The sequence below is a fragment of the Haliotis cracherodii genome, unplaced genomic scaffold (genome assembly GCF_022045235.1).
Source record: "Haliotis cracherodii isolate W230 unplaced genomic scaffold, xgHalCrac1.p SCAF_15, whole genome shotgun sequence".
NCBI classification, from domain to species: Eukaryota; Metazoa; Mollusca; class Gastropoda; order Lepetellida; family Haliotidae; genus Haliotis; species Haliotis cracherodii.
In genome coordinates this window covers 2,767,804-2,871,031 of record NW_027266270.1, presented here as the reverse complement: position 1 = coordinate 2,871,031, position 103,228 = coordinate 2,767,804, and the positions used below count along the sequence as shown (strand labels likewise).

The following is a 103,228-nucleotide window of genomic DNA, read 5'->3' as shown; positions in this document are numbered from 1 at the left end:
TTGGTTGACAACGTGGCGTCCCGTCCCGACGACATGAATCACAATCTCATTAACATCAGACCTCAAAGATCTCAGGACCTCCCATTAGGGATCACGTCAGAACGACCTTTCATCCGACCAATCAGAGCATCGCTTACCAGATTATGAAAGTGACAGTCGGAATGTGATTTCTAATCATGCAGCCTCGGAAACTTTAACTCCAAACGATAGTTACGGGTTTACCGACTGAATCTATACAATCTAGACCATCTAGTAGCCATTCCAGGATGCTCTTTTGTTCAGGTTTAAAATTTGTAATAGAGAATTTGTCAAAATATGTTTCGAAGCGTAGTCGCCAATTTGAAATTAGTGCGGTAAAGCACGAGAAAGATGCCTTCTGATTGGTCATTCCATTGGTCGGTCAAAGTTCGCGAAAGGTCAGTCTGATGTGACCCGTAATGGGATGTCCTCAGATCATTGTTTAGCGGTAGCAAGAACTAAGATCTGAATTTTAATGAGATTGACATGGATCACTGCTCTTGATACTGATCACTGGATTATCTGGATAGACTCGGTTGTTTTCAGACCACCGTCGTATGGCAGGAGTTTTGCAGAGTGCGGCGTTAATGAACAAACAAACAAACTCACATGTATACTAAACGACAAATGTTCATGTAACATTGAATAAGATTTAATGCAAAGTTATGTTTTTTACCAAATCTGAAACAATTTCGGTTTGCAACAGATAAAAGACTCCTGTAAGTGTTCAAATGGTTTAATTTGCCATACTGACTTCAGAAAATGCGTGATTTCATAAAAAAAAACCATGAACATGCCAAATCAATAGCGTGTGTGTCAACCTCTGGTTGCGATGCAAGCAACACATCTTCGTCTCATGAAATGGACCAGGCGTCGTGGGATATCTGTCCATATCTGCTGGATTTCCCTCTACCACTATCAAACGGATCTTTTGTCGTTGAGTATACTTGTGTGCGCGTGACAGATGCTGCCGGTAGAGGACATGCCTAGCCTTTTCGCGAACACTGTTGTCATCAGTGATCCATTCGTTTCATTTTCACTACTATGTTTTCTTTGACACTCTATGGAATCTGTTTCGGCGCATAATCGAGACTGATTTTTCTCTGGCTTTTGCGTTTTGAATTAACTTGGGAGGAAACTACCACTTTGGATTAAGACACAAGCATGGTGTGGACAGACAGAAGATCAACATCAGGACGAACCAAGGATCAGCCATATCAGAACGAACTAGGGGTACAGCTATATCACGACGATCTAGGGATCAGCTGTCAGGACGAACTGGGGATCAGCCATATAAGGACAAACTGGGGATCAGCCACACCAGGATGATCAAGAGATGAGCCATATCACGACGATCTAGGGATCAGCCATGTCAGGACGCATTAGGGGTCAGCCATATAAGGACATACTGGGGATCAGCACGACCCGGTACAACTGTAAGGGACACAAATCTGTCCGGGGTAGATGTAGCGCCCCAGACCATGGAGTCACGTGTTCCCATCTATGTGCTTAAACGAGTTCCCGTCTTTGTGCTTAAACGAAACCTAGCGAACTATATTCCCAAGATGTATTGTTTATGCTGTGATTCCAGTAGTTCCTACACCGACACCGCTATGTGCGAGGTCACCAGGTCATGTACTCTGAAGTTCCAGAACAACGGTCAGGCTGAGAGACAGAGCTTTGGAGAAGCAAGCAAGTGCTTCGTGAATCACGTTCAGTATATACATTACGAACACCGCGTTCTGCAGCTGCCAAGGGTATTACGACGATAAGATGAATCAAACATAGCACAATATAAGACACATGTGTGCACGTTATAATCATATTCTCAGCCATTTATAGTTTTCTGTAAGAGCAGTAAAATGATCGTCACGATATATTACATATCTATGTGCATGCTCTGCAAAAGTAAGGTTCTATACAAGCTTAAGAATGTAACCAACATAAGTTTAGAACACATCTCGTCATCAATGTTGCCGTCAACTATGGATCATAACACGTGTTCACAATAACGGGGGGCGGATGGGTAGCCTAGTGGTGAAGGCGTTCGCTCGTCACGTCGAAGACCCGGTTTCGATTCCCGACATTGGTACGATGTGTGAAGCCCATTTCTGGTGTCCCAGGCCCTGATATTGCTGGAATATTGCTAAAAGCGGCGTTAAACCATACTCACTCACTCACAAAGATGGACACTCCATTCCACCTCATTCACGACAGATGAAGATGGTAAACCCAATTGGGTATCCAATTTAAGGTGTATGGTGTTTAGGATTTTTCTGTGTATGGTTAATACTACGGCTTGGATTACTTGTTTTGTTTGTTTGGTGTTAAACGCCGCACTCAGAAATATGTCAGCCATATGACGGAGGTCTGTAAATAATCGAGTATGGACCAGACAATCCAGTGATTGTCATAATGAGCATCGGTCCACGCAATTGGGATCGATGACATGCATCAACCAAGTCAACGAGCCTGACCACCCGATCCCGTTAGTCGCCTCTTAAAATGATATGCCGAAACAGATTCCATAGAGCGTCAAAGAAAACATAGAAAATAATACGAATGGATCACTGATGACAACAGGTGTTCGCGAAAAGGCTAGGCATGTCCTCTTCCGGCAGCATCTGTAATGCTCACACAAGTATACTCAACAACAAAAGGTCTTTTTGATAGTGGTAGATGGTAATCTCAATGGACAGCGCTACCGCGACGAGATCAATGGCCCTGTTGTTCTACCGTTTTTGCGTCGTCGTCGTTACCTCTCAACATGACAACGCCCGGCCTCATATTGCTCGACTTGTTCAGGATTATCTTCAACAAAACAACGTGAATGTCATCCCCTGGCCGGCTCGCTCCCCTGATCTCTCACCAATCGAGCACATCTCGGATGAGATGGTTCGGCGCCTTTGTCGTCAATCACGTGTTCCACAGACACTCCAGGAACTTCGAAACATGCTCCAGCAGTCAATCAGTCTCAATTATGTGCTGAAACAGATTCCATCGAGCGTAAAAGAAAACATAGTGGTGAAAATAATAAGAATGGATCACTGATGACAACATGTGTTCGCGAAAAGGCTCGGCGTGTCCTCTACCGGCAGCATCTGTCTCTCGCACACAAGTATAAATGAGTTTGTTCCTTAACGCCGCACCCAGCAATACCCCTGCCACACGACTGTGGTCTGAAAACAACCGAGTCTCTCCAGATAATCCAGTGTTCAGTATCAAGAGCAGTGATCCGTGTCGTCGGGACGGGACGCCACGTTGTCAACCAAGTACCAAGTTTGATCAATTAAAGTAACACTTTTAGTTTTTAATATATGTGTGTTTGTTTGTTTGTTTAACGTCGCAGTCGACAACATTCCAGCTATATGACATCTGTAAATAATCGAGTCTGTGTGATATCATGAGCATCGATCCACGCAACTGGGATCGATGACATGCATCAACCAAGTCAGCCTCTTACGACAAGCATGGTCGCCTTTTGCAGCATACATGGGTTGCTGAGAACCTATTCCGGATCTTCTTTGCGCCAACGGCTTGGTGATTACACGTGTTTGTATATCAAGTAAAACAACGTTTGAAGGACATTTCTGTTCACTATGAATGGCACGAATCTATTTCTATCTATTGGTAACCCAACGCATGACTGTGGAATTAAATCTCCACTTCAGTCAGAATGTTATACAACAAACAACTTTAATAAAACATTAATAATATGTTATTAAAAATATAGGGTGTCACTTCATGATTTCAAGGTTATCTTGTGACGAAAACATGTTAGCAATTGTGCACAAGAATAGACTGTATGCAGGTTACTTTTGTGATCTGATGAATATTATGTATTCCCTTTTTGCTAAATTAAGACAGACTTATCTCCATTGGTTATCAAATTGTATTGCATTAAATATACTTTAGTAAGCCTGTTAAATTCTACAAATGTCAGTGTTTCAAAGAAAGGAGCAAATTATCTGAAACATTAATTTTTATTGCGGCATTTAAAATCACGTGCCAAATGCATTCAGGCCAGCAATGGAACTCGTTTCAGATTAAGATTGTCTATTTCAATCTCAATCTGAAACGAGTTCCGATAAATGTATCTCTCTGATAGTTATAAATCAAATGAGTCGCATTACATTACAATATTAATAGACCGCCTCCGTGGTGTAGTGGATAGAGCGTCTGCCCGGAGGCCGCCTCCGTGGTGTAGTGGATAGAGCGTCTGCACGGAGACCGCCTCCGTGGTGTAGTGGATAGAGCGTCTGCACGGAGACCGTCTCGTTCCTGTCCATGTGCCTACTTCACATTGTCTCTTTACTGTCCGCGTACTCACTTCACATTGTCTCTTTCCTGTCCACGTGCCTAGTTCACATTGTATATTTCCTGTCCACGTGCCTACTCCACTATTCTCTTCTTCCTGTCCACGTGCCTACTTCAAATTGTCTCTTTCCTGTCCACGTGCCTACTTCATATTGTCTCCTTCCTGTCTACGTGCCCACACCACTATTCTCTCCTTCCTGTCCACGTGCCTACTTCATATTGTCTCCTTCCTGTCCACGTGCCTACTTCACATTGTCTCTTTCCTGTCCACGTGCCTACACCTCTTTTCTCTCCATGATGTCGTGGATAGTGCGTCTGCCCTGGCTACGTGTTCAATGTTTAGAATTTGACTTTCAGCTCGCCATGTGTCACATCCATGGAAGTTAACTCATGCTCACGTGCCTTCTCCACTATTCTCTCCTTCCTGCCCGTGCCCACTCAACTATTCTCTCCTTCCCGTCCAGGTGCCTACTCCCTACTCTCTCCTTCCTGTCCACGTGCCTACTTCACAATGTCTCTTGCCTGTCCATGTGCCTACTTCACATTGTCTCTTTCCTGTCCACGTGCCTACTTCACATTGCCTCTTTCCTGTCTACGTGCCTACTTCACATTGTCTCTCTCCTGTCCATGTGCCTACTTCACATTGTCTCGTTCCTGTCCATGTGCCTACTTCACATTGTCTCTTTACTGTCCGCATACTCTCTTCACATTGTCTCTTTCCTGTCTACGTGCCTACTTCACATTGTATATTTCCTGTCCACGTGCCTACTCCACTATTCTCTTCTTCCTGTCCACGTGCCTACTTCACATTGTCTCTTTCCTGTCCACGTGCCTACTCCACTATTCTCTTCTTCCTGCCCACGTGCCTACTTCACATTGTCTCTCTCCTGTCCACGTGCCTACTTCACATTGTCTCGTTCCTGTCCACGTGCCTACTTCACATTGTCTCTTTACTGTCCGCGTACTCTCTTCACATTGTCTCTTTCCTGTCCACGTGCCTAGTTCACATTGTCTCTTTCCTGTCCATGTGCCTACTCCACTATTCTCTCCTTTCTGTCCACGTGCCTACTTCACAATATCTCCTTCCTGTCCACGTGCCTACTTCACATTATCTCCTTCCTGTCCACGTGGCTACACCACTATTCTCTCCTTTCTGTCCACGTGCCTACTTCACATTATCTCTTTCCTGTCCACGTGCCTACTTCACATTGTCTCTTTCCTGTCCACGTGCCTACTTCACATTATTTCTTTCCTGTCCACGTGCCTACTTCACATTGTCTCGTTCCTGTCCATGTGCCTACTTCACATTGTCTCTTTACTGTCCGCGTACTCACTTCACATTGTCTCCTTCCTGTCCACGTGCCTAGTTCACATTGTATATTTCCTGCCCACGTGCCTACTCCACTATTCTCTTCTTCCTGTCCACGTGCCTACTTCACATTATCTCTTTCCTGTCTACGTGCCTACACCACTATTCTCTCCTTCCTGTCCACGTGCCTACTTCAAATTGTCTCTTTCCTGTCCACGTGTCTACTTCATATTGTCTCTTTCCTGTCTACGTGCCTACACCACTATTCTCTCCTTCCTGTCCACGTGCCTACTTCATATTGTCTCCTTCCTGTCCACCTGCCTACTTCACATTGTCTCTTTACTGTCCACGTGCCTACACCTCTATTCTCTCCTTCCTGTCCACGTGCCTACTTCACATTGTCTCCTTCCTGTCCACGTGCCTACTCCACATTGTCTCCTTCCTGTCCACGTGCCTACTTCACATTGTCTCCTTCCTGTCCACGTGCCTATACCACCATTCTCTCCTTCCTGTCCATGTGCCTACTTCACATTGTCTCTTTCCTGTCCACGTGCCTACACGACTATTCTCTCCTTCCTGTCCACGTGCATACAACACAATGTCTCTTTCCTGTCCACGTGCATACAACACAATGTCTCTTTCCTGTCCACGTTCCTACTCCACATTGTGTCCTCCCTGTCCACGTGCCTACTCCACATTGTCTCCTTCCTGTCCACGTGCCTACACCACTATTCTCTCCTTCCTGTCCACGTGCCTACACCACTATTCTCTCCTTCCTGTCCACGTGCCTACACCACTATTCTCTCCTTCCTGTCCATCTGGCTGTTATATATATACAGTAGGTGGCACTGTGATATTGATACACTAGGTGAGGCTGACAAACTGAAAATCAGGAACTTAGACATCTTTGCATCTTTGAAAAATAGGAGGTATTCGTTGAACAATTTCAGCAACAGACACGAGTCAGTCCTTTTAGAGGCGCTTCAAATAATTTGATGAATTTTCTCTCAAATGACTCGACGTTCTGCATCTTCAAATATTGACTTCAAAAGTGCAGAGATAAACTCGACGGCTTGGAAACTCAACATCCTGGAGCTATAAAGAAGCTCGACGTCCTACTGTGACAGAGATAAACTCTACTTACTGGAGCTATAGAGAAACTCGACTTACTGGAGCCATATAGAGATACTCCCATTCCTGGACCTGAAGAAAATACAGATGCCCTGAACTTTTTGAGAAAGTCAACGACCTGGTGCTTTAGAGAAATACTCAACGACCTGGTCCTATAAAGAGATACTCAACGACCTGGTACTAAAGAGAGATACTCAACGCCTTGGTATTATAGTGAGATACTCAACGACCTGGTACTATAGAGAGATACTCAACGATATGGTACTATAGAGAGATACTCAACGACCTGGCACTATAGAGAGATACTCAACGATCTGGTACTATAGAAATATACCAAACGACCGGGTACTATAGAGAGATACTCAACGACCGGGTACTATAGAGAGATACTCAACGACCTGGTACTATAGAGAGATACTCAACGCCTTGGTATTATAATGAGATACTCAACGACCTGGTACTTTAGAGAGATACCAAACGACCGGGTACTATAGAGAGATACTCAACGACCTGGTACTTTAGAGAGATACTCAACGGTCTGGCACTATAGAGATATATTCAACGACCTGGTGCTTAAGAGAGATACCCAACGATCTGGCACTATAGAGAGATACTAAACGATATGGTACTATAGAGAGATACTCAACGACCGGGTACTATAGAGAGATACTCAACGACCTGGTACTATAGAGAGATACTCAACGCCTTGGTATTATAATGAGATACTCAACGACCTGGTACTTTAGAGAGATACTCAACGATCTGGCACTATGGAGAGATACTCAACGACCTGGCACTATAGAGAGATACTCAACGATCTGGTACTATAGAGAGATACTCAACGACCAAGTACTATAGAGAGATACTCAACGACCAGGTACTATAGAGAGATACTCAACGACCTGGTACTATAGAGAGATACTCAACGACCTGGTGCTATAGAGATATACTTAAAGCCCTGGTATTATACAGAGAAACTCGACGTCCTGGACCTATAGAAAAAACATCGTCCTGAAGCTCCAGAGAGAAACACTATGTACTGCTAGCTAGCAAGTCAGATGTTCGGAGGGACGGAATAGCAACAGATGGGATATATACAGGTGAAGAATAGCAAAAGATTGGATATACACAGGTGAAGAATAGTAACAGATGGGACAAATACAGGTGAAGAATAGCAACAGATGGGACAAATACAGGTTAAGAATAGCAACAGATGGGATATATAAAGGTGTAGAATAGCAACAGATGGGATAAATACAGGTTAAGAATAGCAAAAGATTGGATATATACAGGTGAAATATAGCAACAGATGGGATATGTACAGGTGAAGAATAGCAACAGATGGGATATATACAGGTGAAGAATAGCAACAGATGGGATAGATACAGGTTTAGAATAGCAAAAGATGGGATATATACAGGTGAAGAATAGCAACAGATGGGATATGTACAGGACTAGAATAGCAACAGATGGGATAAATACAGGTGAAGAATAGCAACAGATGGGATATATACAGGTGAAATATAGCAACAGATGGGATAAATACAGGTTAAGAATAGCAACATATGGGATAAATACAGGTTAAGAATAGCAACATATGGGATATATACAAGTGAAGAATAGCAACAGATGGGATATATACAGGTGAAGAATAGCAACAGATGGAATATATACAGGTGAAGAATGGAAACAGATGGAATAAATACAGGTGACGAAAAGCAACAGATGGGATATATACAGGTGAGGAAGAGCAACAGATTGGATATATACAGGTGAAGAATAGCATCAGATAGATATGGCTGCAAATATTAAATTTTGAAAATAAATTCTTGGCCAATTCAGAATAATGAAAAGTATGTTTCTTATTTGACTTTAATTGTTGATAAATATATTGGTTTGTGTTGATGTAATGACCAAGCTTTGATACACAACACCCCAGACGCAGTCAAGAACATTTAATCCAAATCAAATCACATCACGCTGTTGATGTATATGATTGATCGTACTCATTAGGAATATTATAATAATAAGTTCTCTTAAATAAGAACAAAACATCTGTTTTTCGCAAAGCAAATTAATATTGAATATCTCCGTGAAGATAATGCCACGCTTTAATCGGTCAAAGCCGACTCACAACTAATTACAAACAGATAAATTCACATCGGCGGCTTCTATGTCGTTTTCTTTGATCTAAAAGCAGTGCAAATTAATGATATTAATAGGCCACTTGATTCCGGTCTAGATTGTGCGGCGCAATAATAAGAGGATAGAAGGAGAGATTAGGCTCATCCCTGGTCATTGGTAGGCCGACTGGACCACGTGACACAGCACGTGACACAGCACTGTTCAGGCCTGTCCATATAAGGATAGTTTGGTTCCCGATAGAATGACGCTAATTCTCCGAAAAGCCATGACATTATAACGTCATATGTTATGAAGTATCAAGTGTCTAAGCGATATCGATTTTCAAATATCATTTAATCATTTTAGAAACCATTACGAGGTACCTTTTATAATTTGAAACCGCGTCACTGACATCAATCATATATATCGTAGGAAAGGAAAGTGAAATGGCTGCTTTTGGCTTGGTATTAGTGTGTGGTTTTACGCCGCTTTTAGCAATATTCCAACAATATCACGGCGGGGGACACCAGAAATGGGCTTCTCATACATTGTATCCATGTCGGGAATCGAACCCGGGTCTTCGGCGTGACGAACGAACGCTTTAACCACTAGGCTACCCGACCGCCCCGGCTTAGTATTACAGTGGATAAGATCTTAGGGAGCATTTAACTTGCTGTTACCCCAACAATGATCAATCCCGGGGTTTCCTAAAATATTAGTAGATAGGATGTTCTATATTTGAAATGATATGCTTAGGGAAGGAAACAAACCTTGGGAAAAAAGAGTATGTTTGATGGTAGCTAAAAAGAAACAAATTAAAATAGTTCATCGATTTGCAGTGTTTCGGCGCTTGTTTCAGCCTAGTGACGTTTGTAATTTTTCGTGTAAGCTTTCTTTTGCCCGGCACTTTAGGAAAGGTTATAACAGAAAGCATTTGTGTTTCACGAAATACCGTAGTTAACCATGCAAATCAACAGGCAGTCCACTTGGTGCCTGACAAGGCATATTTTTTTAACAAAGTGACAGACACTATTTTCAATATTTCTATGTTCCCTTAATTTCTATCGTTAGTATACGTCATCTGTTCTGTCTTTCTGACACTCTCTTCATACGAAGGTGTCGTATGTTGAACAAGTTCCATCACACCGTGGCCTCTATTGCCTACGTAGCCAACAGTTTATTTCGAGAGCAAGTGGCAATGTGGATTTGGTGTTGTCAGTCATTCGATTGTATTGAAAAATAACGTCACTTTTAGATATGACCAGTTGATGTTACTAAATATCGTTAATACCACGAATCTGTTTCGATGCAATAATGCTAATAATGCTAATGAAAATGCTAATAATGCTAATGATGATGATGATGATAATAATAATAATAATAATAATAATAATAATAATAATTAAAAAAAAAATAGTAATAAAAATAAATATATAATTATTATTATTACCTCTGACCTCTGCAGACCAACAAACTTGATCTTGTGCTTTTTGATAAATCCAACGAAATCCTTTACATCATTGAGTTTTCTGTCCCTTTTGATTCTAATGTGATGGACATATGCGGACCACGCTTTCGAAATGTCACACTTGCATCCCGATAGGGCTGGGACGAGTCCAAATTTACTACCCCCTGTTACCCAAACCTTACCAGATACCCACTGCTGGTCTCAAGAGTTGGGAACAAAATGTCTGATTGGGAAATGTTTTACCGCAGCCCTGGCCAAAACTATAAAGTTGTCCGACTCCCCATTGTTCTCGGCGCCTTAGGTTTGGTACCTCCGAATCTGTTGACTGAGATTGGAAGAGTACCCGGGTTTGCTGCCAGGAGTACAGCCCTTCTGACAATCTGGGTAATGCAGAAGGCTGCAGTATTGGGGAGTCTTCACACTCTCCCAAAAGTCCTAAACAGCCTTTTGTTGTACTTTTTTCGCAGATGCAATATTGCCATTGTTTTCTTAAACGCGAGATCAATGATGGAGTTTCTCTCTGAACACGAGAAGACATGTTTCCGCGGAGGTGTGAGCAGCGACTGCAACCACGCTTGTACAGTTCCGGGGAAGGGAAATAGAGGTGAAATACAGCTCCTGACTTCACAAGGCGTCTCCCGGACTTCACAGAAATTCAACCATTACGCAAGTACGCCTTTTCCTAATCGGAGAAATTAATATCTTAAGACATATGATCTACTCTGTTTGGCAGATCTACAATGAAGTGAATTTGGCAGGCAGTACGTCATTGCCGCTGTTACATTCTACGCTTACTTTGATCATGAGCAGTCATTATCAAAACCAAACTTTACATCATCGGATGAGTGGGGAGAGGGGGGAGGTTGGTGTTTGTGGTTGTGGTAGGAGACAGAGGGTGGGACAGAGGGTGGGGAAATGGATGGATGGGTGGAAGAGTGGGTGAGTGGGTGGGAGAGAGGGTGGGGAAATGGATGGATGGGTGGAAGAGTGGGTGAGTGGGTGGGAGAGAGGGTGGGGAAATGGATGAATGGGTGGAAGAGTAGGTGAGAGGGTGGGAGAGAGGGTGGGGAAATGGATGGATGGTTGGAAGAGTGGGTGAGTGGGTGGGAGAGAGGGTGGGGAAATGGATGGATGGTTGGAAGAGTGGGTGAGTGGGTGGGAGAGAGGGTGGGGAAATGGATGGATGGTTGGAAGAGTGGGTGAGTGGGTGGGAGGGAGGGTGGGGATATGGATGGATGGGTGGAAGAGTGGGTGAGTGGGTGGGAGGGAGGGTGGGGATATGGATGGATGGGTGGAAGAGTGGGTGAGAGGGTGGAAGGGTTGGTGAGCGCATTGCAGCGTGGGTGGGCGAGAGAGAGGGAATGAATGAGTGTGTGAGTACGTGAGAGAGTGAATGAGTGGATATGAGGCTGGGTAAGCGCGAGAGTGGATTAATAGGTAGGAGAGTGAGTGGGAATGTGAATATCACATTGAATACGATCACATTGTACAAAATACCAATATAGAGCGGTAAATAAGATACCGCACTAAATAGGATACCAATGTACCGCAGTAAATGAAACTCCACTGCTCTGTATTTACAAAAATGTCAAGAGTAGAAACAACATGCCACAACACAGTAAAAAAGAAATCGCAGTAAATCAGACACCAATGTACGGCAGTACATGGAACACCACTGAACGGCAGTAAATCAGACACCACTGTACGGCAGTAAATCAGACACCACTGTACGGCAGTTAATCAGACACCACTGTACGACAGTAAATCAGACACCACTGTACGGCAGTAAATCAGACACCACTGTACGGCATTTAATCAGACACCACTGTACGGCAGTAAATCAGCCACCAATGTACGGCAGTACATGGAACACCACTGTACGGCAGTACATGGAACACCACTGTACAGCAGTAAATCAGACACCACTGTACGGCAGTAAATCAGATACCGCTGTGCGGCAGTTAATCAGATACCACTGTACGACAGTAAATCAGACACCACTGTGCGGCAGTTAATCAGATACCACTGTACGACAGTAAATCAGACACCACTGTGCGGCAGTTAATCATACACCAATGTGCGGCAGTTAATCATACACCACTGTACGGCAGTAAATCAGACACCGCTGTACGGCAGTAAATCAGATACCGCTGTGCGGCAGTTAATCAGATACCACTGTACGACAGTAAATCAGACACCACTGTGCGGCAGTTAATCATACACCAATGTGCGGCAGTTAATCAGACACCACTGTGCGGCAGTTAATCAGACACCACTGTACGGCAGTAAATCAGACACCGCTGTACGGCAGTAAATCAGACACCAATGTATGGCAGTAAATCAAACACCACTGTACGGCAGTAAATCAGACACCAATGTACAGCAGTAAATCAGACACCAATTTACGTCAGCAAATCAGACACCAATGTACGGCAGTCCGCTTGTCACGCCGAACTGGGTTCGATTCCCCACATTGTTACATGGCAGTGTGATTTATTGTAGGACAAAGTTGCAGCTGTGCTGCATTGTCACTGTTGAGATTCGGTGGAGATTCCTGGAATTGTGTTTTGTTTGTTTGTTTGTTGTTTTTACACCGCACTCATCAATATCACAGCCATATGACGGCGGTCTGTAAATAATCGAGTTTGGAACAGACAATCCAGTGATTGACATCATGAGCATCTATCTACGAAATTGTGATACGATGACATGCATCAACCAAGTCAGCGAGCTTGACCACCCGATCCCGCATGTTGTGATTACCATCTGTATCTTTGATGTACCGACTATAGATACAATAGACTATATCAATACAAATTCTTTTTATTTATGTGGATTCATTAAGATCAGTTCCCAGTTAGACGTGAGATGACATCGAGGTACTCTATAGGACATTTCTTCCCAGAAAGAAGTCTTTTGTAACGCTCAAAACATTTTCAAGTTGTTGGCATTTTGTTTTCTTCACACCGCCTGCTTTGAGCTGAAGAACGGCCACTTCAACGAAAGACTGTCCTGTCTTTATAAAGTAGAGAATCTTGAAGAGGTTAGGTTTGGAACCGTGGATTTGGAGGATTGTGTGAGTTGTTGTAGGTGGTCACAAGGTTGTTCAGGGTGATTGTGGAATGGCCTGATCTCAGAGGCACTTATGCGTTAGACATATTACCATGCTGTGCAATGGTCCATGACTATCTTGTACTTATACTCAAATTGAATAAATTCGCTTACTAAAAATAAATTAATCTATAATCAGTATAAAATGTGTTCGCTCCCCTTATCAGTGACAGTAATTGGTAACCGACTGACATGCGTTCACAAGAAACCCTTTCACCAGAATAGTCTGTAGTCGTCAAACTACGCGTGCACTACCGTTATTCCAGATTACTTCGGATTACCCGACAGACTACGCGTAAAATCCAGCTCACTCAGAGATAGCTTTCTACAAACTGTCTGTTGCATAATAGGTATGGCGACATCAGTTGGGCAGTTATAGATCATTCTTTCCCCTCGTTAAGGGAAGGTTTTTAAAATATAACTTTCAATATTGTGTTCTTGTTTGCTTGAGCATCGGCAAGCGTACAACAGTTTGCGTACTGACCGCGCTCTCGACACAGCAGTGAGCGAGAGTAAGATAACAGTGTTTGGCGGCGATTCACAGACACGTGTTTGCTAAAGTAAATGTTTTGCTAACGCCATGGTCACAATCAAGCGCAATTAAAGTGCTGGTAGTGTAGGAAACATAGGACTGTATAAGCACTTTTAAGCCTGAAAAGGGTTTTTCTTAATTTCACCCGGTTTCATCCCTAACTCATTATAAACATACCATGGGCTTCGGACACTGCAAAATACTATATAACGTTGGAGAGATATACACAGACTCTTCAAGTAGACAGTTTAATCAACATAACATCGAAGGCAGGTATGTGTTCTATTTGACTGGACACAATTGTACCGATTGAATAGTAAGCATCTTGTTTTTTCCTGACGGAGAAAGCAGACGAAACATGATTGAAAATTATGTAAATAAACTGAAAGTGGCAGTTTCTCTTCTGAAAATACCTGGTTATCAATATCTAGTAAGTTTTATCAAATCCTTTCAAAACTTTAGACAGTAGTGTATGACAGACTTGTAAACCAATAAGTGCAAAGATAAATATCTAGGCAACTGACTGACTCACTTGCCTGTACTTAGGGCTATGGACACTACATTTTGCAAAGTGTCTAATTAGTTAACAGTCACACTGTAATAAGTTAAAAACTAATGTTAATGTCAAATCGACAACTTTTGTCTTTGGAAACTACTCAATAAAAAAGAAAATCGAGACATCTAATAATCTGGGGCTACGGACTCTACATGTTGTAAAATGTCCCAAATATTCAAAACGAATTGAATAGAGTAGAGCAAATAGGTCAGATTGAAGGTTTACATTTTACCAGAAGTATCTCCTGTGGTTAAGTTACTAACTGAACTGTTCAGTCAAAATACCAGGTATTGAAATAGGGGCTACGGACATTTATTTTCTTATGCCACAGTTGTCTATACAAGGTAACAACTCCGCCAGAGATTATTAGCCTGGGACAACCTGTAAAATATACAGAGAATCTGACCCGAGTGTCTTTTGATATCAAATATATCAACACGAGTTGATAAGAGTGGAAACATTCCAAGGCTTGTCGGGGACTTTTGCCACTTTTATCGAGTGTTGATATATTTGATATCAAAAGACACGAGGGTGAGATTTTATTTATCATCCAACACCATTCTTCCAACTTTTTCAATTTGTAGACAGTAATTAACAGTTTCTTCGGTGTAAAAAGTACTGCTAACATCTTCAGTAGCAGAGCCATTAGTGATGTCATTTGATTATGATCATGATAACCATGTGCCTTTAATTTCATTGCAGCCCTATCTACAGTGTAGATATCGCTTGATCTCATCCAAGCGATTATTCCCGTGGGAGCCAGTTTTAGATGATAAATTAAAATACACACAGTCAGCTTTTGTTACGTACTGCAATAGCCCTGGGGCTACGGGCACTACAACACATATACAGAACATAGCAATGTTTGACCCTCACCTGCTTACATAACCCAGATCATACATGATAATCATGCCATTTTATACAAAGTTGGTATTCCGAATGTTGGCAAAAAACAACAAAACAGGAATACTTTAGCACATTTTGTTGACACATGAGTAGTACAAAATTGTATGTAGAATTCAAGAAAATATAACAATCATACCATTGTGTGGAAGTGTCAATTTTCAATATTCAGATGCAACATTGTGATATACCTTCAATTGAAGAGAGATGGATGCTATTTTATGCTAATGTGGAAACATAACGTGCATTTTTAAATCCTAGCAATCTAGCTTCATCATAGAGAGTGAAAATTTAGGCTGCCAAAAATAACGAGGAAAATCCATATGTTTTGGGGGCATTGCCATGGCTAAATTCTAATGCCAAAGGGAAAGTTTTTGTCACGTCACGTCAATACAGTACAACTGCAAAATGAAAAAGTACATATGACCTTTCTTTTCATCCTGAAAGTAACCATATAGGTCCTTGTAACAAGCCTGTCTAGAAAAAAATGATCGTTATAATTTATATATGTTACAGCACATTGTTGAAGACCATGTGCTCAATAAATGTAACAACAATGTGTAGACTTGCAAATATTTCGATAGAATAAATTAAATAATACTGTAATTACATATGTTTTGCTTTTATGAAATTCTGTGATACTTTTTTATGAATATATTTGTTTATGGAACAGGATGGAAGAAGATAAGAATACTGAAACGTTTCTCATCTGAAAACAGAACACCTCCCTCCATTAGAGTTTTTGCAGAATCCAGTAAGAGGACAGGCGATATTGGAGGTTTAGAGAAGTGGACCAAAGGGCCAATCAGAAGACAGGTTGCAGCTGACAGGTAATAAAGGAAGTCAAGATGCAACACAGTAATAAGAGGAAGTATCTAAAAATAGATATGGGGAAGTCCAGGTGAAGCTGGTGAAAACACAGAGGCTGCAAAAGGGTGGTCGGGTAGCCCAGTGGTTAAAGCGTTCGCACGTCAGGCCGAAGACCCATGTTCGATTCCCGACATGGGTACAATGTCTGAAGCCCATTTCTGGTGTCCCCGGCCGTGATATTGCTGGAATATTGCAAAAAGCGGCGTGAAACGTCACTCACTCACTCATATTCAAGAGATATTTCATTGGTTCAATTCGATGTGTGAACCGACCTCATAGATACCTACCTACCTACCTACCTACCTGCCTGCCTGCCTGCCTGCCTGCCTACCTGCCTACCTACCTACCTACCTACCTACCTACCTGCCTGCCTGCCTGCCTGCCTGCCTGCCTGCCTGCCTACCTACCTACCTACCTACCTAGATTCATACATATATAGTTATATACCCAATGAACAGTCTGTGAATTTTTTTATCTTGTTTTGATGGGCAAAAAGAATGTTTCTAGCATTTCTGACAGTACTTTAAGAATATTGCTACAGTAAACTAAATACTGTGGAAGAGGATGAAAACATACCGTCTTGGCGAACGATAATTCTTTGCCCTCATTAAGGTAAGTATTTTATTACATAACTTTCAATATTGTGTTATTGGTTGCTTAAACATCCCCAAGGTGCAACGGTTAGCCTATTGACCGCGCTCTCTACATCAGTGAGCGAGAGCTCGGCTTCTGACGTCCAAGATCACGGGAGGCCGACACATTCCTATTCAGGCCGTCCAACACGATAATGAGCCCAAATTCAGAGTGATAAATGTTAGCATAGCAGCTTTACGATGTATAATTTGTTTAATTTCACTCGAACGCCACGGATGAAAATCGAATTCTCATCATACATGCCCAGGTCGCCAACACCAAAACTAATGTCTCGATTGGTTGAACTCGACGTCCGGTTTTTCCGACATGGACTACAACCGAAACCGGTTTATTATCAATACCTAAACCAGAAACAGATCCGCCGTGAATGCGAGGGACCAATTAGGTGTATTTCTCCCCTCGGTTGTCATGGAGTATTCTAATCAGTGTCTCCGTGATGCCCATGTGACAATCCTTCCCTCAACGTGACGATAGTCCCATTGGTTAAAAAAACCTGGCTATAATTAATGCCACCTCATCGACACGTGATTATTTTGTACTCCCTTGGCGACTTGAATGAAACGCTAACGCTTGATGTTTTAAAAGAAGCGAAGCTTGCAACGAGACAACTGCTATTTAACAAAAGGGGCGCTTAAACCGTCAAATGTTCAGAAAACATTGACATGTATATATTTTCAAATCCTGTCATATAATTATAATCCGCTGTGTTACGCTGAATGGTTAGTGTGTAGAATTCACACATATTATGGATTCGGTCGTATAAATTAAAGGTTCGACATGCTGAGTTATTTACAGTTCATAATAAGTAAGTGAGTGAGTTAGTTTTATCTCGACCTTGAAACAGTATTTCAGTATATCACGGCGTGTCAGCTTGATGAGTTTGGATAGTCCGACGTGATGCAGGTCTCAGACGCATACCACTTTGGTGAAATCCACAAACATTGGTATGGTACTGACTAACCTGGACACATGATCACAGCGAATATGGGATTCGACCCTTCGATCATAGGTTCCTGGCGGGCCTAAGGCACGTAACTCTGCACAGCGAATTGTTGCGTCTTAAACGACTCTGCACCACGTGGCACACGATTCAATCGACTAAATATAAAATGCTAACGCGAAAAAATATGGGCGTTAAAGACAAAATAGCAGAGAATAGACCACTAATGATCAGTGATGGCACCAGGTGTTTGCGAAAAGGGTGAGTATGTCTTGCGCCACCAGTAACACCCGACAATTTAACACAATTTGCATAAAAAGTGTTTGCTGCCTGACACCACTGAAAAGTACTCCTGCCATACAACGCCGACCAGCAAACAAACCAGACAATCAAGTGATTGATGGCCAAGAAAATCTAGTGACACGAAGGTGCATTTACTGATTTTGTTAATGCCAAAAACGATATGTTAATTTTGAAATACGCCTGCCGTGGACAAGTTCGGATATTCTGTTGCTTATAAGTAAAGAAAAGTGTTTGAGAGATATAAACTAGTGTCCAAAAGAAACGATACCAACTTATTTTCAATTTTTTTTTTACTAAGTGAATTGTCTAGTATGAAAACATGCCAATTCGTATTGCACATCCCAAACACAGCATAGTCGATAAAAAATACCGGGAACACGTGATCACTTCCGGGGAAAAACGTAAATTTCGTGAAAGTGACATTTCCCTCTCTATCATGTTCTGCACGTGCATAAAAACTGTATAAAACGGCTGATCAGTGAGTGAGTTTGGTTTTACGCCGCTTTTAGCAATATTCCAGCAATATCACGGCGGGGGACACCAGAAATGGGCTTCACACATTGTACCAATGTCGGGAATCGGACCCGGATCTTCGGCGTGACGACCGCTCCGGCTGATCAGACACGTTGATATGACAGCAACAAAAAGAACACAAGATATGCCACGTTTGACAGCCATCGAGAGAGAGAGAGCCGTTGGAATGGTCCAACAAGGAGCGTCACACGTCGACGTCGCCAGAAGGTTGGGCTGCGCACGCATCACTATCACCAGGTTGATGCAGCGGTTACGTCAGACAGGCCCAGGAGTGGAAGACCACGAGTAACCACGCCCCGTGAAGATCGTTACATCCTGGTATTGCACCTGAGGAACCGCACCGTAACAGCGACGTCCACGGCGGCTACAGCACTGGGACACAGGATCAGTCGACAGACCGTCTACAGGAGACTACGGCAGTATGGTATCCGGCCACGTCATCCCTACCGCGGACCGCTCCTGACGCCTCGACACCGGAACAACAGACTGATCTGGGCCAGGCGAGTTCGACGTTGGCAACGGCGGGACTGGGCACGTGTTATGTTCTCTGATGAGAGCAGATTCCTCATCTTCAGAAACGATGGACGGCAGCTTGTATACCGACGATTTGGTGAACGTTTGGCGCCTAACTGTATTCAACAGGTCCGGCCGTTTGGAGGTGGAGGGTTAATGGTTTGGGGTGGCATATGTGGTGACGTCAAAACGATGCTTGTCGTAATTTGTGGAAACCTGAATGCACAGCGTTATCTTGATGACATCCTACGGCCTGTTGTGGTGCCCTTTATTCAGCAACAGCCTCGTGGACTCCTTTTCCAACATGACAATACAAGGCCACACACAGCAAGATTGACACAGAACTTCCTTGCCAACGCCAACGTACAGGTTTTGCCATGGCCCGCATGTTCACCGGACATGAATCCCATCGAGCACTTATGGGACCACCTCGATCGGCAAATCCGACGTCGCCGTGTGCCTCCAGTCAACGTCCAGGGCATGTATTGATGCTCACGGTGGACATACCCGCTACTGACTTGACTTTGAGACGTGTGGTGTGACATTTCCCGTTGTTTCTGTGATCAGTGCTCTAACGAAATGTTCATTTTTCGACCCCACCCATCTTTAAAGGCTTGTCATATTGGTTGTACAGATTTTATTGAAATGAAATTTTTGTACAGATGTTGTGAAAGGATTTCTCAAAAGCTTAACACCAATCCTAAACTTCTGCATTGTTTAGTTTTTCTTTTATGTCGTTGCAAACAGATGGTATCGTTTCTTTTGGACACTAGTTTATAAAAGTAAAGGTTTGACATACGGTGATATTTCAGTTCAGATCGAAGATCTCATAGCCAGAGGGGTCACGGGTGGCCCAGTCGTCTAAGGCGCCGCGATTCGCTGTGCAGAGTTGCGTCCCGTGGACACGCCAGAAACCTATGATTGTGGGTTCGAATCCCGGTTCGCCCCGATTATGTTTCTAGGTTTGTCAGCACCATACCCGGGCTCGTGTGTTTCACCGAAGTGATAAACGTCTGAGACCTGCATCACTTCGGGCTTTCCTCCCACATAGAGTTGACACGCCACGATATAACTGGAATACTGTTAAAAGCGGCGTTAAACACAACTCACTCACTCACTCACTCACAGCCAGAGAAATTCAAACACATAGGACACCGAGCCAGGAATGCAGGGCGACTATCAGTCAGATATTTGATTCCCCCTCAACTCTTCATCGTATGCGGGTGAAATACTACCACAAGTTCAAAATTTAATCTGAAACAAAGGAATTTGAAACCTGTTTTCCGACCTGATCAATTCTGGTATTGGCAGCGGTAATTGTACATAGCTGCCCGCTCGTGCCTTGACATCAGCAGACTGGGAGCATCGAGAGTAGTTAAATCCCCTGTCCGCCATAACGGGGTGTCACAATAACATGCTCGGTAATCGTCTCATTGTACCCTAGTTCTACCCGACGTCTCATTGTACCCTAGTTCTACCCGACATCTCATTGTACCCTAGTTCTACCCGACATCTCATTGTACCCTAGTCCTACCTGCCGTCTCATTGTACCCTAGTTCTACCCGACGTCTCATTGTACCCTAGTTCTACCCGACGTCTCATTGCACCCTAGTTGTACCCGACGTCTCATTGTACCCTACCCGACGTCCCTTTGTGAAGTAGTTCTACCCGACGTCTCATTGTACCCTACTTCTACCCGACGTCTCATTATGCTCTTGGTCTACCTGACGTCTCATTGTACCCTACCCGACGTCCCTTTGTGAAGTAGTTCTACCCGACGTCTCATTATGCTCTAGTTCTACCCAACGTCCGATTGTGCCCTAGTTCTACCCGACGTCACGCTGTTCTGATGTGTGATATAACTATATATACCTAAGTTATATTATGAGTGGGATACAGTCTTAGATGTGTAATATAAGCAATTATACCTCAGTTATGTCATAAAGGCGATAGAGTCATAGATGTGTGATATAATCAAGTATGCCTAATTATGTCAGATTCTTACACCGTTACTAAGCTGGAGTGAAGGAATAACTGCAGCTTGCTAACGGTGAAAGAATATGCATTGAAACGCAATAAACCAGAGGTTCTTATTCAGAAAGTTGTATGTTTTCTTTTGGTCGAGACACAGTTGTTGTGATCTCATCATAAGAATAATTGAATAGTATCTTTTCAGTTGTCGCCTACGCGATGCGGGTTATTTCAACATTGCCAATATATACTTTGACAAAGTGAAATACAAGTCTCCTTACTCCTACGTACGGATATTGTAAAGTCTCGAGAAAGTTTAGCACGATTCAGTGACCACAAATGTATGTGAAGCATGGACACTCCATACGAGTATTGTTTTACGCCGCGATATCACGGAGGGCAAATTGTACCCACATATTGTACCCACACATTGTACCAAAACATTGCACCCACATATTGTGCCCGCACATTGTGCCCGCATATTGTACCCGCACATTGCACCCGCTTATTGTACCCACACATTATAGCTACACATTGTACCCACACATTTCACCCACACATTGTACCCACACATTGTATCCACACATTGTACCCGCATATTGTACCCAAACATAGTACCGTCAGAGTGTACCCACACATTGTACCCGCACATTGTACCCACACATTGTACCGTCACATTGTACTGTCACATTGTACCCGTACATTGTACCCACACAGTGTACCGTCACATTGTACCCACACATTGTACCAACACATTGTACCCACACATTGTACCCACATATTGTACCCACCAATTTTATCCACACATTGTACCCACACATTGTACCCATACATTGTACCCACACATTGTACCCGCGCATTTCACCCGCACATTGTACCCACACATTGCACCCATATATTGTATCCACACATTGTACCCACACATTGTACCCACACATTGTACCCACACATTGTACCCATACATTGTACCCACACATTGTACCCGCGCATTGCACCCGCACATTGTACCCGCACATTGTACCCACACATTGCACCCATATATTGTACCCACACATTTAACCCATACATTGTACCCACACATTGTATCAACACATTGTACCAACACATTGTACCCACACATTGTACCCACACATTGTATCCACGTATTGTACCCACACATTGTACCAACACATTGTACCCACACATTGCACCCATATATTGTACCCACACATTGTACCCATACATTGTACCCACACATTGTACCCGCGCATTGCACCCGCACATTGTACCCAAACATTGCACCCATATATTGTACCCACACATTGTACCCACACATTGTACCCATACATTGTACCCGCATATTGTACCTAGATTGTACCCACACATTGTACCCACACATTGTATCCACACATTGTACCCGCACATTGTACCCACACATTGTACCCACACATTGTACCCACACATTGTACCCACACATTGTACCCGTGCATTGCACCCGCATATTGTACCCACACATTGCACCCATATATTGTACCCACATATTGTACCCACATATTTTACCCATACATTGTACCCGCGCATTGCACCCGCATATTGTACCCACACATTGTACCCACATATTTTACCCATACATTGTACCCACACATTGCACCCACACAATGCACCAGCACATTGTACCCGCATATTGTACCCACACATTGTATCCACACATTGTACCCACACATTGTACCCACACATTGTACCCATATATTGTACCCACACATTGTACCCACACATTGTATCTACACATTGTACCCACACATTGCACCCACACATTGTACCCACACATTGTACCCACACATTGCACCCACACATTGTACCCATACATTGTACCCATACATTGTACCCACACATTGCACCCACACATTGTACCCATATATTGTACCCACACATTGTACCCACACATTGTACCCACACATTGTACCCACACATTGTACCCATATATTGTACCCACACATTGTACCCACACATTGCACCCACACGTTTTACCCATACATTGCACCCACACATTGTACCCATACATTGTACCCACACATTGTACCCACACATGGTACCCATATATTGTACCCACACATTGTACCCACACATTGTATCCACACATTGTACCCACACATTGCACCCACACATTGTACCCATACATTGTACCCATACATTGTACCCACACATTGTACCCACACATGGTACCCATATATTGTACCCATACATTGCACCCATACATTGTACCCGCACGTTGTACCCACACAATGTACCCGCATATTGTACCCGCACATTGTACCGGCACATTGTACCCCCACATTGAACTGCACACTGTACCCGCACATTGTACCCACACATTGAACCCACACAATGTACCCGCACATTGAACCCACACATTGCACCCACACATTGTACCTACACATTGTACCGTCACATTGTACCCACACATTGTGCCCACACATCGTACTCCTGTGGGGATCCGAATTGGAGCACAAGGCCACCTCGCTAACCCTGGGTATGTGTGTAACTATGTGAGCGTTTTGCGATCATCGTCAATACTTGACGGGCATGTCTCCACCACGCCCCTCCATTCCCTGATGCGGTGTCATGGTGACATGCGTCTATATAGTTTTGTCAGTGAATGAAATGAGGCCGTAGGCACCTGACAGAAGTCGAAACCTACTCCGACCATCAACTTATTTTGTTTGCCTAACATTGCAGCTTTGTCTGGAGCAGATACCACAATGCTTTGTTCAGAGTTACACACGATATCAAGCGAGGAACACGTAAGCTGACCGCTCATTGGTCTGAGTGCTTCCTGCCTTGCACTGGGGGCAGGCCGCATCATGAATAAATGTTTGTTTGCTTGTTTATTGTTTAACGCCCCACTCAGCAATATTCCAGCTGTATGACGGCGGTCTGTAAATAATCGATTCTGAACAAGACAATCCGGTGATTGACATCATGAGCATAAATCTGCGCAGTTGGAATACGATGACATGCATCAACCCAGTCTGACCTTCCGATCTCGTTAGATGCCTCTTGCGACAAGCATAGTTGCCTTTTATTTATAAATGTATTTTCATTGAACTTTATATGCAACACAGTTACATTTTTTCCGTTAATACATTAAGTGCAAGATAAGGACTTATTTGTCTATATAGCACACTATGCCCACACATACTATACAGCATTGTGGCCTTTTCAGAGTTGGGTCTAAAACGGTTCACCTCAATACAGCCACATAGTCTGAGAGGAAGCGCAGTTAACCTTTCTTGAGTAATCACAATCCTTCTAAGTTTGTTTTGCTGATGAATTAACGAGCTCTCGTCCTAGTTTCCGAGGGAAGTTCTACATCTTCTATTACATCTGTTGCTCTGCCATGTAAAGATGTATTTAATTCCTTCTACGTGTTCTGTTACACCTGTTGTGCTACGACGCAAAGAAACTAAAAACTGTATTTCATTCCTTCTACGTGTTCCGTTACACCTGTTGTGCTACGACGCAAAAAAACTAAAAACTGTATTTCATTCCTTCTACCTGTTCTGTTACCTCTGATGTTCTACGACGCAAAGAAACAAAATAATGCATTTCATTCCTTCTACCTGTTCTGTTACACCTGTTGTGCTGCGACGCACCCACCCCCCAGACCCCCCCTCAAAAAAAAAGAAAAAAGAAAAAAAAAAGAAAAAAAAAGAAGAAGACAAAATAAAACAAACAAACAAACAAACAAAACAAAACAAAAAAAACCAACTGTATTTCATTTCTTCTACGTCTTCTGTAGCATCTGTTGATAACCACGCCGTCGTTAGCGCCGCAATTCTCTGTGCGGAGTTGCACCCCTTAGATGTGCCAGAATCCTTTGATCATGGGTTTGAATCCCAGATTCGCCCTGAATCGCCCTGAATTTATTTGGTTACCAGTGCTCGTGGCTTATACGTCGACCTTCCCTTTAACCACACCCCCTACCCCCACCCCCGACACACACAGTGCCACCCCAGTGATATAAGTGAAATAACTCCCAAAGCGGCGTTAACCCCAAATCATTAACTCAGTCTGATCTCATGGACTTCAGCTCGTATGCACCTCGAGGTGATGGTTTTCAGAGTGAGTGAGTGAGTGAGTGAGAATATTGAGTGCGGGGTTAAAAACAAACAAATAAACAAAACAAATAGTGCAGCTTGGTGCCAGGAATACATGCAAGTCGTCTGTCACGCTCACTGGAAGTAGTACGTCAAGCCGACCATGGGACCCCGCGAGCTAATGCTTAAGTTGGTTGTCAGGAAACGCGCCTAGTTCCCACACAGTTACACCATCATTTATAACGGGACTTTCATTCAGGGGAACTATATCAGGGCAACTTCGAAATGTTTCGCTCATTTTCAGATCAAACCATGGCTGTATTGATCACAGGCGTAACAGAGGAGAGATTCCAGGTAGCAGCGTTGTTTAACTGGCAGTGTGGGATTGGAGCAGGCTTGCTGATAGACGGTCGTTACCCGCTGTGCGTACGTCCCAACACGAAATCCTCGACTGGTGGTAGAGCTTTTTTAATGCCTCTGTGTACACTTTTTTTTAGGTGTGTCGGCTTCTTTTAGGAGAAAAAAAACAAACAATTGTAGGTCTCAGTTGTTTAACATTTCGTGAATCCCTTTTTTATCGAAAAAAATATAGATGTCCCTGAAATGTCTTGAATGACATAATTATGCTTATTACTTTGGACTTAGGAAAAAGAAGAAAATGCCTGCCACAAAAATAGATTGTTGTGAGGTGTTTTTTCTTCAAAAGATAATTCAAGCTCATAGTTTTAAATAAAATGTATTTGGTTTTGCAGCAGTAGCTGAATAAAATATCTGATCTCGATACAAAATCCGACGTGCAGAGGGATCGCTTGGAATGCTATTTCGACTTAAATAATGTTACTACTCCGGTGTCGGTATTTAGGTAACGGAATATGCCGATAACACCCGAATGCTGCAGAGTGGACAGATTTAGCTGGGATCTATATATAGCCGCCTTTTCATGCAGCCTTTTACTCCCACTGTCACCAGGCCTTGTCACTAAACATTGTGGACCTCGGCCAGCCACTCTCAACAAACAGTCGCCCTGTCCAAATAATATACAGGTTACGATTAGTTGCGCAAATGAAAAAAGGGCCATTCCAAATGTCATGGGGAAAATATGGACTTGATATAACTGTCATGTTAATGGGCAACACTGTTTAAACCTCCAAGTGGTAGCCTACGTGAACACCTCAGCTTTACGCTGTCGAGTAGAGTCAATATTTGTGCAGCGGGAGACTTCTTAGTTTGCGCACAGACCCTGTGATCCGGCGTCTCTTAACATCAATCAGGCTTACTAGAGTCTACTCCATCGAATCCTGAAGGCACGAAGGGGAAAATAGTACTAATCTGCAGTTTACAGCTTCACGACCCAGCCTGCGAATGCTGAAAGGGTTATAAGTGTATCCATTACTTGATGACGTTGTTCAGAAGTGCTTCGCGAATGGCACATGTTTCGAGAGATGGCCAACACGCCCGAAGGGTTCTTCAGAGGAAGCTTGAAGGTGCATCATGGGATAGACTTGGTCGGTTTTTATCTGTCTCCTCTCCTGCTGTTAAAATGGTTTTTGAAGAGGACTTCTTTGTTGTGATATGTGAAGAGAACCGATGTTTTTGCCTATCGATTCGGTCCCCCGAGACCCGTGCAGGTTCATCAGAGCACATTACTGTCTCAGAGAAGCTAGGTAACATCTTCCACACATTTTTATTTCTCTGTGGTTTTATGCCCTATTTCTCTAAGAAACAACCTGGATTTTTCACTGAATGACAGCCAGAAAATCATTATTTTAATTTGTGGCAATGAAATTTCAACGAACTTTTTTCCATGAATTATTTTTTGAAAATCTAAAACCGATCTGACCTGTTCTTCACACAAGGGAGAAAATAGTTCGTACATGGGATTTGATTTGTGATTTTAAGGCACAATAAGAACAATTTAAAGATAAGACTATCAGACATACACTCACATTAAGGCGGATTAGAGGCGGCTTAGGGAAAAAGACGACTTGTTAGAGTATGTCTGGTTTGTCCACTAGATAACATGTAACATTTAGCCTCCTCAGGGCCCCGTTCCACGAAACAATTGTAGCACTTAGACTTCGAGGATAAGTTGTAACCCGTAGAGCTAACTCGACTTGTCCTCGACTTATGCGATGCCAGCTACAATGTGACACGGGGCGGTCGGGTAGCCTAGTGGTTAAAGCGTTCGCTCGTCACGCCGAAGACCCGGGTTCGATTCCCGACATGGGTACAATGTGTGAAGTCCATTTCTGGTGTCCTCCGCCGTGATATTGCTGAAATATTGCTAAAAGCGACGTAAAACCATACTCACTCACTCACTACAGTGTGACACGCCCACCGACCGACGGGCATATTTCTGTTCTTCACCTTAATGATACGTGTATCCTCGACTAAATAACACATGTGTATTCACTGTCAATATATATGTATTCACAGACAAAATGAAACATGTGTACTCTGTCAATATGACACGTGTGCATTCTCCATTTATTGAAACGTGTATTCACCGACTGAATGACACCTATTTATTCACAGGCAGAGAGCCATGTGCATATACGTCGACTAAATTACACCTGTGTATTCACCGAAAATTTGACTCGCGTGTACAATCCAATTTATTGATACGTGCGTATCCCTTGACTAAAATACACGTATTTCTCGACTACCTGACAAATATACTCCGACTGAACACATCTGCAATCCCATATAAAACTATATATATTCACTGACTGAGAGACAGGCTTCCACACGCCAACAGAGAGTCACGTGTGTATTCGGCGACATGCTAGTATTCGTGCACACACCTACTAAATGACCACAAGCGCGGCAGTGTGTCTTTCACAACTTCTGTGTCCGCTGACCGACAGATCCGTTTAACGGTAGTTCGTTTCACAGCAAAGGGACAGGACAAAAAACCAGTTTGTTATATCCGTCAGTTCGTTATAAGCGTGTTAGTAATAAACGTGGTTTAGTGTATGTGCATCGACTGAAAGTTCACAGCTGGATCGTGGTCCCCGAAATGAAGTCCATTTAAACCATATTCTTAAAAAAGGTTGCGGATCATGAAAAAAGTGTTAATATCAATTATTAGTACAAAGATCAGCGTTGGCGACAAACATACAAGAACGTTTATGTCTGTAAAACAACACCAAAACACATCCTATTGTTTGCACGTGTCTCATGCAGTTGCGCCACACAATAGCATTCCTCATTCTGACGTCTTACAGGAAGGTCGATTAATATCTGTGGGCCACTATTTCTGTCAATCACATTGCTTCCGATTATCATACATGTGTGAACTACTTGATATTCATTGTTGTGTAAGAACGAGCGATGCGGCGTCTGTAACGAGCGGAGCGTCTATGGGCAACTGGCATGCTGGAAACTGGCATATGTCAGCGTGCTGTGGAAGTTCAATGTTTCACTGTCTGTGATAAGCTGACGTGATAGGCGTGATCATGTATGGCGACGTCGAAATGAACGTCAAGCCAATGTCAACCTGAGATCTCATGACAGTTTTGACGGTGGATCGGTTATGGTGTGGGGTGGCATCACTACGATTGAACGAACCCCACTCCATATTGTTGAAGGAAGGGTCACTGGATAGTACTATCGGGACTACACATTTCGTCTTTCAGGACGTCAACGCCCCTGCTCATCGTGTACGAATCGTCAGCGCTCACATCCTGCAGCACAACGTCCAGGGGCGGTCGGGTAGCCTAGTGGTTAGAGCGTTCGATCGTCACGCCGAAGACCCGGGTTCGATTCCCGACGTGGGTACAATGTGTGAAGCCCATTTCTGGTGTCCCCCGCCGTGATATTGCTGGAATATTGCTAAAAGCGACGTAAAACCATACTCACTCACTCACTCCATAACCATTAATGAGCCCAAACCTTCCCCTACTGAACACGTCAGCGACATGATAGGAAGTACTGGGCCGCCAACCATGCTGGTTGACCTTGACCTGGCGCAGCAAGAGGAGTAGGACGGACTTATATCACTATTGAGAGCCTCATATGCAGTATGCCTCGTCGAGTGAATGAATGAATGAATGAATGAATGAATGAATGTTTGAAACATCGTGGCGGTATTACGCACTCCTAACCCAAAAGCGTCAACTTTTGAATTTTCCCATCTTACCCCTATCGTCCTTCAAATCGTTGGAGGTCATAACGTCTACTGTCATACTCCAACTGCCTACGGTAATGTGTTCCTAATTCGTTCATTATTATTTCACAACGATAAGTAGAAGGTAATATCTCTTACAAGTTTGAAAAAGTTATTTCCGATTATCATAAGAATGTATCTGGATCGATATCAAGACATACGTAGGATGCTCCTGCTATGCCACCAGTGTCACTTTCCTAGCGTATTTTGTGTCACTGTTTCCGAATGTGTTTGCTAATAAATGAATGAGGTGAGGTAAGGTCGCGTCCAAGAGTATTGCACTTATATAGCGACGTTCATGCACATGTGTGTGTGTGTGGCTGCTTGTACTAGGGCGGACTTAAGGCGATTTATAGTGCTAGCTCACTGAGATACCATGCCGCAGTTTAACATGAATACACCATTCAGACACAGTATACTGACTCCGAGCCGACAAGTCCTGGTTTAGCCCCTTAAATGCCGAGCGCCAGACAGGGCAATAACAAGTACCATCTTTTAACGTCTTTTTGTATGACGCGGTTTGGGACCGAACCCCGGACCTTCCGCTCTCCGGGCGGAGGCTCTACCACTAGAGCATGGAAGCGCTAAATGAATGAATCAATGAGATAGAAACAGTCCCGATAAAAACCGAAGTGTGCCTGACCACAATGTGAGTGAGTGAGTGTGGGTTAACGCCGCTTTTAGAAATGTTCCAGCAATATCACGGGGGACACCAGAAATGGGCTTCACACAGTGTGCCCATGTCGGGAATCGAACTCGGGTCTTCGGCGTGACGAGCGAACGCTTTAACCACTAGGCTACCCGACCGCCCCTGACCACAATGTGAACAGCAGCACGCCGTGTGTAGATCACGGTTGTCTTTTCTTTTTCTGATGGCGACCTTGCCCTTCGTTGACCTTGCCACTGTCATTACGCAAGCAGACTAGAGTTAGTTCATTCTTACTTCGTTAGTCTAGGGTCGTACAGTTGACATGAACGTCTGATTTCCTTCCCTCGTCCAAAATGGTATCGACAGGATATAATCTCAGCTGATAGATCAAGGAAATCAAACAATGTTGATTGCACAGCCAGGATTTACAGAGATGCGTTGTTTAACTTTAAGTTTCCTTACAGTTGTTCTGCGTACTTCTGCTGTCACGTGTGCATACACAAGACCAGGAACATGTTGTTGATGTGTGTGCATGTACATGTTATGTCAGCACTATTCATGCTGATACAGATTCGCAGCCGGTTTCCATGTGGTATAACTTGTTCTTTAAACAAGAGAGTAAGCTTACTTAATGTTACAGAGCTATGGAATGAATGTTTAAGGTATAAAATACTAAGTTATAAAACATAACTAATATTATAACTAATAAAATATTAAATATATTCTTATAATGTAAATATCGTCATAAACTAATAAGTTAAAATGGTAACAAGGCCATTAAACACGCTGCGCGTTCGGTTCCAAATTTAATGTAACGCGGTTAAATCTACAGGTAACAGAGCTCTACATTGAAAACACAGTAAGTTTATCTCGTAATTTAACGTTGGTAAAATACCACACTCAATCTCGAAAGATAAATAAATGTTTTTAACCAGTGGATTTGCTATTCTGACCGCTTGGTCAGTTGACATGGAAAATTGGTTGATGATGCATGTCATCGTATCCCAATTGCATGGGTCGATGCTCATGGCATCAGTAACTGGATTTTCTAGATCAGACTCGATTATTTACAAACCGCCGCCATAAAGCCGTAATATTGCTGAGTGTGGCGTTAAACAACAAACACACAATCCAAAACACATCTTGCTTAACATAAGAAAAAATGCTGACTTGCAGAAACCACCGATAACAGTGAGTGGGTGGGGTTTAACGCCGCTTTTTAAAGTATTCCAGTTATATCACGACGTGTCAGCTTAATGTGAGAGGAAAACCCGAAGTGATGCAGGTCTTAGACATTAACCACATTCGGTGAACCCACGAGCACGGGTATAGAGCCGACAAACCTAGAAACATAATCAGGGCGAACTGGAATTCGTACCCACAATCATAGGTTTCTGGCGTGCCTAAGGGACGCAACTCTCACAGCAAGTTGCGGCGCCTTAGAAGACTGGGCCACCCGTATCCCCCACCGATAACAGTGTGTTATGATATCTAAACAAGATCCATACAGCTAGACACCGATAACTACATCTTGTGCTTACGAGTGTGTGGATGATGTACGGATCACGGCAGGGATGAGGAACAAGCACCTACTGGAGACCTGGTATTCTCTCTCTGGTGACATCACCTACCCGCTGACAAAGTCCGTCTTGCCAGCAATCATGTACAATCACATTCATATCATGGAAATTGAAATGAACACCACTGCCTTTATTGGTGCCGAGCAGCTCCTCTGCTTTAAGTGTGTAGAATGTGAGATCTGACAACAATTGGAAATTAGGATCCAATCAAACTCAACAATTGGATTTCCCGCTAGGTGTGTGTCCCGCGCGTCCCCATATTGGCTGTAATGAAATCTGGCTGTAGCGACGCAGCTCCAGGCAAATACAATAACATACAGCAACCCCCCTCCCCCCACCAACCAGAGACGCCCGTCCATCAGCCTTGAGACAGGATTGGGACACAGCTTGTACTGTTGGGACAATTCGAGAAGCGATATGTATAGTAATGTTAGGGCTGGGTTAAGTAACACTAATAAAGGCTTGTATTGCCAACATTTCACGATACGTCGCTGATCACAAAGAGCAATGTCTTCATCTGACTTAACCTGTAGAAATACTTAATGACGTTCATTCAGTTATCAATGATATATAATTACATGTCCAGGGGCTATCTATCTGTCTGTCTGTCTATCTGTCTGTCTGTCTGTCTGTCTGTCTGTCTGTCTGTCAATCTATCTAACTATCTATCTATCTATCTATCTATATACACACACACATATATATATATATATATATATATACAAAAATGAGGTACAATATGTGAAGCCCATTCATGTAGTACCTGTTCTAAACATTGCTTTTACGCTGCTGTAAGTAACGTTAAACCCAACTCACTCACACACCGCCATAGTGTTTAAATATTCTGTGCTGCGTATAAAAATCACTGAAGAGCTGTCATGAGACAGCGAAAGTACTATGTATATGAAACTGATATAAAGAAGATGATGGACTAACGTGGACTTTATTATTTTATTATATATATATATATATATATATATATATATATATATATATATATATATATATATATATATATATATATATATATATATATATATATATATACCTATATATACCTATATATGTGTGTTTGTGTGTATATAGATAGATAGATAGATTGACAGACAGACAGACATATAGACAGACAGACAGATAGACAGACAGATAGATAGATAGCCCCTGGCCATGTAATTATATATCATTGGGTGTGTGTGCTGTCTGTTATTGTATTTGCCTGGAGCTGCCTCGCTACAGCCAGATTTCATTACAGCCAATATATATATTACGTATATATATATATATATACAGAGAGAGCGAGAGAGAGAGAGAGAGAGAGAGAGAGAGAGAGACACACACAGGGGTACACACACACACACGCACGCACGCACGCACGCACGCACGCACACACACACACACACACACACCTCCCGAAACAGATGACAGCGCATGGTAAATACATGATAAGCAGTTTTACACACAGCAGGTCAGTGTGTCAATTCAATTCAATTCTTTATTGTATGAAAGACGACAGGCCCATATACAAAGTCAAGGTCACAATTCACTTCGTAACAAAAAAGCATTAGGTATGTACAAAGCCAGTTGATGTTGTGTTAGAAGATCCTTGCAGGACAGTAATGAAGACAATGTTTATAGCATTAACATAAGATAAAGACCACTGCGGTAAGTACTTGTTTCTTAGATTTTCGTATGTAGTACAAATAAACATAAAATGGTATTCACCTTCGACAACAATGTCACAGAATGGGTATAGCCTTAGAGATTTCTCAAAAGAAGAAAATCTCCCTGTGTTAATTTTTAGATCATTCAGGCCAAGTCTAAAACGAATACTGATGTTACGAAAATTCCTGTACCGTAAGTTTGATATATAAGATAAGTCCGTATGTCACTCGCCGAGAAACACGTCATCCACAATGAATGACCTCACCATGACATCTAGAATGCGTGTGAGTTCAGTGATTTGTGTGTACACACACGTCCAGTAGTGGATCTGGGGACTCCATGGCAACAACACCAGCACCAAATCGAGGTGGTCCTCTGCTCCAACCATTTGTAAACATATTCCACAGCACCTCAGTCAAACGACCAATTTCTTTTGCCAAACATGCATATAACTAAATGTCAGGTAATATTAGCAAGACTAACATCTATCACAAAGTGTATAGTCTTTAAATATTACAGATTATAATGTTGTACAGAAATACCAATGAGAGTGACATCAAACGAGAGGCTGAAGGGTCTGTCGTAACGCTTCGGTAATGTTCTCGTAGTTTGTGGAGGACATACATTAAGAGAAAGATAACGTTTCCTTCTATAAGAAATAGCGAACATTTGGCTGCAGATCTTTGTCATAAAGCCCACGGGGAAATCTTATGTGACGCTATTTGTGTGATATTGTTGAAAATAGTACAAATGCGATGAAGGTCTGGTTATAAAAAAGAGTAGAGTCTAGAACGTGTTTATGATGCAAACCTTCACAACGTGGGCATTCCATCCTTGGGCAGAAGAAGATTACCTGACCGACTAAATGATTGATAAGTGATCGATCATGGTCAAATGATTGATTAAATAATAGATAAAACGGACATATTAACGGTTTGAATAAAGGAATGGTTAAAGGATTGATTAAATTATTGATAAAAAGAAAAATTAAATATTCCATTAAATGATTGATTGACGGATTGATTAAAGGATTGATTAAACCAGTGGTAGACGAACTGACAACAGAATTGCTTAAATTATTGATTTTTATACCCAGCACAGAATATTTCAACAACATGGCGGTGTGTGAGTGAGTTGGGTTTAACGTTATTTACAGCAGCGTAAAAGCAATGTTTAGAACAGGTACTACATGAATGGGCTTCACATATTGTACCATTTGAACTCGAACCCGTTTTTTGAGCTTGTACCACGGAGCTACTGCATGACGAAACCAGTGGGATAAGGAGTGAACCCTAGAACGAGGAGTCCTAATTTCAGCATGCTGACAACCTGTCCTCGCCACTTGCTATGGCAGAACAAAGTCATCAGCACCAAGGCTTCAGGTGAGGTGAGGTGAAATCGGGTTTGACGTCGCGTCCAAGATTATTGCACTTATATAGCGATGTGCATGCACGTATGTGTGTGTGGCTGCTTGTACTAGTCCGGACTGATGCCGATTTATAGTGCTAGTTCACTGAGATACCATGCCGCAGTTTAACATGAATACCCCATTCAGTCACAGTATCCTGACTCCGAGCCGACCAGTCCTTGTTTTCGTCCCATAATGCCGGGCGCCATATAGGGTAACAACAAGTACCATCTTTTAACGTCTTTTGGTATGACGCGACCGGGGATCGTACCCCGGACCTTCCTCTCTCCGGGCGGACGCTTTACCACTAGACCACGGAGGCGGCCCCAATGCTTTTAGAAAGAAACCCGATGAACACGAAGATGGAGTGGTCAATGTGATATGAGACCCGAACGGAGGATCCATAATTCAATATCTACATGACTCCTTTTTGGACAAAGTCGACATATTGGACATGACGGACATACTTTTGTTTGTTTGTTTTGTTTGTTTGTTTGTTGTTTAACGCCGCACTCAGCAATATTCCAGGCATAAGACGGCGGTCTGTAAATAATCGATTCTGGACCAGACAATCCAGTGATTGACATCGTGAGCATCGATCTACGCAATTGGGATGCGATGACATGCATCAACCAAGTCAGCGAGCCTGACCCCCCGATCCCGTTAGTCGCCTCTTACGACAAGCATAGTCGCCTTTTACCGCAAGCATGGGTTGCTGAAGACCTATTCTATCCCGGATCTTCGCGGATCGATGGACACGCTTGACGAGCTGTACCATTCACATAATATTGTTTGATTCCTCCTTTCCTTGTATATTTTCATCATGATGCGGAAATCGAGAAAAATGTTTTGCACAAAAATCCCCACCACCCCTACGCCTACCCGTACAAACAAATTATGAATGCAACGGTCATCCCACAGACGAGGTATTTACCACCAAAGAGTTAAACGCCTAAGACCTGCTTCATTAACTCAGATACTTCAATTTAAAAGGGCTTTAAACCAATTCACGCATTTTCACATGAAACAATTCGACAAATGCTGTTACGTCGAAGACTGCCGCCATTGATTGTATAAGAATCTGAATACATTGATTAAAGCTGATGACGGGGCTGAAGGATTGCCCCTTGACGCTGAGGCACGTGGGAGTATGTCTTTCTCGTCACTCTGGGGTTGAGTCATGTAGAAACTTGTGCTATATTCAGTGATTAATCCAAAATAAGATTACTTTTCACACTGTGGGTGTTTCGCAGCGATAAGTGTTCGTTGAACCATCAGAATCCTGTGGGCACACCGGTCCGGACACAATCGACACTCAAACAACTGACACAAACTAGTCGAACCCTCCATATTTCATTCGCCAATGAAACATTTTTAATTGTTTGTAATTGCAATTGAAAATATTGACCGCCTGACGTTCAGGTTAACAAACGACGTGCATATGTTTTTGATTGAGTGAGTTGGGTTTAACGTCGCTTTTGACAGCAGTCCAGTTATATCGCGGCGTGTCAGCTTAATGTGGGAAGAAAGCCCGAAGTGATGCAGGTCGCAGACGTTTACCACTCCTTATAACCCATGAGCACGAGTATGGTGCTGACAAACCGAGAAACATAATCAGGGCGAACTGGGATTCGAAACACAATCATAGGTTTCTGGCGTGCCCAAGGGGCGCAACTCTGCACAGCGAATCCCTAAGACGACTGTGCCACCTGGCCCCCTGCATGTGTTTGTGATGGATGTCAATGATTGGACAGTATACGCACACCTTTTCGCGAACACCTTGTCATCACTAGTCGAAATGATAAACTGATAAACTCGGAATTATACAACTGACTGCTTTGAGCAGAGGTTCCGTCTGAATATGGATCGGTTGTTTTCGCTTTTACTTATATAAGCTAATTTAAAAAAATTAAAATCATATTCTGTTAAGAAACAGAAATATGCGCTTCTTTACATCTTTAAAAATACGAAACATGTGTTCATCGTGAAGGTAATTAATGGTTTGGCTGAGACACTTTTGGATCAGAGAATTCGGGACAATTAACCCCGTTGCCATTATTATGTCCATCACTGTCCCTCCCACCCCTTCTGTCCCCCGTCTCGTGTGTTTCCCCCGTCTTTTGGCAGACCAAGGTGCCCGTCTCTCCGATCATCACATTAACACTTCTCTGTCCTCAACCTCCCCATCCCTATAGTCCCGTAACAGTCACATCCAGCAATCGATACTGACCAACCCCTCCACAGAGCGTCACGATAATGGCGTATCATATTTCAATAATTTCTGTATGGGGATCAATTAGGAAACAGAGGGCATTCTGGGTACACCATCTATACATAATGGCGGCTCTAACTGTTCCACGCAGAGTAGGGAGGGGTAATTAGCGACCCAGAGGCCTTCATGATGCTGTGAGGTGGACTATAGTCTAACTTCCGCTATAATCAGCTTTCCTGCGACAATCACGAGATTGTTTAGCCCTGTATAAGATGAATGATGTTACATATTGTGAGTTGCAAAGACGTCTTCCGATTTACCATTGAAACTGGTAAGATTGATTCTACTGCACTGCCTGCTGAGGTCGTCTTTTGTCGCCACGGTGAAGACAACCGTCACTTAATCCCGTACATCAGTCAGTGGGGGATTAATTATGTAAGCTTTGAACGATTAAATGTGCAAGGCAAATATACATGTAAGGAATGAAAATCTAAACAACGATTCAGATATATTTGTAACTTGCAATACAAAAAAGATGAAAGACGTAATTGAAGTAAAAAGGTTTAAATAAAAAGCGAGAACGATCCTTTCCGTAATAATAATAATAATAATAATAATAATAATAATTTTGCAACAAAATGTTAATATGAAATGTAGATTATGCAATGAATTTAATGAGACTGTCCAACACATTGTCAGTGGATGCCCCGCGCTAGCAAAAACACAGTATGTTAAGCGAAAGGTGGCGTAGCTCGATCCTTTCATTACCGTCTTCGCAGTGCTTGTGGTTTTGGCACAGGCCCATTCATGGTACGACCCGGAATATTAAGAGGGCGTCATGGAAAATGATAAATTCAAACTTATTTGGAATAGGCCCGTTTACAGCCTCAGACGTATCCAGGCCAACAAACCTTATCTTGTCCTTTTTGATAAATCCAATGAAATCGTTCATATATAGTATTGAATTTTCTGTCCCTTTTGACACTAATGTGATTGACAAGATTCAGGAAAAACATGGCAAATATGCGAATCTCGCTTTCGAAATGTCACACTTGCATCCCAAGAACCAAGTTGTCCAACTCCCAATCGTTCTCGGTGCCTTAGGTTTGGTACCTCCCAATCTGTTGACTGACATTGGGAGAGTACCCGGGTTTGCTACCAGGAATACAGCCCATCTGACAATCTTGGTAATGCAGAAGGCTGCAGTGTCGGGGAATCTTCACATTCTCCGAAAAGCTCTCGGTGATTTTGACTAGGCAGCGCTTCCTGGGAGAAGTCCCATTCACTGTCGGAGCTGCGTGTAGAAGGGGCAAGGACTCTGAGCTGATGATGAGCCTAACCAGCCTGACTGTGCTAGGATCACCCAAACCCTCTTTGATGCATTTTTCTATCGTAATCTGTACATAATATTAATTAAAATAATAATGATGATAATCCGTCCAAAACAAATGTAAAGGTAAGTCAATTGTTTACCCGAACAAACATAATGGAACATAAGGAATTGCATCGGACATGATGGTTGTCATTGATGCTTCTGATCCTTCACGTGTCTACCATAAAATCTTTTGAAAGCTTTACTGAGATCTTGAATATACTAGTAGTTACCTTGATCATACAACATCCACGTAACAGTCAGTCGTATGACGCGCTTTAAAATCGTGGTAGAAAGAGCAAGCTCGATTGTATCTCGACATTTGTGAAATGTTGGTACCGAAGGCTGGAGCTGCAGTACTGTTGCTCGACATGAAGGAAAGTTTACTATTGGAAAGTTGAAGTCATCCCTTTTGTCCTACAGTCTTGTGGAGAGTGTTTCGACTCTTTGCACCTTCATGCATATGTCTGTAAATAATGCAGCTGAGGCGACTTTACTTGTCCCCTTTATGTCTAGTTCAGGTGGGTAAATCATTGGATTTGGTTGTTTCCTTGGTAGTCGGCAATATTCCATCACCACCACCACCACCACCATCATCATCATCAGGTACAATCTCACCTTTCGGGTTATGGCATCCTTTAAGGCGCCGCGATTCGCTGGGCAGAGTTTCGTCCCTTGGGCACGCCACACAATCCAGTGATAGCATGAACATCGATCCACGCAACTGGGATACGATGTCAGGCATCAACCAGGTCAGCTGGCCTGACCACCTGATCCCGTTAGTCGCCTCTGAAGACAACTTTGGGTTGCTGAGACCTATTCTAACCCGGATCTTCACGGGTGTAAATCAAAGGAGGTGAATTGGCTATTTAACCGTTATTGAACGATAGCAGATCATCGATGTGCCTAATTTTCTAGGCCAAATTCTATTCTCTTGATTTTGCCAATCTGAGCAGAAATTCCGATTCATATCCATGAAGAAGAACGGGAGTACAATTGGTGCCCATGGGGATGTGTTCCTCCTGCCTAGATGTCATATCCCCAAATTTTACAAAGATGTTATTAATGCTTGACTTTCGCATTTCCGATATTGTTTTCGCAGTAGACTTCAGATGACTTGCTTTCATTTTTGACAAGTTGTCCTGAACCTCTGAAGATAGATATCTGTGTTTACCACGTTTTGTGATAAAAGCTCCATGGATCAATGAGTGAAGTTTTTCATTAAATCTGCTGCGTGGGAAAGTGGTGTGCAAAGTGAAAATATAAACTATTTTGACAGGATTGAACTTGGTTCTCTTCTGAAATTCACGTTTTGTAATAAAAGCACCATGGATCAATTCTTAGATTTAAAAATTTAAGCTTTTCCTTTGAGGTTTTGAGAATGCACACAGTATCAATTCCTCTTGTCTGGAATCATATACAAAAGAGTAAGGGCTAATGTTTTCAGATTTTAGAATCAAGCCAAAGTTTCTGCGTTAAGGCTGGCATTATTTGATGTATCACTTACACCATATCTTTGATCAAACAATTAAAGTGGTGATGCTTGTGTGGTCTGTTTGCAGGAGTACAGCTGTGCGGCGTCAGGCAATATACACTTACTTTTTGTCTGCACATTGTATGAAAGGCGGATGCTGTCGATGGGGCAGGGCATTTTACCTTTTCGCGAACACCTGGTCATCACTGATTTTCAGTGGTCATTCATATAATTTTCACATCTCATTGATTTTTACGCCAAATTTTAATCTTTTGCCGCGGATAATCAAGACTGGTTATTCTCCTGCATTACCAATTTATATTGACATATAATGGTTATGTTATTTGCAACTACAATCTTTTCATATAGGGCCGCCAAACTCTGGATGACAGAATGAGTTTATTCCAATTCTGTTTCCTCTTTTTCTGGTGTGTATTCTAGCATATGTTTCGACAGTATAATCATTGGCCACAAGTAGTGGAATTTACATCATGAGCTGCAAAATCCACGTTCTCAAACACGTTCCAAAATTGATCAACATGGATAAAATGTTGCTCGTATAGGAAAATAAAAGTGTTGGTCCTTCCTGAAACTTGAAATATTGTGGAACATTTTGGGAAAGAGATTTTTGTCTGAGAATGTTATTTAATTGTAAGGCATCAATTCCCAAGTTTGCAAATGTCAAATTCAAGAACACGGGGTCTTTTTCTGATATAGTGGATTGATTTCTTTTAACCACGCAGAGTTTTGTCTTCTTCACACTTTGTCCAGTCCCTATGGCTCACGAGGAGAGGCAACAAATCTTAAAATGAATGGTAACATTTTGCCTTTTTCCTTTCTAGTACCGATGGCAGCGTCGACGTCGTTGACCTTGACCGTAAGAAACCTGCGTTATATGTTTTCATTACATCCATCTAACATTGCTGTATATGTCCGTCAATTCCAATGATTTGCTCGGTGCAGCCTACAAGGTCGAATGCTTTAAAGCTATTAAACGCATGCTACATTTTCTGCATTTCAACTTTTGTGCAAAGAGTGGCGTGATTTTCAGAATTGAAATGTTGGTGTATGCCATTGGAAACATTTCTGTAAATGCCCGATCTACGCTGGCTGACTGATGTCGATAATTAATAATGTGTCACTCCAGCAGAAATCAAGTCACCAAGGATACGTTCGATGCCATCAATGCAGTATGTTTCAGCTGTAAAGTTAGATTTAAAATATGAATCAGTTATCAAAATAGGACAATTTTAGATTTGTTTGTGCCACATGAGGAAATGCTGTAAGAAAGAAATGATGTTGGTAAATGGATCTTGGTTTTTGAAATCGTAGTGCAGTGGTAGTTACCCTATGTCTGTTGTTAGGGAAACGGAAGATCCCCAGTGTCTTATGTTAGGGTAACGGATGTTTCCCTGTGGCTGTTGGTTGGGTAGCAAATGTTCCCCTGTGTCTATCGTTAGGGTAATGGATGTTCCCCTGTGTCTGTTGATTGGGTAGCAGATGTTCCCATGTGTCTATTGTTTGGGTAGCGGATGTTCCCCTGTGTCTGTTGTTAGGGTAGCGGAATTTCTTTTGTGTATGTTGTTAGGATAGCTGAAGTTCCCCTGTATGATGTTAGAGTAGAGGAAGTTCCCTTGTGCCTGACGTTAGGGCAGCGGAAGTTCCTCTGTCTGATGCTAGAGTAAGTCGGTTTGTTTTAGCCGAGACGATCGACTAGTCGAGTCCCTTCATGTTAACTATGTGATTTCACACGTGTCAAAATATAGTATTTCTGTTATAGAATTGGTTCCAACTACCGTTAAGCTATACCATTTGGTCAATGTCAGATTCACGACAGATTCACGGTGGCATCGGTTGATATGAGGACAACACGAGGTCAAGGGGCGCTACTCTCATTCACTCGAAGTTCAAGGCTAAGGCGAAGAATGTTGGTATGATCTTTGATACTGAGATGATATATTGTATTTATTAGTGGTGCCTTGAACCTTATAATCCCACGATACTCCCACGTGTAATCTCTGTAGTTTAAACGTATTTGTTAGCAAGTTCTGCGATAGGCAAATGCAAAAAAACTTGTGTCGAGTTTTCAAGTTAAAGATGTCAATGCTACAGTTTTGAGATGCACGAATAGTGTGTCCATGCATCTCTGGTGTTTTTGGGAAAAACAGTTGTGTCTGTCGCGAGTAGATTATCCGTCTAGGAGTAGAGTAGACGTCGCAGAGTACAGTTGCACAATGCTAGCTACGAGCCTGTACGAATGACCACCTGTTATAAAAATAATACCGCCCGCACGTGATGTTATTAAACACAGTTTGATAAGGGTGCATTGTTATAAACGCGTGATCTCTTCACGGGTGAGTACAATGTGTAGTTAATAAATATGATACTACACCTTTTGGAATACACACAGTATATAACGGTATTTGTGAGTGCTCTATCAAGACATACAGGAGGTCAGACGGAAGACCTTGCGAAATGTCAAATGAAGAGACATTTAGACATGATTTCAAGAACAGAAAATATAATAGCAAAAATATCCAGAGGGACAATGGATGACAAATATGTATTCAGTCGAGAAAAGAAGACTGAATGTATAGGAATATAGTTGAGAATAGGGGACAGTATGTATACCGTTGGGAATAGAGGAAAATACATACACAGTCGAGAAAAGAGGAATATATCTATATAGTTGAGAACAGTGGAGAAAATGTATATGTATATAGTTGTGAACAGAGGAGAAAATGTATATGTATATAGTTGAGAACAGAGGAGAAAATGTATATGTATATAGTTGAGAACAGAGGAGAAAAGTATATATATATATATAGTTGAGAACAGAGGAGAAAATGTATATGTATATAGTTGAGAACAGTGGAGAAAATGTATATGTATATAGTTGAGAACAGAGGAGAAAATGTATATGTATATAGTTGAGAACAGTGGAGAAAATGTATATGTATATAGTTGTGAACAGAGGAGAAAATGTATATGTATATAGTTGAGAACAGAGGAGAAAATGTATATATATATAGTTGAGAACAGAGGAGAAAATGTATATGTATATAGTTGAGAACAGAGGAGAAAATGTATATGTATACAGTTGAGAACAGAGGAGAAAATGTATATGTATAAAGTTGAGAACAGTGGAGAAAATGTATATGTATATAGTTGAGAACAGAGGAGAAAAAGGATATATATATAGTTGAGAACAGAGGAAAAAATGTATATATATATATAGTTGAGAACAGAGGAGAAAATGTATATGTATATAGTTGAGAACAGAGGTGAAAATGTATATGTATATAGTTGTGAACAGAGGAGAAAATGTATATGTATATAGTTGAGAACAGAGGAGAAAATGTATATGTATATAGTTGAGAACAGAGGAGAAAATGTATATGTATATACTTGAGAACAGAGGAGAAAATGTATATAAATTTAGTTGAGAACAGAGGAGAAAATGTATATAGTTGAGAACAGAGGAGAAAATGTATATAGTTGAGAACAGAGGAGAAAATGTATATGTATATAGTTGAGAACAGAGGAGAAAATGTATATGTATACAGTTGAGAACAGAGGAGAAAATATATATGTATATAGTTGAGGGCAGTATGACTACAGTATAGCGTGGAGGACAAATATGTACTCACTCGTGAATACAGGACAAATATGTATACACTCGTAAATAGAGGACAAATAAGTATACACTCGTAAATAGAGGACAACTATGTATACAGTCGAGACCAGAGGACACATATGTATACAGTCCAGACGAGAGGACAAATATGTATACACTCGTAAATAGAGGACGAATATGTATACAGTCGAGGCCAGAGGACACATATGTATACAGTTGAAAACAGAGGACACATATGTATACAGTTGAAAACAGAGAACACTTATGTATACAGTCGAGAAGAGAGGACACATATGTATACAGTCGAGAACAGAGGACAAATATGTATACAGTCCAGACCAGAGGACACATATGTATACAGTCGAAGACAGAGGACACATATGTATACAGTCGAGAACAGAGGACCCATATGTATACAGTCGAGAACAGAGGACCCATATGTATACAGTCGAGAACAGAGGACACATATGTATACAGTCGAGAACAGAGGACACATATGTATACAGTCGAGAACAGAGGACACATATGTATACAGTCGAGAACAGAGGACACATATGTATACAGTCGAGAACAGAGGACACATATGTATACAGTCGAGAACAGAGGACACATATGTATACAGTCGAGAAGAGAGGACATATATGTATACAGTCGAAGACAGAGGACACATATGTATACAGTCGAGAAGAGAGGACACATATGTATACAGTCGAGAACAGAGGACATATATGTATACAGTCGAAGACAGAGGACACATATGTATACAGTCGAGAACAGAGGACACATATGTATACAGTCGAAGACAGAGGACACATATGTATACAGTCGAGAACAGAGGACATATATGTGTACAGTCGAGAACAGAGGACACATATGTATACACTCGAGAACAGAGGACACATATGTATACAGTCGAGAACAGAGGACACATAGGAGAAAGGTAGTTCAGCGTACAATAGATATGTAGATAAAACATAAGGGTGACTACGGTCAGACTTCAGGACAGACATTAAACACTGATGACCACGTTCTCTATAAGTCAGATAAGCCCAGGGCAAACTAATATCAATCCTCAGAGGTAAAATGTTACCTGTCGTAAAGCAGCAATGGTACATTCAGAACATTGCTTCAAAAAATGAAATACGACGCATCATGCTGGACATTTCTGGATTTAATGTGTCCTTGGGAAATACGGAGCACGGAGGCAGGAATCCACTTGAACCTGCTCGGACTCCAGACACCCAATGTTAACTTTGTATTACCTTCACTTGTGTGTCTTGTTTCACAACTAACTTACTGAAATTGCGTTCTTATCAATCTAAATAAATATTAAGCTCTTTGGATTACTGGAACCAAACTGGAGTGTTAAATGTGAAAATACCTTCACTCTCGTTAGCTAACTGGTGGTGTGACGCCGACATCTGCCTGCTCTTGTTATCTGCTAAATGACTTACCAGAAGCTAATACTCTTTCGTTCAGGGCATAAAACGTCATTCAAATGGCAAAATGTCCTAACAAAGAAAATTAGTTCCATGATTGTGTAGAGGTGTGCCTCCAGGGGACAGTGTATCGAGGGGGGCAGGGGCGTGACAAGGGTTAACGCTGACACACCGAGTAATCTGATTACATTATTATCATATGGCTGGAACATAGCTTAGATATTAGATATAGCCCGAAAAGGCAGGCCTCAATCATATGATACGCCAATTAAATAGCAATTTAATAATTTTATATTCTACACGTGAATTAGTGCAACAGAAATAAGTTTACATTTTAAGCTGCTTGAATAATATATTTAACCAGAATTTGCTTCAAACATTTGGTAAATCGAACCCGTATATTCGACGTAAAGAGCCAACCCTTCACCCTCTGGGCTACAGGTTTATTACGGTATTCATGGAAAATGGTATTACCTTACTTTAATCAATATGTAAAGGTAATATATTTGAAATCTATTAAAGAATTAACTTACATTTCAGACTTTGGCAAATAAGTATGTTCTCCCGCCATATTGTTTACTAATAGGTATTTTATATGGGTTTGTAACGTGTATTGTTATACAGTAAGCACGTCTGTGGTTATATTGCATTTCTAGTGTATATTTGTTACCCGTGTAATGGCCTTCCGGAGGGAAAGGAGATTACATATTTTAAGACTTAATCTACCTTAAAAAGGTCAGACTGACCCATTACTCAATGATATATGAATCACCAATACAATATTAGCAATAATGCTTGCATGTAATTTGATGTGTAAAAGGTGTTTTGTTAGAATTGTTTACAAATCTTTAATCTTTGATCAGCAATGCACCACCATACCTCTGTCTCAAAGATATACTTAATACAATAAGAAAAGATTTCTTGTAATCTCAGAAAGATTCAATTCTGTCAAAATATTAATTTTTCTTTGTACACCACTATGCCAGACAGCAAACTTTAGCAAACAATTCATTCCTTGATCCATGGGGCGTTTGTAACAGAAGGTGGTGACCATAGATACAGTTACACTTCTGTCTTCAGAGGTTCTTAAAGGCTTCATGTTGATTATCCATAGGGCAATTATCGCTTAAAAAGGTTTATGGTGGACATGTGGAGGACATATCCAAATTTGAGGCATCAGTGACCTATTTCTATTTGAACAATATGTTCCCGTATGGGTTCAGGGACTTGCCGTTGCATGTGTTTGTGATGGGTGCCACTGGTGGGGGATGATCACTAGTTGATATGATATAGCCTCTGCAATTTGCAGAGATTTGTCGTGATAAGTGAAACATCAATGATGTGAACTGCATCTATCTATCTGTGTTTCTGCCTGTCCCTCTGTCCACCCATATATGTATCAATATAAGTAAGTTTTGCTTCCTTAATCGATCGACTCGTGTTGATATAATTGACATCAAATAACACTCTGTTGAGACTCTATATATATATATCCATATATCTATCTCTCCCCTCTTTTGCTCTCTCTTGAAGCGCGGAGCAAATAGCATGCCTCTCAGTGAGACCACTTAAGCAATAGTCAATAATTGATAACTTTCAATAACAATATAGACTTCCCTTGCAAATACACCTCTTGGCTGTAATGATATATAGTATGAAGCGCTGAGTCAACAAAACGGGTGTAATTCATCACCATTGGATTCTACGCCATAAGATGATAGTACAACAAAATTAAACCCGCCTTATTATGGTGTAAATAGTATTCAGTTGAAAAACGCATCTGGCTGACTGAGAGCATAAAGCAAGACTTGCACAGCCTGTAGTCAATTTTCAGAGCCAGGTCTTATGCGCAATGAAAGGTCATTATGCTAGTTTATTTTTATACCTTAATTTATATTTTTCATTTTTACGAAAGTGCTTTTGAGTTCAGAAATATATTTGAATAGAAGCACGTACAATGTATACAGTCGTTCGTTCACCTGAACTCAGTGACGCCTTGTAACGTCACTGTAGGATTAGATGATTGGGTGAGTATATGCTTGTAGTTCATAAACAAATTTTGTTAAGTTACCCTTGAAGTTTATGACGTAAATGAGGCCGTTGTCGTTGCGGTAGATGTGGGGGACGGTGCTGCCAAATGTGTCACCTCACTCCCCCGTCGACCGCCATTCAGAATATACTTATCACATGACTTCGAAAAATTTCGATTCTAACATTTAGATGAGTGTTTAAACATGCATGATGTGTTCTTCAGTTTCAAAGTCCAATATATATGATAATTGAAGCTAGCACCTCTAAAACACTGTCCTAATCTCTTACAGGAATCTGACGGAAAGTGTAATTTGAAAACACGTTTAATAACGAAAGGAATGTTCTTTGTATTCAAACTTTGTCTGTTATGATGAAATAATAGCAAAAAGGATGGATTGATTTTTTCAAGCCTGTAATCTAATTGCTGTATCAAAGCAAACATACGGTTCTGAGAATTCATGGCAGCAGTTAGTTTTGTTGCCTCGACAGATTATTGAATGAACATACATCAACGAACAATCGGCACGTCCCCCTTCCCCTTTCCTTGTCTCGGTTTGTTTTACTCCTGACTGACGAAAGACTCTTGTAAATACACTGTCGGCAGTTGCGGAGAATAGAGACCCATCAAATTTAAACCTTATTTGGCTATTCGTCTCAACACGTCCAGTAGGGAGACAAAGTCCCGCCCAATCAATGAGCTATAGGATGTCCCTTCCACCGCATTGGTTCCCGTCGACTTACAGCGACTTCAGCAGAGAAAGCAACGAGTGGCTATTTGAACAAGCTAACTTGGGGACTGGGCACCTGATTATTTGATGACGGGGTTGAAACAGGAAGGCTATTGTGTATCGTTGAGATCTGATCAATTTTCCTATTCTAAGTAGTCTGTGAGTTTGTGTGTGTGCGGGTGTAGCAGTCTTGTGGGCGGAGAGCTACATAAAGTCCGGGCAACATCGGTATCGGTCCTTACAAGCCAAGCAGGGGAGAGATAACACGCCTACAGCAAGCAGAACATCACAAACTCCCCTCTGTATCTCTGCCGCTGTAGATTATCGCTAACATATCAACCCATTTCTGTGGAACTAAGAAGCCATCAGGTAAGTCACGTTCCTAACTTTTGGGGGGGATGCTAGAAATGTGACTTTGTATGTTGCTATAAAATAACCGTTCATGCATTTATCTTGAAAGATTTGTTGGATAGTCTATTGCATAAATATTTCTGGCATGTCTATTTATTTGAGAATATATATCCGGACTTCGCATTTAGAATAATCAATAAGGTAAGTGTTAAGCGTTGAAGATGTTTTAATGTAAAAAATTATCCTTTTGTTTTCATCCGGAAATTATAACCAGCTTGTTTTTCCAAAATATGATTCATAACAGACGTGGTTTACAGTTAAATTTTACTGATATAAATTACCTATATCTATCAGGATCGCTAATGGTACCACTTATCTTAAAAGGTCTCAAATGAAAGATAAAAAATATAATAAGATATTTTCAAAGATCTATGGTCTCTAATGGCAGTCGAAATAAGTGTCACATATTGAGGGTAAATTGAAACAAGCAAAATCTATATTGCCTCGTGGTGATAAACTTTAGATAACAGTTGGAGAAAGATCGCAATATCAATGTAGTTGGGACTGGTCATGGGTCACGACTATATGTAGAGAGGGGGGCAGACAAACTTGAACCTTGTTACACTGTACATCCTCCTATCCAGACTTCGCATTTAGAATAAAATATTGTTTCATAGACATTTCTGGAAGGTTGACGGATCACAAAGTAGACAAAAAGTATACGGAAAACAACTTCTGTTTTATGCAGTATAATAAAAATGTTGTTAACATAAACATTTTGTGTCTACATAAGCAAAATAATTATTGTAAATCTCGCGGCATTGATTCCGTCGGTGCTGAAGGAGACGAACCAGTATAACTGGATTGCCGTCTTCAGTTAGTACACTAACGTCTTCTTCAATAAATCTAACGTCTGATAACACACACTAGATGAACGCCTGTTATTTCCTTAAAGTTGCTTTGTAGACTTCAACGGCGTCATATGGTTAGCGCTAATGCTGTGTAGTATTTGAATACTGAGAAATGGTGTTTGTGTAGCGACTTAACCCGTGCAAGGTAGTTGTGACATATTTGTGATATTGATTTCCGACTGATGAGGCTAGACTGTGCAGTCGCATCACCTCCGTCTTACCGGCAACCTCTGTACCTGGTCGTATGTCGAGGAGGGGTGGGGGTTGGGGGTGGTGGGTGGGGGATGGGGGTAGAGACACGGTGCACCAGTCGCGCCTGGTTAACATTGCACCAACTCGTGAAGATCCGAGGTAGAATAAGTCTTCAGCAACCCATGCTTGCCGTAACAGGCGACTATGCTTGTGGTAAGATTCGACAAACGGGATCGGGTGGTACGGAAAGCTGACTTGGTTGATGCATATCATCGTATGCTAGTTGCGCAGATGGGTGCTCATGATGTCAATCACTGGATTGTCTGGACTCGATTATTTACAGTCCGCCGTCATATAGCTGGAATATTGCTGAGTGCGGCGTAAAACAACAAACAAACAAACAAACAAACAAACAAACAAACAAACAAACACATTGCACCTATCTACGGACAACAGAGACCTTCTAACCATGCCAGTTAACAGGCTTGTGTCAGTTCCCGGCGGGCGTCTTCCCCCGACTTATTTAAGACTTGGGTGATCTTGAACACTTTTATCACATTCATATAACAGCTCTGTTCAATCTCATTGTAAACGGCAAAAGAGAGTAAATATCCATGTTTGATGGTGGCCCAATATGAAGTAAACAAGAATGGTTATTCGACGGGGATGTATTTGATATAAGTATCATAGTTGTGTTGTGGATCTTCAGTTTGCAGTGTGTTCCGGCGACTGTTTACAGTCTAGTTACGTTTTGATATCGTTTGAAATTATTTGATCAAATCCCATTTTAAACTGTGTATTTTCTTTTGCCAGGCAGTTTAACACCTCTGTTCAATCTCATTGTATAACATATCATATACAAGACATATCACCCACCACGACCACGACCACGACCACGACTACTACCACACAACCCTCCACGTTGGTTCACTCACTTACTACTGATATCAAGCAATACGCATAGTTTAGCTTAAACATCCTATCCTGTCGGTATCCAGGCTCTTCGACTTGGATCCCCCTCCCCTGAGTCTTGTGATTGTCTACCACTAACCCTGAATCGATTCTAACAGCTTTAATTATGTCACCATTCAAAACAATTACCTTATCGTGATAAACAGTAAGTGAATTTTTGCAATCACCCTATCTGATGTCCATGCATCGTATATCTCCATAAGTTTTGTCGTGATCGGGAGAGGATGTGATAGAGGATGTGATAGAGGATGAGATAGAGGATGTGATAGAGGATGTGATAGAAAGGGGGCACATAGGGACATCAAGGTCCCTTAAACCTAAACGACGTGAAACTCACTCGATACGCTTTCCGTAATTGCTTTTTTATTTGATATATGATTAATGAAGGACAATATGCACATGGGACTATCCATCACAAACACCATATCTCTCCCTGGTCAACAGGAGCATACATGCCGATAGCATTGATCAGATCTGGGACAGATGGAAAACTATTATTACTGTTCAGGATTGTGTATCAAAAGAACTAACGTGATTGGTATAGAAGAGGGGTGGCCCTTGTTCCTCAGAGTGGTCTTTGTGTTTCAACTGTCATTACTTCAATACGTCAACACGGACTTAGACACCCCTGAAGATCCGGGGTAGAATAGGTCTTCAGCAACCCATGCTTGCCGTAACAGGCGACTATGCTTGTCGTAAGAGGCGACTAACGGGATTGGGTGGTGCATGTCATCGATCCCAGTTGCGTGGATCGATGCTCAAGCTGCCAATCACTGGATTGTCTGGTCCACAATAAGGTTATACAATAGCCATGTTTGATATACCTGATAACAAGGTTATACAATAGACATGTTTGATATACCTCATAACAAGGTCATACAATAGACATGTTTTATATACCTCATAACAAGGTTATATACAATAGACATGTTTGATATACCTCATAACAAGGTTATACAATAGACATGTTTGATATACCTCATAACAAGGTTATACAATACACATGTTTGATATACCTCATAACAAGGTTATACAATAGACAAATGGGATTTACCTCCTAAAGTCCACCTATATACCCACCACGGTCTCTCGGCAGTATCATGGGACATGCTTCCACGGGTCACGTACTGCACGTCTGGGTACTTAAAGTTTATCATCGACTCCAAGTAATGGATTGGACACTAAAAGTAACCAGTGGCCTGAATACGTCGCAACGGAATTCCCTTTATGCAACGTCAGCACAACATTAAACGTATCTGGTAAAACAGACAATGTATTTATGTAACCATTGTACCTGTGTTTATGTTACTCGAGTCTTCACCGAGGCCGATTATGAAACGGTTCACCTCCACTTTCCCAAAATTTGTTAAAACATGTTCAGCCAGGCATAGAACAATAGAGGGATCATCTAGGGTATTCCGGCGTTAGGGGTGTGGCTGACAGTGAGATCACATGTGATCTGTATGTTGTGGAGAGCGGAAGGTCCGGGGTTCGATCCCCGGTTGCGTCATACCAAAAGACGTTTAAAGATGGCACTTGTTGTTACCCTGTCTGGCGCTCGGCATTAAGGGGCTAAATCAACGACTGGTCGGCTCGGAATCAGTATACTGTGTCTGAGTGGGGTATTCATGCGGCATAATATTTCATTTAGCTAGCACTTTAAAAATCGGCATCAGTCCGGACAAGTACAAGCAGCCACACACACACACGAGCACACACGTCGCTATATAAGTGCAATAATCTTGGACACGACGTTAAACCCCATTTCACCTCACCTCTGCTTGTTGTAAAACATAAACTAAAACTAAATATATGTGATAATTATGTTGATCTATCAAATATGTGATCTGTAGACAATAGTAATACCATAAGCTATTGGTAATTAAATGTTATGTATTATATATGTTGATCTATATGTTCTGAAACAATGGTTGTAGCTTTGATGTATTAAACATGTTTCACTTCTCCAACAATCTGACCCAAGCCCACTATCATGACTCCTAGTGAAACAGTGGGTAACACCCGCCACTTCATCTTCATCTTCATCTTGATGTTACTACACCCCTACCAATGTTGGAAAAGTGGGTAACACCACTGAACCGCCGCGCGAGGGCTAGGCTTCCTTCTCATATTAAATATATCGATACTACGCAACCAGTACCCCGATCTTAAGATCGCTAATGTTCTGAACTGAAAGGTATATTTCAGGAATCACTTTAAACCCAACAGAATGTAGTTCTGTAGGTAAACCTTTTAGTTACGTCCCCATCTCCGTGGGCTTTGGGAATTGATGTCTTGTTCTTGCAAACGGATCTAAGATTGAAACGTACACTGACGAGAAAATTGACATAATGGCTAATCTACGTCGATAATAACAAGGTGCGAGTGACTCGAGTGATTCTGTCCTTGCATATTTCATGTCGTTTGTGTCGGTGTTTGATGTCGTCGATGTCGGTGTTTGATGTCGTCGGTGTCGGTGCCTGTGACACTTGCCGTGTGCCCGCTCGCATTCCCACGGGCACCAGAACGAGGCGCTACGCATCTCGAACCTCTTCTGATGTTTGCCACGTGTGACGAGAGAAGGCTACATCATGATTTATATCGCTCTAACTGAATATATAACTGCATCAACTCGGAAACTAAGACAAAAGAGACGAGTTGGAATCAATTACAGGCAAGCTGAATTCTCTTGACTCAATTTCCTGTAATCTCAGAGATCAGCAGCGGTTAAATGACAACACGCATAAAAGTAGATAATGCAATAAGGCTGTTGAAAATACTTTGAAATCTGGACTTTGTAGACATTTAAAATGATGGTAGATTCGATTCTGTAGGATTACATTATAGGAACATGGTTTTAAAGGAAGGCTAGCGAGGTGATGTATGATAATTGGCGATACGGGAACAGCCCCTGCCTGTTATGTGACACTTTCTTGCTATATGTTAACAACCTCTGCCTGTTTTATGACAGTCTCTGGCTAGATGTATACAACCTCTACTTGCTCGACGCCAGTCTCTTGCTATATGTATACAACCTCTACTTGCTCGACGCCAGTCTCTGGCTAGATGTATGCAACTCCTACTTGCTCGACGCAAGTCTCTGGCTAGATGTATACAACCTCTACTTGCTCGACGCCAGTCTCTGGCTAGATGTATACAACCTCTACTTGCTCGACGCCAGTCTCTGGCTAGATGTATACAACCTCTACTTGCTCGACGCAAGTCTCTGGCTAGATGTATACAACCTCTACTTGCTCGACGCCAGTCTCTGGCTAGATGTATACAACCTCTGCTTGCTCGACGCAAGTCTCTGGCTAGATGTATACAACCTCTACTTGCCCGACGCCACTTTTATTAAATAGGTACCTTATATTCTGCTTACAGAAATGATACTGCTATAATTAGTAGCGCAATTTGGAACAGGCAGAAGTACCTCGTGCAAATAAATACCATATTGATAAGTCGCTCGTTTGTCGAGGTTTGGTTTCGGTGGATTCAGATTTCACTTGGCAAACCAGCTTACTCAAAGTTTAATTGTCTACTAAATGAAAATGTCACTGATTCATTAGTTGTGAAATTAGTTTGTATGTAGGCAGTGACAAGATGTTTTTAAATATGAAGTGTGTTGGTATTGAAATGTTGGACATGTATATTTCATCATCTAACTCTATGTTATTTAACTTATTCAGTGTTTTGTTCTTTTTAACAAAGCATTTCGCGGATGAATTGATAATAATGTCGAGTCCTTTTCTAATGATATCGGCGTGTCCTTTGGACAAATGCAACATTCTTCATTTGAAACGTGGCGAGGTAGAAGAGGAAGGATCAGTCAGTTTACTTGGAGGAAGGGTCATTGACCACCTTGTGGAAGGTCAGGCCTATACGTACTTAGGGATGCAGATTAGGGACAAACTCCAGAATGCCCATATCAAGGGCAAACTCCGGGCAGAGTGCAAATGTAGACTAAAGAAAATCTGGAGTTCAGAGTTGAACGCTCGCAATAAAGTCAAAGCCACAAATACTTACGCTGTGCCCGTCCTTTCGTATTATTTTGGTGTAAATTCAGAGTATTGACACCCTCACACGAAGAATCATGTCAGACAATAGATCCCACCACCCTCGATCTTCCCTCAATCGCTTATATATTTACCAATTAGGATGGGAGGGCGTGGTTTAATTAATTTGGAGGCTCTTCAAGACAGAATTGTTTTGTGCACTTTTGTACACATTTATTTGTCTGATGATCCTCTTGTGAAGCATGTCAAGACTCATGATGAAAACAAGGCATTCTACAGTTTTCTAAAACGAGCCAAGGATGTGGGACATAATCGCAATGTCGGTGTTGATTTTGCTGATGGTTCTGTACTGCTGGACGGTACAGAAATGAGTGTCAACCAAGCGAAGTGCCATATCAAATTGGCCAAGATTAAGTTTTTAAAGGAGAGGCTATCTGAACGACCACTGCATCGAGTGTATGTGCAGTGTGTTGAGAGGATCAGCAGTCCTGCAGAGTCCTTTGTTTGGATGAAGTTGTCTGAACTGAATAGTGAAAAAGAAGGCTTTCTGTTTGCTGCTCAGGACCAGTCACTTCCCACTCAAAACGGTCAATGTGTGATTTTGCAACAAAATGTAATTATGAAATGTAGATTATGTAATGAATTTAATGAGACTTGCTAACACATTGTCAATGGATGTCCAGCTTTGGCACAGACACAGTATCTTAAGCGACATGATGGGGTGGCTCGATCATTTTATTACCGTCTTCGCCATGCTTGTGGTTTTGACACAGAGGTCCATCCATGGAACGACCCGGAATATGTAGAGGGCGTCATGGAAAATGATCAATTCAAAATCCTTTGGAATAGGCCCGTACACAGCCTCAGACATATCCAGGACAACAAACCTGATTTTGTCCTTTTGTTAAAACACATCTGTGACCTCATTCTATTGTTTGAACGGTCCATTATTTTTCAGGAATAGAGAGTTGCTTGTCAACTGTACATTATCTTGAAGCAGCATTTGAATTTTTCAAATATTTTCAACTACAGAATATTTTGTCAAAGTGTAAAAGTAGGGATGAGTTTTATGTAGGGGAATATCCCCGTAACTCTCCATTCCTTAAAAATAATGGGCCTCGGCCCCTGCGGGGCCTCTGCTCCATTATTTTTAAGGAATGGGGACATTCCCCTCTACATAAATCCAATGAAATGATTTATATCATTGAATTTACTGTCCCTTTTGGCACTAATGTGATTGACAAGATTGAGGAAAAATATGGCAAATATGCAGAAGTCGCTTTCACGCATCCCAAGTACCAAGTTGTCCGACTCCCCATTGTTCTCAGTGCCTTAGGTTTGGTACCTCCCAATCTGTTGACTGACATTGGGAGAGTACACGGGTTTGCTACCAGGAATACAGCCCTTCTGATAATCTGGGTAATGCAGAAGGTTGCAGTGTTGGGGAGTCTTCACATTCTCCGAAAAGCTCTGGGTGGGTTTGACTAGGCAGCGCTTCCTGGGAGAAGTCCCATTCACTGTCTGATCTGCGTGTAGAGGGAGCAAGGGCCCTGAGCTGATGATGAGCCTAACCAGCCTTAGACTGTACCAGGATCACCCAAACCCTCTTTGCTGTATTTTTTAAATTTCAGTCTAATAATAATAATAATAATAATAATAATAATAATAATAATAATAAAAAGAAAAAAAAGAAAAGAAGAGAAAACAAACTTTCCATATTCATAAGAAATCTGTAGTAGGGTAATTCTTGAAGCCGTTGAGGCTCAATGACTAGTCATTTCTGACTAGAGAAATACCTCAGTACTAAAGTCTCCATCTTCCAAGCTTGCCTGCTATGTAGTTCCTGTTCACCATAGACAGCTACAAAGAAAAAAACAAAAGCATGTGACTCTCCGTCTCAATTTATTATCATAAAATAAGACGAACATGAAAGAAACGAAGGAAACAGTCTTACACAGATTCTCTATCAACGGGCAATCATTGTCGACGGGCAAGCGGGAGCTTAATACCTGTGAGAGTCTTTGAGAGTAATATGAGAGTTAGCCCCTAACAGCGGGAGGCGATCAAGTGGCCCACACAAGTCAAGGAGAAAATTCAACAGATATTAGCGCTGGCGAAGGCTATTAATATAACCTGATTGAATATACGGAAAGCCATCATGCTTCACGTTGAACATGACGCTGAGGCCAGGGGCTAGCGGGGAGATTCCTATATCCTACACACTGAGTCGGAAGTAATGCATTTGTAGTGAAACACTTACAGATTGAACATAATTAGGATAGATGGATCCTTTGAAGATTAGAGGGAAGCGTGTTACTGTATTAGGCGTATTTAAGCGTAGGACCTCGGGGTTGTTAGATCAGGGTTTAAGCACGGATCACTGTAAAGGATGCCGTTGGTGATGATTATGACGACTGTGTAACCACTGTAGTTGATCGAGTAATTTAGATATGATTTAATCAATCCTACATAAATGTATGTAGCTGTCAATCACCGCTCCCAATCTTTACCATGGCTTTCTCGTTATCTCTGTAGTGGGGTTTGAAGTGAGACAATACAACACCGGGCTAAGTGAAGGGGTTTGAAGTAAGACAACACAACACTGGGATAAGTGAAGGGGTTTGAAGTGAGCCAATACAACATTGGACCAGGTGAAGGGGTTTGAAGTAAGACAATACAATACTGGGCTAAGTGAAGGGGTTTGAAGTAAGACAACACAACACTGGGATAAGTGAAGGGGTTTGAAGTGAGCCAATACAACATTGGACCAGGTGAAGGGGTTTGAAGTAAGACAATACAACACTGGGCTGAGTGAAGGGGTTTTAAGTGAGACAACACAACATGGGCTAAGTGAAGGGGTTTTAAGTGAGACAATACAACACTGGGCTAAGTGAAGGGGTTTGAAGTAAGACAATACAACACTGGGCTATGTGAAGGGGGTTGAAGTGAGACAATACAACACTGGGCTAAGTGAAGGGGTTTGAAGTGAGACAATACAACACTGGGGTAACTGGAGTTTGAAGTGAGACAATACAACACTTGACAAATTGAAGGGGTTTGGAGTGATGTCTGGATATTTCGTAATATAATATATAATATAAAAGTATATTCAGAAATAATATTGTTTTCTTGGTTTTTTAGTTTGTTTAACGCTGCACACAGCTAACTAACGGGGTCAGGTTGTCAGGCTCGCTGTCCTGGTTGATGTATGTCATCGTATCCCAATTGCGTAGATCGATGATCATGATATCAATCACTGGATTGTCTGGTCAAGACTCCGTTATTCACAAACCGCCGTTTGGCTTGAATATTGCGGAGTGCGTTAAACAACAAAGAAACAAAACGATGCTATCAGCTTCCTGCCCACGCCGTGTCTGTCGTTACAAGGTAGAAACTTGTTCATTCCCTTTCTTAAAACAACTAATGTCCATTCTTCATTGATCCTGTAGTTGAATCTAAAGATAACATTATGTCTAGACTTCCCTTTTAAAGGTTTGAAAGAAAACCAGAAAGGTAAAATAGTTATCCATCCTTTAAACAAGATATTGTTATGTATATACGTCCAGGAACCTTGTGTTATAAATAGGTCTCTATATTTCTTGCCTTCAAGAAACGTGAACATCTCAAGTAACAAATCTTTGTGCATATGGTTCTTGATGCCCTATCCGTTAGGGGCGGTAGGGCAGCCTAGAGGTTAAAGCTTTCGCTTGTTACGTCGCAGACCTGGGTTCGATTTCCCCACATGGGTATAATGTGTGAACCCCATTTCTGGTTGCCCTTTTGGAATATTGCTAAAAAAAGGCATAAAACCAAACTCACTCACTCACTCACTCCACAACTTGTCATGAACTATCAAAGTAACGTGAAAGGTTTAATGAGTCGCTGTCCCTTTTCTTGAAATATACTGATTAATTAAATCATCCAGCAAGGGTATGAGAACTCGGAGGTTTAAGATGCACTAAATAGTCCTGTAGGTCGATAGTATCTGCTGGACGTGGGTTCGAATCCCACATTCATATTGATGTTTATCCTTGGTATTTTACGGCAGTTCTTAGTTCTTCCTAAAATAACTGTGTGACTTGGTTGAATGTGTGTCACGGTATTCCTACAAACAAAAAAAACAAACAAACAAACAAACAAACGCCATCTGTCCCATATTCAGGTGGGCGGGGAACATGGACGGCCTACCTCTTACCTTCTCCCCAACATAACGTCACAATATTATAACATCGGAAAAAACAGATAAAACGCGACGCGTATTCTGCAGAATAAAAAACTACCGCAACTCTGTCACACCAATAACAGTGATCGGGATTGACATGACCGAGAAGTACAGTGCACGTCAATCATCCAAGGCGCTTTTCATGCATCAGATGTGATTGAGGGACAATGCCACTGTAACGCCTATGTTCAGTGTCACCGTCATTTACCAATGTTACAGCAAATCCTGGTGTATTCTTCAGCTTTTAAATCATATATATATACATATATACTGTCAAGAAGTGACTGATTTATAGCTTCGTTTCTTGATACAAGTCAATTGATTTTATTTAAGACCGGGATATAACGACTTGCCCAGATGTATAAAACCGACATCAATGTCGATTCCAAATCAAGACCCTACTGACAGGATGGCTTGTACTCTTGTTTTTCGCCGATATTCTGTTGGCTGATTAAACACCAATGTGTAAATGTGGCCGGAACAGGAGACACCAATCAGCTGATTGGGTTCACGCAGGAAACATTTTATGAACTAATTACCCATTCCGCTCATCGGGAAACCGCTGTGACGGTGGAGGGGACGTATCAATGCCACCAGGCCGGCATAAAATAACTGTGTCAGTATGATTGATCAAATTTAGGTGTTATTGAAACAAAGTTTAATTCTCCAAACGTGCGACATAAAAAATGTTTTCCCTGCCTCAAGATCATTTTCAGTCAGTTCTCCAAATCTGTCACACATGGGAACTGTGTTTAACAGGGTTGTGTGGTTGGATTGAAAATTTGCAAACTATATTCATGGAAACGAATAATAATCATTAAATCATCGCAATGTGATAAGATAGGGGCTGAAAAACGAAATCTAAAATTATGGAAGAATATTAAAACATCATTATTTTTGAGAAAAACCGCAGATTTCTTTTGTGGGAGTGAGTGAGTGAAGATAGAACCATCTGGATGCATGAGGTTTAAGCTTGTATATTAAATGTAATACTACTTTGTGTCATGCGCCCACACCAAAAAAGATAAAAACCTGGTGTATGTTTTGTCTTGTATTGAGTGATGTATTACGTAATGTCTCATGGTTCTATGTCAATGGTCTGTCACAGGGCTGGCATCGAGCATGTCCTGTTTCAAGCATACAGCATGCGCCATGAATCAGAGTCGCATTAAGTACTCAGCGTGACCCTAACCCTAACCCCTGAGACAGTGGTTACTGGGGCCAGTGAAGACATGTGGCGTATTATTGTTGTCAATGTCATCATGCGTCTTAAACCTGGCGTTGGCGTTGAACAATATCTCCGCATTGTCAACATGTGGAATCATAACCTATGGCCAATATAACTACTACTACGACTACGACTACGACGACGACGACTACTACTACTACTACTACTACTACTACTACTGCTACTACTACTACTACTACTACTACTGCTGCTGCTGAAGTAGTAGTACTCTTAACGCTCCCCGGTTCAATGTGTGAAGCCCCTTTCTGGTGTCCCCCGCCGTAATATTGGTGGAAGATTGTTAAAAGCGGCGTAAAATTATACTCACTCACTTATGCTTCCACTGAACTCCCTGCACAGCCTGTATAAATCCCATTGTTAACTGCTCATGTAGCTGGGCGAGGGGCTTAGACACACAAATACCATTGGAGCATTGACACTACAAAGTGCATTTAACCTGACACCGTCTGTATGGACATTAGTAGACGCAGGAACAGCTCTCTATATACACAATAATATCGGCAGTAAAGCTGTGAGGTGAGCTGTGGGGTTTAACGTCGCGTCCAAGATTATCGGACTTATAGAGCGACGTGCATACATGTGTGTGTGTGTGTGTGTGTGTGTGTGTGTGTGTGTGTGTGTGTATGTGTATGTATGTGGCTTCTTGTATTAGTCCAGACTAATGCCGATTAAATAGTCCTAGCCCACTGAGATACCATGCCGCAGTTTAACATGAGTACCCCACTCAGACACAGTATACTGACTCCGAGCGGACCAGTCCTTGTTTTAGCCCCATACACCGAGCACCAGGCAGGGGAACAACAAATACTGTCTTTTAACGTCACTGTTGACACAAGCACTGACTGAATGTCAAGACTGGAGCGTTCCCTGCAGGATTGGCAAGAGCCCTGGTACAAGCACAATCATAAATGTATGTGTCACCGCGTCCCACCTTTTCAAGACCACCTGGCATCATGGCTGTTGATAGTGTTTTATTAACACAGATGAGGTGAGGTGAGGTGAGGTGAGGTGAGGTGAGGTGAGGTGAGGTGAGGTGAGGTGAGGTGAGGTGAAATTGGGTTTAACATGCATGCACGTGTGTGTGTGTGTGTTAGTATTTTAGTGTGTTAGTGTTAGTGTGTGTGTGTGTGTGAACATTTCTTATGGCTGTGGAAAGGTGTTGTCGCTTTTATTTACAACTAGTGACCACTCTGACGTACGAGTACATTCACTAACGCTGGCATTAGCACAGACGCCACCCTGACCCGTATCTCTGACACCAGTGACACGTGTTTGGGGTCAAGTCTTGAACATGGGGGACACTGGCTGGCTGCTCGTGTCACATGTCAGTTCAGTGAGTGAGAATGTTTTTACTCCGCTTTTAGCAATATTCCAGCATTATCACGACGGGGAAAACCAGAAATGGGCTTCACACATTATACCCATTCGAACCCGGGACTGATGGGCGAAAGCTTTGACCACTAAGCTACCCCACCTCCCTTTATTGATATCAAATCATTGTGACATTCAGAAATGTTCGGCCGATTGTAGACGGGATTTCGATGTTGGCTCGAGACAATCAGGCCTGGGCATCCTGAGCATCTAACCAGGATACGTCAGTGTCATCTGAAGTTTGCATTTATGTATGACAACCGTCTAGTCAGTTGCGTCCCATCTGATTCATAATGTAGATTACCTGCATTCAGTCTCAATGAATATGTCAGACACAGGAGGCGGTGTGTTGCGCCCGGTAAAACCTTGAGTTTAGGATATAGAACAGTTGTACAAACTGGCCTCACTGTAAGCCATCCCAGATTCAGCACCAATGGACAGGCCAGGAACTTGCTTCACTGTAAAGCCAAGTCAAATTAAGCACTGATAGATGCGACAGGAAATAGCCTCACTGTAAAGCCATGTCAAATTAAGCACCGATAGATACGACAGGAAAGAGCCTCACTGTAAAGCCAAGTCAAATTAAGCACCGATAGAAACGACAGGAAATAGCCTCACTGTAAAGCCATGTCAAATTAAGTACCGATAGATACGACAGGAAATAGCCTCACTGTAAAGCCATGTCAAATTAAGCACCGATAGATACGACAGGAAATAGCTTCACTGTAAAGCCATGTCAAATTAAGCACCGATAAGCGCAACAGGAAATAGCCTAACTGTTTTGAAATCCAGATTTAGCACCAATGGACAGGCCGGGAAATGACTTCCCTGTAAAGCCAAGTCAAATTAAGCACCGATGGACACGCCAGGAACAGACCGCACTGTAAAAAGGCGGCCCAGATAGTCGCAAAATTGCAACGTAATAAATCACGCGGCAGCCTTACTCTTCCTTTGATGATGATGTGACCAAACATTGGCTTGAGGATGCTCCAATTAAACCCGAGAGACCCGTGGTGGTGTTGATGTACAGTCGGTAGGACGCTCAATGTCACTAATCAATGTTTGCAGGTGCTCGCACACCCCTAGTAAATCCGTCACCACCAGGTGGCGTGGCCTCTCCTCGCACGTGACTGTGGAGCTCTTGTAAGTCCTTGGTCTGAATCGATCACTCACTCACTCACTCACTCACTGAATCATTTAGGACCATCATGACCACGGCATTTCCACAAGGTTGTTAATCACTCAGCACAACGACAACAGAGACACAACAACACAACATCTAGGTACACAGAGACAACAACACGCTATCTAGCAACACAGTAGCACAACAACGCGACATCTAGCCACACAGAGACACAACAAAACGCCATCTAGCAACACAGTAGCACAACAACACGCCATCTAGCAACACAGAAACACAACAAAACGCCATCTAGCAACACAGAGACACAACAAAACGCCATCTAGCAACACAGTAGCACAACAACACGCCATCTAGCCACACAGAGACACAGCAACACAACATCTTGAAACACAGTAGCACAACAACACGCCATCTAGCAACACAGTAGCACAACAACACGCCATCTAGCCACACAGAGACACAGCAACACAACATCTAGCAACACAGAGACACAGCAACATGTCGTCTAGCCACACAGTAGCACAACAACACGTCGTCTAGCAACACAGTAGCACAACAACAGGTCGTCTAGCAACACAGAGACACAGCAACACAACATCTAGCAACACAGAGACACAGCAACACGTCATCTAGTAACACAGAGACACAGCAACACGTCATCTAGCAACACAGTAGCACAACAACAGGACATCTAGCAACACAGAGACACAACAAAACGCCATTTAGCAACACAGTAGCACAGCAACACGTCATCTAGCCACACAGTAGCACAACAACACGTCGTCTAGCAACACAGTAGCACAACAACACGCCATCTAGCAACACAGTAGCACAACAACAGGACATCTAGCAACACAGAGACACAACAAAACGCCATTTAGCAACACAGTAGCACAGCAACACGTCATCTAGCCACACAGTAGCACAACAACACGTCATCTAGCAACACAGTAGCACAACAACAGGACATCTAGCAACACAGAGACACAACAAAACGCCATTTAGCAACACAGTAGCACAGCAACACGTCATCTAGCCACACACTAGCACAACAACACGTCGTCTAGCAACACAGAGACACAGCAACACAACATCTAGCAACACAGAGACACAACAACACGTCATCTAGCAACACAGAGACACAGCAACACGTCATCTAGCAACACAGAGACACGGCAACACAACATCTAGAAACACAGAGACACAGCAACACGAAATCTAGCAACACAGTAGCACAGCAACCAAATTAGCAACACAAAAGTATAACATATGCTATATATATTGTTAAAATTTTAGCAGTGTGTCCCCTCTCCGTAAACATCTCCATTCTGTGTCTGATACACAGTTTCCCCCTCTCTTTTTCACACATATGCAATCTATTTTTCTCACACACACTACGTTTCTGGCTCTTTGTGGTACCATTGGGGTAGCCTGACGGTTAAAGCTTTCGCTCGTCACGCCGAAGACCCGGGTTCGATTCCCAACATGGGAACAATGTGTCAAGTCCATTTCTGTGTCCCTCACCATGATGGCATATTGCTAAAAGAGGCGTAAAACAATACTCACTCAATCAGTTACTCAGTTTCTTTGATACAGTGTCTCTCTGTGTCTCACATTCCCTCTGTATCACACACAGCCGTAATTATACACTGACAAACACATTACTTGATAATCACTTGGAATATAATCAATGTCTTCCAAAGATGGCTTCATGTCATTTTTTTTTATGAAACAGTAGCGGGCGTAAGACTCCGTAACAGTCGCTGCAACCGAACAGTTCATCTGTCATCCTGCCCTCGTGGCTCCCAACAGCTCCTACAAGCTCCAGGCTCCAGTGATACGGGGCACAGCTGCCTCTGAAAACACACCGTTTGGGTCGGACTCGCGTAATAAGACTCACCTGGCACACATCCTCGATTATCTAGGGTATTATATTTCAATGCTATTTTATCATGACAAATCACAGTTTGGTCTCGGAAGTGACGTCATCACTTTCATCGCCCTTATCCCCTGGACATATGTGACTGGACGGCTGTTTTTGTGGCGTCTTGCCATCGGGTTCCAAACGAAGCTGTCGTGGCGATGAGTTTGTTTGTTGTTTAACGAAGCACTCAGCAATAGTGACGGCGGTCTGTAAATAATCGAGTCTAGACCAGACAATTCATTGATTGAGCATGAGCATCCATCCATGCTATTGGTAGACGATGACATGCATCAACCAAGTCAGCGAGCCTGACCACCCGATCCCGTTAGTCGCCTCTTACGACAAGCATAGTCGCGTTTTACAAGCAAGGGTTGCTGAAGACCTATTCTACCCCGGATCTGCACGGGTTGAGACTATGGTGTGAGACTGTACTACAGTAAACTATTGTTATAACGAACTCAAAAGTATCACTAATTTTAGTTCGTTATATAATTTCCTCACTGTAATCGTCGCAATTGAAGAAACATAAACACACTGGACTACAAAGTGAGTTCGTTATATCCCACCCTGATTATAGTGTCGCCTCTCTTGGTACCAGTAGACACAGGTAGAAAGTAGTCCCACCCTGATTAAAGCGTCGCCTCTCTTGGTACCAGTAGACACAGGTAGAAAGTAGTCCCACCCTGATTAAAGCGTCGCCTCTCTTGGTACCAGTAGACACAGGTAGAAAGTAGTCCCACCCTGATTAAAGCGTCGCCTCTATTGGTACCAGTAGACACGGGTAGAAAGTAGTCCCACCCTGATTAAAGCGTCGCCTCTATTGGTACCAGTAGACACGTGTAGAAAATAGTCCCACCCTGATTAAAGCGTCGCCTCTATTGGTACCAGTAGACACGTGTAGAAAGTGGTCCCTACCTGACTAAAGTGTCGCCTCTCTTGGTCCAACTAGACATGTATAGAAAGTAGTCCCTACCTGACTAAGTACCACGTCTCTTGGTTCCTTAGTACCAGTAGACACACGTCTAGACACTAGACACAAGACACGTGAGGGCGTCCGATCAGGCATCAGTGAGGGTAATTACATGGTATTTGATACAACGCTGACATTTACACTGATGCTATATGTATATCATCATTATAACACTCGTCTGGAGATTAATAAGTCAGTATTTTATAGTTTGATATATATAGGGTGTGCTAATTGCACGTAGGTTTGCCTTGGGCACAGTGCTCTGTCACGTGCTGCAACAATCGCATAGGGTAGGTATTAAATAGAAGGACAGAGACGCACAAAAACGTAACTACCAATATGAATATTATCATAAGCCTTGCTAAGCATATGACACAGAATTTGCCAAGGAGATAACACGCTTGGACACTGCAACTATCGTGGTACTACGTGAGCAGCGATCCAGGTCCAGAAGATTGTCAGATGAATGGACGATGTGAGGCTAATGGATGACTGCAGGGTCGCCGGTCAAGTGGTCAGTTGGGGGAGGTGGATTGAGGGAGAGTAAAGCTGGACAGGAATCAGATTAACAAGCGTTTGATGTTCGATCCATGTTGCACAACATGAGCTCCGTGAAGGGCCTGATCATCCCCTGATTAACGGTGAGAGGGCGAGTGGAGGCTTACTCCTCCTTGAAGTACTGCATTCAGTCCAATCGAGTTATAACGTAAGTTGAGCTGGAAGTTAAGTACGTCACAGTGGATATGCCGTAGTGGGGATTCAGCGGCTCCGGCGATCCACGCACCCTTGTTCCAGCGTCTATGGGGATTCATGCATGTCCTGTTACAGCGTCTATGGAAATTCATGCATCCCCTGTTTCAGCGTCTATGGCGATTCACGCACCCCTGTTTCAGCGTCTATGGAGATTCATGCATCCCCTCTTTCAGTGTCTATGGAGATTCATGCATCCCTTCTTTAAGTGTCTATGGAGATTCATGCATCCCCTGATTCAGCGTCTATGGAGATTCATGCATCCCCTCTTTCAGCGTCTATGGAGATTCATGCATCCCCTCTTTCAGTGTCTATGGAGATTCATGCATCCCCTGTTTCAGCGTATATGGCGATTCATGCATCCCCTCTTTCAGCGTCTATGGAGATTCATGTATCCCCTGTTTCAGTGTCTATGGAGATTCATGCATCCCCTGTTTCAGTGTCTATGGAGATTCATGCATCCCCTCTTTCAGCGTCTATGGGGATACATGCATCCCATGGTTAAGCGCATCCCCTGATTAAATGTGTGTGGGATTGTAGGCGTCCTTTTCGTTACTGTCGTCAATCCCCGGCTCTGAGAGCCACACAGTAATGCTGTATGGGAATGTATAAACATGGTTGACAGGACACATGTTAGATGCATTTCCTTCTTCGCATGTAGCCCTCTCCTCGAGAACAACCTCACCTTTTGTAATCTCTTGAGAATGTCTTAATTCAACAAAATACTCTGCAAATAGCTAGCCCGAGCTTTCTGAACACTCATTTATAAAGCCCAGCGTCCCTGTTGAAATCCCATTTCTAGGAAGCATCACATCTGATACCTCTGTCATCTCGGGCCTCGCTACCATCTTCCTCATATAACCCTCCTAGCTCTCATGGCAAGTTTTAGAATCAATGATTTTAATCTTTTACTTCCTAAAGAATCAATTGTGGATTGTGGACAATGTTTATTCCCGCTACTTGCGAGGGAGTAGTTGGTTTTGGGAGTAGAACGATCATAGATGAAATGATGCTGTCCTCCTTTGAGTTTACGGAGGAGGCAACAGAAGCTCTGAAGGATCCTGTGAGGGGGAAGGACAAAAGGGGAGTTGTAAGACTTCTTCAGACAATAGTATAACTATGTACTACTATAACATGATGGACGGTGATCATTATAGATTATCCTTTAATAGAAGCTGGCATTCAAAACAACTGCCATCTCATAACGATTATGGTGCTTCGGCTTTTTAGAAATGAATGCCATTTAAAATAATGTCGATATGAAATGTGTTGATATTTATCTTAGTAGATACTCGAAATGAAAAGAATCATTTAACCTTTGTTTTCTGATATGGATTAAGAAAGATGATATGATGTCGACATCAGAGTCTATATAGGGAATCCAAGTCTAGAAGTATGGACCTTATTGTCATTTGGACAGAGTAAAACGATATCAATAGTATGTTGAATATTTTTTGTCATCCACCTCTGTGATTCTCAAACGGGTACAGTGGCCATGTGATTTTTAATCTTTGTCTGACTGTAATCATTGTGTGGGAACCATTGTCTGTTTGTAATATGGTAATCAATGACTGATAGATTAATATATACTCACCGCCAAAAGATATGCGAACCATAGAAATATATGGAGAAGTGTGTACGTTAAGAAGAGATGTTTCCAATGTGCACCACTAAATGATAAAACTAACAATCAGTCAAGTGTTAGAACAGTGTCTTTGTTCTTATCACGATATGCTGCACGTGATTTTCAAACTTTACAAACTAATCCTGCACGAGACAGATGGTGCATCTGGAGTTATGGATCGATAACGTCACATGTCATGCTTTTATGAGCGTCGGTTCACACAACATACTACATGTAGTATGTTCGCTTGTGGGTCGAACCAAACTTATATCTCTTGAATATGAGTAATTCTTCATATATTAACCAACATGTATGGTATTCGCGTTTCTTTGAGTATAGATGCAGTTGGATTTGGATGACTTGAGTTAGTGAGTGGGTGGTTGGGTGGGTGAGCCGGGCTTAAAGTGGATTTGAACAGAATTTCCCTTTTTTGACTTGTACCACGCGTTCCCGTGTTTTTTCTCAGGTGAAAATGTGACTTGCCTTTGCGTGTGTTTGTGACGGGTGCCATCTGTTATCATCACTATTTGACAGTCATTTATGAACACATGCTCATGATACAGTCAGAAACGTACAATCAACTGTACCTTTAACAGAGATATGTGATGGCTCTCGAAAGGGTTTTGTCGCTTTTGTATTCAGGACTTTCATCATGACCAGCGATAAATTTATTTTTCAAACCCTGTCAAATTATGTCAAATAACAGCTCCCTTTGGACACATCATGTCATTTGACCGCTCCCGTGGGACAAATTACGTCAACTGAATTGACAAAGTAACATGCAAATAATTTAAACGTGTATTACAAAAGCAGCAAACAATGTTCACTGAGCGTGGTCAAAAAACTTTACCGTGATGCCCAACAATGCGGTCATTTTAGCCAACAAACTTTACCGTGATGGCCAACAATGCGGTCATTTTAGCCAGCAAACTTTACCGTGATGGCCAACAATACGGTTATTTTAGCCAGCAAACTTTTACCGTGATGACCAACAATACGGTCATTTTAGCCAACAAACTTTACCGTGATGACCAACAATACGGTCATTTTAGCCAACGAACTTTACCGTGATGACCAACAATACGGTCATTTTTGCCAACAAACTTTACCGTGATGGCCAACAATACTGTCATTTTAGCTAACAAACTTTACCGTGATGGCCAACAATACGGTCATTTTAGCCAACATAGTTAATTTTACCGTGATGGCCAACTAAACGGTCATTTTAGCCAACAAACTTTACCGTGATGGCCAACAATACGGTCATTTTAGCCAACAAAGTTAACTTTACCGTGATGGCCAAACAATACGGTCATTTTAGCCAACAAAGTTAATTTTACCGTGATGACCAACAATACGGTCATTTTAGCCAACAAACTTTACCGTGATGGCCAACAATACGGTCATTTTAGCCAACAAAGTTAATTTTACCGTGATGACCAACAATACGGTCATTTTAGCCAACAAACTTTACCGTGATGGCCAACAATAAGGTCATTTTAGCCAACAAACTTTACCGTGATGGCCAACAATAAGGTCATTTTAGCCAACAAACTTTACCGTGATGACCAACAATAAGGTCATTTTAGCCAACAAACTTTACCGTGATGGCCAACAATAAGGTCATTTTAGCCTACGAACTTTACCGTGATGACCAACAATACGGTCATTTTAGCCAACAAACTTTACCGTGATGGCCAACAATACGGTCATTTTAGCCAACAAACTTTACCGTGATGGCCTACAATACGGTCATTTAGCCACATGGTAATACCGGGTACCCAGCAACCTGTTGGGTACCCGTATGGGCGTGGATCGTTGCCCATAACGATAGTTTACTGGATGGCTTTGATCATACTGGTCTATTGCTTAGTGAGGAGTTATACACCACTCACACAATCATCAGTTGAGGTTTTGTTCGTATTTTCTTCAACTCATCTCAAGTTTGATCCTATCTGCAAGGAAAACATTAGGTTAATTGCCATCATCAAACAGGGTTTTGTTGTTTGTGGTCGTGGATTGTAAAATCGATGCTATTCTGTAAGGGTTGTGATTCCGCCAGAAGCATTATCGCTTTCGGGCGACGTATATCGCCTGCAGAGAGGAAGCGGTCATTGAAGAGCCTAATCCTACTAGATTAATCCAACCCATATTTATCTCTTCTCCTTATTGAATGAAGTTCAAACTGTTGAATGAAGAACTCGTTTGGGAGATCAATTCAATTTAGTAATCGGCTGACGGCGAGCTCCGAGGTCTGGAGAACTGGTCAGTGTCCATGACATTGAGGTTATCGGAGTGGTCAGCGAGGACAGTTGATAGTATATCTTAGTTACATTAACGAGAAAAGTAGTTACTGTCAATGAAGACCAGGTGACCAAACAGTTTTGAAGAAACTTGAGGACAGACTAGAGAATGGAATTGAAAAACAGGATCAATATAGCAGGAAAAATAATGTCTGTCTGAGAATGTGAATGAAAGTATTGCAGAATGTAGCCGAATTGTTTGTGATATTTGGAACAGAAATGCTAAAGCAGACGAGTTCCCTTTAACCATGGACTCGTTAGCCACAGCACACAGAGCAGGTAATAAGGAAAACCGATGACCTCGACCTATGAGCGTCAGATCTGTTTATGGTGAGGACAAAGTTTGGGCTTTGGGCCTGAGAGACCAACTAAGAAAGAACTCACTTGGAATCTCTAATGACCTCACAATCGAACAGCGCTGTACTATGAGACAGCTTAAAGATGACAACAAAAATGGCTACTTCAAGAACGAGAAACTCATAATCAAAGACAACCAGTACCAACCTGATACTAAGAGACTGACCGTGGCAATCCTGGACAAGCAACGAACAGAACCAATGATGAAGTCAACAACCAAAGAATCCTACGACCCCGAGCAAGCCAGGCCCCAAGCACACTTATAGCCCAAAGGATCAACAACCTTGGTGTGATAAAGAATGTTCACTTTATAGGATGGAAAGAGTCAGTTTGTTTAAATGTTTGAGACGCTGCAAGGATAATGCCTAATAACAACTGTACATGAAATATCGGAATATATATACTAGTATTTTACGTGATAAGAAACGTCTACATTCTGACAAAATGAAAGATAAATTATTATCCAGCATGCATGAAGTCAAAAGACTTCGGAGGACTCTATAACAACTCAAGGTTACAGATTTACATAAGGCGCCAGCAACGACTGAAAAGTGATTTGAACATTTAAAAAAGTTATTAGACACTCCTGAACATGACTTGAAGGAGAATGATGCCAAAGGTGCCTTCGCCAGCGGAACTGATGCAAACAGTCATATTGCTGACATAACTAAGATATATTAGACTTTCCTCTCATGAAGAAATAAATATTTAAAGCAATTAGGGACATGAAATGTAATAAATCCTCGGGCATTGATTATGTAATCCAAGATTTTTTTAAAGCTGCACAAGACATTATTGTACCATGGAACTTGTATTTGATATATTGCTTAGTACAGGCTACTTTCCAGTTTCATTGCGTACTGGCATAAGTATTCCACTGCATGAAAGGTGATACTCACTACCCGAACAATTACAAATGAATTAGAGAGACATATACGACAGTGCTAAACAGCAGGTTAACCTATTGGTCCAACGCTTCTGTTAATAGTGTAGAATCACAAGCAGGTTTTCGCAAAGGCTATAGCACTATTGACAGTATTTTTATTTTACAAGCTGTCATCCAACGTTACCTGTCTAGAAAAAGCAGAAAATATATAACTTTTTATTCATTTTAAGAAGGCATTTCACCTAGTACAAGAGCTAAATTTTGGAATGTGTTACAAAATTATGGACTATCTTTAAACTTTCTTCAAGTTTTACAAATGTGTTAAAGCCTGTGTCAGGGCTAATAATAATGCTTCCCATGCATTCCCGTGCCCTTTGGGGCTAAGACAATGCTGTATTTTAAGTCCGCTATTGTTCACTCTTTTTGTAAATGAATTAGCAGTTAACTAGGGAGAGGCCTCCTGCGGACCAGGAATCCAGCTCCATCCTTAACCTGAACAGTTGTTAATTTGGATAAGACCGAGGCCATTGCTTTTAAGAATGGAGGAATTGTATCTGAGCATGAGAAATGGAAGTATGATGGACAAAAGCTGCCTCTTTGCAAGCTGAGAAGATGCTATATGGTGTTTGTAAATGCTTGTCAGAACTTGAACCATTTCATTTATTTTTCCAAATATTTGACGCAAAGTCCAATTTTACTTTATGTGGCGGAAATATTGGGTGTATTTCGTGAATTATGTGACGAAATTTAAACTGTATATATGTGAGCCTGTAAGCGCTTCATGGGTGTAAAATCTACAACTGCAAATCATGTTGTTAGAGTTGACTGTGGAAGATACCCACTACATATTTAAGCCTGTAAACGCGTCATAAAATATTGGTGTAAAATTGGATAGAACATCCTACATTGTGTTACTTAATACTGCGTACAGTGGTGAAACAAACTGGGCCTCTAAAGTTAGACAGTTATCATTATGTTCAGGTTATGGATATATGCGGGAACAACTGTCAGTTCCAAAGTATCAATTTCTTTGTCAGAATTCTTTCAAAGATTGAAAGTTTCATACAATCAGGATTGGCATGTGGCGATAACTGACAGCACAAAATAAACGGTTTAGATGCAGTTCCAATCGACTAAGAATTGAATCAGGAAGACATGCTAAAGAACAGAGAGAAGATAGACTAGGTGTTATTTGTAAAGAGAACTATATAGAAGACGAATATCATTATATTTTGATGTGTACAACATATGATGATCTTAGCGCCCAATTGATAGCACCAACATATTGTACCTATACCCCTAGACACAGGTTTAATGTATCAATGTCGTCCACAAACGAATACACAATCAAAATCGGCCGATGTACATATATAAGGCAATGTGTATAAGAAACAAACTGGCACCCCGGGTCTCCGACTACCTGTATTACCATTGTATCATGGGCCTATGGCCTACAGTACTGAATGAATAAAGTTGATTGAAGAGAAACAGAAAATCAGACAAACGTTCAAAAGACACTCAGAACCTGTTTCTTCAAGCATATGGCAAGGTACAATATCGTGGTGAATGACAGCGTCACCCTCTTCATCCTTCGTACCCTGGGATGGGGGTTAGCCTAGCGGGTAAAGCGTCAGCTTATCACGATGAAAACCAGGGGTCGATTTCCGACATGGTTAAAACGTGTGAAACGTGTGTCCGGCAATGACGATAAAATGTATTAGGGCATAAACTGCCTCAATTTCTCTCGTGCAATTACACGTTCAGTAAAAGTCCTGGACATTACCGACGGTGACATTGCAGGGAGCTTACCTTCTGTACTTCCACAGAGAATATTTAAGTTATATATGTGGAAAATAGAAAGGAAAGCTCCAGAGCAGCTTTCAGTCAGTACGTATAACGTTCCTCCTACATGGGTAGGGACTAGTGGCGCCGATAGTATCTCCAATGTGTCGTTACTGGGTCTCAACTACCTTCACTGCACGCATAGATTAGGCTTAGGATGGGTGATGCCAGGTCAAATGAACCCTTATCACCATGTTTCGCGACTGAATAGTATTTTTGTGGAACGTTTTTAGCAATTGTTGTACTATCGGGTGTGAGGGGAGAGACGGGTGGAAGGGCGAGGGGTGAGTCGGGAGGGGCGTGGGAAGAGGGAGAGAGGGCAGAGGAGGGGTGGAGAGAGGGGATGTTGGGTAAAGGGAGGGGACAAGTAGGGTGAGGGTAAGGGAGTGAGGAGAGAGTGATGATTCGCGAGGGGTGTGGGGTGAGGGGTGTGGGGCGAGGGGTGAGGGTGAGGGGGGCGAGGGGTGAGGGTGAGGGGTGATGAGAGAGTGATGATTCGCGAGGGGTGTGGGGTGAGGGGTGTGGGGCGAGGGGTGAGGGTGAGGGGGGCGAGGGGTGAGGGTGAGGGGTGATGAGAGAGTGATGATTCGCGAGGGGTGTGGGGTGAGGGGTGTGGGGCGAGGGGTGAGGGTGAGGGGGTGGGGAGAGAGGGATGATTCGCAAGGGGTGTGGGTTGACGGGCGAGGGGTGAGGGGTGAGGGTGAGAAAACAGAGAAGAGAGAAGAGGAACTAGGGATGAGGGAGAGGGGTGATTAAGGGATTAAGGGAAGAGTGAGTGTGAGTATTGTCTTACGCCGCTTTTAGCAATATTCCAGCAATATCACGGCGGGGGACACCAGAAATGGGCTTCACACATTGTACCCATGTCGGGAAGCGAACCCGGGTCTTCAGCGTGACGAGCGAACGCTTTAACCACTAGGCTACCCGACCGCCCCGATTAAGGGTAGAAGGGAAGCAAGAGCAAGAAACGAGTGTGAGGGAGTGAGGGAGTGAGGGAGGGGGAGTTGAGACGTCACTGCAGTGTGAGCTGTCGCCATGACACTGTCCTAGATTAAGACCAGCAGTCGACATCCAGGGCTACAGATCCGTCCTGACAAGGAGAAGACATACGTATAGTACGACCTGACTAATGGTTAATAGTCCAATTTGTCAGCAAGCCCGATCCCAACACAAACATAACCTGACAAGCCCGGGATGCGTAATACAACGGATAACTTGAACACAGGGGAAACCAGGGTAATTAGACCAACTGGCACTGGCATCACGAAGCCAATTGAATCCCAGAATATCCAAATCCAGAATACAGTGAGTGTTTGGTATTGACTGGATTACCAACGGGCCTTATTAATTACCCTGTGAGTTGAAATGCCGAGTTGTGTCCCTTAACCGTGCAAGGATCTGCTGTTGTGGTTCACAGCATCATTGCCATGCTCGTGGGTATCACCATATTTGTTAGCCTCCATCACCCATGAGACTACCCCGTAGCCGTGATGAAGCTGAAGCAGGGTTTAAAGTGGTTTAAACTCATTTTCTCATTACAAGTCAAACCACGGATACATGGGTGTATGCTTTCGTGATCTGGAATGGTAAATAGTTTGTCCGTACGTTGTCAGATAATAATAATATCCAAATGAAATGATATTGATCATTTGGTTGAGTTACTTATTCATACATTGTTTTCTGGAAGAACTTATTTCTTTGTATATTTCTTTGTTTCTATACCTGGATCATGTGACGGTGGATCATTTTGATATTTCAAATATGAATGTTAGTAGTTATTCTTTAGCTGGGAATTGACGTTTAAACATTATTAAGAAATTCAGCTTTAGACATAAGCACCGCATTGTCTACAAAGCTATATTTAGGTCTTCGAGTAACACGATTTGGCAATAATTCAACAAAATGTATTTCATTAATTCCGGATAGACATAACCCAATAATATTTTCAATAAACCCATTGTTGGTATCATATTGATATGTCTGGAATATTGCTGAAAGCGGCGTTCGGCCCAACTCGTCCAACCGTGGTTTTAGGCATCACGGGGGAACGCGTTCGTTACACCGAAAAGATGGCACCCCCACCCCCGCACCTCCTCAAGTACGAGTCGCAGAACGACCCACATGCATATTTCTCAGTCTTTCATTCAGACATGTTAGTCCCCAAGCATCGAGGTCGGGCGGCAAGGTGATTGGTTAAGTGTCTCCGGAAGCTTTTCACTCACACCTACAAATACACCACAGCGTGTTTCATGCGATTGACAAATTGGCGAGCCTTCTGGGACAAAGTTTATGTGATCTATGCAAATCTATGTCGAGGTCGGTGCTATTGAATGGCAGTAAAGGGCCCATTCACCCACCACATCGACTGTACAGCCCGTCACCATTGATCCGCCGACTATACGGTCTGTTCTTTATTTTACAGCCATGATGTGTCACGGTGCGTCCTATGAGCGAGTGATGGTGGTCCTCGGCTTGGTCCTCGTTGCCGTGTCCTGTGTCGCACAGTCTAGGAAAATAGACTGCACGTGAGTAGACTCATCAATCTCCATCTTGTTTAATAAAGTGCAAGTCATAGCTCACATCACATCAAACAGATCCACGGGAACAAACATAACTTGAAACAATTTATTTTGAAATAGTCTTTTTTTTCCGAATATGTTGTGCATTAGGAACATAAAAAATATAGTTTAAAATATGTTTAAAATTGATATTGGAAGCAGGGACTCTTTTCCAGTCTCGCAACTAAAGTGAGTGAGGGTGTCAAAGGTGAACGACGGTGGGGAGGGTGTGTGTGTTGGGCGGGTGTTTGGGTGTGTCGGTGGGTGGTTACTTGGGTGGGGGCTAAAACTGACCTTCGTTTTCAGGCAATAATTTGTCTGTTTGATAGACACTGCGGCCCTTGACGCTACCCTATCTCCGGGTTTATCTTACGGACCAACGTAACGCCGCATTGACCGGGATGTGAGCTATAACGCGACACGTTAGCTCCACGTGGGACTAAATTGCACATGTCGACTAACAGGATCGTAGGTCAGGCTCAGTCACTTGGTTGATGCGTGTCATCGTATTCAAATTGCGTGGATCGATGCTCATGATGTCAATCACTGGAATGTTTGGTTCAGACTCGATTATTTACAAATTTACTTGATTTATTTATAGCTGGAATATTGCTAAGTGTGGCGTTAAACAACAAACAAACAAGCAGTACAATATGGTCTTATAGATATGTGTTGTGAAAATAGCGGTACATCAGCTTATTGATACAAACGACCGACTGAAAGCCTGATTAGATACCCGTTTCCACCTACACATCCATTCTGAAGCCAATTCCTGATGGCTCCGCAGCGATATTGCTGAAATGTTGCTAGAAGCGGCGTAAAACCATACTCACTCACTCACTCGCTCACACACTCACTCACTCACTCACTCATTCAACACTCACTCACTCACTCCATTCGCCTTTCCTCTTACTACTTACATTAGTAAAGTATGTCGCGTGTCCTCTTACTACTTACATTAGTAAAGTATGTCGCAGGTGAAGTACAAGCAACCTTTCCAGGAATACAGTCACACACATGATCCCTCATCACTGAAGCAACTCCGGCTGTATTCACCGCTCCACAATGCCCACACTCGATTGCTGTTGAAATGTCAGATGGGCAGCATGGCTACACCGCCAGACCGCTCCATCAATCTAATAACTGAATATATCTCAATTAGTTTCATTCTCGTCATTAATATGTCGAATGTGCCAATGTCTTCTGTGATGTTTGTTGTGTTGGTCACAGACCCTCGTAAAATAACAGTTTGGACGTTTAATATTATGACATGTACGTGCCGACTTCCTTTATTGTATTTATGCTTATTTGGTTTAGTGTACTGTTTGCCTTTGAATGTAACAATAATCAAATAGTAAAGATAGTCATCGAGCCATTACAAATGACAAAAGACTTCAAACAACACGTGACCTGACACGTCACAAGGGAATTCCCATTTTGTCAGTACTACAAATTGATTGAAGCTATAAAAACGACAATGTATTTAACTGCTGTTTTTCTGACGTTTTATCTTTGAGAGGAGTTAGTCGTATGTCTCCCTCCCACGAGATTGATCACTTGTATCGATTCGATCTACGGATAACTCGACATAAGTATATATTTGTTTATGTCGAGTTATATGTAGTTTGAGCCAAACATCGAAATTAGAGGCTGTGGGTGAAAAATATTCCTTGTGTTTATGAAGATAGTGAAGAAATAAAGTTGACAATATGTCATTGTCAATCTCTCGAAATCACAACGTCCTGCAACCTCCTGGTAGTGAGTGAGTGAGTGAGTGAGTGAGTGAGTGGGGTTTTACGCGGCTTTTAGCAATATTTCAGCAATATCACGGCGGGGGACATCAGTAATGGGCTTCACACATTGTACCCATGTCGGGAATCGAACCCGGGTCTTCGGCGAGACGAGCGAACACTTTAATTATAACCACTAGGCTACCCGACCGCCGCACCTCCTGGTAAGCACATAAATATGAACGAGAACTCTTCAGCTATAATTGACTGCGTTGAGCACATGAACAAATTCAATAAAATTGTTACATTTTCGGTACAGATATTATGCCATTATCTGATATTACATCCTCATACGACTCGCCAGTGAGGGAAATAACGACTGTGACTTTATATCACGCTCTCAGCTCGGATATCAGAGGCCGGATTAAGTGCATTCACAGTTAGCCCTGGCGGTGCTCTCGTTCTCATATTAATCATATGAGATGAACATTTGAGATGCAGTTGTCAACGAGCCTTGACACTAGTCACGTGGACTCGCACCATCATCAACACTGCTGACTATCCCTGACATCTTCACTATATATTGCCGGGATGTGGCGGAGTAAGGGTGTAGCATCACAAAGACGTCGACACTGTTAACACACAGAGGATGGCTTGTCTCTCAGAGAAAGTCGTCTTTTTTTATAAGTGAATGAGATGTTTTACAGTTGTTCGTGTGATTAGAGAGAAAACTAAGCTTGTGTCTCTGGCGTCCGAAAACCCACAACACGGGGATACGTACATCAAGTGTCAGGGGACCAACCTTGAGAAATGTCTTGCAAGCAATTAAATGGACAGTTTCAATCTTTTCAAATATGTTTATGTCCCACCTCTCAGAGTCATATAATAAAGTGGGCTGTATTTGGGTGTCGAATATCTTAAAAAGCAAACCATGTTAATAGACTGATGGATCACTCACATTAACGCACGTCTACCTCTTGATGAAGTAAAATCTAAAATACATTTATTCATGTTTTACCTGTAGATGAAAAGAATATTCCTAAATATCTGTATGAGTCAACCTTTGAAAGATTTTCATCTATATGTAACCATTTTACATTTCTCGATAGACGTTCACCTCTTCTCAATACCACAATATTTGTCCTGTCTAGATTTACTTTTTAACCCCATACATCTGCATATGAATCTGAGACTGTAACCCCCATACCACATCAGATGCAAGTATAACATCATCACATCTGCATACGAATCTGAGACTGTAACCCCCATCCACATCAGATACAAGTATACCATCATCACATCTGTATAAGAATCTGAAACTGTCACCCCCATACCACATCAGATACAAGTATAACATCATCACATCTGCATACGAATCTGAAACTGTCACCCCATACCACATCAGATATAAGTATAACATCATCACATCTGCATACGAATCTGAGACTGTAACCCCATACCACATCAGATACAAGTATAACGTCATCACATCTGCATACGAATCTGAGACTGTAACCCCATACCACATCAGATACAAGTATAACGTCATCACATCTGCATACGAATCTGAAACTGTCACCCCATACCACATCAGATACAAGTATAACATCATCACATCTGCATACGAATCTGAGACTGTAACCCCCATACCACATCAGATACAAGTATAACATCATCACATCTGCATACGAATCTGAGACTGTAACCCCATACCACATCAGATACAAGTATAACATCATCACATCTGCATACGAATCTGAAACTGTCACCCCATACCACATCAGATACAAGTATAACATCATCACATCTGCATACGAATCTGAGACTGTAACTCCCATACCACATCAGATACAAGTATAACGTCATCACATCTGCATACGAATCTGAGACTGTAACCCCATACCACATCAGATACAAGTATAACATCATCACATCTGCATACGAATCTGAAACTGTCACCCCATACCACATCAGATACAAGTATAACATCATCACATCTGCATACGAATCTGAGACATTAACCCCATACCACATCAGATACAAGTATAACATCATCACATCTGCATACGAATCTGAGACTGTAACCCCCATACCACATCAGATGCAAGTATAACATCATCACATCTGCATACGAATCTGAAACTGTCACCCCCATACAACATCAGATACAAGTAAAACATCATCACATTTGCATACGAATCTGAAACTGTCACCCCCATACAACATCAGATACAAGTAAAACATCATCACATTTGCATACGAATCTGAAACTGTCACCCCCATACCACATCAGATGCAAGTATAACATCACCACATCTGCAAACATCATCAACAAGATTTCAAGTACATCAGGGAAAATTGTACATCATATTTGATGTTGTCTTAAATTTCCAAAGATAATTGATTGAAGAAGGAGAATGAAGGCGGGCTTAAGATACAGCCTTGTTATAAACCAGTAGGACAGTCAACATAGCCAGCACTGCATCTGGCACATGCTTACTCCCATGAACAGATGGCTTTAAGGGCTTTTAACATTCTCCCGTTTAAACCAGATGCGTACAAACAATTCCAAAGCTGAAATACGATCAGTAGGATCGAATGCTCAACAAAGACAACGTGGAGTTTCTTTTTCTTCTTTGATAAACATTTAATACCATCGCTTTAGCGTGAAAACATGATACAATGCAGAATATGCCCATCGAAAACCAGCTTGAGTTTATGTTACTGTATCTCTATCAGTCACAAAGTCTTCTATTAAATATTGAGGAATACTTTTCACAAACTTCACACAAAGGAGATATAGAGGATATTTCATGTGTCGAGTGAAATATCATGTTTCCCTCATCGAGTGACGTGAAATATCAAGAGTTATGTTCACTGCACGGAAATATATAGGAATTGTTATGTTCACTGAAATGAAAATAGCGCTTTCCTCCAATTCGGAAAACTGTCTTTCACAATTATGTTTATAATAAATATTCCTCTGTAATTATTTGGATTGTGTTTGTTGCCTTATGAAATGGAATAATGGTTGTCTTCGTCCAGGACTCAGGAAATACAACAGAATCAAATATCTTGTAAGATACATTTCTTAAGAATGGAAATATAGCAAGTTATGAAAACATTAGCATTTCAATGATAACATCATGTGGAGATTGCTGCCTGATTCTCTTGTTTTATAATGGGCGACTCCAGAATACCTTTATCAACACAAGGCATCTACATGGTCGGTGGTATCGCTGTTTTCACTAATTCCATGAAGAGTCTTTAATACATTCGTTAAATGCTCAAACAGTTTTATCAATCCATTTACTCCGGTCACACGGGCTCGATAAACTTCTTAATTCTTTCCCTCAACATAGAGGAGTCCTTACTTGATTGTATTTTTATATGCTGATAGTGAGATTGTGATATGTATACATGTGTGACAATATAGTGGCGATATAGTGGCGATGGGGTAGTCTAGTGGCTAAAGCGTTTGCTCGTGGCACCGAAGACCCGGGTTCGATTCCCCTCATGGGGACAATGTGTGAAACCCATTTCTGTTGACCCCTGCAGTGATATTGCTGGGGTATGCTAAATGCGGCATAAAATCATATTCACTCACTCACTTATGTGACATTAAATATCTTTACTTTCATTTGTTTTGTTGGAGTCTTCTCAGATGTCGTCTAGCCTCAGGTTAGCCTGTACAGAGATCAAATTATAAAACCCTTTTATATGTGGATTGTTTATATTTGTAACAGGTTTTTCATACATTCGGCTGCATTGAAAATAATGTTTACAAACATTTCTAACCAACAGTGATATTAGTTTCCAATATACTTGTGATTTCATTAACTGAAGGGTGCGAACTATTAAGAATATCTAAAAGTAATGTAGCCTAGTACACATCACATCTGTATTTATACGATGTTTCTAGATTCTCGGCATTAAAACTAGAACGTGCGAACATGAACACACAATGCCATTTAGAAAGAGGTCAAATGTAACAAATGTTATGTTTTGGGATAACACTTTCTTTGTAGACCCGTGAAGATTCCAGGGTAGAATAGGTCTTCAGCAACCCATACTTGCCGTAAAAGGCGACTATGTTTGTCGTAAAAGGCGACTAACGGGATCGGGTGGTCAGGCTCGCTGACTTGGTTGATACATGTCATCGATCCCAATTGCGTGGATCGATGCTCATGATGTCAATCCATGGATTGTCTGGTCCAGACTCGATTATTTACAGACCGCCGTCATATAGCTGGAATATTGTTGAGTGCGGTGTTAAACAACAAACCTACCAACCAACCAACTTTCTTTGTAAAGTACAGATTAATGGAGTCTTTTTGGTTGAGCCCCTTCCGGGATTCGAACCCATACTGTCAGAGTGAGGCACCTAATCGCCAGCACACAAAGTCAGCGATCAGTCCGGATGGGACTCAACCCAAAATAGCTTTGAGTAAAAATAGCCTTGCTGTTACACAATGCTTTGTCCAACTTTAAACATACACCGGTATCTGTATTAGTTCTTATTTGTTGGCGGGGGCACGGGTGGCCCAGTCGTCTAAGGCGCCGCGATTCGCTGTGCAGAGTTGCGTCCCTTGGGCACGCCAGAAACCTATGATTGTGGGTTCGAATCCCGGTTCGCCCCGATTATGTTTCTAGGTTTGTCAGCACCATACCCGTGCTCGTGGGTTTCAACGAAGTGGTAAACGTCTAAGACCTGCATCACTTCGGGCTTTCCTCCCACATTAAGCTGACACGCCGCGATATAACTGGAATACTGTTAAAAGCGGCGTTAAACCCAACTCACTCACTCACTCTTATTTGTTGGCAGTATGTGGTTATTGTGTTTTTGACCGTCACGATTACACCGCCGCAGAGTCTACCAGAATTTGCTTGTCTGTAACCTTTAGCGATACACAAATCATACGGTAGGACTTCTTACGTTTTTATAAATTCCATAAAGTCAGTATCAATGTTTTTTTTGTCTCAAAACCTTCAATATGCCACGTTAAAAGTCCGAAATGAGAAAAGAAATTGGAGTGTTTTGCACCTGCTTTATATTCAGATCAAGTCTAGTGTCCAGACCGTCTCATTAAGCACGATTAAAGTACATCGTTGTGTGACGCCACTCATTGTATAGACAATCAGTGTTGACGACAACAATAACGCTTCCAAGAGTCTCAAAAAAGATCATGCGTGTTTGCTACCAGAACTGACGGCGTTAACCTGTGTAGTGGACGTGAACAACTTGTTGATTAATTACTTCAATGTTTCTCTCAGCTCAGGCGAGGTAATACAAATTTTCACACAAATATCTTTTTGTATGGAGGCTGTCATTTGTAGGAACCATGCCACACACTGACTCTGCAGACACATAGACATACAGACAAAGTGTCCGTCATTTGCAGGAAGCGTGTGATTAGTGACCATAAGTTGGGTTTAACGCCTCTTTTAACAGTATTCCAGTTATATCACGGCGTGCCAGCTTAATGTGGTGACAAACCTAGAAACATAATCAGGGCGAACCGGGATACGAACCTACAATCATAGGTTTCCGGCGTGCCTAAGGAACGCAACTCTGCACAGCGAATTGCGGCGCCTTAGACGACTGGGCTACCCGTGTCCCCGTCAATGAAAGTGGCAGAATTGAATTATTTGATAAGTATCATCTTGTTCTTCTTTTAGTGGAGAATGTATTCCCCATGCTCACACTATCGTCCAATAGTCGGTGTTCACACTATCGTTCTTTACTCGGTGTTCACAAAATCGTCCACTAGTCGGTGCTCACAAAATCGTCCACTAGTCGGTGCTCACACTATCGTCCACTAGTCAGTGATCACAATATCATCCACTAGTCGCTGCTCACATTTTCGACCACTAGTCGGTGCTCACACAATCGTCCACTAGTCGGTGCTCACACGACCGTCTACTAGTCAATGCTCACACTATCGTCTACTAGTCGGTGCTCACACTATTGTCCTCTAGTCAGTGCTCACACTATCGTCCACTAGTCGGTAATTCTGTTGTGATTCGGGTCGTGATGCTCGAGAGTGTTCCAGTTTCATTCACTAACACAGATATTGGGGGCGTCGCATGTCTGGGGAAATATTTCTGAACCACTAACTGTCAGACAATAATTTTAATTTCCCTTCGTGAATATATGCATGTATCGTTCAAGACCAGAATCTAAATGGTATTTAGATATACACGTTTAATTGGGCAAAGCCAAATTGGTTAGTTTGGGTTCATATACACTTAGCAAGATGATCATGCCGAGTGAAATCAATAGCTGCAATACATTGAATCTACATAACACAATAAGTAGAGCACACACGACCAACCCAAACACAATATAGTATGCGTCAGTTCTCCAAACCACTGTTACTTGTAATGCTGTTGCAGTGCAGTAAAAAGCAGTTTTCATGAATTTAATTTTCAGCTCTTCGCTACAAATACCTTCAGAAAATAACTTTGAATTAGAAGGTTAAACCAGGTTTCATTTCTTCCACGTTATCCGTGAATATGTCTCGGAGTCACACCATGTCAGTCTCCATCTTACACAGGGTTCGTATCGATCTGACTCCAACAGTATTGTGAACACTTACTCAGCACCACAATCGTAATTTTACAGTTATTTTTACAGTTAAGACGAGGGAGGTCAAAGAAGACGGACCCGTGAAAATCCGGGGTAGAATAGGTCTTCAGCAACCCATGCTTGCCGTAAAAGGCGACTATGCTTGTCTTAAGAGGCGAGGGATCGGGTGGTCACACTCGCTGACTTGGTTGAAGCATGTCATCGTATCACAATTGCGTGGGTCGATGCTCATGATGTCAATCACTGGATTGTCTGGTCAAGATTCGAATATTTACAGACCGCCGTCATTTAGCTGGAATATGCGCCGTTAAACAACAAACAAACAAACAAACAGACAAAGAAGACACGTGAATTGGCTGTACAGAGTTCCGTCCCTTAGCCATGTCAGGATCAGCTAATGGAGGGTTCAAATCCCAGATTCAGACGTTGTATCCGTGGTTTGACAGCACCATGTCCGTGTTCCCGGATAATCGTATCTCGTCTTCGTCACTTGCGGCTTTCCTCCAACGTTAAACTTACATGTCGTGATGTGACTGAGATATTGTTCCAAGCGGCGTTAAGGAATTCGCCAATGGGGAGTAAGTAGGGGACTCGCTGATCACACTGGCAATCAAGAGGAGACATGACTGCGTACAGTGTTATAACATTGTATGTGCCCTATGGCCCACCGCCAGCAGCTGTGCTGACCGTATCTCTGTGCTACTCCCTATATACTATATTGACATTTCCCTGTCGCTATACGGACCTACGTGATGTCCGTGTTTTTCTAATAGATTCCCGATTCGGAACATGCCGCACTAACAACCCTGGCATAAGGTGAGGTGAAATGGGGTTTAACGTTGCGTCCGAGAATATTGCACTTATATAGCAACGTTTAACATGAACACCCCACTCAGACACAGTATACTGACTCCGAGCGGACCAGTCTTTGTTTAAGTCCCCGAATGCCGAGCGCCAGACAGGGCAACAACAAGTACAATCTTTTAACGTCTTTTGGCAAGACGCAGCTGGGGATCGAACCCCGAACCTTCCGCTAGCTCTCCAGGTGGACGCTCTACCACTGGGCCATGGATGCAGTCCCACGACGCATGTGCTGTATGACAGTTACAGCTGTGTGTTACAGGGCAATGCCAAAATGTACTGGGGAGAAGGACAGAAATACGGTTACACCGTGTTACAGCTACTCTGTGTCACAGCTACACCGTGTTACAGCTACTCTGTGTCACAGCTACACCGTGTTACAGCTACTCTGTGTCACAGCTACACCGTGTTACAGATACTCTGTGTCACAGCTACGCCGTGTTACAGCTACTCTGTGTCACAGCTACACCGTGTTACAGCTACTCTGTGTCACAGCTACACCGTGTTACAGCTACTCTGTGTCACAGCTACACCGTGTTACAGATACTCTGTGTCACAGCTACGCCGTGTTACAGCTACTCTGTGTCACAGCTACACCATATTACAGCTACACCGCGAGTACTTCAAGAATCATGCCACGGGCCCTCGAGTGACACAGGTGGTTCTGGTATGAGATGTATTGTATCACTACATCAGTACAAGCATCAGTAACAAGCAACATGTAAACATGGTTTACTTTTTCAAACACCATGTCCATGACGCAAGTAATACTCAATACAAGCCAACTGGTCGACTGAAGATCCAACTACAATTTGCCATAATGTGTCATCCGTCTGTTGTCTGTCCGTTAAATTTAGCCGAAGACACAAATCAAGTAATTGAAATAAAAACAGGACGGGGGCATCAATGAATAGGCATTGCTAGCTGTTCCCACACCGAGAAACCATGTGAACCCTTCGGAAATAAAAAAATCCCCAGAGATCGCCTTGTCCTTAGCTGGAGTAAGATTTGTTCATAACATTCGTAATTTCCATTTCGTCTTTTAAAAGAAAAAATGATTCGAAATGATTAAGCCACAGAAAGAAGACTATAATTCGGTTGTGTTAATTGATTTTCGCATGGCCTTAAAATGAAAACAAAATCATTTAAAAAAATTGAAAGCAATTCAAAATGTAAATGTTTCAGAATCTTCTCGGAATCTAAAATGCTCGGAAAGTTTTTCATGTTATAATAGTTAAAAATTTAGTCCTTGTTCCACAAAAAAACAAACAAACTTAAAATTGAAATATAAGTTACAAAATCTACTTCAGAAGATACAGAGGACCGATATTCTGAGGTTATTCTAACGTTATACTCTGTGAGAAGATAGCGTTGTCATTGTCATACGTGTTGAATATACCATTGAATGATGACAGACATATGCTTACTTTAATAGAGATGTGTGAACTAGACATTAATATTCTGTCCATTTGTCTGAAATTGAAGTTCATATTGTCCTCGTTTGTCCAGTCTATACTAAAACACGTTAAACCCAGGTGAGGATGACCTTCTGATGCCAGCTGCTAAATAGCCGTGCACATGTTATCAAAGACACTGCCAGATCGCCATGCATGGAACTAAACTGCAAGACAAGATAATATTATCATACCTCCATGTCGTGAATGATGAGGTCTGATTGGTCCATATGATCTTGATCAACTACTCCATGACCCGCCTTTGAGGGTGATAAATTTCTCATCGGGGGAATAAATCTCTTATACCCCGCCACGAGTACTCCAGGCTGCACGTTCATTTCTGAGAGACAGAATAAATCCTTTATACCCCTCTTCAAAGAAAAAAGCCACACGCTTTTTCCGAGCCAATGGATGTCAAGTGACATAGCGCAAGCTAACCTCAGCTCAATGGAACAGCTGTTTTCTATCAATTTGAAATTTATTTAAAATATTTTACAGTGTCATATTAAAACATGTCGTTTTATAGCATTCGCCGAGGCAAGTTGTGTAAAACCGAATGAGGGACGCATAAAACCCCATGTACCCCGAGTGATCCTGCTACAACTTATAGTATACACTCTTGCTTGATGGTGGCAAGAAATGAAACCATCAAGAAATGGCTATTCCGTGGTGATGTTTGTTGTTTGTTTTATTTATGTTTGTTGTTTATCACAACACTCAGCAATAGTCCAGCCATATGACGGCGGTCTGTAAATAATCAAGTCTGGTCCTGACAATCCAGTGATTGACGTCATGAGCATCGAACCACGCAACTGGGATACGATGACATGCACCAACCAAGTGAGCGAGCCTGACCACCGATCCCGTTAGTCACCTCTAATGACAAGCATAGTCGCCTTTTACAGCAAGCATGGGTTGCTGAAGACCTATTCCAACCCGGACGTTCACGGGTGTATTTGATACGGATATAATACATGTTATTATGTTTTTGGAACTTAAGTTTGCAGTATTTCGGACCTTTTTTCATTCTAGATACGTTTTGATAACTTGAAAACGTGTACTTGCTATAGTTAAGGCTGATAGGTATTGTCCTCGCTGATCAGTAATACTTGTCATCACGTTCATGCCCGAGTAACCAGCATCAAGGGGCCTTATTACAAACATATACTGATGACGTGTGACTCACGGAGTAGGTTGAACTGTACAGACGAGGATGTGATAAAAAGGTTCGTGTTTCATGGTCAGGCGAAATAATGTCCTTGCATCCAGCACACTCCTGTCTAAACATATGTGTTACCATAATACTGACCTGTAAAGTTCTCCTAGATATAACAATGAGACCCGCGAAGAGCCGGGATAGAATAGGTCTTCAGCAACCCATGCTTGCCTTAACAGGCGACTATGCTTGTCGTAAGAGGCGACTAACAGGATCGGGTGTCAGGCTCGCTGACTTGGCTGATGCATGTAATCGTATCCCCAGAATATCAAGAATAGGCTTTGCAAGCTGTTCCCACACCGAGAAACCTCGTAGTCAGATTTGTTCATAGCGTTCATAATTTCCATTTCGTCTTTTGAAAGAAAAAATGATTCGAAATGATTAAGCCACAGAAAGAAGACTAAAATTCAGTTGTGATGTTAAGTGATTTTTGCATGGCTTTAAAATGAAATCCAGATCATTTTAAAAAACTGAAAGCAATTCAAAATGTAAATGTTTCAGAATCTTCTTCCTTAGGAATCTAAAATGCTCGGAAAGTTTTTCATGTTATAATAGTTAAAAATTTAGTCCTTGTTCCAAAACAAAATACAACAAACTTAAAATTGAAATAAAAGTTACAAAATCAACTTCAGAAGATACATATCACCGATATTCTGAGGTTATTCAAACGTTATACTCTGTGATGAGATAGCATTGTCATTGTCATACGTGTTGAATATACCATTGAATGATGACAGACACATGCTTACTTTAATAGAGATGTGTGAACTAGACAGCATAAAAAAGGGAAAAACGGGCATCGATAAACCCTTCGATTCTGTCCATTTGTCTGAAATTGAAAATGAAGTTCATATTGTCCTCGTTTGTCCAGTCTATACTAATACACGTTAAACCCATGTCCTCTATGTCGATGCCAGTGCTACAATCACAGGTGAGGATGACCTTCTGATGCCAGCTGCTTAATAGCTGTGCACATGTTATCAAAGACACTGCCAGATCACCATGCATGGAACTAAACTGCAAGACAAGATAACTGCGTGACCCGTCTTTGATGAATTTCTCATCGGGGGAATAAATCTCTTATACCCCGCCACGAGAACGACAGGCTGCACGTTCATTTCTGAGAGACAGAATAAAACCCTCTTCAAAGTAAAAAGCCACACGCTTTTTCCGAGCCAATGGATGTCAGCGAGCCTGACCACCTGATCCCGCTCGTCGCCTCTTACGACAAGCATAATCGCCTGTTACGTCAAGCATGGGTTGCTGAAGACCTATTCAACCCCGGATCTTCACGAGTCGCTTATTGCTGTGACAGTGTATGTGTTGTGTATATGCACGTGTTGCATATGTAAAAGAGTATTCAGAGATGTACTTGTATCATATGGCTGTTCTATCCTCCACCCTACAGGCGGTTCGTATTTGCCCCCCGGTGCCGCGGTGTTGCGGCCAAGCGAGCCCAGGCAGCTATCATGGACGCCGCCGACAGTGACGACTTGTCAACGTTAAACAAAGAGTAAGTCGACAACGTACCATGAGCTCTGTTTTCAGGAGCATACTATGTGATATTTCTTTAATGTTTTCTGCAAGAAAATACTTAATCCACAGACATAAACGACAGTAGTCGCGCAGCCAAATGTCAACTATTTCTTGCTTGTCTGTATTTTTCAGCAGGACAAATATTGATTGTGTCTACCTGACATTATACCTTGAAAATGTTTATAAATAGCAGAATCCAATCTCCCAAACAGGTGTTGTCATTCTGATATTCGTACTTTCCACGGCCGTTGTGTTTTAGTTAGTGTAAGGTAGGTAGGTAGGTAAGGGTTTAAAGTTAACGAAAGCTAAAAGTCGTAAACACATCGACGAACAGAGGATACTGGCTGCTACTAAGGGGCGCAACTCTGTCAAACGAACTGCGGAACCTTAAAACACAGGCAGCCTTCACAAAACTATGACATTAAAAATTGTATCTAGACCAACTTCAAAACAGTTCGATTTAAGTTAGATAAATGTTTATTTTATCCTGTAAGGAACTGCAGTGCAACACGTGGTGTCCGTCGAAGCAGTTGCCTCACAGTTTGCCGCCATATTGACCATAGGTGTTGTGATGAGACTATACAGTCAATGACCATTTCCCATGTACAATGCGTGCCATTATATGAACTGACCAATGGTCATCTTGCTGCAGGCCGTCACTAGTGGACAACGACTGGAATACCGACGACACCGACTCCTACCAGAGACTGAGGTTCCTGGCTGCGAAGCTGGGTCTCCGCCCCGTCAACGTTGACAACACGGTACGTCGGTGCCTTTCTCAAGTCAATGTCTTTGTCTCAAGTCAATGTTACACTCTGTCCATCACGTAACCCCTCTTGGCAATAGCTCACACTGCTCTATTCAAATTCAACTAATCCTGCATATGTTTGCGTTTTTAATCCTCTTTATGAGGACATGTATCATAAAACGTCTCCCATTATTCCGCCACTTGGAGTGAGAATCGAACCTGCCATTTCTGCTGCTGCCCCAATCGTCAAAATATAGCTGCAACTCAGCTTTTGTCGTCTCCCCCCGTGTCAGTTGGTACAGCTTCAACTTCAACTAAACTTAAGAAATCTGAAACAAATCAACTCATTTATCAACAAGATTAAAATCAATTAAAACACACTTATGATACTTACAAATCTATATTAACATATGGATCCAAGGATGGTTTCCAGCGCCGCCGTCATTGGATCCAGGACTATATCATCACGATTACCAGATAACGTTTACATTTTTACGACTGAGTCAAAGGTTATCTTTACAGCACTAGAATATATAAATAAACAATCAAAATATAAACCGTTCATTATATTTTCAGACTCTCTATCCTGTCTTCAGGCAATTAAATATCAGTCTTGCAAACATCTGCTTTTAATAAAACTTAATGAATTATATAATGATCTTGCTCCTGGCCAATACGACTTTTGTTGGTTACCCAGTCATATAGGAATCATTGGTAACACAATGGCTGATGCTGCTGCAAAAGCAGCACTCAACAAATCTTTGACACCACTCCTGATTCCACACACTGATTATAAACCCGTGATTGGATCATATATTCGAGATCTGGTGCAAAAGAAGTGGGACACAAAAGTAGGTATCAATAAATAACATGAAATTAAACCACGTATCGGTTACACCTACTTGGGTTGTCAGTCCAGATTTGAAGAGGGCGTTATGCTGCGGTGTCGTATTAGCGATAGCAGGTATACAAATGTATATATACTACTCAAAAGAAGTTAAGGATCAGCAGATTCTTTCAAATTACTAATGTTCATCTGTTATGGCATGAGAGATCAACTATAGTAATAGAAACGAATTGGGTGATCCTTAACTTCCTTTGAGTCGTATATATTGAAAGGTGATTATCCTCCATTGTGTATCCCTTGTGATGAAAGAATCACGTCCAAGCATGTTCTGCTTGACTGTTTTGATTTTTCCATCACAAGGGATAAATAATTCAAATTGTCATCAATTATGGTTCTTTTTAATACCATCAATTGTCATTTAATTATAGGTTTTTATGGAAAATTGAATTTATCGATAAATTTTAAATTGTGCAGATAGGTATACTTTATATTGGTAATGTATAATTTGTGACTAAGACGGTTAGTGGTTGTATCCTGAAAGATGGTTGAAGTAGCGTAAACTTATTGTCCCCTGAGAGGCTATGTAAGGCCACATCATTCAAGGTACATTTATTCATACCACAGTTTTAAACGTAGTATATTTCTATATTTTAACTAATGGCTTCAGTACAGAAACCTTTGAGATTTCAAGATGCTATAGTGAAATTTCAAGATACATCAGTTGACATCTTAAGATAATTAGTTGACATCTTAAGATAATAAGTTGACATTTCAAGATAATAAGTTGACATTTCAAGGTATTAACTTAACATTTCCAGATACTAATTGCTCATTATCTTGAAATTTCAAGAAACAAATTAAAAAGCAAATGGCCCTAAAAGGCTTCCGTTGGAATATATCTTGGTATCAAATGATTGGTCCCGAAGTAATTATGTCTGTGTTATCTCTGTTAGAGTGATAATTGCAATTGTACGTTGTCTCAGCCATTGGTTCCACGCTAAAACTCGCCATCCACTAAAAGTCGACTGATACACGGAGGGACAAAGCTACGTTAATGATACAAAGGATGAAGCTGGTGACTTAACTTCCGAAACGAATGGTAGGGAACGGTTCCAGGGTATTTGTCGTCATAGAAACGAGATATAACACATTAGATGATCACGGATGGGATACTCGATTCCAAGGTAATACAATGTCTAGATTTTACAAGAAAAGTATGGTGTCAATAACGAAACACATTCGACGGCATCTCAGACAGACCACGGTTTTATCATCAGACGAATCTTCTCTGAGAAGAATGAATACAAGCTTGTTGTAGTGTTCATGTTAAATATACATTTAGAGCAATAATCAAATTGTAGTTCATCAGCCACTGGCGCGTTATGATGAATTACTACTGATATGAGGCGCTGAACCCAACAAAACGAAATTCATCTTCAAACCAACTTTGGTTACAGACCCTTTCTATAAATGAATTGGAGGTGAGCAGTGTCTGTCCGTTCTCCGGGCTAATGTGATAAGAATTCCTTGTCGGACGCCGTGACTCAGATTTGTGGTAACGAAGCAGTAGATCACACAGCTCAACAACGCCGACTCAATTAGTATTGACTGGCCTGTAGTGAACGTGAAGTGACAAGTTTTGCTCTCTTGTTCGTAAAATAAAAAAACTCCACGCGGTGACTACTCAAAACATTCTCGGTCTGGTGAAAATATAAAAAGGGAAAAAGGGTTTGTTTTTTAGGACACAAACCAAAAGGTTACCTAGATTCCCATATAGACCTAGGAGCCGTTGTACAAAGCGATCTTAGCGCTAAGGTGATCACAATTCCCGTACCTTAACACAGCACTAAGGTTGTTTTGTACAACGGCACCAGGTAATAATTTACTTTTTTTAAGCTCAAACGTAGATAACTGTCATGTCAGGGGAACACGGAGGTTGGTTCACATTTACTATGCTGCATAAGTCATAAGGTTGGTGACCTCGAATTGGTCTAGTTTGAGTTCCTTGTCAATGTTGGAACTTAGTTAACAGACAGAAGAAAGAAACGTTTCGGTTCGTATGCAGAAGTTAATCCTGTAATTTAAATTAACAGGACGGGGACACCTAGAATAGGGTTTGCCAGATCTTTCAAAAACAAGAAAGCTCGCGGACGCCATTTGAGGTGATGTACATCGAACCCCATTATATCGATATATCGTTGAAGGAGGTGTAACTCGAACCCCATTATATCGATATATCGTTGAAGGCGGTGTAACTCTAATCCCATTACATCAATATATCTTTGAAGGCGGTGTAACTATAATCCCATTATATCGATATATCGTTGAAGGCGGTGTAACTATAATCCCATCATATCAATATATCGTTGAAGGCGGTGTAACTCGAACCCCATCATATCAATACATCGTTTAAGGTGGTGTATCTCGAACCCCATTATATCAATATATCGTTAAAGGCGGTGTAACTCGAATACTCGCCTCTTACGACAAGCATAGTCACCTTTTTCGACAAGGATGGGTTGCTGAAGATCTATTCTACCCGGATCTTCACGGCTGTATTCTAGTTATAGTTTGGGGCAAGTGGACACGCAGTCTACCAAGTCACCGCACCTGACCACCCGATTCTCTTCAGTTGACTCTTACTACAAGCATGAGATACGAGGGGTTCTTCTGCCACCAGACATATAGCGGAGTAGAGTGCGTCAGTGAAACATATAGCGGAGTACAGTACGTCAGTGAGACATATAGCGGAGTAGAGTGCATCAGTGAGACATATAGCGGAGTACAGTACGTCAGTGAGACATATAGCGGAGTAGAGTGCGTGAGTGAGACAGATAGCGGAGTAGAGTGCGTCAGTGAGACATATAGCGGAGTAGAGTGCGTCAGTGAGACAGATAGCGGAGTAGACTGCGTCAGTGAGACATATAGCGGAGTAGAGTTCGTCAGTGAGACATATAGCGGAGTACAGTACGTCAGTGAGACATATAGCGGAGTAGAGTACGTCAGTGAGACATATAGCGGAGTAGAGTGCGTCAGTGAGACATATAGCGGAGTACAGTACGTCAGTGAGACATATAGCGGAGTAGAGTGCGTCAGTGAGACATATAGCGGAGTAGAGTGCGTCAGTGAGACATATAGCGGAGTACAGTACGTCAGTGAGACAGATAGCGGAGTAGAGTGCGTCAGTGAGACAGATATCGGAGTAGAGTGCGTCAGTGAGACAGATAGCGGAGTAGAGTGCGTCAGTGAGACAGATAGCGGAGTAGACTGCGTCAGTGAGACATATAGCGGAGTAGAGTTCGTCAGTGAGACATATAGCGGAGTACAGTACGTCAGTGAGACATATAGCAGAGTAGAGTGCATCAGTGAGACATATAGCGGAGTACAGTACGTCAGTGAGACATATAGCGGAGTAGAGTGCGTCAGTGAGACATATAGCGGAGTACAGTACGTCAGTGAGACATATAGCGGAGTAGAGTGCATCAGTGAGACATATAGCGGAGTACAGTACGTCAGTGAGACATATAGCGGAGTAGAGTGCATCAGTGAGACATATAGCGGAGTACAGTACGTCAGTGAGACATATAGCGGAGTAGAGTGCGTGAGTGAGACAGATAGCGGAGTAGAGTGCGTCAGTGAGACATATAGCGGAGTAGAGTGCGTCAGTGAGACATATAGCGGAGTAGAGTGCGTCAGTGAGACAGATAGCGGAGTAGAGTTCGTCAGTGAGACATATAGCGGAGTATAGTACGTCAGTGAGACATATAGCGGAGTAGAGTACGTCAGTGAGGGGGCCAATGAGCCGAGAAAACGCAAAATATGCTTTCAGGAATGTATGTTTTAGGATTTGTTTCTAATTGCAGCTTTTGACCGTGAGGATTGTCCATGTATGACATCACACATGCGACCATGTCTTGCCATGTCTTAGTGACACGAAAAAATACTGTGTCACAGACAGCTTACACATTCATAATATTCATACTCTAGCTATCGCGAGTAACAGGTCATTTTGACAAATTTCGAAATTCGAATTCGAAAATTATCATGCCAAGTTTTAAATACTCGCGGCTCCTGATATGCACACCTTTCGGTAAGGACAAACCATAGTCACTTCACAAAAATCATGTTATTGAGTGTTCACTGGCAGCCACGCTCAAGTTGTGTCCTGATCAATGTCTATTACGTATCAGTCTAATAACTAAAGGAAATAAATGCTTCAAGTCCCAAGCGGCAATAAGCATGGCCGGCTTGACTCTCCATCAATACTTAATTACCAGAAAATCGACATCGTTTATTGCCCAATGCCTCGGTGTGCCCCCGCACAATGGAAATAACACAAATCGTGACCCACAAATATATAACTTATTGTTTTTGGGGTCTTTGTAATTTCCTCAATTGCTGGACGGTTTGGCTAAGTGAGCGTGATCTGCGTCTGGTCGTCACCGACATGCGCTGCCACGCTGTGGCGAGGTCACGTGGTCATGTTATTCCATGTCACGTGACTATGTTATTACATGTATATGTTACAGCGATGGGGAAATGTATTCAAACATGATATCTCTATTTGCTTTCTGTTAATGCAATGTTTACTTAATTATGTCATCCCATATTGATTCTCCGTTGATACATGGAACGGAGGACAGGATTTAATTTGTCGGTGCGTGTTCGATGTCGTGATCGTTGATGCGGGTGTACAGTGTGTTGTCGTGTCGACATACATCAATATAGACAGCTGCAGCCGTTACTTGAACCGTATGCATGGACATTACGCGGTGCTGTAATTTACATTAACTGGTCAACATGCTTTTGATAAAAACACGACCTCTCAAATGGTACTCTGGCACAGCGCTTAGGTTCACATTGCGCAAACACACTGAGCGTTCATATACTCCGATCTACACGCATTTCACTTGCTTGAAACCCCAAGGTTAAGATATTAGACTGCTTGATTCACACACAGCGAATGCGATTTCTGTGCAGGTCGTTATCTGAAAGCAAACGGTATATGACTTGTAAATAATAAGTTTGTTTTTCCGACGATTTCAGCAATATTTCAGCAATATGACTGCGGGGGACATATAAATGGGCTCCCATGTGGGAATTCGAACTCGGCGTAACGAACAAACTCTTTAACCAATAGGCCACCGTTGTTTTAGGTCATCATTGTATAGTAAATTAGTCAACATTATATATACATGTATAGTACATTAGTGAGGCATATAGCGGAGTCAACATTGTATATATAGTACATTAGTGAGACATATAGCGGAGTCAACATTGTATATATAGTACATTAGTAAGGCATATAGCGGAGTCAAAATTATATATATAGTACATTAGCGAGACATATAGCAGAGTCAACATTGTATGTATAGTACATTAGTGAGACATATAGCGGAGTATAGTACATTAATGAGACATGTAGCGGAGTCAACATTGTATATATAGTACATTAGTGAGACATATAGCGGAGTCAACATCATATATATAGTACATTAGTGAGACATAGAGTGGAGTATAGTACATTAGTGAGACATGTAGCGGAGTCAACATTATATATATAGTACATTAGTGAGACATATAGGGGAGTCAACATTGTATATATAGTACATAAGTGAGACATATAGCGGAGTCAACATTGTATATATAGTACATTAGTGAGACATATAGCGGAGTCAACATTGTATATATAGTACATAAGTGAGACATATAGCGGAGTCAGCATTGTATATATAGTACATTAGTGAGACATAGAGTGGAGTATAGTACATTAGTGAGACATATAGCGGAGTCAACATTGTATATATAGTACATTAGTGAGACATAGGGTGGAGTATAGTACATTAGTGAGACATATAGCGGAGTCAACATTGTATATATAGTACATAAGTGAGACATATAGCGGAGTCAACATTGTATATATAGTACGTTAGTGAAACATATAGCGGAGTCATGATAGCATAGTAAATTATTATTTCAAATTCCCTATACCTCAACTGAAGCTCATGCTAAAATGATATTGTCCTGAAATTCACGTCCAATGTATACACTGTACGGTGTATTAATGCATTCCACGTGCCAAATAACGATCTTACTGTGGCTAAAGCCCTTCAGTTAAACCTGCGCAAACATTAATCAATACGAATTATCGACTGAAATAAATGAATGTTTAATTAATCCGAAGGCTGTTATATTGCGGAAGCTTTAAACTAATCGAATCTCGGCCAGATAATCCAGTGATTGATGTGATGAACACCGACCCACACCGTGGAATCCCGTGACGTGCAACCAACCACGTCACCGAGCCTCACCACCCCATCCAATCAGGCAGCTCCTTCAACTAGCATCCCCCACGACGGACAAGATTATGAAGATGTAGGGGTTTGTTCCTGAGGCATCAACATCACATCAACACCAACATCAACATCAACATGTCATAATCTGGTTACCGTAATCGGTGGGTTGGCTTCCTTAAAGCGTTGGACGATCGTTATGTGAGCGTTACGCGAGGGGTGTGTGTGTGTGCTGACATCTGGGTATCAGTACGTAGGGTTTATTCTGCAACCTGAGTATAATGTGTTAAGCCCATTCCTTTTGCCCCCCGCCGTGATCAATATTAGTCTCTGCGGCGTAAAACAGTAGTTATGTTGTAGAACGTGTGTAACTTAAATTATTAACCTAAGGCGGGGTGTCAAATATCTGCTCTTTTCCCCGTCCTGGTTTTCCGATATTTATAGGTTCTCCGCTCACGCCTGACTGACAGCTGCAACACTTACGCTCTAAACGGCTGTTTCTGCCCGAGCGACCAACACCACGCTCCAAGAAAATCTCCTCTCATGAAATCACACGTAATGCAATATGTCAGAAATTTCGCATTTTGTAATATTTCTTCTTAACGTTATCGATGAACTGATGCGAGAATAATTTTGAATTAAATAGGAGCACACAGCGTCAGAGCACTAGAACATATCGACCCACAGCGTTGAAAGTCAAGCTGGGACTATTAAAAAATCTCAAAATGTCTCATCACGTTGTGATACAAGTATCCCAATATTTGTTTGAACTTGGGTTGGTGATTGGTGATCACATTGCCAAATAATCGATGCTCGGCAACTAAGTTTGAATTTAAGCCTGCTAATTATATTCATGAAATACACCATGTCCGTCACGTGTCAGAAAGGAAACATGGCGGTCAATATGTCTTTGTGACGAACAGCAAGATTGACGAGGTATTGAATCTGAACACTTCGTAATGAGGTGACGTCATTTTGGTAGTGGGGTGTTTGGTGGGGCAACGACACAGATCATTCTAACGATGTTCAGGTCACAGGGTGCTAAGACGTCAATGAGGACACAATGCGCTGTGTGAGTTGCGTCCCTTAGGCGTGCCAGTATCCTGTGACCGTGGGTTCGAGTTCCTATTCCACCCTGAATATATTTCTTGGTTTGGGTGGACCCGGGTCCGGACGCCCTGGACCCCCTGGACCCTCTGGATCCACCTGTGGTGGGGACTAAATTTCAGCTGAGACGGGCCTGATTGAACCCGTCACCCTCGCTCTGCTTGCCCGACTGATCAGTGATCACCGGAGGACGATGATCCCTGATCTGGCACCGATTGTCTGTCTTGGTGTAGACGTTAAGATAGTGGCTTGTGTCAGTCTGAGACATTGTCTGTCTTGGTCTAGACGTTGCAATTAGTAAATTATTTTAACCTGAGACAATGTTTGTTTTTAATTAGGGTAGTTTTCAACTACTAGATTGATATACATCAAATGATATAAAATAGAGACTAATTAAATTGGTTTTGAATAACTTGACTGATTGTCTAGGACTGCTGATTTACTCTGGCCAAGTCGTCCTTTACCATTGCTCAAACAACAGAAGTGCCACTCGATCTGTCTCATCACTGGATGTATTAGCGTCAAATGACCAAGGTATACTAGAGACTCCATAGTTCCTGAGGAGATGCTGATTGGGGCTGATGATGTTGAATGGATGGATAACTTAATAACTCAGAATTACCGCTATGGCCAATGTTAGGATATTTATTTTGTTTGTTGTTTAACGCCGTACTCAGCAATATTCCAGCTATATGACGGCGACCTGTAAATAATCCAGTCATGAAAAGACAATCCAGTGATTGACATCATGAGCGTCGATCCACGCAATTGATAAACGATGACATGCATCAACCAAGGCAGCGAGCCTGACCACCAGATCCGGTAAATCGCCTCTTACAACAAGCATAGTCGCCTGTTACGGCAAGCATGGGTTGCTGAAGACCTATTCTCACCCACATCTTCACGGGGAACCTACATCAGATAGTTGTCAAAGGGTGCATTGTCAGCTACAGATGGTTGGAAACTAGTTCTGGCATTGTGTGAGTTTATAGTGAGCTGGGTAATTGTATGAGTTAGAATTGTTGAGTTGTATTGGTATGGCTGGCTTGAGTTAGGCAGGAGAGTTAGATATGAGTTAAGCATTGAAAGGTTCATACACATGTCATCACTTTATTTCCTTTTACGCCCTATGGAATATGTCAGATAATCGAGACTGGTTATTCTCTGTCGATCAGGTTTGGGTGTTGGGTACACGAGTTATGACCTGTACAGGAGAGGTAGTTAGGGGCCTGAGTTTTGAGTTAGGAAGGCGAGTGTAACTCTACAATCAGTGTACACCTCTCTGTGTTTCCGCCAAATTACGTTGACCAAACACACCTCCCGATCTCGGCCAATACTCCCTTGACTACAGGCGGGGTCTTTGATCGAGTATCGCTCCTGCCATTTATAAACGCGCGTCGTTCCGGGTATTTGCGTTGTTCACGAGTAAGCTGTGTAATTGATGTTCAATAACTAGCCCTTGGTCATTGCTCGGGCTATTACAGGCCACGTGAGTGATGTATGTTGACTCGGCAAACACACGGTGGAGGGACGCACGTGATATTGAGTTGTATTGGAATGGCTGAATTAATTACTTCCAGTCCCGGCAATACACACACACACTCACACAGAGAGGCAAAATATGTTTGTGGGATTTGCCTAAGTAGATTATGGAGAGTGTTTCGGGTGTTTGAAGGAACAACAGGCTACATGTAGTCTTTAATGGCCCATTGCCTTCAGTTGACATTGCAATGAACAGAAACACGTAGTTGCAATGTATGTCAACGCTCCTGGGTTAACTCACACATTCAGAATAACTGAAATACTTTTCAAAGCGGCGTAAAACGTAACTTACTCACTATCATTATTGTACGGTGTTACAGTTTGATGATTATACTCTACATACACACAGGGTCGGTCGGGTAGCCTAGTGGTTAAAGCGTTCGCTCGTCACGCCGAAGACCCGGGTTCGATTCCCGACATGGGTACAATGTGTGAAGCCCATTTCGGGTGAATATTGGACTATTGCCAAAAGCGGAGAAAAAAACATACTCACTCTCTCACTCACTGTTGGTGATGAATACCTAGATGTGCCAGGATGTTGGTGATGAGTACTTAGATGAGCCTGGGTGTTGGTGATGAGTACTTAGGTGTGCCAGGATGTTGGGGATGAATACCTAGATGTGCCAGGATGTTGGTGATGAGTACTTAGATGAGCCTGGGTGTTGGTGATGAGTACTTAGATGTGCCAGGATGTAGGTGATGAGTACTTAGATGTGCCAGGATGTTGGTGATGAGTACTAAGATGAGCCAGGATGTTGGTGATGAGTACTTAGATGTGCCAGGATGTTGGTTATGAGTACTTAGATGTGCCAGGATGTTGGTGATGAGTACTTAGATGAGCCTGGGTGTTGGTGATGAATACCTAGATGTGCCAGGATGTTGGTGATGAATACCTAGATGTGCCAGGATGTTGGTGATGAGTACTTAGGTGTGCCAGGATGTTGGTGATGAGTACTTAGATGTGCCAGGATGTTGGTGATGAGTACTTAGATGTGCCAGGATGTTGGTGATGATTACTTAATAAATGTATAGAAAACGTGACTTAAAAACATCTCTCAAGGCAAGACACACAACGATCAATGAAAGTTCCAAGTATGAAGACAACTCATACTAAAGCTGAGCACTAGGTGCGGAACAAACACTCACTCTGCTGGACGGCACGAAGCACTGATGAGAGGTTGTGGGTCAAGATAACAAATAGATAGTGGTTCCTGGCAAAATATTAGCTAAGTATTCAAATGGTGTCATTAAAATGTGATTAGGTATGAATTCATGTTCTTTTGAAATGTTCATTGAATGAAGAGATATAAGAAAACTTTGTTCCAAGAGAATATACAGATAAATCATTTAATTCATTTTGTATTGTCATGAGCGAAAGACTAACACCCGTTGTAGAATATTGTAGTGGTGGTGGTGGAGTGGGGTTTAACGTCGCGTCCAAGATTATTGCACTTATATAGCGACGTGCATGTACGTGTGTGTGTTTGTGTGGCTGCTTTTACTAGTCCGGACTGATGCCGATTTATAGTGCTAGCTCACTGAGATACCATGCCGCAGTTTAACATGAATACCCCACTCAGACACAGTATACTGACTCCGAGTCGACCAGTCCTTGTTTTAACCCCTTAATGCCGAGCGCCAGACAGGGTAACAACAAGTACCATCTTTTAACGTCTTTTGGTATGACGCGGTCGGACGCTCTACCACTAGACCACGGAGGTGGTCTAGAATATTGTAAGAAAAATTGGATTAATATCAGTTTTCGATAATTAAGTCTCCTTAAACTGTTCTATGTATAACAATATTTACCACAATGATTAATTAATATATGTCGCTGTAAATGAAGTGAATAGTATGGTGTGATAAGTATTATAACATGTATCTAAATAACTGAAGCAGAGCACAAATGATCGAAAGAAATCAATGTAACGACCGCTCAGCGGAGGCTGTGTACTTTTGCTTACACAATAACTCGATACAAGGACTAATCAATAGTTCATTTGACACGTATCCAAGTAAAGGTTTTAAGAAACAACATTTAGTCACTCCCATTATATTTTCAGTCATATCTGATGTGACGATATCGTTCGTTTTAACAGGACCGTATGTGTTGTAATTCCACTGGTTGGTTGTCGAGTTCTCCACACGAATTGGTTAATTTGGCACACAAGGCAGTTTTATAAGGTTTAAACATAACATTGTATACGAAGTGGTTTTAGAGGAGACTTACGGATACATATGGGTAGACTTATTTTAATTCTGTGTACTATGTGTTGTTGGGAGTTCAATAGGTATTAGTATATATGGGTGATATTCGGATAATCATGCATACGAAGTATCGCCTTTGTACAAATTAGGTGAGGTGAAACTGGGTTTCATGTCCCGTCCAAGATTATTGCACTTATATAGCGACGTGCATGCACGTGTGTGTGTGTGGCTGCTTGTAAGGTCCGGACTGATGCCGATTTATAGTGCTAGCCCACTGAAATACCATGCCGCAGTTTTTACATGAATACCCCACTCAGACACAGTATACTGACTCCGAGCCGACCAGTCCTTGTTTAACCCCCTAAATGCCAAGCGCAAGACAGGGTAACAAGTACCATCTTTTAACGTCTTTTGGTATGACGCGGCCGGGGATCGAACCCCGGACCTACTGCTCTCCGGGCGGACACTCTACCACTAGACCACGGAGGCGGTGTGTACAAACAAAGAAGAAGGGCTTCATAGCAAATCTAACACATCTTGTGTTGCTACTGTACTTGTGTGTTCAGGGCTATGCTATTATATTTGACATGCAAATATTACATGTTACTAATTTATCAACTAATCTGTATTATGTTTCGTGCATATTTTCAGGCAGAACAAGACCTATGGGAAAGACTGATGGCATCTCGAACAATGCGCCATTGAGTCACGTGACCTCTGACGTCATCATCCTGTCGCCCGGATGCAAAATGTAAGGCTGCATAACACCATTCCTTCCTCCTGGATTAGACGCTTACCGCCCATGGTCTGCCGCTGAGAGAGAGAGAGAGCGAGAGATGATTGCCGACATACGCCCTTGACGGACATTTTCATAAATAAATGTTTCTTTTCAGAAATTGCACGTTAAAACTTTGATATTCGTATATGTCGAGAGCGAACACACAATAGTTGTCAGAGTGCTGTCTGGGTACCGTGTCTTTGACTTTGTTACTGATGTTGAAACGACACTTCATGGAATAAACTTCATGTTTTCACAAAAAAAGATATTTGCCTTTTATTTATCGAGGAATGAATGCTGAAATACTTTCGCCGCTGCCCTTTTGCATATATCCAGACTTGGTGAAGACATTGAAACGTTTGGGTAGCCTAGTGGTTAAAGCGTTCTCTCGTCAGGCCTTAGACCCGGGTTCGATTCTCCACATGGGTACATGATGTTGAAGCCCATTTCTGGTGTCCCCCGTGGTCATAATGCTGGAATAAAAGCGGCGTAAAACCATACTCGGTTATTTACTTACTCACTCACTTATTCGCTCACTCACTGGCATGGAAGCATTGAATAATATGGAGCCCATTAACAACTAGAGTGATATACGTCACAAACATGTTCCTTTGAAAACGGACACATGAATTCATGTTTGAGTCACTTGAATGACAGTGCCAGGATAGCCTTTTATTCGGAGCCAAGTCCCCCTTTCAGGGATTCCCAACAGCGAGGATGACTTCATGCATTAACTGCAGGGTGCTGCAATGCCGGCTCACACAGACCGTGATTACTAAAAAGGTACAGAATCTCTGTACTTATACAGAGTAATTGGTAAATGCACTATGGTGTCACTGGACTTCTGGTTCATCCCTTGATTGTCTGGTTTGTTCAGGGCCGTACATGGTTACCCTGCTACCGGTAGGGCCGTACATGGTTACCCTGCTACCGGTAAGGCCGGACATGGTTCCCTGCTACCTGTAAGGCAGGATATGGTTACCCTGC

At 42.0% G+C, this 103,228-nt stretch overlaps 1 protein-coding gene across 1 annotated transcript; it reads left to right on the top strand.

Moving 5' to 3' along the window:
• Nucleotides 1–47,737: 47,737 nt before the first annotated feature.
• Nucleotides 47,738–102,476, top strand: LOC139461716 (elevenin-like). The gene is made up of 5 exons (XM_071243172.1): nt 47,738–48,059; nt 75,197–75,299; nt 88,591–88,695; nt 89,371–89,479; nt 102,115–102,476. The coding sequence occupies exons 2-5, from the start codon at nt 75,199–75,201 to the stop codon at nt 102,166–102,168; spliced, it is 369 nt and encodes a 122-aa protein (XP_071099273.1). The 5' UTR covers nt 47,738–48,059; nt 75,197–75,198; the 3' UTR covers nt 102,169–102,476.
• Nucleotides 102,477–103,228: the final 752 nt, after the last annotated feature.

Coding starts and splice junctions, on each gene's coding strand:
- LOC139461716 (XM_071243172.1), top strand. CDS start 75,199: ATGATGTGTCACGGTGCGTCCTATGAGCGAGTGATGGTGGTCCTCGGC. Junction 88,696..89,370: donor TTGTCAACGTTAAACAAAGA/GTAAGTCGACAA, acceptor ATCTTGCTGCAG/GCCGTCACTAGTGGACAACG. Junction 89,480..102,114: donor CCGTCAACGTTGACAACACG/GTACGTCGGTGC, acceptor GCATATTTTCAG/GCAGAACAAGACCTATGGGA.